Raw genomic sequence first — 144179 nt, 5'->3', positions numbered from 1 at the left:
GATAGTCCCAGTGGTAATTTTTCTAGGTGGTGCTTTTAAACAGACTCTGATATAAAAGGTACTGAAGTAATTAGTTCTGGAAAAGTCTTTTTTCTTCCTTCTCAGGGAAAAAGAACTTAAAAGCTAAAGAGACTTAGGTTTTTTCTTTTAAACAAGGATTTATTTCTCTGGCATTGCTAATATTTTGAAATCAAAAGAAACCATTGCGGTCTGCTTCCTGTTGCTCTCATTATCGTTGCTACTTTTGGTGTCACCCCTTGTGAGCTCATGACATCACAGTGCATCATTTGAGTCATAGTCATTAGCCAAGTGCTGCTAAGAGGACAGATGGCCGAGAGGATGACAGACATACTACTGGAATCTCTCCGCCGCATGAGTCAGACAGGAAATTGCAGCTGTCTTCACAGTCCACTGACAGAACCCGTACCATGTGCTGGAAGCACCAGGGGAGACCTCCAGCCGTCCGTGTCAGCACAGCCCTGAAATGAAGATCAGAAGACCAGAATGGCTGCTCCAAGAGACGGGGCCAGGCCACAAAGCAGAAATTCCAAGTGACAGATACAAGGGAAACGGGATGGGGTGAGGGGCTGAGTGGGACTTTGAGATGAAGTTCTCTAAGGAATAATAAAATCTTTAAAACACTTCTGGGAGGTGGGAAGGAGGTAAAATTTTACAGTAGGTCTTCCTTAGTTCCTTCTGGAAACATGGATTTTCCTCTGGGCCAGAATCCTAATGAGGTAGATCGGTGAATCCTTGAAGAACAACCATTAAAAGCCTGATTTCATGATTTGTAGACTGATTAATTAGCTCCCTCATCTGCGAAATAAGTAATGGTACTGAACTCATAGAAATGCTAGAAGGGTTCAATGAGGAAACATAAAGAACTGTGTATGTAAAGAACACAGTGCCTGGCACACAATAGGCCTACAGAAAAATGATGGCTATTACTAATTATGTGCGTGTCTTTGTGTATAAATTAGTGTGTATGCATATGAATAAATGTGTGTGTATATTCGTGTGTGTGTATATATATATATATATATATATACATATATATATATAAAATCTTTGAGATATCTTACTTATTCCTTCTGTGTCTCATGGTAAAGAAAGATGAGAAACGTTCAGGTTTCAGTTTGGGATTTACCAAGGGTCATTAAGAGAATGTGAAATGTTTTATGTGTCAGACCTCCCAAAATGAGTCCAAATAACAAGGTAGTGTGATAAAGCTCCAAGCCCCAATGTCTTCCTGGTTAATGGCTTTCCAGATTCACTGAGAGCCAGTTTAGTTAAAATACTGTGTGGGTTTCTACATGTCAGAGAAAAACTTTACAGAATAGAGTTTAGTGGGCAAGAAAGATGACTTTATTCAAGACTATTGCAAAAAGGGTTGAGTCTTTTGCAATAGAAGAGAGAGCTGGAACTCAACTTCCTTAAAAACAAAAAGTATGAGAGTTTTTCAGTGCTGGGGGAGCTGGTGGAGAAGTACTGCAGCATATTGGGGGGAGGTGGTTAATGTGATTAGGCCATCTGTGTTTGCTAATTGACATCAACTTATAAAGTTCATCTTCTACCCTCCCAGGGAGACTGGGAGATCTGGGTGCTTTCTTTCTTTTTCTTTTTTGAATTTTTTTAAATTGCCATTTATATTCAATATTATTTTGTACTAGTTACAGGTATATGGCATAGTGGTTGGGCAATCATATATTTCACAAAGTGGTTCTCCCAATAGTTCAAGTACATAGTTACTATAATATTATTGACTATATTCTTTCCCCCTACAGTGCTTTATATCCCCCTGACAGATGCTACTGTGCTTGATGATCACATTTCAAAGGATGGCTCCCAGATCCCTGAAAAAGATGGTCCTGGATTATAAAACAGTCAAGAGACTAGGAAAATATTTACATCTCAAAGGAGCAAAGAAAGAATTTGCCACTGCAAGTTTTCTAAAGGATATGCTCTCAAGAGAGAAAGAGAGGTCAGTGACCTATAATCAGGAAGAAGACTGTCAAAAGTTTAGTCAAGCTGTGGGGCACACATTAAGGTCATTTGGGTTGTATTTCTAGTTTAGCATAATCAGTCTCAATGCACCAGTGAAAGAGAAAGCCTCCTATGGTATATTTTCTCTGGTGCCACCAGGTACCACCTGTTTAAAAGCTCCCCACTCTCCTCTGTAATAACCTGTCTCCTTTTCCACCCACTGAGTCATGCCCCCATGTCAGACAAAGGCAGCTGCAGTTTGTAGACCTCTGTTACCATGATTTGGGGGCAGGAAGGAAGGACCTGCATCTCTCTTAGCCCTGCTGTCAGGGCCAGGTCCTTGGCAAATGTTCTCCCTCCCTTCCCCAGCCAGCCCCTACTAATGTTTCAGACGCCCTGTGCCCCCAGACTCTCCCCTCCCATTTTTCCTCCCAAAAAAGCTGGTTCCTGAATCTTATGCTAAAAAATAAAAAACTGGCTAAAGGTTTAGAGGGGACCAGCATGTGTGTACACTAAGTAAATCTTAAATTAAGTGGTTCTGACCAACAGTAGGTTGGAATCTTAACAGACCTTTTCCTTGATGCTGAAAGGGCCCACTTGCAAAAATGGCTGCCACGCTGAATCACAAGGCAGGAAAGTACCAACAGGAACCCAGCCTAACAATAGCCCTGCTGTGGCCTGGTGCCAGCCCGAGGAAAGCCGGAGGCAGGGGAGGAAGGATATGCTTGAGGTGCTTGAAGATATCAAAAATATGTTTAACCAAAGTGAGGTGATGAAAACCAGCATTTCCCCCTCTTGCTTTTCTTCAGATGAGCTCTAGAGCTTAAAAAATAGGGAACCCAAAGAGGACCCTCCTGTTCCATTCTATCTCTCAAGCATCAACTCCTGGCTTCAAAGCTATTTTATGAGAGCAGTTTATCATACTCCAAATATCATCTCAGTCACTTCTATACCTACTCCCTCCAAAATGTCAGTTTTACTGTATGTCCCCAGAGCATGGAAAAATGAGTTAATATATATATAAAGCAGAAGAGCTGTATGTGATAAAGCTACATGCCTTATCACATCATTATAATGATGATGGTAATGATGACAATAATAGCACCAGAGCCCTGATTGTGAGAAGACTTTGATTTGGCAGAGAATTAAAGTGCCTCACTTATAGCTGCTGGGTCGGTACCATAAAACAGAGACACTCAGTAAATTCCCAGAAAAGAACACCCAGTTCATAGTGAAGACTTAAGGTAGGAGAATGGGTGGTATTTTTCTAAGAAGAGACTCACCCAAGGATGCTGCTCTTACTGTCTTGTGTCAGTCAACCCCAGAAGGTAACTGAACCTATCCTTACTTGAGGTTACCTCTACCCAGCACCACAGACACATGCAAGATCTGGATGTGGAACATTCCCAACTCTGGTGATACATCTCCTAAGATACTGGATTGGCCAAAAGTCTGTTTGGTTTTTTCCATAAGATAGCTCTAGTAGTACTTAGCCATCTTTCATTTTCTTTGAAACAATTTTGTTAGATTGGATGTGAAAGCTGTCATATCAGCATACATTTAAAAAGCATTGATCAAAATTGATGAATTTTTGTGTAGCCATTTTAATATTGAAAATGGAAGAAAATATACATTTTTGGCATGTTATGCTTTATTATTTCAAGAAAGGTAAAAATGCAATTGACATGCAAAAAAAAGGGTGTGTGCAGTGGATGGAGAAGGTGCAGTGACTGATCAAACATGTCAAAAGTGGTTTGGGAAGTTTCATGCTGGAGATTTCTTGCTGGACAATGCTCTGTGGTCAGGTAGGCCAGTTGAAGTTTATAGCAATCAAATTGAGATATTAATAGAGAACAGTCAATATTCTACCATGCAGAAGATAGCCAACATACTCAAATTATCCAAATTGGTAAAGTTATTGGTGAAAATGAAAAACATGTCCTTTATTTTATGGAAAAAACCATATGGAGTCTTTGGTCAACCCAACACTTCTTAGGAGAAATTCATCAGTAAAGCAGATATAAAGAACAGTTCTGAGATATGTGACGGATGGTCTCTCTTGACTCCTGTCAGCATCCTTGAAAGTAACCAGCTAGATTTATTACATAACAAGAACCAGCAAAAGCAGTTCTGCTTCCTGGGGAAAGCCAACTTCCAAAAAAAGCAATAGAACTGTTGATATAGGGTAATTCAATGCTAAACTGACCCACCAGGGTGTTTTGTTGATTTTTTTTCTTAAAAGGGAACAGTGCAGTAGAGACAGTTTGTGTTTATGCATGACCTAAATCTTTCACTTCCCCTTGCAGGAAAGAAGCAGATGTTCAGTGTAGGATTGGGGAGAGAATGGGGGATACAAGGGAAACAAATAAAACTGTTATTCAAGTTGTTCTTTAAAACATCAGCCAGATGCTCCTTCTCATGTAAATGCTTAAAACTTTCATCTTCATTCATACATTAACTCTTTATCTTCTGCCTACTTCACCTTTCTTTAAAGGCACAAATGTAATAAAAGCAGAGTGAACAGTTACACAAACCATCTTTTTAACAAATAGTGCTGGGACAATTAGATATCCACAAGGAAAAAATAAATTTAGACCCTTCATAATACACTCAAAAAGTAACTCAAAATGAATCATAGACCTGACATTTCTTATTAGATGTAAGAACTACATCTATATAACATTTAGAAGAAAACAGGAGAAAATCCCTGTAACCTTGGATTAGGCAAAGGTGTCTTAAATATGTCAAAAGTACGATCCATAAAAGAAAAAGTAATAAATTTAACTATCAAAATTCAAAGGTTTTGTACCTCAGAAGACACCATTAAAGAAATAAAAGATAAGCCACAAACAGAAAATATTTGAAAATCATATTTCTGATAAAGGACTTATATCCAGGCTATATAAAGATCTCAACAATTCAACGATTTAAAAAAAAAAACACAACCCAATTAAAAATAGGCAAAGTTTTAAATAAACATTTTACTAAAGAAGATATGTCAATATCAATAGTAAATGAAAGGAAATTTAACACCATCTGTCACTAAGGAAATCCAAACTGAAGCTGCACTGAAACATCACATCCACTATAATGACTAAAATCCGAAAGGCAGACAACAGCAAGCATTGATGAGGACATGGAAAAACTAGGGCCCCTGTACATTAAAATAGTGACAAATCTGGAAAATAGTTGGGCAGTTTGTTAAAAACCTAAATTATCTATAACACCTAGCAAGTCTATTCAAAAGAAATAAAAATATATATCCACCCAAAGACCAACACATGAATGTTCATAGCAACATCATTTATAATAGCCAAAGCCTGAAAGCAATTCTAAGGCTTATCAATGATGAATGGATGGACAAAATGTGGTAGATCTATACAATAGAATATTATTTGGCAATAAAAAGGAATAAAGTATTGATATATGCTCAATAAAAGAAACCAGTGACAAAAAGCCATATGTTACATGATTCTGTTTATATGAAATGTCCAGAATAGATCTATAAAGACAGAAAATAGATTAGTGGTTGCCTGGGACTGGAGAAGAGACCTTTGGGGGATAATAAAAATATTCTAAAATTGGGTTTTGATATTTTCACAATTCTGTATATTTACTAAAAGTCAGTGAATTGTATAGTATAAATGGCTGACTTTTATACCTCAATAAAGAATAGACAAGGGAAGGGAGATGGGGACTGGGTGGGGTGGGCAAAGGTGGGGAAAGGGGCGTGTCTGTAATAGTGTCAACAATAAAAATAACGTTAAAAAAAGAATACCCCAAACAAAAAACAGAGTCAGTAGTAAATATTGGTATAAAAATATTAGATTAAAAAGAATGATTGAGTTTAAAGCCAATTTTCCTGACACCCTGTGCAAAAGCACAGAAATTCACAGGGCTATAATAACTTGATTTTTGTCATGTGTTTTTTAAAGGAAGCAAGCAAAACTACTTTAGGAAAAGATTTTTTCCTGGCTAGGGAAATAATTTACTATGTATATCTTTATATCCATAGCAATGGCACAGTGTTTATTGCAGTTGTATCCAAAGAATAAAAAAGAATGCAAGATGTTCCATACATGCTATTTCTTATAGAGCACCTCAATAAAAGTTGAAGGAATATTGGTAGGTCTGAGATAGGCCCAGAATTTCCTGTGTGAAGCCAGAACAATATGCTGCAGAATGAAGTTTGGGGCACTGTGATTTGATACCAGAAAATTACTAAAAGAAGCTAAAGGAATGAATGGTTTACATCTCCATTTAGCTATACTGCTCACATATCATTTTTCTCTTTGGTGTTTTCACAAGGTTTCTATAGCAAACAATTCAAAATTGGTTGGAAGCCCTGTCTGGTGTGGCTCATTTGGTTGGAACGTTTCCTGTAAACTGAAAAGTTGCCAGTTTATCCCCAGTCAGGTCACATACCGAGGTTGTGGGTTTGATCTCCAGTCACGGTGTGCATTGGAGGCAACAAACATGTTTCTCTTCTTTCTCTCTCTCCTCCTTCCTCTGTCTCAACAAGCAATAAGAAACAAAAATGTTTTCAGCTGAAGATAAAAAAAGATTTTTAATTGATTTTACTGATGAATTCATTATTTTCATACCTAATTTCTGCAGCTGATTGAAAAGAGGTTCTCGCACTCGGATTTCAGACAGGTAAACAGTGAGGAAACTAGGTCTGATTTATGCTCTTGTCCAGTAGTATATCCTTAACTGAGTGGGATAAGAATACTTATAGGTAAACAAAACCCTTTTCCTCAAAAAAGAAGCTTTGGATCCATTCCCCACAGCACTAACAAGTACAGCAAAGCCTTGAACTTCTGTACCTACAGCTCTGATGAGCTATACTTCCCCTGAAAAAATTTTAAGAGAGAAGCTGGCACCCATATGTACCTGCCTTAATGTGGTTCCTGTGGAGACATTAATTAGTTTGGAGCAGAATTGAATCTCCATGGTTCTAATGGGCAACACAGGTCCCAAAATACACCACACCACCCTACCACACCTGAGCCATAACTATTCTTACCTGTTCAATAAGCCATGTAGCTCTACTTCACAAGAACACATTCTAAAAAAATAGCATATTTGACACTGAGTTTTTTACTCCTGATAGAAGCCAATAATTCAATGTAGGACCATGTCATCAGTACAGAGAATAAAGGATACCTGCCTATTTATGTCAAGAGACATAGCATCTGATTTATCTTAAAAAGTTGACCCAAATTATAATGTTAAAATTGAAGAACTGGGCACAGCCATAGTTAATGCTACCTAAAACTGGAATTTATCTCCAATATTAGAGCCCATTGTGTTTCACAACAGTAACTGGGATAGAGAAACTGGACAAAAACACAAAGCCTTTCTCTTAAATAGGCTCTACCACATCACTCTAGTTACAGGCCACAAAAATCTTTAAATGTCCTTAATTTCAACAATAACACAACTACCAAACAACCCAATTAAATAATGGACACAGCACTTAAATAGGCATTTTTCCAGAGAAAATGCAAATGTCTAACAATCACGTAAAAAATATTCAACATCACTAATTATTAAGGCAATGTAAGTCAAAACCACAATGAGATACCACCTCACACCCATTAGGTAGGCTACTATCAAAAAAAGTACAAATATTTGTATGGATGTAGAGAAACTAAAACTCTTATGTACTATTGGTAGAAATGTGAAATAGTATGGTCTCTGTGTAACTGTGGTAGGTCTTCAAAAACTTAAAAATACAATGATCCAACAATTCTTCATTTAGGTATACACCCAAAAGAACTGAAAATTAGCAACTCAGATACTTGTATACACATGTTCATAGCAGCATTATTCACAATAGTCGAAAGGCGAAAGTAACCCAATTGTCCATCAATGGATGATTAAACGAAATGTGTTGTGTATGTACATACAACAAAATATTATTCAGCCTTAGAAAGGAAGGGAATTTCAACCCATGTTATTACATAGATGGACCTTGAGGGCATTGTGCTAAGTGAAATAAGTCAGTCAGTCCATTACAAAAAGTCACCTATTGTATGAGACCACTCATATGATAAGGTGGTATGGCCATTGCCAGGGGCTGGGGACTGGAGAATGGGGAGTTATGTCATGAGTACAGAGTATATGTACTCTGAGTACATGTTCACTGAGAACATGAGTACATGTTCACTCTTGTGAGATGAATAGTTCTAGAGAGTGGCTATACAACACTACTTAATTTTAAAAATGGTGAAATGGTAAATTCTATGTCATGTGTATTTTGCCACACCTTAAAAATTGTTGTAATGCTCTTCAGTCTTCTGCTAACAGTCAAGAGCAGAACTGAGCCAAAGACTGACAGATTCAAGCACAACGTCAAGGCTACTGAACCAGACCTGCATTTTCATTAAGAAGAAAGATGATAGATATTCATTCACCCCTTGGAAGCTGTTGGGCACTCTATTTTGAGCCAATCTTTCAGGGCCTTTACCATGTCTTTACCAGGCTTAAGCTTTGAAAAGTGAAGACAGAAACAGTAAGATGAAAATGAAAGATCACTGGCCCAGAAACCTGACTCCTCATAACAGCTTTCTCCTTACTGTATAATTTGGACTTCTGTGTTTGAAGAGACTAGGTACATTTCTGACATTGTATCAACCATCAGCCAGCTAGCCTTGTGGAAGGAAAAGAACCCTCTGGTTAACTAGCTGTATTGATGAATTGCCCCCTGACTCTCCACACTATTCCACGTGTCAGGAGGGAGTGAGGGGAGTAAGAAATGAGTTTTTGCTCATCTCTGGCTGTCACTCTATCTCACAGAAGTCACAGAGGGGAATGACTCGTGGAAACCCTGCCACAAACCTCACCTCCATGGAACAGTGAGGTAGGGACCATCAAGGAAACAGCTCACATTCCAACACAGGCCCAGGCCTGAACATTAATCTGCACTCACACCAGCAACTCCACCCACCCCTCCATTACAGGGCAGCAGAATCTCTTTTCTCTTGCTTTCCGAGTTTAGTCCCTGTGACCTGCATGCTGGATCCCATCTCTTCTGCATTCTCAGGAACCATGTTTCGACCGCTATTCACTCTCAACCCTGTATCTTCATCCATTCCCCTCCTTTTAGCATGTACTCACACCTCACCTATTCTTAAATGTTTCAAAAACTCAAAATGTTCTATTAGACATATGTATATATGTGGGATATATCTATATGAATATAATTCAGCCCTAGGAAAAAAGGAATCCTGCCATTTGTACAATGGATGAACTTTGAGGGCATATGCTAAGTGAAATAAGTCAGACAGAGAAAGACAAATGCTTTATGATCTTACATATATGCAGACTCTAAAAAAAAAAACAAACAAACTCACAGAAACAGAATACATTGTGGTTTCCAAAGGGGAAGAGTGGAGGCTGGGAAATGAATGAAGGTCATCAAAAAGGTAACAAACTTCCAGTCACGGGATAAATCAGCTCTGGGATGCACTGTGCAGCATGATGAGAGTAGTTAACAATGTTTATTGTATACTTACAAGTTTTTAAGAGAGCAGATCTTATTCTCTTCAAAGAAAAAATAATTGTAATTATATGAGGTGATAGTTGTGGAGCTTTTGTGGTAATGCTTTTGCAATATGTACATACATCAAATCATTAACGCTGTACACCTTAAACTAAGACAATGTTATGCCGCTTATATGTCAATGAAACTGGAAGAAAAAAACTTCTAGACCCTCATTCCCTTTCAAAGACTCTGTTACTTCACAGACAGAAGTCTTAAAATTTCAATCCACATTGGTCTTCCCTTTCTTTTCTCTTCAGCCAACTGAAATCTCACTGCAACTAATCTCACCAGTCACCAATAATCTTCCTGTTCTCCAATGTAAGAGACATTTTAAATTATCATATTATGGGACTGGTCTGCAGCCTAACCCCTGCTGACCAGGCCCACTTCTGGAAGCATCGCCTTTCTTCATCCCCCTGAACACGCCTCTCTCCTGGCTGTCCCCCCCCACAGAGTGAGCCCTCCTCTGACTCCAGTGGCTACAGCCAGTTCCTCTCTCTGGGGGCCCACACCTCCTCTTTATCTCTAGCCTCAGAATGTGGCACCATGTTAATCTTGATTAAACCTCTAGAAATACTCATTGATAGGTTTGTCCAAATAATGCAGTGGCTCTCAACCATGGCTGCTCATTAAATTCACTGGGCAGTTCTACAGGCGTACCAATATCTCACCCAGTAGTATCGATGACTTCATTGGTCTTGCATGAGCCTTAAGCAACAATGTTTTCTAAAAGCTTCCTGGGTTAGTTTCAGTAAACTTGGCACACCCTGCTAGGACTAAAATTACAGAAAATTTGTAAAATGCACAACTATTCATTTTAGAAATCTTTTAGTTAGACTTTAGGTGGAGCTTTAAGATTCTGAGATGGAGTGAATTTTAAAGGTCTCCTTAAAAGTTTACAGTAGAAAGTTATACAAAATTGGCTTATCCATGGTCTGGCAGATCTGCAATCCTAGAAGATTTCTTTCACCTTCGCTCAGCCAGGAGCGCAAGGAACCAACCAAGTTACAGATTTTGTCAAATGAACAAGTGTCACTAATGTCTGCAAACATGGGATATTTTTTTCCCTTTTCCTTCTGAGTCTGCCAGGTTCCTTAGGAGTGCCTTTGCCCAACCCTCTCCTTAGTTTCCAAGAATCCAGAGGCCCAAACCCTTCCAGAAGCTCTGGCCTTTCTTCTGCCTCTGCCTTGAGGGTGCAGGCTGCTGCTTGCGTGGCTCTAGGGAGATAATCTTGCATGTCACTGTTTATGAGGGAGGAGTCTCTCATAGGGATGGCGTGACCAGAGAGGCATGTTCACACAGAGGCAGTTTTATTTGTTTCGTGTGTTTAATTATTTGACTGTGGTTGCGGTTTTTTGAGGCTCAGGGTGAAGAGGTGGGGAAAGAGTTGGTCAGAAGAGGACTAGAAGGACAGAAGCAAAACAACTACAAAAACTGTGAGACCCAACCACACTAAGAAAAATTCGTTCACCCAGCCCGCCCCTCCCTCCCACACTTTGCTACACACATATCCACACATCACCTACCCACTTGTACTAGATGGGGAAGGAGAGAGGTCACAAAGAGATAATATTTCAAAACTGCATCTTGCCTTGTGACCCACCTACTGTTTTAAGATAATTTAGACAGGCATCTTAGTATCAAAGGGAGTAAGTCCTAAAAGTCTGAACAGAAATTGTGGAAGATTCTGGAATCTCATATTGCCAGAATATTCATGAGGTCTAGATATTCCCTCTCTATGAGATTCTTCTCAGCAAAGCTACAGAGTCTTGCCAGATAAAGATTTTCTACATTTTCTCTGCTATGAGAAAAGGGTAAAAGTTTTTCTGTGTGGGAGAGTGGAACTATGAGAACTAGATTTCATGTCTGTCAGGAGGTCTGCCTGAGAAGGCAATGAGAGTCCCACGCTCTGTGTTTGCAGGTAGGATAACTCCCCTTTTGGTTGTAGCAGGGGGTCAAGTCGGAGCTACTAGGTCTTTAAAATACCTTTTGGACTAGAGGGTCAAGAAAGGCAGCAACACAGATGATTGAAATTGTCTTTCTAGCCCCAGTAATCAACAAATCTACTGCATCTAAATGTTAATTCTTCATTCTGGTTTAACCTTTTAAATGAAAATAGCTTCTTTGACAGATTTGAAGGATCTACTAAGTACTCAGCACACTGACAGGTTTGCTAATGAAAAGAGAACTAGAGAACTAAGAGAGAAAGCTAAAAGTGGAGTTGTCTAAATGAGAAAAAGAAAAAAATAAATAGAAAAACATTTTAAAATCAGAAAATTCCAGAACCCAGGGAAATCTTTCTTTCTACCTAATTATGACCATGGGGCCTTCTTTGTAGAAAGCCAGACTTCTTCATCACTTTGCCTGGGTACTCCCTTGCATGACTCATTTTCACGCAAGAGCAGGGGAGACAAAATCAGAGTGAAGTTTTTATTGAGTTTCGGCCACACTCTTAAACTCCCCGAGCTTACACTCTGTGTGGGTTTCACAGCCAGCAGATGCTGCTTGGTGGTTAATGGATTTCCACTGACACCTCCTGTTCTCTGTTCCTCCCAAGAACCAATGATTTTCAGGCTGGAGCTGAGAGGCCCATATGAAGAAGGCTTATGTGTGATGAAAGATGACAGATTAATAAAGACCTGACCCCTTGATTACAGTGGGATCCCTGAGTTCAGTTCTCCTGGACCTGGAAAGGAGTATAAGACAAACACATTTGTTAGATCCTGTATGTTCTTGCTGGGCAAACAAGAACTTCAGATCTTACCCTTCCCAGGTCTGCTGTAGACCACAACCAATCCTCCACACAGGTCTTTCTAAATTACCTGATCCTGGTTCTTCCTTGACTGGGTTATATGTGGGGGGAGGGTGCAGGCAGGGCGCCTGTCTCCTACATACCAACTCTTCTACACAGAATTTAAGGCCCTTTGAGATGCAGGCTTTGCCTCTGTTTCTCATTTCCCACCATTCCAGGTCTCAAACACTTACAAATAAGTCAACATAACATTCTGTTTTATATCTCTGCCTTTGTATGTATCTTTCCATCTTTCCAATGTTTGACCACCTGGGAACCCATAAAGGTAACGTCAATCCTGGGTTTTCCCTGACTTTGAGAAATGAGGGGCCAATTCCCCTGGAGCAGTATGTGAGCGAAGCCATGAGGAACTGGCAGGTTCTTGCTCATTTTACTGTTGTCATATGCAAACAAGTCCCTTAGGCTCCTCCAGATCTCCCTTTAGCAAAGCAACACCCCTTTCTAAACCATGTGGCTTACCCTCTTTTACCTAGAAGGAAAATGATGGGAGAAACTTAAATGATGCTGTCCTTAATGGCCCTGGGAGAAGACCACCATTTCCTGAGGGGATTCTGTGTAGCAAAGACCCACAGTTTATGGAAATAAAGTGTTCTCCTGTGGAGCACAGGGCATGGACCTGGGCAGTGCTTCACTAATATCAGCCCTTTCCTCTCAGTCCTCCTCCCCACTTCTCTCTCTCACCATCACAGTCACTGGATCTGAATTAAAGATTTCACATAAAATAATCAAATTAGTTTTAATTTTTATTCCCTCAAACCTTTCTATTGAAGTCCCATATGTTTGTTTGTTTGTTTTTAATTTTCGATGCATTAGAGAAAATATACATCCTTATCTGGTAGAATTTTTATAGAGTTTTTTAGGTCATATGAAAGGTGTTTTATATTACAAATTTCATCACTAGTTATTTGATCATTCTCCATCTTTGTAGAGTACATCATATTTTATTCCTGAGCACGTTATTACATTTGATTCCTGCATCAGTCCGAAGCATAGCCAAAATTCCTGTCTGTTCTGTCCCCTAGGTATCTGCAGACCACACCCATCCTCACCTTTGCCTGAGTGCAGGCCTCCTTCAGTCCTCACCGAGACTTTTACATTAGCATTCTAACCAGAGAGACAGACTACCTGAATCCTGTTTTGCTTCTCCTTCCTCTCCACCATCCCCCTCCAAAGTCCATACCACTCTAAATATCAACCCAATCTTGTTACTTCTATGATTTAATTACCTCGGGGCTTCCCCTTCAACTGCACAAAGTCCAACTCCTTGCACAGTACACAAGGCTCTCCAAAACCTTCCCCTAGCCTCTCTCTAATCTCACTTCTTACCCTCCATATCTCAAATTTAGCAATTCACTAAAGTTATAATACTTCCTTAAACATTGGTGCCTTTGTATAAAGATCAAAAGGCCATTCCAGAGAAGAAGAGAGTTTTATCTTTATCTATTTGGTGACACGTAGTCCTCCTTTGAGAAACAGTTGTAGTGTCTTCTGTTCTGTGGAGCTGTTGTTTCCCACAACCTGAAAGCAGAATTGTGTCTTCTCTGCTCTGGGTCACAACTTAACCCTGTACTTAGTTCTACAATAGCACTTACTGAACTCTTTGCAATGTTTTATTTATGTCACTGGCTCCCATAATATGTCACTTGTTCTGAGCTAATAAGAAGAAAAATTCATTATATCGATCTTTATATGCTTATTGTTTGCACAGTGCATTGTCATTCATAAATAAGTGAATGAAGAAATGAATGAATTAGAGGGGGTGGGAGAGAATAAATAATAATAGAGTTCTGTTATTATTATTCACATGTAACAGGAGGAGAAACTGGGCTAGGTGCTAGTCCTACAAAACTGAAGGCAATTAGGCTTAGAATCTAGGAACTACACTACAAAACAGAAGGCAACACAAAATACTTCTGAAGCTCAAAGTCATTAATTTGCAGTAGGGAAGATCTGGAAACTGTCATTATATAGATTCTTAAAGATGAGTAGGAATTCATCAGAAACAAGGAGGCCACATTAAAACTTTTCTGGAATGAAGGAATAATAAATACAAATCACTGAGAATAAGGGAGAAAGACTATTCCCGAAGAAACAGCATGAGCAAGAGCACAGAGTTGGTAGGTACTGAAGGGAGGCCCAGCCGTTCCCATGATCAGAATTGATCGCCCTGACTGGTGTAGCTCAGTGGATTGAGCGCGGGCCTGTGGACCAGAGTATTGCGGTTTGATTCCCAGTCAGGACACATGCCTGGGTTGCAGGCCAGTTCCCAGCAGGGTACGCACGAGAGGCAACCATACATTGATATTTCTCTCCCTCTCTCCTTCCCTTCCCGTCTAAAGATAAATAAATAAAATATTTTAAAAAAAGAATTGATGGCGGTGTTCCTAGAAGCCAGTCTGTAAAGTTAGCGCAAGCTCTATTAGGCAGGGTCTTGACATTTTGACTCTGCAAAGGGCAAGCACTGAGATAAGAAAATCACTTATTTTAATGTAAAAAAAACCCTCTTTATAAAAGAGATTAGAACAGTAAGAAATGGGAACTTCACAGGCAAGTTCGCTCACATTCTCAGCTCATGTTTTGCCACAATTAGTATTACTCAGCCTGATCATCTACTTCATTTGGTTGCCAGTGACTTTTGGCTGTTTCCAAAAATCAATGGTTTCCAGCCCACGTCTATTAATACAAAGAATGAATTTTGATTGTAACAATACTAAGGGGAAAAAGTAAAAATTTTACAGAGTACCATTGTATTATTGTTCTTGTTGTCATTATCTTTCTTCTCTAACTAAAAGAGAACATTATTTACCATTTTTCAGTAACCATGAAATTTAAATAATTTGTGTAGCTAAACCTGCAACTTCATAAGTTTCGGCCAAATTGCTTCACGTTCTTTCTTTAGAATTAAGTAAAATCAGCTGCGTAAAACTGAAGTTTATGCTGTAAATAGCACTGCATTACATAAAGTTGGCCCCGCAACCACAACAGGGAACTGGCAGAGTAGCCTTTGGTTTTTTCACCAATTTTTTTTTCCACTAGTTGCTCAGCAAAGTTTTAAAATAGCCTTCAGGGAATCTCACTGGCAAGGTTATAGACTTATGTGAGTTGTAGGCTCATAATTATTCAAATCATGATTTGTTTTAGTAACTCAAATGTTCTCTTTTTTGTATTAAATACTGTATTTCCTTCTCCTTTTTTTGATACTCAGCAGTTTCTTAACCACCAAGACAATCGTCCTTGTTTGAACCTCCTAATATACACATGCATACAATTCAAGAGTCTATGAAGTACTATCTTAATTACACCAATGCCTGAAACCAAGACCTTTAAAATGCAAATTACAGGACCCACTGGTCAATACGAGATTTTTCTCTGCAAAGGAGAGAGTGTGGTAGGACAGATAAAGCAGAGGACTAATAAAAGATAAGATGAACCATGTCATGACCTGATATTACTTGCCTTGCCGCTTCTCCTGACCTCAATTTTTCATTCTCAGAATTGAGATAAGTACCACTCAGGCCTGTTAGGAGGAGTAAAGCAAGCCATGGCTGTGAAATCGGTTTGTAATTAAAGAGGTTTATATGTGTCATTGTTATCATTATGGTGAACAGTTACAAATTCTTGATACTTTTCTCATGAAATATACAGACACAGGGTGGGAGAGAGCAAAGGGGAGGTGCTGGCCAAGCTTTTGAAAGGATTGGGGCCAGGAGGGAAAGGGTGAAAGTTAAAATTAGGGAGAAAGTGCTAGGGAGACAATATTTGCCTACCACAGAGTGGTGTGAAGTGAAGAAAGCAAGTAAAACGTACTTACGAAAACACAGAGATTTGTGTCTGCACGTTTTACGAGAACTTATCCTTTAGGGAATGTTTCTCAGAGATGCAGGCATTGTCATTGGCATTTGGTCTTTTTAGACAGTGTCATATAAGGTTGCTGCTGGGTTTGTTTGTTTATTTGTTTGTTTTCACTATACATTCTCTTGCCAAAGAACAGGCAGGATGCTGTCTATGAAGAGAGGTGGTGAAGGTTGTTTTCTTTTAATAGGCCTACCTTTACCTATGGCTCCAAATTACACTTGTGTTTTCTTCTCAGTGTCCCCTGTTAAATCTGATCAGATACCTGTCCTACCTAGAAGTGCAATATTAAAGAGAGTAATATTAATGCCATTATGAACATATTACTTATCAGGCAAAAGTATATAATTTATTACCTCTATTGTATACCTCTATTGTATTTTGCACATGTATTATCATTCAATCCATGCAAGTTATAGGTGGTAACATTTAACAGGGGAGAACGAAAAGGTTTGACAGATTCAATGACATACTCAAAGTCAAACACCCAGGAAACTCTCACTCAACTGCAGGTGGCTGCAAGGCCAGTGACATTTGGCAAACAAGAGAGGCTGTGCAGGAATTCATGTTCTCCCCTGCATGATTCCTTGACCAAAAACTTGAGTACTACTTTCTGGGCTTGGTGATAGCAGGTGTTGGTGTGCTGCACTTCAGGGAGACAAATGGCAGTTCAGAGGTCCTCACCTGGCCACTTTACACTTGAACTTTAGTAACTTATGAGGGAAAAGGCAAGGACCTGTATCCGAGATTACTCTATCCAGCAAAGCTATCATTTAGAATGGAAGGGCAGATAAAGTACTTCCCGGATAAGGTCAAATTAAATGAGTTCATCATTACAAAGCCCTTATTATATGAAATATTAGAGGAACTTATCTGAGAAATAGAAGATCAAAAACTATGAAGAGTAAAATAACAAGAAATTCATAACTATCAACAACCGGACCTAAAAAACAAAACGAACTAAGCAAACAACTAGAACAGGAATTGAACCAGAGAAATGGAGATCACATGGAGGGTTATCAGTGGGGAGGGGGAGGGAAAGAATGGGGGGACGGTACAAGGAATAAGAAGCATAATTGGTAGGCATAAAACAGTTGGCGAGAGGTTGAGAATAGTATAGGAAACAGAGAAGCCAAAGAACTTATATATACAACCCATGGACGTGAACTCAGGGGAGGGGGGATGCTGGAGGACTGGGGCAAGGGGCTGCAGGGTGGAGGGGGGATAAAGGGGAGAAAAAAATTGAGAAAGCTGAAATACCATAATCAACATAGTATACTTTGAAAAAAAAAAGAATCCAGGGCAATTCCTTGCCCTGTAATAGGTAACAGATGGGTAACCGAGACTCTCTGAAATGTGTCTACAGTCTGCCACAAGTTTCAGGTGTGCTACTTCCACCCCATGCACCTCCCAAGATCGAAATAGCACCTGGGAAGTGACTGCTCAAAATCTCTGAGATTTCATGCTTCTCAGCAATATTACATAAGTGATTTACTTTTCTATGAAACATCAGTGAAAATTCACAGCTACTACTACTCCTTCACCCCTCCACTAGGCACCATTGAGCAGAAGATGCTACAAAACATTGAGGCCAAACCTACCTTTTAGAGACCTGCACCAAATCTGAAGATCTAAACCAACCTTTTCAAATTCAGCACAGGGCAGAAAGCAGGATAAGAGACAGTATGTCCACACAGGTCTTCACCTCTTAAGCACCTATGTGTCTTTTATTTCTGTTCTGTCCCCATGCCGTTTATATAACCACCATGTAAAACACGTCCAAACTTTAGGTTGGTGCTACCCGTATTACCAGAGGTAAGTCACAGCAGGAGAGTGCGGCGATGCAAACTCAGTTCACTCCACAATGATCAGTAGTGCAGTGCTGACGGACGATACAGCAGTGGTGCTCCACACACTCGGCTCCGTGGAATACTTACCCCAGCAGAATTCAAGAGCAGGTGTTCCAGCTCACTCCTGATACTTCTCAGCCTGATTCCTTCTCAGATGCCGCCTTTGTTGTTTGCTTGTGGGGGTTTTCCATGAGTTCAAATGGACTTCCAGTCATTGAACATAGATGAGGTTTTGGACAGAAAGTTCCAGTTTTCAGAACCTGTTTTTATAAAGGTGCACTGGTTTGTCAACAAACTCGGAATGACCAGGGCTCCTTTCAGAATAATCACATTGTCCAGTTCAGTTCTAACAATCCAAGAAGAGAGAGAGTTGTCCTTCTTTGTGTCCCAGAATCATCCAGAAAGATCGTTAAAACTGTAGCTTCCTACGGTCCTCCCCAAGCCTACTGCGCCAGAATCTTCATGGGTAGATCTGTTTTAACCAGGGATATCTGTTTTAACAAGCTGCCTACTTGATCCTGGTGAACGTGCAAATTTAAGAAACATTGCTGTGGCCTAAATTGGTAACATGAAAATCTGAAATCATGGTGCTCAACTTTCTTTACAACTTGGATCTTTCCTGGAATATGTAATTATCCTAAGAGATGGCAGTTTCCTTTCCAGAAAGCTCCAAGTTCATCCTTGAGGACATTCAATTGGGAGGAGGCATATTCTCATCCAGATCCTAACCCTGGGCGTAATGAGATGAAGACATTGAATATTTCCTCCCTTCTCCCACCCACTCTCACTCCTGGCCAGGAGCCGGCTGGCCATAAGTGTGGTTGCTTTATTAATAAGAATCATATTCTATGTCAGTTTTTTCACAATGAAATGACGTGATTAGTTGGGCAGAAGTTTTTAGAGCATTTAATGTCTTTACTTGCACAAGGAAAGACTAAATATCTGCTTCCATGGAAAATATGTTGAACCCAAACACCTTGGGTCTAAGATTTCTGGGGTGAAAGTTCATAAAGTTAATAGGAAACTGAGTACAACAGAGACCTGACTCACAGTGTGACCTACAACCAGTTTAGAACTGAGCACACAGTGGTAGCTCTGAATTTACTCTGAGCCTCAATGGAGAGGAAGTTCGAAGCCAGTTAGCCATTAATGGGAAATTTAAGGTCGCTTTCGACATCCCCTGTTTTCCCCTTTTTACTTCCATAATTGCAAGTTGAGTTTCTATACGCAAGCAGGCAGCCATGGTTAAGCCCAGTTGAAATAGTGCCAACTGGCCAGGTCACACTGAAATAGATGCACAGTGACTGAGAGAAGGCTGGAGAGAGCTTCAAGTGGTCACACCAAATGGGATTATCATCTTCTCATGAACTAAGAGAATATTTTTAAAAATATTTTCCAAGACATCAAAAAATAGTAAAACAGATTTATGAAAATTATTAAATTGCAAAGGTAACAGTACAATAAAGAACTTAATTCATTGACACAGTCGGCAAATGTTTCTTGAGTACTTATTAAATGGCTGGCACTGTGCTAAGCAGAGAGGATTCAAAAATGAATGAGAGACAGACTTGACCTCAGTGGGCTTTGTTTCTAGTAAGTGGGAGACAAAAAAATTTCATAGGTAGGCAAGAGGGAATGTTATGACAATAGGTGGACAGGTAGCTGTGGGGACAAAAGAGGTCATGGTCTCCAGTGGTCTTTGGAAAGATGGTAGGAGATAGCCTGTGTTGAGTTTTCAATAATGAGTAGGTGTTCACTAAGCAGTTAAAGTTAGGAAAGACTTTCTGGGAAGCATGAACAAAAGCATAGACATAAAATATACGGCACAATTAGAAAAGGTCAAATAATCTGGGACACCTGGAACACCACAGAGTATAAGGATGATTCTGAAGTAAGCAGGGGTCTTGTGAAGAGCTATGAATAATAGGGTGTTGAGGTTGAGTGCAGTACCAATCAAGAGTTTTAAGTCTTAAGAGTCTTAGAAAGCTCACTCTGGGTGAAATGTATAGATTAAGTATAAGTAAAGATGTGTTTGAGGTTCAAAACCAGTATGGAGGCCACTGCAATGATCTGGACAAGGTCACAGAGCCTCGGTTAAGGCAGGGGTAATGAAATGGACATGTGTACAGGTGTTAGAACCACTAAGAGAGTAGAAATGATAAACTGACAAGAACCTGATTGATCTTTTATTCTTCCAAGTAGTCAAGCTATTTGCTTAAACAATTTCATGTGGAGTATAAATGGGTAAGGCAACTGTCTAAATTCAATTTCATTTCTCTGTTAAAGTATGTAAGAGTGCTACTGAGCAGCAATGTAGTTGAAATGTAGACAAAACTGGACAGAAAATAAAAGAAGAACCCAAGGTAATGTAAAATAAGCAATTATCGGTGTTCACCCGTTGATGGTTGGGATACAATTTGAGTACAGAGGGAATTTGGTGGGGGAAGGGGAGTAAATTGTTCTATATCTTTTTTGTCGTGGTAGTTACATGACTCTTTACTTTTTAGAAAACTCATAGATGTGTATACCCAAACATGAATTGTACTGTATGTAATCTTTAATAGAGAGGAAAGGCAAGAAATAGGCTATTCTCAATAATAAATCAGTTCATAGCAATCTGAGAAGGCCAACCTACTTACCCTTGGATATTCAATCACTCAACAAATAATACACATTGGCACATACTGTATGCCAGAACCATGTGACCTGTTAAATACATGGTGGGGACCAGGCTTTATGCAGTTTATGGCCTAGTGGAAAAGACAGCTATTAAATAAACATTTCTGTCACTTCAATTACAACTGTGATAAAAAGAAATAAAGAACAACATATTACAAAAGCATGAAACAAGCTTCCCTGAAGTACTGACGTGGAAGCGAAACACTGAAGAATAAGTTTAAGTTGGTTGAAGGTAAAGGAGGGTGACCGAGGGTTTAGAACAGCATTTGGTGAGAACCTCACACAGCGCCCTCAGGTCCACGCAAACTCTCACACACTTGCATGAGCTCCTGATTACCCTCGCAAACTTCCCTACTCATTTACACATTGTTGTACATCGTGTTTCTCTCAAAACTCCTCTGTGCTGTGTAACAGTTCTACAGTGGGAACTGGCAAAGACTTTCTGTAGACTTTTTGCATCTGTCACTTACCACTTATGTCACCTCAAGAAAGTTTATTTAACCTACTTGTTTTTCTCACCTGTAGACAGAATGATTAATAAACAATTAGTGTTTTAACATTGGGCTATTATAAAGAATAAGTTGGTTAATAAAGCCTTATAAATAGCACCTAGAGTATAAGTACTTAATAATATTATTACTACTATTAGTATTATTAAAGACTCTCTTGCATTTCTTAGAGAGAAGAGATAGCTATGAGTCTCAATTTTTAGAAATGGCACAGGAAAATTATACTCTACATGAATAAACTACTTCCTATGAATGGGGCCAGTGTCCTGAGCCATGGCATGGGATTCATGATGATTAAAAATATTCTCTTAGGCCAAGAAAGAGGTTTGAGGGCTCCTCCTTGATAAAGTCATTGCTTTTTACCTAATTTAATCCTTAAAAGCAAATCTTAAACTTTCACTTCCAGGTGTGATAGAGCAACTGGTATTGGACTAGCCCTTCTGCTAAAAACAATAAAATTGGAGATAATATATGAGGAAGTGGTTTTAAGTATTGGACAACAGGAAACACAACTCTGTGATCCCCAAGAGAGTAGAAATCCATAAGGTGAGCCCCATGATTTCCCTCGATCTCTACCCAGGTACAATTATTCAACCATGGCATAGCAAGCTACAATCCAAGCCGAGCACAGTAGTCCGGCCGAACTGTAGAAGGAGATATCAGAATCCAGAGATGCTGAAGAACCCGGAATCTGTGGGGCAAGGCACCATAAAGGAAGGAAGGTATATTGGCGATAGAGACAAGGGAGAGTCCTAGAAGTTGTGCAGAAGTTTCTCTATGAATCCTTGACTCAAGACTAAGATGAATGTGCCTGTGGCAAGAATACCTGAGGCTTGTAATCACTATGGAGAGCAGTAACCATAGAGACAAGAGCAGAATAGAGATACTTGATATCAAACAGTGTTAGTAAACGTTGAAGTTCTAGTCACGGTGGCAAGAAATTGTTATAAGCTTATTAACACACATTGTCTGAGATACCAGAAAAGATTAGAACCATGCTCTAGGGTCAGGTTTACTTCAGGCCCACCCTAGCGAAGTCTAAAGCCAAGCCTTTAGAAGATCTGCAGTGAACACCAAATTTGGAACTTGAGACCTGCCAAGATAGAGGGGCTTGAGAAACACATTAAGATCTCCAAGGAAGTACCCTAGCACAGCATAAAGACAAGTCTAAACAAGTACAAGGTAGTTATTTAACCAGTAAATGAGCTGCCTAATAGAAGAAAAGGCAACACTTCTCAAAGGAAGATAACAAATGTCCAGAGCCAACAACGTTCAGTATACAATAAAAAAAAAACTACTAGACATGAAAAAAACAAGCAAACATGACCCATAATCAAGAGAAAACACTGGCCCCATTACTAAGATGATGGATTTAGAAAACAAGAACTTTAAAGCAACAGCTATAAATATGGTTCAAAGAATTAAGGAAGTATGGACTTAGTGAGTAACAAGATAGGAAATCTCAGCAGAGAAATATAAACAATAAGAAACAGCTAAATGATAAGTTTAGAACTGAAAAGTACAATAACAAAAAATTCAAGTAGATCAGAGGTGAGAGAAGAAAGGGGTGAACTTGAACATAGAAAGAGATCTGTAAAAATTATCCAAATTAATTAAAAGAAAGAAAAATATATTCAAAAAGTAAATAGATCCTTAGGGACCTGGAGGGCAACAGAAAATGGTCTAAATGTGTGTCATTAAAGACCCAGACAGAGAAGAATGTGAGAATTGGGGCAAAGTAGACTTTTTTCAAGAGAAGTGACAAGAAGGCAAGCCACAGGCCAGGAGAAGATTTTGTAACACAGACACCTGACAATCAACTTACTTCCAGAATATATTTTTAAATTTTTACAACTTAATAATAATACAAACAATGTAATTATTTTTAAATATGCAGAAGACCTGAACAGATGCTTCACCAGAGAAGACATATGAATGGCTAATAAGCACAAAAAGAAATGTTCGATATCATTAGTTACCAGGGAACTGCAAGTTAAAGCTACAATAAGACACTATTAGAAAGGCTAATATTTTAAAAGACTGACAATACCAAGCAAGTATTGAGAAAGATGAAGAATAGTTGGGTCTTTTTTACATGGCAATTGAAAGTGACCTTTTTCACATGGCAATTGAAAGACTAGGTACAATTGTAGGAGACGGTTCTGCGTGGCGTGGGCCCAGCTCCCACTGGGAGATGCACAGGACCCAGGCCCACAGACAGGTCCTCCCGTGGGGGGTCAGGCCTGCTCTGTACCTAGGCCGCTTTGAGTCTTGCTTTTTGCTAAAAACTCCCTCCCCCCGGATTTTTGGCAAACATTTACTGCAAAGTAACTTCCTAAAAACTACCCTGAAGCTTCCTAGGACCAGTGTAACCAGTTCAACCACTTTTGCCCTTTTCATTTGCAAATATCCCTCTTCTGTGATGTGATTAGCGTCATTGGCTGCTAATTTGTTTTCTGTAAAAGGTAACCACCTAAAGGAACCTGTGCATAGTAAATGAGGACCATCCTGTAATGTGCCAAGAAACCCAAGAAAGGCTGGTCACGGCAAGGGCCAAGGCTTTTGCTCCCCTTGAGAGAAAAGCCATGCTCACCCTTTTCCTCCACAGGACTTGGTCATCTGTGTGAATGTCTCATTTCATCCATAGTGACATGGACACTGCGGGCCGGGGTCCGCATCAGCTGGCTCCCACCAACAGGGACCCAGAGGCCACGAGCCATCGTCAGTATGGACGCCACACCAACTTGGTGGGAGTTCGCGCCCAGGGAAGGGCCGACGACCCCGAGTGCTGTTCGTGAATGTCGTACAGTGTGTTGGATTTCAGAGGAAAAGGGTCTTTCTTCCTAGGTCGTCCTCTCTTGCGACCGCTTTACAACTTACCTTCTTCAGGAAGCAGGGGCCTTGCTCCCTCTCCCCAGCGTTTGCCAGGAAGCAACCCCAAACTAGGTATAGCTTGGGAGAAAGAGCTAAGATTTTCTTTTTAATCAGCTTTAAAAACATCAACTAGTTACAGGACAGTTTACAGGCATCTCAGAAAATTCTTTCTTTTAAGCCGCCTATTGCGGCCCCTTCAGTTTTGCCTTTCCTTCTGATACAGGGTGTAGCCAGGGGGGCCCCCCAAAAAAAGATCTGGAATGGTGTCCAGAATTCAAGGTGTATGGGAATATTGGAGAGACGATGTCCTCACACCTCCCCGCAGGGGGAAGAAATGAATGGAGCCAGGCCCTTGAGAGCTGTTTTGCATAGCAACAGTTTTGCAGCTAACCTCTGGAATGATTATTTAACATATCTATAACCTTTAACTGGTTTCATAGATATGTTAAATAGCAGTGGCCAAGTTTGGAGCCAGGGAGAAGGGAGTGGACTTGGACCCAGGATGTAACTAGGGGCTGTGCCCTTGAGTGAGAAGCCCTGTGAGAGAGCTTGGAAAAGATGGGCTCCGGGACATGAGGGGATAACTGCCCAGGTGAAAGGGAAAACCACGCAGCTTTGCCAGAATGGAGATCCCTGCAGCCAGGTGAAGAAGAAAGCCACATGCTTTTGGTGGAGTGCGAACCCCTGCAGCTTTGGTAGAAGAGGCCCACGCAGCTTTGGGGTGCCCCCTTTGGCTGCATGGCCTGGAAAACAGAGAGACTTTGACTGGAACTGGGTACAAAGAACTCTTGCCAGTGGACCATGAGAGGGGACCACAGTACTTTGGATTAACTCGAGAGAGATCCTGCCTGCACAGTGACACAGCTGATGGTGCCAGCGGCCTGCAACACAGACGTGTGCTCTTTTCCTAATTTACGGTACCCGGAGTTGGGTTGGGGGAGAAGGGAGAGCTGTGTGGGTGTAGGTGTATACCCTACAGGATTTTGATATTTTAGTGGAGGGGTTAGGCCTGAATAGCATTAAATAAACATTTTGTTTCCTTTTCACAAATCTCTGGCATTGAGAGATGTCTTTCCAATTGGCAGTGGACAGAAGAGCCCAGTAGATTTTAGTATTTTGTTCTTGGGAGGGGCCCCTGTTGTATAGTAGTTTTCGGCCATCTCTAGGTGGGCCGAATATTGTATTGCCCCTTCCCCGGACCTCTTGTTTGGTAACACTTCCATCTGCCTGCATAAGGATTTAAAGGTGCACATGGAGAAAAGGCAAAATCCAGACTGGTTTTGTAATCGCTGTGCTTGCAGCGGGAGGAATTCAGAAAAAGATTGTTTTATTTGTTAAAAAACTTCTTTTAAGGTTTCTGGGAATCCTCAACCATGGGGAACAGGCTCTCTAAAAAACAAGAGCAATATTTTAGGTTCAGCATTTTGGGGCTGCTGAATGTCTCCTAGATTAGGGATCTTTGGTTTTGAAAGAGAGGGGACCGATGCACAGTAACTAGGCCCTTCTCCCGGTTCCCGCCAGGGGTCTGGACTCTCTCCGAGAGCTCGGCGGCCTCGCGGGTGTGTGCACAAGCTTGCAGTGTGGCTGCAGACTCCCTTGCGTGCATGCTCTTGGTGAGTTGAGTGGGAGCTGGGCCCATGCCATATGGAACGTTCTCCTACATACAACGACTTTGGAAAACAGTTCTGAGAGTTTTTTTTTTTTTAAGTTAAGCATACTTATCATATGAACCTGCTATTTCTTTCCTAAGTATTTACCAAAATGAAATAAGAATATGTATCCACATAGCCCTCATTCTTGTGGTTGGAGCATCTTCCCATAGAGAGAAAGGTCATGAGTTCAATTCCCAGTCAGGGAACACACCCACTTTGCAGGTTTGATTTCCAGCCAGTTGCGTATGAGAAAGCATCCAGTTGATCGCTCTCTCACATCAATGTCTCTCTCTCTCTCTCTCTCTTCCCCTCTACTGCCTTTCTCTTTCTCTCAAAGCAATGAAAAAAATGTCCTTGGATGAGGATAAAAAAAATAATATACAGCCACATGAAGACTGTTCATAGCAACTTTGTTCATAATAGCCGAAAACTGGAACAAACCAAATGTCCACCAAGAGGTGAATGACTAACAGTCATCAACACAATATCACTATTCCACAATAAAAATATAAATTGATAAGTACAACGATGAATCTCAAAAGTGTTATGCTGAGTGAAAGAAGTTCAATGCCAACAAGCACATACTGTGCAATTCCATTCATAGGAAGTGCTAGAGGCAAAACTAAGCTATGGGGACAGGAATGGAACCAGTGGTGGCCTGGAGGAGCGGGTGGACGGAGGGACTGACTGCAGAGAGGTTTGCATGAGGGAACTTTCCAGTGTGAAGAAAACGTGCTATGTCTTGATTGTGGTGATGGTTACATGGGTGTATACATTTATTGAACTATATACTTAAAAGGTATGAATTTTATTATATGTAAATAATACCTCACAAAGTTGATTTTTAAAAGGATACTTGCCTCACTCTTTAAATTAAAAGTCTCATCATCATCATTGTGTAATGAGTCATTCGGCAATAAATTTTATGAGAACAATTTATTATGAATCATATGCAAGCACCCCAAATGAGTGTCTAACCATTCATTTGTGTTATATGAACATGGCTGGAGAAATAAATGCCCATTAAAATAATAAAACTCCTGCCTATCATCTTTAATTCCAGGCTACAGAAGAAATTGTGACTTTACAAGAAGGAATTGTCACTTTTTTAGGAAGATGAGAACTAAACAAATGAGAATTTAAACAGTGTTATAAGTCAGTTACAATGCAATAGAACTGGGAAAAAAATAGCAAGAGATCCCTAAAATTTTAGTGCGAGCACACGCCCTGTGCTATTATATATTAGTTTTCAATTGCTGCACAACAGATGATCACCAACTGGGCAGCTTGAAACACCCCCAGTTTGGTTTTTCACAGCCTGGCAAGCCAGAACTCAGTGGGCTGAGCTGTATTCTCTGCATGGAGTGTCGCAAGGCTCAATGGAGGTGTTGCTGGGCTGGGCTCTTGTCTGAAGGCTTTGGGGAAGAATCTCCTGCTAAGCTTATTCAGCCATTGGCAGAATTCACTTCCTAGCATGTGCAGGACTGAGATCCCATTTTCTTTCTAGCTACGTAGAAACTACTTGGGTTTCTTCACTCGTGGCTGCCCTCCTCCCCCTTCAAAGCCAATAAAAATGGTCCGAGTCCTTCTCAGTTTAGGCTCCGACTTCCCGTCGCCAGAGGAAACTCTGATTTTAAAGGGCTCATGTGACCGGCTCAGGGGGGCCTGGACGGTAAGTTCAACTGATTGGTAACCCTAATTACACCTGGAAAAAATCGCTTTTGCCATGTCATATAACATCATCAGAGGAGTAACACGAGGGGCAGAGATCATGGGGAATCATAGAATGCCAGAGTCTACCCAACACAACTGACTTTCTTTGCATTCCTAGAAATAGCATCCTGAAGTTGTTTTTAATGTGGTCTTTAAAAACAAGTGCTGCCGGTCAGTGATACAGAACCTGCTTTCCAGATTTCAATGATTAAGAATGGAATACCACAGAAAATACCAGATTTAAAGTTAGAGAAACTGTGTTTAAATCCCAAGAATTCAGGAAAGAGAGAAATCAATATGAGTTGAGGAAAAGAAAAAAAAAAAACGGTTTGCAAGAGGAAGTCATGCCTAAGCAAAGTTCTAAGAGGCACAGAATTTGGGTAGGAACGCGCATGTCTAGAGACACGAATAGACAAGGTATTGGCTGAGCAGCAAGGAGGCCTGCTGGAGAGCCTGTGGCCGGGGTGGATAGTAGAAGACAAGATACAGATAGAGGATGCTAACGTAAAGGTGGCTTTGGAAACCAGGGCAAGAGTTTGCGTTTGATTCCATAAGCAATGCTGAGTCTTTGAAAGCCTTTCTGTAAGAGTATTCCAAATGGTTGGAAATTCTGGGGTTGGTGAGCAAAATGAGATTAGAGGAAAGAGCATTAGAAAGCAATGGGGGCCAGAACTACTTATCTAACAGAGATGTGTACAGACATTCTATGATGGGTGGGATGGGTTTTCACCTGTTCCAGAAAAAATTCAAGGGGAGAAACAAGAATGGCAAAGTTTTTGTAATTGACAAAGCTGTATAATCAGTACATGGGGGTTTAGTACACTATTCTCCCTACTTTTGCATTGCTTGAATGTCTCCATAACAACAACAAAGTTTATGTTCTTTGCAGTAATCCAGGAGTGAAGTCATGAAAACCTGGACACGGGTGATGGCAGGGAAAAGAGAAAAAATGACTAATTCAACAGACATTTTGACCTTGGTAACAGATTCGATGTAACTTCAGCTAAAAAAGAAGCAAATCTGATATTCATACAACCTTGAAAGTAGAATAATGTTTCAAAAGGAACCACTCACTGTCAATAAATTCCTGAACTTAAATGAAGTACCTGATCAGTCTATATAATTGGAATGTATATGGAAATTTATAACCTATTTAAGTTAAATTTTTGTCTATAGATCTCTTTCTCTGTCTACTACACAACACTAGAAAACTGGACAGATTTTTATCAAGTTTAGGGGGTCTGTTTGACAAGTTTTACCAATTAAAATACAGCTTTATTTGGTTTATACAAAAAAATCATTTTGTGGGGCCTTAGAGGTATCTTATTTTTTAAGACACATTAATGCAGTATATTGCTTTTAAAGTTTTCTGTAGTTTGAGAAAGAAAGACGGAGCTCCTACCCTTTGCAACAGCGTGGATGGAACTGGAAAGCATTATGCTGAGCGAAATAAACCAGGTGGTGAAAGACAAATACCATATGATCTCACCTTTAACAGGAAGCTAAACAAGCAAGCAAAATATAACCAAAGACACTCAAATACAGAACAGGCTGACCAAGAGGGGAGAGGGGAGGAAATTTCAAGGGAAAGGGGGAAGGATTTAGAGGAACTAGTATAAAGGACACAGGGACAACAACTAAGGGGGGTGGAAATGGGAGGGAGGTGGGGAGCACTGGGGGGTGGGCTGGGATGGGAGTAAAAGACAGAAAACTGTACTTGAACAACAATTAAATAAATAAATTAATTAATTTAATTAAATAAAGTTTCCTACAGTTTGAGGTCAGAAATTGACCTTTTTAAAAAATGTTCTAGGACTCTTTTGGGTAGAAGCACCCCAAATGCCCAGATGTTTACTTGTTGTCCCAGTGATATATTTTAAATTTTCTTGATATAGACATAAGAAGTTATACCAGATAAAATTGCTGCCCTGAAGATAAACAATCCTTATTTCCATATCTGCAAGAATGTCAAAAGGAGAATTTCTTTAAAAAAGTTTATGTAATTCTGGAAGGAATACTTCTTGGGAGCAAAATGGAAGAGAGAGGTTTTTAAAGATAATGGAAGTGATACCCGATGTAGAACACTCACAGAGCCAATTTGGAAAGGCAGGCTCTCTATGGGCAGGTCGCTACTGAGTCAAATGCCCAAGCTAAGACCGTGAGTGCCAGAGAAGAAGAGCAGTTCACTTCCAGTGCAGTGGACACCTGAGGCTTCCATGACAGCCAGTCAAGAGGTACCCACACTCTTGTATAAGCACTCAAAATTAATGTCTTGCCTGAAAGTCATTTGGCTGCAAACACAGAGAAAAGGCCACATAGATTAAGGTACCGCAAATTGAGAAAATAAACTGTGATTTCAAACTTAAGCTCTAAATCAATTAAGCTCAGGGACCTACTGTTATTTTACAACCTGAAATGTGTCTCCATTATCAAACCCAAAGGTACTAAGCTATTTCAACAAGAAACATGTGCTGGATCCAATTACCAACTAAGTCCCAAGAGCTATAGAAATATTGATTTTCAGATTAATAGCCAGACCCTGTCACTTAAAAAACAACAAAACAAAACACCTATCTGACTGGTGTGGCTCACTGGGTTGGGCATCGCCCCACAAACCGAAAGGCTGCCGTCTGGATTCCTGGTCAGGGCACACGGCTGCGTGGTGGGCCAGGTGCCCAGCTGAGGGCATGTGAGAAGCAACTGATCAATGTTTCTCTCACACATCACTGTCCCCCTCACTTCCCCTCTCTCTAAAAATAAATAAATATTTAAAAAGTAATCATATCTATACCTAAAACAACATATTACAATGAAGTAGGGAAAGTGGATATTTATTGTCTAAAACCATGTATTTCTGTAAGCTGGCCCTTCACTTTCAAACATCTGCCCTTTTCAGTAAGTGGCTACTCGGGTGTTATTATTACCAGGTCAGATGGTTTAAAACACAGGCAAGCAGTTTAATTTGTGATCATGTCTCTTCCTACTTGAGCAACTCCAGGTAGCGTGATCGAAGGTAAAGGGAAGCAGGTTTATTCACATGTGTACCAGAGAATAGAATGACTAATGACAATGAAAGAAGCTTTGCTGTAAGGTCCAAATAATTAAATCTTTTAATCATTAAAATAATTTGTAAATTACAGCTCGATAATTATTTTATTGTTTCTACTGAAGCTTATGAATGCTAAATGAGTCTTCTGGTCAATGCCAAATATAGCTAATAAATAATACAGCTAAATGAAATGGAGATGATATACCATACATTAAATCAATAATTATGTTAAAAGGTGTTAATAGATTCCGAAGACAGATTATAGGGTTTCTCAGAAGTATTTGTCTTAAGCACTTTGTAACAGGAAAAAGGATAGCGAAAGAGATTATAAAGCCTCCTTCCCCAGTATAAAGGGCAAAACGGTATCTCCCCAAAAAGGTATGTCCACGTCCTAATCCTAAAAATCTGTGAACATTACTTCATTTGTAAAAAGGTCCTTGCACATGCAATTAAGAATTATCCACGTGGGCCTTAAATCCAAAGACAAGTGTCCTTATAAAAGACGCACAGAGGACAGGCAAAGGGAGGAAAGGAAAGGCCATGTGAACATGGGGGCAGAGTCTGGAGCTGTGCTGCCATAAGACAAGGAATGCACGGAGCTGCAGACACTGAAATAGGCAAGTTAGGACTCGCCCCTAGAGCCTCCGGAGGGACTGCAGTCCTGCCAACACCTTGATTTCAGATTTCCAGCCTCCAGAACTCTGAGGGAATAAATTTCTCTGGTTTTAAGCCACCAGGTTTATGGTAATTTGTTGCAGTCTTAGGAAACTAATACACTTGAATATTAAAAACCAGAATGTCCCCAGGAAATTGTTTCCTGAAAGAAAAACAAAACTGCTTAGGTGATTCCTGATCTCTCCTTCAAAGCTAGGTTCTGTAACATGGAATCCAACAGGCCCTGGACATTGTAGACATCCATCAGTTGGCTACCTCATCCTGATGGGTATTCTAGCAACCCATTCTGTTATACTGTATGGCTACTACCAAGCCACAGATACCCTCCAAAGTCTACATTTTCTAACTGAGACTAAAACTGTGCACTAAAACCATGTTCACATGTTCCTGCCAGGAGCCTGAAAACCCTGGAAATTCTGATTGAGAAAGTCTAGTGTGGAAACAAGCCATTTGCATATTTAATAAGTTTCATAAAAGATGGTGTTGTCCACCAAAGTCTAAAACCTTGAACCTAGGGCATTCAACAGTTGGACTTATTCTATGCTACTCTCCAAACCCCACTTGGGTTGATAGGTGAGGGGAACAGTGTGATGGCAAGAACAGGAGGCACAGGGCTGGAGGACAGAGAATACACATAAGAGAGCTATACAGGCCCTGGCTGGTGTGGCTCAGTTGGTTGAGCATCATCTCACAAAACGAGTGGTCACTGGTTTAATACCCAGTAAGGGCACGTGCCTGGATTGTGGGCCAGGTCCCTAGTTGCAGGTGTGGAAGAGACAACTGATTGATGTCTTTGTTGCACATCAATGTTCCTATTTCTTTCTCCTTCCCTTCCCCTCTCTCTAAAAATAAACAAATAAAATCTTGGAAAGAAGGAAGGGAGGAAGGAAAAAGAGAGAAAAAGGTAGCTAGACAGAAGTTCCAGTCCAGATGGAAAAGTAGGTAAATGCTGTGCATGCCTCCTCCCATGACCACATCAACATTAGAGCTAAATGATAGGGCAATCAACCTGGAGAACCATTTGAAGACTGAACAAAAGTCTTATATAACTAAAGATATAAAGAAGAAGCCACAGTGAGACTGGTAGAAGGAGAAGAGACCCTACATGGGCTGGCACCACACCCACATATGATGGTTGAGAATTGGGAGAGATAGCTCACCCTGAGAAGCAAGGTGTCCCAGCCCCACATTGGGCTCCCCAGTCTGGAGCACCAATGCCAGGAAGAAGAACCCATACAACATCTAGCTGTGCAACTCACCAGAGATTCTGTCCATCTTGCGAGGACAGAAGGCTGCTGGAAACTCAGGTGTCCTCTTAAAGGGCTTGCTCTTTGAGGCCCTTTAAGTGTGAGAGCGAGACTCACACTCACTCTTTGGAATTCACCCTGGGATCTAGCAGAGGGACAGCAGCTCAGGAGGCACCAGAGGTATACAGTGAAAAATTGAGTTGTGTGGCTTCAGGGTGAGTGCTAGAGGGACAGCCACCATTGCCCCTGTGTTGAGCCCTCCTCCCACACAGCCCGCAGCTGGGCACCATCTTTCCTCTGTTCAGCCTTCCCACATGTGGCTAAATCTGAATATGTATTAACTTGGTGAACACAACTTGCTCCACCCAGATGACTCTCTGAGAGCCCGCCCTACCCAACTCAGACATGGAAAGAGTCTCTTTTGGTATCAGACAGCTGGATTTGGCCTGTGTGCAGTTGTTTTTAAAGCTTTCAAAGGCCTGCTGGCTCCAGACAGGAAATGGCTGGTTTCAGTGTGGGCTGTGCCTCTTTTGAGTGGCCCAAGGCTAAACGCTGGTGCTAAATATAAATATGCATTTACATGGTGACCACTCAGCACACTGTGGTGTCTCCCTGAGATCCTGCCTCACCCAACTCCAGTACCAGCCAAAGCTCTTTCAGCAGCTGAGCCTAACAAGCAGCCAGCAGGCAGTAACAGATCTCAAGTGCCCTGAGCCTTTTGCTGAATGGCCCCAGACCTGGTACTGGTTTGCAGTATGGCCTCTCCCACGTGCCTCCGAGTATAGCACAAGCAGCTAACAACTGTAGGTCACTCTGTAGCTCCTACAGAGTAGCCAGGGCTGGTCATAAGCATCTGACATTGACCTGCACTGGAATCCCTCCCAAGAGGCCTCAGAACCAACATACCCAGTGGCCAGCGTCAGACCACAAAAAAGCACTACCCAATTAGCTCCACAAATGGCACACCCAAAAAATGGTCTTGTCGTGCACCAGAGCCCACCTGGATGAATCCCACTTCACGGGGTCAGCCCCTGAACAGCAGTTAGTATGTTGTAGTCCTGGCCAATCTGAGGGTCAGTCCTACCCACTGACATGCCAACAGTAATCAACGCTCAATTACAATAGGAGGGCACACACAACCCACACAAGAGACACTCCTGAAGCAATCGGCTCAGGTCATCGGGGAGACTGCACCACTGGGTCCTACAGGATACTTCCTATATAAGGACACCATGCCAAGACTGAGAGACAGCACATCTACCTAATGCGCAGAAACAACACATAGTCAGCCCAAAGGAGGAGACAAAGAAACATGCTCCAAATGAAAAAACAGGACAAAACTAAAAAAAAAGAGCTAAACAAAATGGAGGCAAGCAATCTACCAGGTGCAGTGTTCAAAATACTGGTTATGAGGATGCGTAATGAACTTAATGAGAACTTCAACAAAGAGAGAGTAAGCATTTAAAAAAAAAAAAGGACATAGAAACTGTAAAAAACAACCAGTAAGAAATGAATACAATAAGTAAAATAGAGAATATACTGGAAGGAATCAACAGCAGATTAGATGAAGCAGAAGACTGACTCGGTTATTTGAAAGACAAAGCAACAAAAATACCCAATCAGAACAGAAGAAAAGAAAAGATAGGTAGGTTGGGAGAACATCAAGCGTAACAACATTCACATCACAGCAGTACCAGAAGGAAAAAGAGAGCAAGGGATTGAGAACCTATTTTAAAAATGACAGAAGTTTTTCTAACCTGGTGAAGAAAAAAGACAAAGTCCAGAAAGCAGAGAGAATCACATCCACAAGGGAGCTCCCATAAGACTGTCAGCTGATTTCCCAACAGAAATTTTTAGGCCAGAAGGGATTGACACAAAATATTCAAAGTGATGAGAAACAAGGACCTACAACCAAGACCTCCTGGTTGCAGGGGGGATAAAGAACTTCCTGACAAGAAAAAGCTAAAGAAGTTCATCACCACCAAAACAGTATTACAAGAAATGTTAAAGGGACTTCTTTAAGAAGGAAAAAAGGGGGTACATAAATATGAATAATAAATTAAAAATAACTACACACTTATAAAACTCATTTTAAATGTAAGTGCATTAATGCTCCAATCAAAGGACATAGAGAAGCAAAATGAATTAGAAAACAAGATCTATACATATGTTATCTACAAGAGACCTAGTTCGTTAAAAGACACACAAAGTGATGGAAAAAGATACTTCATGCAAATGGAAACAAAAAAATAAAGCTGAGGTAGTAATACTGATACTAGACAAAATAGACTTTAAAACAAAGGTTACAAAAAGAAACAAAGAAAAGGCCAAGATGGAGGCGTAGGTGGAAACGCGTTGCGTCCTGGCACAACCAAATCTAAAAACAACAAAGTTTTAACAATAATAAATGCAACCACACCACACAGAAAATCGACAATACGGAGTCTGAAAACAACGAAATGCTCAGTTAAACTGGTAAGAGGGGCGAAGCCAGCAGCGAAGCGGGTTGGCCAAAAAGATCCCCGACCAGGGTGGTGAGCAAGCAGCCAAAGGCGCGGATCCCAGGCATGGGCTAGCTACGGGAGGACACAGGGAAGAGGCGCGGCTGGCTGTCTGCAGTTGGTCGAGCATTTGCGTGCAGATAAACCAGTGAAGAGGTGAGCATTGAGACTGCACGGTGCAAGGCGGTGGGCTCGCACATTTGCACTCAGATAAACAAGCGGGGGCGAGTGGTGGGACAGACTGGGTGAGGGGAGAGGACTGCCACTTCTCCCTCTCTGATCCCACCCCCCCATACAGCATCACAAACCAGTGACCTGGGTGGCCCCGCCCTGGTAAACAACTAAGGCTCCACTCCTCATACATAACAGGCACAAACAGATAAAAACATGGCTCAAGAACAATTCAGAGCCCCAGAGCTGATAAATCTAAGCAATGAAGAAATAGCAAACCTTTCAGATGCACAGTTCAAAACACTGGTGATCAGGATCCTCACAGAACTGGTTGATTTTAGTCACAAATTAGAGGAACATATGAAGGCTAAACTAATTGAAATGAATGGTAATGCACAGGAAACCAATAGTAATGGAAAAGAAACTGAGACTCATATCAAGGGAGTAGACCAGAAGGAAGGAAAAAATGACCAAACAGAAAAGAATGAAGAAACAAGAATTCAAAAAGAGGAGAGGCTTAGGAACCTCCAGGACATCTTTAAACATTCCAACATTCGAATTATAGGAGTACCAGAAGGGGAAGAGGAACAGTCACGAATGGAAACCTTATGTGAACAAATAATAAAGGAGAACTCCCCCAGTCTGGCAAAGGAAATAGACTTCCAGGAAATCCAGGAAGCTCAGAGAGTCCCAAAGAAGTTGGACCCAAGAAGGAACACACCAAGGCACATCATCATTATATTAGCCAAGATTAAAATGAAGGAGAGAATCCTAGAAGCAGCAAGAGATAAGGGGACAGTCACCTACAAAGGACTTCCCATCACACTGTCAGCGGATTTCTCAAAAGAGACCTTACAGGCAAGAAGGGGCTGGAAAGAAGTATTCCAACTCATGAAATCCAAAGACCTACATCCAAGATTGATCTATCCAGCAAAGCTTTCATTTAGAATGGAAGGACAGATAAAGTGCTTCTCAGATAAGATCAAATTCAAGAAGTTCATCATCACCAAGCCCTTATTATATGAAATGTTAAAGGGACTTACCTAAGAAAAAGAAGATAAAAAAGATGAACAGTGAAAGGACAGCTAACTCACAGTTATCAACAACCACACCTAAAACAGAAGCAAACTAAGAGGACAGCTAGATCAGGAGCAGAACCACAGAAATGAAGATCACATGGAAGGTTAGCAACAGGGGAGTGGGAGATGGAGAAGGGGAGAGAAGGTACAGAAAATAAGTAGCATAGACAGTAGATAGAAAATAGACAGGGGGGAGGGTAAGAATAGTAGGGGAAATACAGAATCTGAAGAACTTGAGACAGGTGTTCATGAACTAAAGAGGGGGAATGTTGGGAGAGGGGTGTGCAGGGTGGAGGGGAACGGAGGGGGGGAAATAGAACAAATGTAATGGCATAATCAATTTAAAAAATTTTTTAAAAAGCAAACAAACAAACAAACAAAAAAGAAACAAAGAAAAACATTTCATAATGATAAAGGGATTGTCATCAATGGATAGAGGTTCCAGACAGAAAATCAAAAAGGAAACATTAGACTAGATACATGTAAATTTTCAGAGTATTTCACCCCAAAGCAGCAGAATATGCATACTTTTCGAGTACACATGAAATATTTCCTAGGGTAAACCACATGCAGGACACAAAACTAGTCTCAATAAATTTAAGAAGACTGATCTGATATCAAGCATATTCTCTAATTACAATGGTATAAAAGTAGAAATCAATTACAAGAAAAAACTGAAAAAACACATGAAAACATGGAGGCTAAATAACATGCTACTAAACAATGAATGGGTTAACAACATGATCAAGGAAGATGTCAAAAGCTACCTTGAAACAAATGGAAATGAGGACACAACAATCAAAATTCTGTGGGATACAGTGTAAGCAATCCTAGGGGGAAAATTCATAGCATTACAGCCCTATCTCAGAAAACAAGAAAAAGTTCAAATAAACAATCTAACTTCAGAATTAAAGGAACTTGGAAAAGAATAAACAAGGCCCAAAGTGAATAGAAGGAAGGAAATAATTAAGATCAAAGCAGAAATAAATGAAATAGAGTATTAAAAAAAATACAAAAGACTAATAAAACCAAGAGCTGGCTCCTTAAAAAGATCAACAAAATTGATAAACCAAACAGACTCAAAAAGAAAAAAAGAGAGGACCCAAATAAAAGAATAAGTGAAAGAGAAGTGGACATGTGTTGGGAACCACTCTGCCTGGTTTCAGGAGTTGTAACTGCCCCCATGGATAAGGCTGAGTGAGGGACCTCTGGAATGTGAGCCACTAAGGAGACAAAGCTTATCTCCCTGGCAGCAGTGCTGCTTCTGCTTCTGCTTCATCCATCTCTGATCCCAACACTTGGTTGGTTAGTCAGTGATGGGTAAGACCCCTCAGAGGAGGGGCAACCTAAGCCAGACACAATCACTTGGGAGGCCCTCAAGGAAGGACTCAGGGGGCTGCAGCAAAGAGGGGGGGTGATGGACCCTCACCCCCTCCCGCCCCCCTCCCCCACCCCCCCACCCCCTGGTTTTCTGACATAGGCTGAGTTCCCATTTCCATCTGGGAGAAGCGCTTCCTGGCTCTAATCCACTTAAGCCTAAAAACCCATGACTGGAAAGGTGGTACAGCCCTTTGATGGCTAGAGTGGGTTCCGGGGTGATTGGGCATAAGAAAGACTTCCTAAAGTCCTGTGAAGCCTGCTTTGCAAAGAGTGCTTTCATTCATATGATAAGGGTTTGAGCAGGAAATGATTATGTTTCCCAAAATTTTTGCAACCCCCTTACCTGACACTGACTCAGATTAAGCCCTCAGATTTCTTTGAAATGTTATCTATTGTTTGATCCTTGCCACCTGACATTGATTGATGAGCTTTACCTGTATTCCTGTGTATTACAACCTAATAAAAGCCATTGAAGAAGAGGTTCTTGGTCTTTCTCCCCTGAGAGATTGACCACCTCTCCTCCCCAAGCAGATCATGTCTTGGTAGTTTCATTTTCATCTGTGGTGGATGGGGGGGGCTTGCAGGCAAAGTTACTCCTATAAGCCATGGATATCACAGAAATACAAAGGATTATAAGGAAACACTGTGAACAATTCAATGCTAACATATTGGATAATCTGGAAGAAATGGATAAGTTCCTAGAAACATACAATATTCCAACACCAAATCCAGAAGAAACAAAAGCAGACCATTTACTACTAACAAAACCAAATCAGTAATATAAGAAAAAAACCTCAAATAAAAGTCCTGAACCAAATGACTTTACAAGTGAGTTTTACGAAACATTTAAATAACTAACACCAATTCTTCTCAATCTATTCTGAAAAAAAATTAAGAGAAGAAAAGGCTCCCAAGTTCATTTTATAAAGCCAGCATTCCCGATTCTAAAACCAGACATTTTACAATACACAGACACACACACATATGCATGCACGCCAATATTCCTCATGAACATATATGTAAAAATCCTCAACAAAGTATAAGCAAACCAAAATTGGCAATACATTAAAAAGATCATATACCATGATCAAATGAAATTTATTCCTGGGATGCAAGGTCAGTTCAATGTGCACAAATTAATTTACATGTTACTTCACATAAACAAAATGAAGAATAAAAATCATAGGATCATATCAATAGATGCAGAAGCAGTTTACAAAATCCAGCATCCATTTATGATTTAAAAAAAAACAACCTTCAGCAAAATGGGAATAGAGTGAACATATTTTAAAATTACAAAGGCAATATATAAGAAACCAATGATGTTGAGAAATCCAACATTCTCAACGGGAAAAAGCTAAAAGCATTTTCCTTAGGATCAGGAATAAGATAAGGATGTCCACTTTTCCCACTTTTATTCAACATAGCATTGGAAGTACCTGCCATAGCAATCAGATAAGAAAAACAATTAAACAGCATCTAAACTGGAAATAAAAAAACCCTAAAACTGTCATTATTTATAGATGATATGATACTAAAGATTCCACAAAAAACCACAACTATCAGAAGTGATAAATGGATTCAGTACAGCATCAGTTTACAAAATCAATATTCAGAAAGTTGTTGCATTTTTATACACCAATACTGAACTGTCAGAAAGAGAACCTAAGAAAATAATTGCATTTACAATTGCATCAAAAAAATAAATCAATAAAATACATAGGAATAGATTTAACTGAGGAGATAAAGACCTGTACTTGGAAAATTATAAGACACTGAAGAAAATAATCAAAGAAGACACAAATAAATGGAAGCATATACAATGCTCATAGGAAGAATTGGCATTATTAACATATCCATATAACTTTCAGATTCTATGCGATCTCTATAAACATACCAATGGCATTTTTCACAGAACTAGAGAAAATTATTCTAAAATGTATTGGGAACCACAGAAGAACCCAAATAGCCACAACAATCTTGAGAAAGAAGAACAAAGTTGGAGGTATCATGCTACAATACCTAATTTCAAACTATACAAGGTTATAGTAATCAAAACAGCATGGTACTGGCATAAAAACAGAGGCATACGCCAATGCAACAAAATTAAGAGCCCAGAAATAAACCCCTGTCTCTATGGTCAATTAATATTTGACAAAGGGAGCAAGAGCATAAAATGGAGTAAAAATCGCCTCTTCAAAAAATGGTGTTGGGAGAACTAGATTGATACATGCATAAAATGTAATTAGACCACCAACTGACAACATACAACAGATTAAACTCAAAATGGATAAAGGACTTAAACATAAGCCATGACACCATAAAAATCCCAGAGGAAAACATAGGCAAGAAAATTTCAGATATCTCATGCAGCAATATTTTCATCAACATATCCTCTAGGACAAGGGATATAAAGGAAAAAATAAACAAGTGGGACTACACCAAATTAAAAAGCTCCTGCACAGCTAAAGAACACATCATCAAAATGAAAAGGGATGAAAACATATGGAAAAACATTTGCCAATGATACTTCAAAGGTTTGATCTCCAAAATATGTAAAGAACCCATATGACTCAACACCAGAAAGATAAACAATCCAATCAAAAAATGGGCAAAAGACCTGAACAGACACTTCTCCAAAGAAGACATAGAGAGAGCCCTGAAATATATGAAAGGATGCTCAGCATTAGTAGCCATCAGGAGAGATGTAAATTAAAACCGCAATGAACTACCACTGCACAGCAGTCAGAATGGTCATCATTAACAAATCAATAAGCAACAACTGCTGGCAAGGACGTGGAGAAAAGGGAACCCTAGTGCACTGCTGCTGGGAATGCAGACGGGTGCAGCCACTGTGGAGAATAGTATGGAATTTTTCTCAATTTCCTCCAACAGCTAAAAATGGAACTGCTTTTTGACCTGGCAATTCCACTGCCAGGGTTATACCCTAAAAATCCTGAAACACCAATTGAAAGGAAACTATGCACCCCTATTTTCATAGCAACTTTATAATAGCCAAGTGCTGGAAACAGCCTAAGTACCCCTCAGTAAATGAGTGGATGGAAAAGGATGGTACACATTTACACAGTGGAATACTATGCGGCAGGAAAAAAGGGGAACTCCTACCTTTTGTGAATGAATGGATGGAACTGGAGAGTATTATGTTAAGTGAAATAAGCCGGGTGGTGAAAGAAATACCATGTAATCTCACCTATAGGAGGAACCTAATGAACAAAACAAATGGACAAGCAAAATAGACCCAGAGGCATGGAAGCAAGGAACAGACTAATAGCCACCAGAGCGGAGTGAGGAGATAAGAGGGGAAAGAAGTGGAAGGGTCTAGTCGAGGAGCAGGTATAAATGACCCAGAGACATGGACAACAGGGTGGTGACTGACTGTGGAAGGCAGGAACATGGTGAGGGGAATGGGTGGGGCAGGGGACAGCAAAAGGGGAAAACTGAAACAACTCTATTAGAACAACAATAAGTAAGTAAATAAATAAATAGTTCTGATTCAAAAAGTTAAAAAAATAACTTGAAAACAATTTAAGAAGAATTACTAAATACCTACTCTATGTCAGATACTATGCTAGGAGCAGGGCCTCTGATGATGAATTAGATGGTCCCTCCCTTCCTCTCAAGGACAAATCCAGGGCCCCAGCAGAAAAAACAAAACACCAGCAGTCTGTGAGGCCTGAACTCAGTGGGACCGCTGAAAACTTAGCCAGTGGCTGAGTTGATTTTTCCCTGAGGTCATGGTTAATACGGAACTAATGTTATCAGAAAATGGAAGTCAGTGGTACTGAATTTAAGAAGTTGGCATTTATAAAATGCTATAGGAGTTTCAGAAAATTCTCCACTCCTAATTAAGTGAAAATATAGAAAAGATATTAAATGTTACTGACTTAATTAACAAATAAAGCTGATGATTTGGTCTCTGACACTTCAGGGAATTCCTTAGTGAAATACCATAGTATCTAGAGTCAGTCCTTTGCAGAGGAACTGCCTGAATTTTTAAAGAGTACAACTCTGCCCAACTTCATTAACATCACTGATGTCATTATGAAATTATATGGCTAAATTCAGAACTATGATACTCATTAGTTCATAAAAATATAACTCTGGCTAGAAACACACTTACCCCAGAAAGGTGATTCCCATCAGGACTGGCTTCCATCCATCCATGCATCCATTTTACCAGTATTTATGAGCTCCTATACTGTGCTAGGCATCGAGGTTGCAGCAATGACCACATAGCCTTGGTTTCTGTGGGGGCCTCGTTCTTTAATGTGTTCCATCAAGTGCCACCCCCATAACTGTGAGGCAGATATTGCTCATCAGTCACAGCACTCTCCTGCTAACCCTATCAGGGGTGCCCAACCTTTTGGCGTATCTAGGCCACAATGGAAGCAGAGTTGTTTTGGGCCACATATTAAACACACTGCAACACACAATCACGACAAAATCTGTTTTTAAGTAAATTCACGATTTTGTGTTGGGCCTCATTCATAGCCATCCTCAGCCACATGCGGCCCACAGGCCACAGGTTGGACATACCTATGAGACTCATGAGACTACTATCTGTTGGGAACCTTACACCTGGCTTCTAGCTAAAAACTTTGCATTGATTACAGGAACCTGTGCGCTCCACAAAGCCAATCGGCTACAGGTACATGAGGTGTGCATGCGCTCCACAAGCCAATCAGCTACAGGCACATGAGGTGTCCACGAGTACCAGTGGCACCCAAGTAATCAATAAGCGGGCCCTTCTTCGTCTCAAGCTAGCCAATAGCAAGCAACCTAATCTCCTTCCTCTCCCTCCCCCCCCTATATATATACCCAGTTCGGAAAAATAAAGTTTGCAGCTTGATCAGAATCTTTTGTCTTGCTGCCAATCTTCGCGCCTCTTGTCCCCCCAACTCATTTGTTCTAGGTAGGTGGTCGAGCCCCAGTTGATTGCTCCGCGGGCCGGAGCAACTATCAGTCAAAGGTGGAATGTAAGATGAAACTTAATAGCCACCCAGATCCTAAGCAAACACTAACCTGTGGTTTCCTACAAAATGCTACTGCCTTAGTTCATGCCATTTTGTTTGTCTTTCACTTTTCCGTCCACCATGATGAGCATTGGAATCAGCTCTTCTTAACACACAGCTCAAATGCTCTGCCTTGACATTTCCCAGTTCTCTGCATTTGGATATAAATTCCTTCCCTGAACCTGTTTCTTCCCATATTTTATTGTATCTAATAAAGTGCATGTCATATCTCCCACGGAGCATCTTAAGGATAAAAAATGAGTACTTTGTCTGAGTGCCTCGTATTATCTGTTGCAAATAGCTTTGCACACACACACATGAAATCACATGCTTGCTAAACAATAGTTCAATTATGGGACCACATAGGTTGATGGAGAGAACACGTAAGCTCACTTGGGAAAAAGCTTATTATAAATCTGTGTTCAGTTAGGGGTATCATTTATAGTGTTCTGGTTATTAAGTTGCATTTACAACAGGATTGTATTTATAGAAAAGAAGAAAAATTTTATTTGATATGAAGAAATGAAACCACAGTAGATTCTTAACCTGTGAGTTGTGGACGTCTGGTAGCTGTGACGTCTCTGATACTGCACACAGCACCTGTACATATGTGCATAGGTGTTTTCCCAGGGAAGGGACTCACCACATTCTGAAGAGGCTATAAAAACTGAAATATGCAGAAACTGACTGATGAGGACAGAGGTGCTGGTGTTTGTTCTCACATGTCAAAATGGGAAAGAGCAGGACCCCGTTTACTGCTTTTCCAGGTTTACATCTTTCAGGGTGATCCTGGTAATCTCCAAATTGTTTTTCCTATGCTCACTGCCCACAAAATAAAACATAAAACAATAAACTCATAAAGACTTCAGCTTTTTTAGCATATAAACATCTAAATGATCAATATTAAACTTCCATATTTTCAGAACCTAATATACCTTTATAAACTTGGCAGTTTTTTTTTTTTGATGTTATGTACCTATAGGAAAAAGGTTCTCTAAAAAATCCAAATTGAAATGTATTAGCTAAGTTAAAGGTATTTAGATTAGTAATTAGTTACACTTTTTCAAACTAGGGAAGTATAAACAAGGGCCTAGGAAAAGAAAATGGACATCCGTAACACGAACAGTATTACTGAATTAATGTTTATTTTAAATCATGCATGAGTTTTTCCATGAGTGTAAACACTGTTTCATTTCATAACCATATTTACAGATACCAAATAACTATAACTTCTGTCCACAAGACATACTGGATCAAACAAAGTGATCAATTCAAAAGTTATCTTTTTAAATAGGATTTAAACTACAAAAATGATCAGTCAGTTGCTTGTGAAACTTCTCATCTAAAAACAAAAAGTTTTTACTAAATCGAATGTATACAAAGAATTAGTGTGCAATCAAATCCGAGTATGTTCCTCAGGGTACACCAGAGGTAAGCAAAATAGTATTAACAGAATTAAGTTTCACTAAAAAATAAAGGACTTTTTTCTGGTTATATAGAAACATCATGGCGCATTGTCATTATCTGACATGGAAACCCAGTGAGACACATTTCGATGTTGACTTTTTGTTGTTTTTATAACAGTAAAACAAAATTCCTAACGGAACAAGTGAATTATTAATTCTAGAAAGTGAGCCAGAGAGAGGTGTTCTCTGTAAGAACATGCGATCTCTACAAATGTCTCATTTCAGTGCATGAGAGAAAGCATATTTAAAATTTAAACAGAAATCTGTCAGCCCCTAGGGAAACAGTTCTCCATCTGCTTCATCTACTAGACTGTAGCTGGTGCCAGAGCTCCTTTTAATGTGTGCTATTTTTTAAAATAGTGACATTTTACTTGTTCTTTTCTATTTTATTGATTTACACATTTCGAATGCAGCCATGTTAATGACAAAACATGCACAAATATTCTAAAAGACAAAAATAACCATTATATACAGCTTGAAAAATCAAATCAAATTTTAACCACGGTATCTTTCATCTAGTCCAATGGCTAGAGACTTTTCAAGCCAGTAACTACCAGGTACTGCAACATACCAAAACAAAGCCTCAACGGTACATCCAGATTTCTTTTTTCCTTCCAAATGCCTTCATTTTTCTTTAAAGAATGTTTACAATTTACCGGCTTTTAAATCGGCAATAGCTGTCTGAGTAATGCTTTATGCCACAAATCAAAGCCTCTTCCTAACCAAAAGCTACTATTAATTGAAATTAATTTTACCATTCATATTAAGTTCAGATGTCTAGAGATCCCAGATACCTGGGTATGAAATATGAAAATCTGCCAAGAGGAATTAATAGTTTTCTTTTCTTTTAATATAACCCACTATATAATAGTGAACTAAATATATTTGTTTCATAGAAACAACTTACATTTGCCAATACAGGGCAAATGGTCTATGTACAGATATATCAGGACTGCCTAACTGACAGTGAGTGTTGCCCACCAGGCTCCAGGTCAGTGGAGCTAATACGGTGGAGCTCTCTGCTGAATGGACTTCCCCTTCAGGATACGTCGGATCTGGAATGGAAACAAATAGGATCTGTAAGTTTATTTTTTATGGACAAAGCCCCATATTTCCTTTATCGTTTCATTACTCTCTTACATACTCTATACCATCCTGTCAAGCTGTAAGTAGAGTAAGATATATGCAACATGTCAAGATTTTAAGGTAACCTAAAAAATACTCTAACGCCTTTCAAAGGAGTTAGAGTACTGGTGGTTAAGCACCAATCTTTGAATGCAAGAGCGCCTCCATTAAAATGATCTGAAGCTGAAAATCTCCATCAGCTTCAGTAAGATCCTTATTCACAGGCGTGAATATACTCCTTTCTGTGGGTTCCTATAAAATTATGCTCATATGAGGAATGTGAATCAAAGAAAAAGTTAAACTGCATTTCATGTATTTTATTTTGCGTTTATCACAATATGCCACGACCTTCTCATAGGCACAATCACCTTCATTTCCTCCAGGGAAAAATTCCATCAAAAATATCCAACATTCTTAAACCCTGGCTGGTGTAGCTCAGTGGATTGAGCTCGGGCCTGTGAGCTAAGGGATTGCGATTCAATTCCCAGTCAGGGCACATGCCTGGGTTGCAGGCCAGTTCCCAGCAGGGGATGCACGAGAGGCATCCATGCATTGATATTTCTTTCCCTCTCTCCTTCCCTTCTCCTCTAAAGATAAACAAATAAAATCTTAAAAAACTAACATTCTTAAAACATTGAGTTCTTATTGTCAAGAAAAGTTCAATCATGTGAAACTATTCAATCCCCAAAGAAAATATATAACCATATGATGAGTAAAGTATAATTCTGTTCAAAGTATAAAATAGTTCAAGGTTCTAAATTACATAAATATCTTCTATTTCTCAATTAGTACCAGTTAGGAGATAGAAGTAATTGTAAGAGCTGCTGTGTACGGAGCCCTTACAATGTGCCTTGGACTTTCCTGAACACTCCGCACATCCTGACTCATTTAATACCGACAGACACAAACACTGACAGAACCTGCCTGAAGAGCACCAGCTGGCCTCCACCTGAACAACCTTATCGCCCCTGACATTTCAGACCCAGTGCCTGAAAACATTTCCTGTTGCTTCTGTAACCCTCACCTGTTCTCCCACAGGGCCATCAGGAACCAAATGCACTGGCTGTTCGTTCTCCAAGTTCCGAGTGCTTGGGTCTGCTCCCTTCCTCATCAACAGGCGGACCGCGTCCAGCTGGGTCAGGCGGTACTGCAGACTGGCAGCAACGTGCAGGGCAGTGTTTCCATTGTAAGCCTGAGGGCAAAGAGACAAAATGACATCTGTCAAGAAAGGGACTCCCATGAAAACAGCTCAAAAGCTTGAAAGTGGTGTAAAAAAAAGTTCTAACTTTGATGCCGTTACTGAAGTTTTCAAAAAGTACCTTTGCATTCACAAAAGACAGGCAACTGGGCAGCTCCAAAAAGAGGCGAATGAGTTCCAGATTTGCTTCCTCAGCTGCCAAATGCAGGGCTGTGCGGCCACTTTTACGATCCTTGTCAAAGGCAAGAGGGAAAAAAGCATGAACGTCCACACACCATGTCTTAATATGCTTTTCAACCAGTCTCTCAAATACTTGACTCACCCCTGGAGAACACTTTGTATCTTCCTCCACAAAGCCTTCCTTAACCCCAAACTACACGAAATCTCTCATTCCTGTTATTTCCCTATTAATTTGCCTTTATGCCTCTTATCAGTCTACCCTTGCATACAGGGTGGCCATAAAATGCAGAAACACGGACTATACTGTTTCATCATGCAGTGTAATATAATGCAATAAAGCATGTATCATGTACTTGCCCATGTTTCCAGACTTGGTAGACACCTTGTAGACTTATAATTAGTTACATTTACACTTCTCACCTTTTCTATTAGACAATCAGGTCCCAAAGGACCCAGGACCCTAAATCACAGCGTATGATTTAGGCATTTTCTTCCCCAGAGCCTCTAACTCAGTGCATTGTACATAGGAGGTACTCGGTAAATAAATCTCAAATATGAAGAGAAGAAACTGCTTTCCATTAAAAAAAAAAACAAAAAAATGGAAGCTCAAGCAACCCTTACAAAAAGCACCACCATGATTATCAGTCTATGAAAATGGGTGCCAAAATAGCAAGATTAATTTCAAGCATTTTTTTCATTTCAAAGACTTATTTATTTCATAGATAAACGACCTATGCTTAATAATCCAAAGATTAAAAGTAAGCCAAGAAAGCAGATGAGATAGTCTTATAAAATCTAAGCTTCTTAACTATCCCTATACTTTGCCACTCAACTCCGTTACAAAAAAATGGGAAAATTGTTTTAATCTCTACTTAGGAATTGGTCTTTGCTGAAACCACTTTTCTCCCCTATCCTATTTCCAAACTCTGCTGTAAATTTACCTTAGCTTCCACTGATGCTCCCATTTGAATCAGACACTTAATAGTGTCAACCAGACTCTTATTCTTTAGTAAAAGCTCCTGAGCTTCCGGTGAATGGGGCTGTTGATTTCTCTGGAGTTCGTGCACCACAGCGTTGTGGGCGATGACCGCACAGTGCAGAGGAGTCAGGCCTAGAAAAATTAAAATAAGGCAGTGGTTGGTCAAGCACACTACCCGGCCTTTCAATTGTTCTACAATACAAACCTTGCAGATGGTCTCTAACGTGCCCATACGAAAAGGCTCCATAAGAACTAGGAAGGCAACCTGAATGATCCCTCCTTCAGATCTTACTGCTGTATTTTATCTACAGAATATTTTATCTTTAATTACCTCCCTTCCTTCTTGGTATGAAACTTAATATACCTTTAGAACTAATGGACCCTTTCTATAAATGGCTTTTCACCCAATAAATTGTCATTTGCTTACCATCATAGTTAGTTGCCTCGAGATCCACAAACTGACTGCTCATCACTGCACCCTTCTGAATTGCCTGCAAAATTTAAAAACAGATTATCTGTTAACAAGAGACAAGCTACACAAACACTTGCCTATTAGTATTCCAAGAAATGATAAGTCAACTCAAAATAGATTATTACAACAGGCAACCCACATCCAACTTCTAACCCTTCTAACCCAACTTCAAGCCCTGTGACAAAGGGTGATGGAAGCCTGGCCCACTGCCTCTTACCTGTAGCACCTGGGAGTGGCCCTTCTCAGCACAGACGTGCAGAGGGGTTCTTCCCCAGCAGTCGGTGGTGTTCACCTGGGCCCCAAGGTTCACCAGGTCCTGCACAATGAGATGCTGATTGGCAGCCACTGCCACCTGAAAGGCACTCTGTGGACATTCAGAAGACAAATATATTTTTAAAACATGTACCACTACCATAACAAGGCATATGAACATAAACTGAGGGGAAAACTTGCACAGAAAAAAAAATCCTATTAATAAGTAGTAAGATACTGTAACAGTAGAAAACTAAAATGAACTTTGGGTGTGGCTTTATTATACCCAGTTGGTCTTTGGTCAAGTAACTACAAAGTTAATGTTAATAACTTCAAGGTTGATGGTGGCGAAGAGTCAACATCTCAAAGTTAATATTAACTAAACTCTCTTGGTCTTGAGCTCTGAAACTACTTGTAAATAAATGTGAGACTGGCTGCCATTCTCATCACGATGACAGAATCTGTGCCATTTCACTCCGTCAAGGTGCTCACCTGTCCATTGTGCTCTTTAATATCCAGCATGTGAAGGGCATTCATCTTTCTTGCAAGGACATAGGCAAGTGCTCTTCTCCCTTGGGCAACTGCAATATGGAGGAATCTAGGAAACAAGGAAAGGAAAAGAGGTGAATTTCTTCTGACTTCACTAAGTTTGTCTTTAAAAAAATACTTTTTTAGCCTCTTTCTCAATATGTTGGTTCATGCAAATAAAACATTACGAAGCATAAACTGTCTTTTCTGCAAGGGTGATAAATCTGATTTGTGACAGGATGAATTAGCTTTATGAGAAAGGAAAAAAAAAAAGGATGCCAAGCACCATGATGATCACTTTAAACCTATTACTTTTAATATTTGTACAAATGCCCTTGCTCATGTGGATTAAATGCTGGCCTGTGAACCAAAAGGTACCTGGTTCAATTCCCAGTCAGGGCACATGCCCAAGGTTGTGGGCTAGGTCCCTGGTTGGGGACTCCGAAAGGCGACCTATTGATGTCTCTCTCACACATCTCACACATTGATGTTTCTCTCTCTTTCTCCCTCCCTTCTTCTCCTCTCCCTAAAAATTTTTTTAAAAAACCTCTATGAGGGAGGTATTATCATTTTACAAGTCAGGAAACTAAGGCAAAGAACTTATATAACTCACCCAAGGCCACAAAAATATCAAGACAGTTAAGTATTCAATCTACAAATCAACTCACAGTTGCCGTGACCAGCTAATCATTATCTGTTTTTTTCCCTATAGGTACAGTATATGCTGGTCTTTTGAAACTAATCATTCGAAGATGATGCATATTTTTAGTAATTTAAAACAGGTAATTTGTTCAGCCAGGGGGGAAAAAAAGGAGGAAAAACTCTTTCTCAAAATATTAACTATCATTGAACAGCAATTTCTACCTACAATGATCATCTTGATTAGCCAACCATTTACTAATGTCTGACTTGGGACACATAGAGAAATTCTCTGCCCACCACACGTAACAAGTACAGTTCACCAAATGAGGTACGTGAGCTAAAGGGATACTCACGTGTCACCATCTGCATCCTTTGAAAGAAACTGGTCTTGGGAGATATTTGCCAATTTGCTTTCTTCCTGCTCCACTTGCCACTGAAAAAATGACTTCCCTAACTGTGTGGTGTTCATTGGATTTCCGATAATGTTCTGGAATGGCAGCGAACTGCTTAACGGCAGAGACCCTGCGTCATGCCCCACCATGGCCTCACAGGCACTGTGTGGCATCATGCTGAAGTTTTGCACGTGGGCATCATGCTGTTGCTGAATACTGGGGGAAGTCTGAACAGGAATAGTAACGTTCTCACATTCCCCATGACTGTTTAGAAGGGATGCAAAACTTTGGTTTGGGCAGAACTGTAGTTCTTGGTTATCAAAGACGTTGGGTTCATAGCTGGGGGACTGGGACGTTCTGGAATAGGGACTGTATTCCAGAGGTGGATTGTGGGTATAAGGCTGCGGCTGCTGCTGCACGTTCTGGTTCTGTGGAGAATACTGGTACATGGAAGCCTGATCCATCATGTGCGGGGAGCTGCTGACTTGGAACGGTTGGTACTTCTGAGGTGGACTGAAGACCTGCCCTCTATGGAAGTCCTGACACTGCTCTCGGGGAGAGCTCTGAGGGACCCCCACAGGGCTCACCCAGCTAACTTGGACTGTATTCAGGGAAACTGGGTTGCATTCGTTCTTAATGTTGATAATGTTTTGAAGCAGATCGGCACTGCTGTCCGGTTTGGGCTCACTGTGATGAGCATCTTCCATGCTCTCCGCAGGTGTTGGCGTTTGAGGTGGTGTCTGGAAAGAAAAGGGAAATAGCACCTTCCTTCCAAAATTATCCCAGGGATAATTTCCAAAAGGTATTCAGAGGAAAATAGTGAGATATTTACCAAAAACTGGGTATGCAGCAAAGCTGGCCTTTTGCAACCTGGTCCATCAGACAGCGAGTCAGGTCCTTTCCTTTTCCTACTATGTAACACCGTGTTTGTCAATTCTATACACAAGGAAGAAATACGGAATCTGTGATCATTTTACCTAGGAAATTTCACCCATAATCACGCTATATTATTTCACTCTAAAGCCCCTATAACATCATGAATAGAAGTAACTCTTACCTGTGAATTGCTCTCTGTTCACACCTTGGGTCTATAAGGAAAAAAGGTTTCCAATTTAGCGCAATATTAAATGGCTTCCTGCTTAACATACAGCAATCAGCATACTTATCTCTACCACTCTTTACAGCTTACCATAAAGCTTTGATATAGGTAGTCTCTTGGTATTTATGTTCTATCTTAATTCTCATTCTATCTTGCAAGTTCCCTTGTTTGCACTTTCACCTTAGTTCAACTACATTAAGATAAAAAAATATGGCCATTTGAGTTTTCCCTTTCTAGTCCAAATGTTCCATTTCAGTTGAACTCCATTTGTTTCCTTGCCTCCTAATTTGCCTTCATTTGGTCACTCATTCAATTTCTCTTGTGACTTACCAAGTGCCTGGCACTAGGCTAAGTGATAGGAACACGACAGACAGCAAGGCACATATGTTCTCTGTCCTATGGACTTTGTGGTCCACAAAACTCTTACTGGACTTAGGTGAACAAAGAAGAATAACCCCAACAGACTAGCCTTCCTGACCCCGTCCCAAAACAAAAAATAGTTGCCACCTTAAAATCATCCGTGGCTTGGCTGGCAGCCTTCTGTTTGTGACTTCGGATGTGCAGCAGGAGTTCCTTCACTGAGTTCTTCACTCGAACACCTTGAAAGGGTCCTCTCTGCTGCCTTCCAACCCCCATATGGGGCTCAACTGTTCAAAAGAAAACAGAACATAGCCCAATTAAATCTCTTCACAGGCACAAACCTTAGTAACTTCAAAGCATAACTACCTAATGTATGAAGCCCCCAATCGCCAGAATGCCATGCCTTTCCAATTCATTCTGGTCAGTGGTCTACACATCAGCCCTACTTAAGGTCTGACGCTGCCTGACACCTTTCCTGATCAGGCACCTTAAAGAATGAAAGCTCCTACAAATGTACTTTCAGGTGTTCAGAGTCAATAGAAAAACTCAAATCAAGGCTGTCTTAGCTCTATTAACCTATAAGACAGTATCACAGATTTGCCACCCTAACACTCACAGACCTACAATTATTCTTGACTTATGAAAAACTTTGGGGAAGCAAGGGATAAATGCTGAATTTTTAAGTTTTCAAACCAGACTTTGTATCCACATAAAAATTTAAGTCTGTTAATCTACTCAAGTAAGAAAGCACAAAACAAACTTCCTCCAAAGATCTTAACGTAGCAAAGCCTAACAATGAACAATGTCTTAGATTTGGTTCTTATTTTGCTCAGTTCAATCAGCTATGCCAAGAAAACTGCTCAAATTCACTGAGCTAAAACACACTTGTGCACACACATGCAGGATTTTCCCTCAGACTGTTTTTGAAACTGCTCACAGAGGCCTTCTAAGTAAAAAGGAAATCCGTAATCTGATTTCACATTTAAACTTTAAAACACACTTTAAAATGTAGTCTGATAGAGCATTCCACTTCTGACCATTACTGTGCCACAACCTCTTGGGATGAGATAAACACAAAGTAAACCTGCAAGCAGTCAGGAAATGAATAATTCTGCCACTTCACAGAAAGTGGAGGAAAAAGGGAAAAGATGGGACAAGAAAACAATGCATAAGTTGAACATACATATCATAAATATATGAAAGAAACAATTTAATGATGGAGCAGATGAAATGACTAGCCCATTTCATGTTGAAGTTTAGGAATATCTTGCCAGAATCTAACACAACATTTCTCTGGAATGACAGGAGTTAGTAATTCAACATCACAGGAAGAAAAAATCAGTTTCAGAAATCCCCTGTGGTTGTGCCGTAAGTCAAGGAATTAGCCAACAGTTTCAACCAGATGAAACCCAAACACAGGGAAAAGGTTCTACACACACACACACACACACACACACACACACACACACACACACACATTTTTGCTTTTACTGACAACACACAGAGAGCACCTTATACAAACAAGTGGTTTAAATCACTTCTTTAAATGAAAATGGAAACCACTTTTTAAAATAAAATACAACCGAAACAGCACTGACTAACAGTGGAGAACACCTAAAAGAGAACTTTCTTTAAACCATGCTGATTATACCCCCCAACAGCTGAGGTTATCTAGAGTTCCGCAGTGTACCCACAGTGGTATCCTGTTTTCCTCCAGATTACGCAACTCAGTTCATTAAGAAAAGAAACTAATTGGCCCTGAGTGGGCAGCTCAGTCGGTTTCCAGTCCAGCTTCACCTGTCTTGATAATATCGAGTTTTTTCCTTTAACATTAAGTCCTTTTACTTAAAATTTCCACAAATACTTAGGAAGAAATAAGTCATGACCTTAAACAGAGTGCTCAAACCTTTTCACGCACACAAAAAGCCACAAGAAAAAAAAACCTACATTTACGTCAGATCCCAAACCTCACCATAGTATGTGAATTACAGCTTAATAAAGCTACTTAATAAAAAGGAAGAGGGGAGGAAAATCCAACGTGGCTCGTCCTCCCACCCCCACCCCACTCGAGGACAGAGCTCTTGGTTCCGAGAGGCGTTCCAAGCTCCGAAGCCAGCTGGACGGCACCCGGACTTCACAGACGGTCAAAAGGCATCGAGTTATATCAAAACCCCAGCACGGGCTAAAACATGCAGTAGTCGCCTAACAATTGGCTCGTGTGATCATGTACTGCTGCTACGAAAAACGCAGAAGCCACCTAGCACCCGGTCGAGGCACTTCGTATCTAGACTCTCCCCTCCTGGAGGTGTGTGGGCTGGGGGTGGACTGGGTGCTGGGGCCGCCCGGACCCGGGCCGGTGGGTACCTTGCAGCCGCTCGGCTCGGGCGCCGCCTCTCGGCCGGGTTTCCACCGCCCCGCAGGAGGACGCTGACGAGACGGAGAAGTCGGACGAGTCAGAACCCGGCGATCCGGGCGCCGAGGGCCCCGACGCGGAACAGCTGGCGTCGCAGGCGCCCGGGGCCGCGGCAGGCGGCGACGCGCCGTAGAAGTAGGCCAAGTTGAGCGGGCTGGTCATGAGGCCGCCGTCCCCAGCAGCGTCCAGCAGCCCCTCTCCGCCACGGCTGTCGTCCAGCAGCTTGTCCACGATCATGCTCCCAGACGCGGCGCTCGGGGACCCCCAGAAACCTGCGCGCGCTGCCCCCGGCTGAGGCTGTGGCTGTGATGGGACCGAGACCTACCGGAGGGAGGACGGCGCGGGCACGGGCGCGGCCCTCGTCGGCCCAGCTTTATAACCCGCCTTCGGGGGCCAGGGGCGGGGAGAAAGCGCCAACCTCCCCCAAACCCGGCCTGGTGATTGGCGGTGGTGTCTGGGCGTCCAGACCCTCCTCCGGATGCGCTCGGTTTCCAGTAAAATGTACAGGATGAAGCAATGTGCCCTCCGCCCTCGCCCCGCCCGCACGGCTCCGCCTGGATGGACCGGTTGTTTTCTTGCACTTCAACTAGAAACCCCAACCAAGAGCAGCTTCCCGCCTCCGGGACCCTGAACCCCCGCCCCCACCGTCGGAACTGCTAGGCCAGCCCCGCCCCCCACGCCCTCTGGCCAGGCCCCGACCTGGAGGAGACTGTGTGCGACTGAGGCCTTGGGCTGCAGCGGGAGGCTGGGAGGCGAACGGGACCGGGTTTGGCGGAGTCGGAAGTCCGGGACTGAGCGCGCCCCACACCCCGCTGCCAAAGCTCCTCGCCCGCCAGATTTAAGACATCTCTAGAGGGGTTCTTAAGGGCGAGTCTTCTCCAGCACCTCAAAGCAACTTGTCTCCTTTTAGGAAACGTTTCACAGCGTTTCTTTTCAGAGTCCCAAGCTAAACATAATTTAAAGCCCGTTTTCTGTCTTAAAATTGTAATCAGGGAAAAAGCTAATATTTTTGTTGGTGGCGGCTGGGGGTGGGGGCAGTCCGGGAATAAAAAGTAGTGCCCTACACCCATGTATCCTTCAATACTGGAACAAAGGCATTTTAGCAAAATGATAAATACACATATACTTAAGTGTCTATATTTATATATGTAATTTCTTGATTCTGTATGACTTTACATTGTGTCTAATAAACACAAATTTCGCTGTTTCCTGTTTTAAATACTTTTAAAAAGAGATTTATACAAATTTTTATTTAAGTCCTGTTGTCAAAACCCATGCCTAGGAGTTGACAGGAGAATGAATGATTGTATCTGCCTTTCAAGTATATTATAATCTTGCAGGAATAATAAGGTAAGTACTTGCATGGTATATTAAAAGAAACTGATTATGATTGAATATCATGAGGGATACAAAGTTCAGTTAGTGTCCTAAAAAGAAAGACAAGAAGTCTTGTGGAGGAGAAGAGGCCATGGGAAAATCTTTGCAAAAGAGATGGCAGTTGAGACAGGCACTAAAGGATGGGTGGGATTTCAACCCACAGCATTTACAGCATAAGTGAAGAACTAAGAAAGAAGAGAAGTCAGATAAAAGCTGAGTCCCTTTTAGGATAGGCAAAGGGAAGGTGATAATATTAAATGGAAAAGGTAGCTTGGTGCCTTTGGGTGGGGCACTCCAGTGGCAGGCTGAGACACTGGATCTTCATTTAATAAACTGAGTGAACGTGAAAGACTTGGAGGCAGACAAAATCTGGAAGCAGCTTAGAGGGTGCAACATGGGGGGGCCCAGAGACCATCAGGAGCCACAGCAGTAGCCCAGGAGGGAAAGGACCTGACGCTGGGGAAAAGGCAGTAGGAAAGAGGAAAGAAATGAAAAGAAAGCAGGGCTGGGCAGCACTGCGAGGGCAAAATCCAGAGGTCTGGCCCGGGTGGAGGCAGGGAGTCCTGAAGGGGTCCCTAGTCAGGCTCTGGTGTGGGCGGGATGACAGATAAACGAGGATGCCAGCTTCAGATCACAAGGACATTAGAAAAAGCAGAATGCTAGGGTTCCAAGAGGAAAGAGGAGAAGGGAGGGAGACAGTTGAGCATGAGTTTACTCAGTATTAACACTGGTATAAGACCCTGGTTGGGGTTCCAAAGTATTTCCTTGTTTCTCACAAAGTGTTGTATTGCTCCAAAAACTTATTGCTGCCTCTCCCTCCCAATTTTTGGATTTTGGTAACTTATTAAGAAAATAAATAATGAAACAACTTGCTTGATATATCTGCAGAAAATAAAAAGTTCCAGTTATTACAATTCCTAAGAAACCAACATCGCTTAAAAGATGCTCCAAAGAACATGTTGGGCTTTTTCAATACAATCTATTTGGATTTTATTTCCTCCTCCATTTACAGGAAGAGCAGAGTGAACTTTCTGGACATCTTTAACAATCTAATATGGAGTCGCTGTCAGCCATGACAGTTATGTCAAGTGTTATGTGAGGACTGCGTTAATGGGGTGTAACAGCAATGCCCAAAACCACAAGTCTGGACACCTGGATAAGGACTCCATCTGGTTACCAGTACAAGTGGGACCTCCACTACTGGCTGGCAATAACTCAGAGCCCCAGCACCGAATACTGGAGCTTGGCTGTACCATGGGTCACCCTTGGAGTCCTGCCAGACTTCCATTCCACTGGACCCTGCCACCACTTTGGCCATATGGCTTGAGACAATGCCCATCTCTCTACCTGTGATCTGGGCCAGTGACGAGGACTTCATGGCCCCACACACACTCTGCTTGCTTCTATTGTGTAAGCTCCCCCTCTCTGTGTGTAACCTGCATGTGACTCTCCTGGCTTATTGGCTCATCTCCCGTAATAAATCTCGCGTTGTGTGAGTGACTTCTTTCAGGGATGCTGCCTCGCTCACAACATCCCCACTAATATATTTTAAGTATATAAAATAATGGCCTTAAATGGCCATTCCAAAAAATTCATGGATATAATCCATGGCAACTATTTATTCTTTTTACAAAATGCTCCCCTTAAAATTATTTTCTGTTTCACTTGGTATATAAAAATTCAAACCTCAAAATTAAAGCCTCTGGAGAACTTTATGTAGATAAATATGATCAGTGAAAGACTGATGTCTCAAAGTAAACATTCAAAGCTTTCTGTGAAATGCTAAAGCAGTCATACTATTTGAGAAGACCACAACCCCCAAAGCCCAGAAACCCTCCCAGACACAGTCAAGAATTATTGTTAACTTCACTTCAAAAGGAAAATTTAAAAATATTCTGCTTCATTTAAATGTTGAAATACATAATCAATTTGTCTTATTTGCTTGAATGATACGCCACCACCATTGTTCTAATCAAATATGGTTGAACATTCACTCAAGTAGAAGACAGCCATCATGTTATGAGGACACTGGAAAAGTCCACTAAAGCAAATGGCCAGCAGCAACTGGCCAAACATGTAAGTGAACCATTTGGAAAGTGGACCTTCCAGGGACACATTAGCCCTTTAGATGACTGCACCACTGACCAACATCTTGACTGTAGTCTCATGAGCAACCCTGAGCTAGAAGCTAGAACTCCCCCTCCCCAAAACCACTCCCAGATTCCTAACCACAAAAATTGTATTCAAAAAATGAGGCCTTAAGAAATTGCCCACAGTCACACCGTTCATCACAGGTGGGGAAGAGGTTAAAATCCTCATCTGTCTGATTCTGGAGACCGATCTTTTGCTTTAAAAAGGGAGGTTATACGGATTGGAAGTCGCCAAATAGTCATGGAGATGTCAAGTGCAGCACAGGGATACAGTCGGTAATATTGTAATGACAATGTATGGTGCCAGGTGAGTTCTTGAAATAACAGGGGAACCACTGTGTGACGTTGACGATTAACAACTTTGTTGTACGCTTGAAACCAATACAAGATAATACTGAATGTAACTGTAATGGAAAAATAAATAAGGAGAAAATTCCAGAAAAAAACAATTCATTAGGTTGTGTGTTTTTTTTTAAAGGGAGATTAGAAGATTCATTTTCCTCATGGTTCAGATGCACCTGCTACATCTAATGATACAGAAAAAGATGAAATGATATGTCAGAATTTCCTGACTCAGGAAACGGAGAAATCTGTTTCCAAGTAATTGGGAGAAACTGTTAAGTAAGGACTAAAAACATGATGATGCTAGCATTGCCGTGGCTTTATAGACATTAATCATTTACCTTGTGTCTTACACAGTGGATATTGCTGAATTCATTATAATATTGTGCCAGTTAAGTAAAAGGTACTAAACTTTTTAAAGATTTTATTTATTTTTAGAGACAGGGGAAGGGAAGGAGAAAGAGAGGGAGAGAACCAACTGGGGACGGGGCCTGCAGCCCAGGCGTGTGCCCCGACTGGGAATCGAACCAGTGACCTTTTGGTTCACAGCTGGGCACTCAATCCACTGAGGAACACCAGCCAGGGTTATAAAAGGTACTAAAATTTAAAAGTGTAGATGTAATGAGCTTTTTGTGTGGTCAGAAGCTTCTTGATATAATTTCAGTCTTCTGACCATCATGGTATGAAACTAGAAATCATCATAAGGAAAAATGGAAAAACACACCAACGCATGGAGGCTAAATTACATGTTACTACACAATGAATGGGTCAACAATGAGATCAAGGAAGAAATTAAAAGATTCCATGAAACAAATGAAAATGAGAACACAACAACCCAAAATCTATGGGACAAAGGAAAAGCAGTTCTTAAAAGGGAAGTTCACAGAATTACAAGCCTTTCTCAAGAAACAAGAAAAATCTCAAGTAAGCAAGCCAACTTGAAACTTAAGGAATCTTGAAAAAGAACAACAAAGAAAACCCAAAGTAGAAGAAAGAAAATAATAAAGATCAAAGCAGAAATAAACGAAATAGAGTCTTATAAAATACCAAACAAATCAATGAAATCAAGAGGAAAAAAGAAAAGACCCAAAATAAATAAAATCAGAAATAAAGAGAAGTAACAACTGACATCAAAGAAATACAAATGCTTCTAAGAAAATATCATGAACATTTACATAAGAACAAATTGAACAATCTGAAGGAAATGGATAAATTCCTAAAAACATACAGTCTTATAAAACTAAGTCAGGAATAATCAGGTAAACTGAATAAACAGATCACAATTAGTGAAATTGAAGAAGCAATAAAAAATTTCTAAAAAACAAAAGTCCTGAACCCAATGGTTTCATAAGTGAATTTTAACAAACATTCCAAGAACTAACACTTCTCAAACAATTCAAGAATTCAAGAGGAGGGAAGACTCCCAGCTCATTTTACAAAGCCAGCGTTATCCTAATTCCAAAACTAGTTAAGGACATTACAAAGAAAGAAAATTATAGGCCAATATCCCTGATGAACATAGCTACTGAAATCCTCAACAAAATATCAGCAAACCAGATCAAGCAGTATATTAAAAAGATAATGTCTGGGAGGGGATGAGGCTTGGTTTTTTCCTCTTTTCCCTTCCCTTAGATAAAAAAAGATAATGCAACATGATTGAGTGGGATTCATTCCTGGGATGAAAGATCAGTTCAATATTCACAGATCAATAAATGTGTTACTCCACATAAATAAAGTGAAGGATAAAAATCATAGTATCATGGATGCAGAAAAAGCATTTTATAAAATCCAACATCCATTTATGATTTAAAAAAAAACTCTTAGCAAAATGGGAATAGAGGAAACATACCTCAACATAACAAAGGCCACATGTGACAAACCCACAGCTAACATCATTCTCAACTGGAAAAAGCTAAAAGCATTTTCCTTAAGATCAGGAATAAAACAAGGATGTTTACTTTCCCCACTTTTATTCAACACAGTATTGGAAGTCCCTGCCACAGCAATCAGACAAGAAGAAGAATTAAAAGGTATCCAGGTTGGAAATTTAAAAAAATAAAACTGTCAGTATGTATAGATGAAATGATATTAAAAATTCCACCAAAAAACTATTAGAATTGATAAATGAATTCAGTAAAGCAGCAGGATACAAAATTATATTCAGAAATTGGTTGAACTGTTATAAACCAATAATGAATTGAATTATCAGAAAGAGAAACTAAGAAAACAATCCCATTTACAATTGCACCCCAAAATAAATAAAATACCTAGTAATAAAGTTTAACCAATGATATAAAAAAATTGTATTTAGAAAATCATAAGACACTGAAGAAAGAAACTGAAGAAGATACAAATAAGTGGAAGCACATACTATATTCATGGATTGGAAGAACTAATAGCATTAAAATGTCCATACTACCCAAAGAAATCTATAGATTCAATGTGATTCCTATCAAGATACCAATGGTGCATATTTCACAGAACTAGGAGAAATATTCCAAAATGTATATGGAACCACAAAAGATCCTGAATTGTCACAATAATCTTGAGAAAGAAGAACAAAGTTGGAGGAAACACACTACCTGATATCTAACAATATCATGAGGCTTTAATAATCAAAACAACATGGTACTGGCATAAAAAACAGACATATAAATCAGGGGAACAGAATAAAGAGCCTGGAAATAAACCCATGCCTTTATAGTCTATTAATATTTGACAAAGAAAGTAAGAACATACAATAGGGTAAAGGCAGTATATTCAATAAATGGTGTTAGGAAAATTGGACAGATACACATACGCACAAAAAGTGAAACTAGATCAACTTTTTACACCATACACAAGAACAAACTCAAAATGGATTAAAGACTTGAATGTATGACTTGAAGCCATAAAAAAAATCTATAAAAATACATAGGTAGTAAAATCTCAGACATTTCTCACAGTGACATTTTTTTCTAATATATCTCCTCAGGGGAAAGAAAAGAAAATATAAACAAATGAAACTATATCAAATTAAAAATGTTTTTTCACAGCAAAGGATACCATCAACAAAATAAAAAGACAACCTACTGAATGGGAGAACATATTTCCCAATAATACATCTGATAAGAAGTTAATATCCATAATTTATAAACAACTTATAGAACTTAACATCTCTCCCCCCAAAAAACAACAATCCAATTTAGATGTGGGCAAAGGACCTTAATAGACACTTCTCCAAAGAGGACATACAGATGGTTCATAGATGTAGGAAAAAATTCTCAATGTCACTAATCATCAAAGAAAGAAAAATTAAAACCACAGTGATGCACCACCTCACACCTGTCAGAATGGCCATCATCAATAAATCAACAAACAAGTGATGGCAAGGATGTGGAGGAAAGGAAACTCTCATGCACTGTTGGTGGGAATGCAGACTGGTGCATCCACTATACAAAACAGTATGAAATTTCCTCAAAAAATTAAAAATGGGGCCCTGGCTGGTATAGCTCAGTGGATTGAGTGCAGGCCTGTGAACCAAAGCATCACCGGTTTGATTCCCAGTCAGGGCACATGCCTGAGTTGCAGGCCAGATCCCCAGTATGGGGTGTGCTAGAGGCAACCACACATTGATGTTTCACTCCCTCTCTTTCTCCCTCCCTTCCCCATCTCTCTAAAATAAAAAAATAACATCTTTAAAAAATTAAAAAATGGAACTGCCTTAATACACAGAAATTCCCCTTCTGGGGATTTATTAGAAGAAACCTGAAAGACTAATTTGAAAGTATATAAGAACTGCAACATTATTTACAATAGCCAAGACTTAGAAGTAGCTCAATTACCCATCAGTAGGTGAGTATATATAAAAGCTGTGGTACATTTACAGAATGGGATACTACTTAGCCGTAAAAAGAAGATGACGATGACGGAAATCTTACATTCTGGGAGCACATAGATGGACCTGGAGAGCATTATGCTAAGTGAAATAAGCCAGTCAGAAAGAGACAAATACCATATGATCTCTCTCATAGTGGAATCTAATGAACAAAATAAACAAACATACAAAACATAAACAGATTCATAGATAGGTAAGACAGATTGGCAGCTGTCAGAGAGGAATGGGGTTGCAGGACTGGATGAAGAAGGTGAAGAGATAGATGTCAAGCAAAAAAGGAAAAAAAAAAAACCTCTCACAGACACAGACAATAGTATGGTGATTACCAGAGGGAAAGAGGGATGGGGCAGGTAGAAGAGGAGGGTCAAGGGGGTACAAATGGTGATGGAAGGAGGCTTCCTTTGGGTGGTGAGCACACAATACAATATATAGATGATGCATTATAGAATTATACACTTGAGTTCTATGTAATCGTATTAACCAGTGTCACTCCAGTAAATTCAATAAATTGAATTTAAAAAAGAAATAAATTTCTTTTAAAAAAGAAAATGTGTATAACTCAATTAAATGATATTTTCTATATGAATAATGCAAAATGTTACAAAATCACACATTGCATTCAAGGTGCAATGGATATTACTATGTCAGAGTAAAAAAAAATCATTGATATGACTTCAGATTCCACATTGCTTTTATCCTTAAGGAACTACCACTTATTTTGGCATATAAAAGAATAATATTCACAACTATCTGAAAACAATATTAAAATATTTCTTCCTTTTTCAACTACACATCTGTATAATGCCAAATTGTCTTCATATGTTTCAACCAAAACAACATACTGCAATAAACTAAATGCAGAAACAGATGAATATGTGTCTTCCATAAAGCTAGGCATTCAGAGATTTGCAAAAAATGTAAAACAATACTGTTCTCAATAATTTTTTCCAGTTTGGAAAATATAGTTTTACAAATACACTAGTAAAAATTTTTTAAATGTTACTGCTAGAATGTATATGATACATCATTCAAAGTAATAATTCCAGATGGGACTGATAACTGTTTAACACAGGTTCTGGAACCTTCCTCTCCTCTCCATCTTGAACTGTCCAAGTCAGGCTTTTATCTCTCACCTGGCCAAATGATCGCCCATCCAGCCTTGCCCACCTAAAACCACCCTCCAGACTGCCATCGCCAGTCTGTGTCCTAGCGCCTGTTTTTCTAGGCACTAGGACATAGCAGTATACCAGACAAAAAGCCCTGCTTTGTAAAGCTTATATCTAGAGGTCTGATCATTCTGGTCATACTCGGATCCTATTACTATTACTGAAATACATTTGAGGCCTGTCCGGAAAAAGTCCAGCCATGGTTAACATAATGAGAACAGTCCATGTAATATCAAGACATCAAGGTAACCTGTCAGCCAAGGAGAGTGGACTGGAATGCACGTGCATGATGATGACTTCACTGTACTAGTCAGTGGGGGCAGTAGACACCATTGAGTGAGCGTGTGCACTGTGTGGCTGTCTCAATTAAAAATGACTAAACGAGTAGAGCAATGAATCTGCATCACATTTTGCATTAAACTTCAGCATTCCTCTGCAGAAACTATTTGGATGATTCAGAAGGATGCAGCTATAGGCAGCAGGTGATTGGCACTTTTATCACAACAACGTGCAGAATTTTTTAGTGAAACTTCACATCACCCAGGTGACTCAGCCCCCTACAGCCCATGCTTGGTGCCCTGTGACTTCTGGCTTTTCCCAAAACTAAAATCATCTTTGAAAGGGAAGAGATTTCAGACTGTCGATGAGATTCAGAAAATGCAACAGGGCAGCTCATGGTGATTGGGAGACTGTGTGAGGTCCCAAGGTGCCTACTTTGAAGGGGACTGAGGTGTCCTTGGTCCTATGTACAAGGTTTCTTGTATCTTGTATCTTCTTCAATAAATATGTTTTCTTCATATTCCATGGCTGGATACCTTCTGGAGAGACCTTGTATACTCAGTACTCTGAGGGCTAACACACCTCCCAAGAATACGTATACACATCTGGTTTCCCAGGCTTTGACACAAACAGATGTAGCTAGTAAGATCTATAACCTGCTTTGTTACAAGTGCATGACACATTATTTTATGCGTTTTAACTTGGGAAGTCCGAAACATTGTCTTTGGAAATAGGTCCTTTTTACAGCAAATCATTAACATCTGATATCAAAGCACAGTCTACCCTTGTATTTCTGTTGAGGAAATTTCTCAAAGCAGCAAGCAAATATACCTGTCTAGTAACCTAATCATCATATAGATGAATTAGCAAAGGGTTTCCACATCTTGGAACACTTTCCTCAGTGATGACAGGATGAACTTGAAACACTGCTAAGTACAGTATGTACAGTATGTACAACCTTGCATATTATGGACTGGTTGTGTCAAGGCAACGTGAATGCTGGTGTGTCCCTAGAAACATCTCTCTGGAGCTTTCTCTTGCTGAAAATATCTACATAGAGGTAAATGCACCACTTTACCGCACAAATGTTTTTTTAGCAGCTATGATGTGCCGGTGAGTTGTCCATTAGGTGAGTAGCCTCACTGCTTTCTAGTAGGTACACATGGCCGTCTTCTGATGGATGGGTGGAAGAGGCTCCTCGAATTGTACAAGGCTAGGTCACACAGCTAAACAACCTGATCAATTAAATGCCCTTTGAAAAAAGGCTGAATCACGGCGGCACCACAGTAGCCCAGCACACCTTACAGCCCGGCAGCAGACTGAAATCAAAGTCTGTGAATCAGAAAATAATACAAATTTGTCTTCCTCTTTAACACTTCATTTATAGAGAAAGGAGTTTTTTCCACTGGATATGAGAAAATATTCACATATTAAAAATGTGTATATGATTCGTACCCAATCAAATGATGGGATAGAGTAAAGTTCAATGTCGGTCTGCAGGGCTGTCCACCGTGTCCTCTCTAAGTAATGATCAAAATTCGCACAAAACATCCACATGAAGCTCATGCACTTCCCTAAAATTTACCCTTAAATTGTTCTTAGCTCATGAGGGTGTGTCCCGATTTCTACGTAATGTTGAACTTTATCCACAAAATACACAGAGAGAAATATAAATGAGGTAGGTGATACTTGTCCAAAGGGCAGAGCATTACGCATTCTGTGGTTGCTTCTGCTTTCTCTATCCTGTTGACAATCGAAAGATTTCATTTCCATATATATATATATATATATATATATATATATATATATATATGAGTGAAACCATCATCATAAATACTGAATAGGGGAATATTGTCAACTCTCACCTCCTTTAAAGGATACTAAACCTGAACTGCATTAAACAGAATGGTGAAAAAAGAAAAATATCTTCTCTCAACTCCTCGTTTCCTCCCTTTTTCCTACTCCATTATCTTTTTTCTTCCCTCTTTCCCACACAAATATGCAGATTCTAGACATTAAAACATAGTCCAAAATTTTTCTTCCCTGCGGATCCCTCAATAAAAAACTCCCGCCCTCTGGAAAGTTAGCTCAGCTTTCAGAAAGAATACTCTGATAAGCTGATTCACACTGGAGTGTAAATAAATAACTTTGTTACCTTTCATGGGAATATTTATCTTTTAAGGAGAAAAAAAATTAAAGGCAATAAATTAAGTCCAAAGGACTGAATATTTCATAGTTAAATTTGGGGATGTGAGGTAATTAAGCAAAAAAGATTTATTTTAAAGATTTATTTATTTTTAGAGGGAAGGGAAGGGAGGGAGAAAGAGAGGGAGAGAAACATCAATGTGAGGTTGCCTCTCACATGGCCCCCACTGGGGACCTGGCCCAAAACCCAGACATGTGGCCCAACTGGGAATCAAACCTGCAAACCTTTGGTTCGCAGGTTGGCATTCAGTCCACTGAGCCATACCAGCCAGGGTGCAAAAGAATATTTTTGAAAGAAAAATCTTTCACTCTTCCTTTGTGCTAGACATTGGCTTACATGCATGGCAAAAGTGTAAAGCTAAAAAAACTTCCAAGTATTATTCTACCTTCCTTCAGGTAATGATTTCAACCAGGGGTGTCCAAAATTTTAGCATCTCTGTGCCACACTGGAAGAAGAAGAGTTGTCTGGGTCACACATTAAAAATATTGTAACACATAATCACAAAAATATCTCATAATGCTTTAAATAAATTTACCATTTTGTGTTAGACCATACTGACAGCCATTCTGGGCTACATACGGCCTGCTGGCCACAAGCTGGACACTCCTAATTTAATTGAAAGGTGGGTTAATTTGAGCATAACACCTTTTTAATGTAGAAATAAGATACTATACTTGTTAATGCTCAGTACATAGTTGCTTTTATTAATAAACATGTTGGCTGGACTGATTTATATGTTGACTTATTTTTTCTTAAAAGTTTTATATTCATAATCTCCTTTACCCTTCCCTTTTTTAGAGATAGAGAACATAATTCGTCAAATTAGATTGGGGATTAGAATATTTTATACCCTATATAAAAGCATGAATACCTTACATGCTGCATTTTATCAAGAAGAATTTTGCTTCTAGAACTTTTAATTCAGACTTTTAAACTTGAGGATTGGGACCTCTAGGAGGGTTTTGGGGGGAAGGGTATTTTTTTCACAGTCTACAAAGATTTATTTTAAATTTCTACAAACAAGGCCAGTGGTATGTGCCAGATAGAAAGAGCTAAGGAGAAATTAGCTTAGATTATGTTCAGAACAGACACCATTACCCCCCAAATAATAAACTATTATAGACCCACAGTATACTAATATTTTGATATACTGATAAGGCTAATAATAACCACAGCCACTGAATGTTCCCCACATACTGAGTTACGCTGTGTTATGCTCTCCGGCGTGACTGATGCCTGGAAGATGGGCAAAGATGGAACAGCGGTTATGAAATCTTGCTAACCACAACCCACACCAGCAGACAAAATACAACAAACATGTATATGTATAAAAAGAATTTTGTGATTGAAAGGATAATATTGGAACCAATGGGGAAATCTCAACTCTCATTTACTAAAAGACTGTAAATTTCATATACTAATGACAATGATTGGTTAAAACAATCACCTTCCCTCCCTCCAAATTGCTTTTGCCTACATTTGCTGAATACTTTCGGCCAGGAGTTAGCCTATAAGCCAAATTCAGCCTATTGCACAGGCTTTTATCTAAGAAAGATTTTTTTACATTTTTAAGTAGTTATATTTTAAATGGTTATTTAAGTGCCTACATAATATCCTCCATCTTGTCTTGTGGGGGCGAATTTGCCCACAAGTTCCCTCGTCCACCAAGGATGAAAGTAACACTACCAAGACATGATCTGCTTGGGGAGGAGAGGTGGCCAATCTCCCAGAGGAAATAGGCCCTGGAGCCCCTTTCTCAGCGCCTTTTATTGGGTTGTAATACACAGGAATACAAGTGGTAAGGATCAAATAGTAGATAACATTTCAAAGAAATCTGAGGGCTTCAGAGTCTGAGTCAGTATCTGTCAGGAAAGGGGGTTGCAGAAATTTTGGGAGACGTTATGGCCTTACTCATTTCCTGTTCGGACCCTTATCATATGAATGAAAGCACTCTTAGCAAAGCAGGCTTCACAGGACTTTAGGAACTCTTTCTTATGCTTGATCACCCTGGATCCCACTCTAGCTGACAAGGGGCTGTACCGCCTTCCCCATCATAGGTTGTCAGGCTTAAGTGGATTAGAGCCAGGAAGCGCTTCTCCCAGAGGACATGGGGGCTCGGGCTTTGTCAGAAAAACCAGGGAGCGAAGGTCCATCACTCCCTCTTTGTTGCAGCCCCCTACCCCGAGCCCTTCCATGAAGGCCTCCCAAGTGATCATGTCTGGCTTAGGTTGCCCCCCCTCTGAGGGGTCTTACCCATCTCTGACTAACTGACCACTCACTGGGGGCAGGGGGATGAATCACAGGCAGCATTTGCTACCAGAGACAAGCTTTGTCTCCTTAGTGGCTCACATTCTGGAGGTTGCTCACTCAGCTTAGCTATGGGGGGTAGTTACAATTCCTGAAACCAGGCAGAGCAGTTCCCAACATTGTCTTAGTCCATAAAACCTAAAATGTTTATAATTTGGTGCATTTCAGAGAAAGTTCACCAGCCCCTACTCTCAACAGCAGTGCTCATAGATAGACGCTCTGGTGTCGTGGCTTTGCAGCCTGCAAACTTGGCTCTGGAACTTACCAGCTGTGGGACTTGGGCAAGTCCCTTCACCTCTGAGCCTCAGTTTACACACATAAATACTATGATACTGGCATCTAAATCAAGTCACTAAAGTCACAAGATAATATACAAGGCATGTAAAGTATGTGACATATCTCAGGTGCTTAATGTTAGTTCCCATGCCCATACATTATGATGATCACTGAGTAAATCTCCACTGTGTGTGTGTGTGTGTGTGTGTGTGTGTGTGTGTGTGTGTGTGTGTAGCCAGGAGAAGCAGGTCTGCCTCGGGCTGCCTGTGGTGCGTGGGTTCTTGATTTCATGCAGGAAATATTTCACAACATGAGCCTAGGTGGTTTTGAGAATACATTTACTAAAGCTGGGGACAGTGAAACAAGTGAGGGCTTAAGACACAAGAAGCAGCAGGAGAGATCCTAGGCGGAGCTGCTCTGGCTCCCTAGAAAAGTTATAGGAAAGGTGTGAGCCACGTGGGGCTGCACGGACTCTCTGGAAAGGGAAAGTCACAGTGACAGAAGTGAGCCCAGGCAGGGCTGTTTTTAGCTCACTGAAAAAGCAGGAAAGCGGGACTATGGAGACAGGTTGTAGGCATTAGCCTGGTCCTGGCTGCAAGTCTTGTGGGGACCCTTAGAGTTTAGGAGAAAGAGAGCAAAAGCACAGGCCTGAGAGAAGGAGGGGCAAAGGTGTGCTCCAAGGTGAGCTTGCTCACTGGCTTCCTTTATCTTGAGGGTTTTTATCTATTTCCTAAAACAGGGGAGGTCTCTGGGGAGGATCCCAATAGAATATTCATCAGCTTTCTGGGTGTGTCCTTCGATATGCTGATTAATCAAAATGAGGGGTCAGGGTTGTTCTCTGGCTAGTTTTATCTTCAAAGAATGTCACTGAGGAGAGACCAGGACCAAGGCAGGTCTGCCCTGGGGCGGTCTGGAATGCATAAACCAGTTGCTCCTAAGTGCCCTTGATATCAGAAGATAAGCCCTTGTGATTTACTACCTGGCTATAAATTGCTTGGCCTGTTTGCTCAGTCATCTGTCTCAGTTTCCCCATTCCACTTGCCAAGGAAGTCTCCTAGCTTCTTCCTCTCTGCCTCATGCCTAGACAGGTTTTTGTTCAATATATCCAAGAGATTTATCCCTGGTTCTGAGTTTATCCTTGGCCCGGTTCCTGTCCCGAGAGAGTCACACCTCTTTGTCTGCACAGCGTTTCCCCCCAGAGCACTATCATGTTTGTGCAAACTGGTTGAGAAGGAGCCCAAAGTACTTTTTAAAAAAATTTATCTTTAGAGGGGAAGGGAAGGAGAGAGGGAGAGAAATATCAATGTATGGTTGCCTCTCATGCGTCCCCTGCTGGGAACCGGCCTGCAACCCAGGCATGTGCCCTGACTGGGAATCGGACCTCGATACTCTGGTTCGCAGGCCCAAGCTCAATCTACTGAGCTACATCAAAGTACTTTTAAAGTCATAATTTTATGGGGACATGTGTAACAGTGTCAATAATAAAAGTACAGCAAAAATAATCACAATTGTAGATTTATGTCAGAAAACTATCACAATGTCCTATTCCTAAAGATGCACTAACTTGGCCATGAGATTCCGTGAACAGGTTTCTCCTGTTGATATCCTTCCATTTTTCTCTGTTTCCAGCAAGCACGCTCAAATTTCACATCTTAACCTCATTCTGGATTTCAGAGACTTGTCCTGTGTCCCTGCAGAGTCTCTCTTCCCATCAGCCTGCATCTTACACAGTTTTAACGTTCCAAAAAAACATTCTAGAAAAGTGTCTGGGGGGACAAAACGCAATACTGCCAAAAAGTGGAGGACAGACAGAAACAGAGGCATCTCTTCATTTTTATGTGCTGCGTTCACTTACCTTCAGAACGTGTGACCCATGATTTTCAACCCTTTTCTCCCCCCGCACAGCTGAGAGGAATGACACACTGCCATCAGTAAGTGCTCTCTGGCGAGTATGATCTTCACTGGTGCTGTGTGGCCCTGGAAACACTTCCCCAGTGATTCCAATAATCCTTTAGGGAGTTATTACCCATCTGTTGGAGAACCATTGCTTTAAATTACTTTATCCAATAATTCTGCTACCATTTATGCCACCAGTCTGTATAGACTCCGGATCCTTATCTCTAGCTCTGACCTTGACTCTAAGTTCTAATTCCATATGGCCAAGAGTATATTCTACAGGCTGAAGACCAAACTTGCCATATTCTCCCTTTGCTCCTCCACCCTCACTGACAGACTATCTTCACTTTTCTAGAACTTTCTAGAGAACTTAAAGATTTGACTCTTTTATTCTTTGCTCCTTTATTCCACTGTAGAAAAGGTCTAATTGTTCCTTCTCCAAAATGCTTCCTACTACTTCCCTTAGTCCTCATTCCCTCTACACCAGCACATTTAGGAGCATCTGGAAGTTTGTGTGGGAGAGCCATGATGTCCACCTTTTCCCCTGCTCGACCACAGCTGAACCCTACATCAAAATTAAATTCCCATGCCTGATTTTCACATCCTCTCAACTCTATCTGCCTCAAATCTATCAGTTATCCACTGAATTGTGTCTCTCCCCCCAAATTCACATGTTAAAGTCCTACCCTTTAGTACCTCAGAATGTAATTGTATTGGTAGACAGGGCCTTTAAAGAGGTAATTAAGTTGAGAGGAGACCATTAGGATGTGCTGCAATACAAGCAGACTGGTGTCCTTATTAGAAGAGAGACACCAGGGATGCATGTGCAGAGAAAAGGCCTGTGTGGACATGCAAGAAGGCAGCTATCTGCAAGGCTAGGAGAGAAGCTTCGGGAGAAACCAACCCTGCTGGCACTTTGATCTTGGACTTCCACCTTCCAGAGCTGTCAAAAAATAAATGTCTGTTATTTAGGCCACCCGGCCTGCGGCAATGTGATACGGCAGTCCTCGCAAACTAATGCCATACCACATCATACCTTCACCTCCTACTCAATATGAAGTCCTCATGAATTCTGGAAAATAGCACAATAATTCTTACCCCAAACTTTTACCCAAGATATTGTAAATTTCTTGCCTGTAACATATATAGTCTTTATCCCTTGCTTAAAAGTAGAGGGCTTTGAAGTCTAATGAATCCAGGTTCAAATTCCAGCTCCACTCATTTAAAAGCAATATAACTTCATTAACTTCTCTAAGACTGAGAAAACTTCTCTTAAGACTGTTTCTCAGTATTAGAGAATGGGTGCATGAACTCATTCAGAAAGAATGTGGGCTAAAGGAGGTGGAATACATAATATGCCTAGAACAAGTCCTGGCACACAATATGCACTCAATGATGACAGTTTTAATTACTATCCATTTTTCAAAGTGCTGTTTAGTACTTGATTGTTAAGCATTTTAGCCTCTTTGGACCATCAACCCAACTTGGAGGGAATATAAAAGAGGAGAATCATGGAGTCCAGTTTGCAAGCCCAACCCTACCTGACCTTGATGCCACCTTAGAATGCTGAGTTAATGTAAGAAGCCATGGGAAACCATTCGGGCTTTTTGAACTGAATAAAAGCATGAGCAAACCATGCTGTAGGAAGGATAAAGTGGCAGCTGTATGTAGGTGATCTGCAAAAGTCAAGGGGACAGGTCATGAAGGAATGAACTAGAGTGGTGCCTTACGGGAACAGAGGGGGGGAATTGTTGAGGGAAATATTGGATTTACTATACAGGACTGGCAACACCTGAGCAGAGAAAGAGAAGAGAGTCAGAGGTAACTCCAGGGCCTTGAGATTGACAGCCCGGTAACACCATGGACAGAAATACAAACGCTGGGTGAAGGAGAGTGGGGAGGCACGGAGGTGGGTTTCAAGCGTCACATCCCACTCCCAGGGCTGCTCCTGCGGCTGCGTGTCACCCCACCACCTGCGGTCTGACCAGGGCAGTCCCCGTGCCCTTCTCATCCAGTCAAACTTCAAGAAGGCATTTCAAAATGTATTCATAGGTTAATTGAACTCATTAAGTTAATCAAGACATACACGGTAACCTTTCCCAAAGGCTTGCATTGTAAGAGAGGCCCCCCCAGAATGAACAACCATGAAATCTGGGTAACCCAAGCCTAAGTGATGCACGGGGCGGAGACAGCCTGTCCTTTAACCTCGTCACCACACACCGTGCCCCGCCCCCACCCCCCTACCCCCTCTGGTCTGCTGCGAAGAACACCCGGACTGGCTGCAACACGACACCATCCTTACATTTAGACCTTAGTACTGTTTTAAAGAACCTTTTCCCATGTTTACTCTGAATACTGTTCAACACCACAGATGAACAAGCGAAACTGTTTTCATTGGCTGTTTAAAATATATAAAACATCAGCAGAGAACAGCAGGGCTGAGGAGGTCCATGATGTATCAGCATGTACCATCCTTCAGACAGTCTTAGTCCTCCATGATGATGCTGGGGACGCCCAGGATGGATCGGGCAGCCTTGTCTTCCACCCCCCTGATTAAACCCACCTCCTTTACCCCTAATAGAGGCATAAAATTGAAAGCTCTTGCAGTCTTCAAAATACCTTTTCAGAGATTAGAAAATAAACAATTCTTTCACTTGTTTTCCCCTTCTCGGCTATTCGTTCAACCAACACTTGCACAGTGACCACCTGCTTACCCTACAGAGATGAGGAAAGAGGTAGAGGAGAGGAAAAGAAGGGCGATTGTCCGAACTTAAACAGCTCCTATCCTCCAGGTGTTAGTTCCTCCTCGTTCACATCTGTGGGCCACCTTTGCAGCTCTGCCCTTTTGAAACCTCCCACAAGCCTCTCTAGGTTTCTTCTAAATGTGGCATTGCATGGCAGATGGTCCACATTTCCAAAAAGATCTGACCCATATATTGTAAGTTCATGACCTCAGTGATTCTCCAAGGACTTATCTCCAGTGATGCACTTATCTGTAAGTGTGCACATGGTACCTTGCAGACACAGAAGGGTGAGCCTATAGGGGAGGTTAATTTGTTTTAATAGTTGTGGTGCTGAACATGCAGCAGACTATCTACTCCGAACTTCAGACCCCTTCCTGTCATGCTTCATGGTGTACACATCTTCTCACTGCACTCTGCCAAACACTACACAAAATGAAATAAAACAAACAGCCCTGGCTGGTGTAGCTCAGTGGATTGAGCGCAGGCCTGCGAACCAGACAATTGCGGTTCGATTCCCAGTCAGGGCACATACTGGGGTTGCAGGCCGGTTCCCTGCAGGCCAGTTCCCAGCAGGGGACGCATGAAAGGCAACCACACATTGATATTTCTCTCCCTTGCTCCTTCCCTTCCCCTCTAAAGATAAATAAATAAAATCTTAAAACTATAGAAAATGACATGGCAATTCGTGGAACTACTATCTGATGTAGCAATTCCACTTCTAGGCACAGACCTGAAAGAACTGAAAGCGGGGGCTCAAACAGACCCCTGGGCACCCATGCTCACCGGCAGCACCGCTCACAACAGCCGGAGGTGAACGCAGCCCAGGTGTCCTTCGAGGGATGAAAGGTCACACGAAATGGGCACGTACACATACAATGGGGAATTATTCACCCTTACAGAGGAGGAAAGTTCTGTCTGATATGTGCTACTAAGGTGAACCTTGAGGACATTATGCCCATGAAATAAGCCAGTCACAAATACTGTAGGATTCCACTTTTATGACGTAACTAGAGTCATCAGATTCGTAGATAGAAGGTAGAGTGGTGGTTGCCAAGAGCTTGGGGAGAGAGCGGTGGGGACGCAGTTTTTAATGGATATGGAGTTTCAGATTGAGATGAAAAATGTCTGAAGATGACTAGCAATGACAGGCGCTCAACAATGTGACTCTATTTAATGACATTGAACTATGTCATTAAAACGCTTAAAAACAGTTAAAATGATCAATTTTGTTATCTATATTTTACCACAATTTCTTAAAATATTAAACACTGTTAAGCATGTAACAGAAGAAAATATTTCTCAAAAAAATATATGAAAAGAATCATCCTCTTCTGGGAGTGAGTATTTCAAACGCCCATGACAATGCAGACACAGGCAAGACACCCAGACACGCCAGCCAGCGCAAACCTGTCCGACCTCAGTGGAACAGCTGTGTGCAGAGCACCGGCAGCTGTGTGTCCCAACCTTGCTTTGTTATCTTGCCCCCTAGGAAGACGTTTCAGAATTTTTTTCAACACTGTCCCCTGATAAAAGTTTAAAACCACAGATACTATATACAACCATTAACGTTCCGTGGCCTTTAGATAGTCACAGACTATCGTAACCTCCCTCTAAGGGACTTCACCCCAAGAACCAGTTTTTCCCTTGGGGACAATACAACCCTCTTTGACAAGGCATGACATACGAGATTAGGTACTCTGAAAAAACAGGTGCACGACAAACAGCAAATTTGACTGAAATAATCAGAGGACTTGGGGTGCACACATAGTAACCAACGCTAAAATGTGTTTAAAAGTCTTATGCCAACATTAAATGTCTGCACTCTGATAAACACCTAAAAAAATGAGAAATTAATTTTTAATGTCTTCAAATATCTGGAAATTGTCATTGTATGCATATAATATCTAGGGGATTAAGAAAATTTGGAAAAGTTTGATTCAGGTATTTGGGGTCACATACAGAGAATGTAGCATTACCAGTGTTGTTGAATGGAACCATGGCACAATTTATTTCCCTACATCAGCCACGTTCAACCTTTTTTATCTCATGGCACACATAAACCAATGACTAAAATCCCGTGGCACATCAGAAATATATTTTTTGCCAATCTGACAGTAAAAATAGGCATAGTTTAGATTCATTCACACTAAATGGCTATTGTTATGTTGTCTGTTGTTGTGTTTTTTCCATCTGACAATCTAAGGGAAAGGAAGTCAGTACCAGACTTCCAGTCAAATGGGGGGGGGGGGAGGTATATACAACTCACCATCTTGCACAACTACATCAAAATTACAACTAAACTACAGAACGATCATCATTCAGAACCTCTGAGCTGAGTGGAAGTCCTACAACTACAGAATTAAAGAAGAAACCACATGGAGATTGGTAGGAGGGGCAGTGATGTGGAATGGGCTGGTCCCACACCTATGTGTGGTGAGGGAAGGATATCTCAGAGGCAAGGGGTCCAGCCCCACAACAGGCCCCCCGGTGCAGGGTTCCAGTGCCAGGAATATTAAGTCCCCATAACTTCTGGCTATAAAAACCAGTGGGGACTGAGGCTGTGGAAGACAGAGTGTTAGAGTCTCAGGCATTTGCTCTTAAGGAGTCTACGGACAGACTCACTTGGACTCACTCCCTCTGAGCTCCAGCACGGGGCCAGCAGATTGAAAGTCATCAGAGACATATGGGGAGGAAATGAATTGTCTGGCATCAGGACAAAAGCTGGGGGGCAGCTTTCTCCCAGGCAGAAGTGCTGGCAGAGGCCACTGTTCCCTTTCTTGAGCCCTCCCCCAACAGAGCCACAGAGCTGGCAGTAGGCGCCACATCTAAGTCTCTATCAATCTGCTTCACACTGGTTGCCCCACTGTGATAATTCCTTGAGACCCTACCCCACCTAACTTTCAAACCCACCCAAGCTATTTCCAGTGGCTTTTCCATATGAATGGCTCGTCTTGGCTCATGCTTTAGATTTTCCTAAATTCTCTCAAACAAGCAGTATCTGGCTTCAGCGGGCCCCATACCTCTTGCTAAGTTGCCCCAGGCCCAGCAGTAGTCAGCCTTGGTTCACAGCTTGGCCCTGCCTGGGCACCTCCAAGCTCAGCAAAAGTAGCAGCCATCTGCAGACCACTCTATAGCTAATGCTTCCCTAATTTGGTGAAGGAAATAGGCAAGTCTAGGAATTACAGAGTCCAAACAAGATAGATGCAAAGAGGCCCACTCCAAGGCACAACATAATTAAAATGCAAAAGGTTAAAGACGAAGAGGGAATCTTAAAAGTAGCAAGAGAAAAGCTATTAGTTACCTGCATGGGATTCCCCATATTATCAACTGATTTCTCAAAAGAGACTTTGCAGGCTAGAAACAATTGGCAAGAAATATTCAAAGTGACAAAAAGCAAGAACCTATAATTAAAATTACTCTACCCAGCAAAACTACTGTTTACAATTAAAGGACAGATAAAGAGTTTACCAGACAAGAAAAAGCTAAAGAAGTTCATCATCACCAAACCAGTATTATATAAAATGCTAAAGGGTCTTTTTTAAGATCAAAAATATAAACAATAAAATGTCAATAAATCCATATCTATCAACCATTGATTCTAAAAGACAAAATAAACAAATAAGCAGAACAGAAACAGAATCATAGATATAGAGAAGGTTTTGATGGTTGTCAGATGGATCAGGGAGATGGCTGAGAAAGGTGAAGGGATTACGGGATATTGGTAGTTACAGAATGCAACCAGTCATGGGGATATAAAGTACAGTATAGGGAACAGAGTAGCCAAAGAACATATATGCAGGACCCATGAACAAAGACAATGGTGTGGGGATTACCTGAGGGAGTTGCAGGGGGGGTTGGAGGGGGGAAGGGAGAAAAATTAGGACAACTATAATAGCATAAACAATAAAATGTAGCTTTTAAAAAAGTCAGTGTCCCTGAAAATTTTGTGGCACATTGGTTGAAAATCACTGTCCTATAGGGTAAAATGACATATGTAGGTTTTACAGAAGAAGAACTCCACAATTTTTCTCATGACCTGGAACTTAAGAAGCCTTATAATTGTGCATCTCAAAGGGTGGACTTGGGCCAGCAACATCAGCATCATGCGGGAACTTGCTAACAATGCAGAATTACAGGTTCCACTTGAGACCTATTGAAACATCTCTAGTTCAAAAGATCTACAATTAATTCTCATGCACATTTAAATTTGAGAAGCATTGCCTTGGAAGACAAATATTGAAATTGTTCCTTTATTCCCCAGAGAATTTTACTTTTTAAGCATGCAAGTAAAATTATTACTCCACTCACCTTGTACTAAAGAGCCCATGAAAAATGCAAACTAAAAAAGAATCATGTGAAATTAAAAACAGCGAAAAAAAAAACCCACAAAGGATACAAAGCATAAAAATTTCTACCCAGGTCTACCTCTGAAAGAAGTTAACCCTGCAACAGCGGGGATGGTAGAGGACAGGTGAGTGAGTGAGTGCCCACAGCTTCTCTCTCCAGATGCAGCAGCTGTGGGCCCTTTGCCAGGGGTGTGACAAGGAATGCTCTGCCAAGCCTTAGCTTTCAAGCACAAGAGATGTCCTGAGAGGAGCAAGGTGACCCAGCAGCAGGAATCCTCTTTTTATAACCCCAGTTGTTGTGTCCAAAAATGGCTTCATAAGCCAAGAGGCTGCCTGTCCCCAAACATGAGCCTAAACACTCCCATCAATTCCACCATATAGCTTCACTCTGAGGAATGAAAGATTTTCCTGCAGTCTCCTTAAAATGTCAAGGGTTAGGTGGTTATTACCTAAAACTTTATCGGTTAAATCTGAACAGGGGGTTGGTTGTAGCCAGTTGTGAGCTAGGCAAAGGGAAGGACCCTAAGGAAATCAGAGCCCTGGACAAATGCTGACCTCTCTCCATTGTACCCCTACAAATAGCCCAGTGGCCTGGTGGCAAAGGCATTCGCTACAGAGACAAACCCTCTCAGAGTCAAATCCAAGCTCTGCCACTTACTATCTGGGCGACCTTGAACCTACTGCCCAAACTCTCTAAGTCTCAATTTCCTCACCCATAAAAGATACTAATTACAACTACTTCACATGCTATTACGAGGGTTAAATGGGCTCTTGCTGGTCGACTCCCCAAATAAGTGTTTAATAAAAGTTCATTCCTTATCCTTTAACTTCTCCAAGGAGCATAAAATATTGTCACCCACTAAGTCTGGAAGGAAAGCATTTTATGTCACAGATGGTCCCAAACGAAAGGAACAGGAAGTGCTTTACTCAGAAACCAGCCATGCTAGCTCCAATGAGCACCTTCAAGGAAACTGTAGGGGCATAATGCTCTCTGAGTCTGCTCAAGATTACATAACCCCGAAACCGTCAGCAGAGAGCCGAATTCCCCTCTGAGATGTGTTATTCATGTGTCCTCCTCTCACGGAAAAGAGTGGAAATTCAAATTGATTAAAAAGATGCTAAATCACTACAAAAAATCTTAGTTCACAAGAAATCACAGTATAATACCTGTGAGTAAACTTCATAGTAACTTTGAGGCAACTTCAAAAATTGAATCATTGAAGAGATCTAAGAATCTTAGAAATAGCAGAAACCATCCCACGGCCCATTTCCATACGACTACATCAGCCCAGGCCCAAGTAACACCTGGAAATATCCACCTTGCTCACCCCTGAGAGTTCAGCATCAGGCCAAGAAAGCCCAAAGGTGTTTCTGTCTCCTGATCTTCTGTTAACCTGGGGGAGTGGGGGGTGGGGCTGGGGATCAAGAAACGGCCAAATCAGTGTCAGCCATGAGCCAAAAGGAAATGGTTTTCTCCAGAGCAATTCAGCGTGGCTCTCAACGGTTATAAAATCTTTTCGCTTGGTAGTTCTGTCCTTCGCTCTTCAACTTCTGAGAGCAGGACAGCTTTCAGGACAAAGTAGAATGAGAAATGTTTGCCTCCATTTCCTCAGTGAGCAAAAGTCTCTATGTAGACAACTACATTAGGCTGACCCCGGTCATCTCTTCCACAGTGGGAAGGATGCTATCAGATCCTTAATATTATGTGTGGCATACTGATTTCTTGTGCTAACTCATACCAGACTGGCTCTTCGATTGGCTCAGGGCTCCTCACCTGGACCCTGCCCAACTGTGTCTTTAGCCTATGCAAGATGTTATAATGGAGAGAGACAGTGGGCCATACACTGTGCTCGGAAGCCACATAAAAAGATGTCAGGGTCATCAGCACGTTCACATGATCTGTGTGGCTGATTCTCCCCCTCTATCAGGCATTCTTTTTTTCAATGTATGGTTGCCTCTTGTGTGTCCCCTGATGGGAACTTGCCTGCAACCCAAGAATGTGCCCTGACTGGGAATCGAACTGTGATCCTTTGGTTCGCAGGCCCGCGTTCAATCCACTGAGCTATACCAAAGAGGGCTATCAAGCATTACTGAGGGCAGTGAGTAAGTTTAAGAAATTTTTCTCCTTTTCTTGTCTAAAAACGAACTGTAAGAAACCCCCCCAAAATACTCCACCTGAACAGATGATATAGTTTTTCAGATGCCAGATTTACAGTAGGGGAATATATATTACCCAGAACTTAAAATTTACATATTAAATGTCATCTTCTTTGGGACACCCCCAACCCACAAAAGCCAGTTCACTTATCCTTGTGGAGAGAATCCTTGACCCATACTGCCTAGAAATGTCCTTTTACTTGCACAAAATCCCTTAAAATACTTCATACAATTGTTATTTATCTGCAGGGGAGGGGGGTCCCACAAAGCCATTAAATTTTAGCTCTCTCTTGTTCATAAAATGGTCTTACAATATTTGTCTTTACTATTACAGAGGTAATACAAGAATTAATGAGGACATGATGTAAAACATTTCCATCTACTCAGGTACAGACTTTTTTATAAAGAAGTAATTTTATGCCCCTCTTTGTGAGAAAGTATACCTCTCAACCCACATTCGGACCTCCTGAGAGATTTCTACCTTGAGTTATCACCGACTCAAGATAAATTGTTACATTATATTTATGCTACTTTTCATCATTTAACCCATCGTCCTCTCCATCAGCATCTTAGTCTGTCCGGGGGCCTTCAAGGCAAACAGAAACGATTCATAGACATTACCAAACTATAAAAACATCCTGGGTTTTCTTTCCCCAAAAAGCTGCCCCCCAATATTTTGCCCCCAAACAAAGATGATGATCAAGATATCAGAAATACTCCAAAGGAAAACCTCTGTATATGGGGAAAAGACGCGGGGGGGGGGGGGGGGGGTAGAAACTTAGCATTTAAGATCCTTATTCATACTAAATATCAAATAATAAAAATATACCTCTGTGTTTGAAGAGTCAGGTCATTCAAATATGTACATACAAATCAATTGCTTCCAGCTGTAATCAGCGATAATGCCCCAAGTACGTGAGAGCATGAGAAAAGACGACCGGTCAGTTTCCTTTTGAGGTTACATGATAAGCAGCAGCAGTTAAGCAGCCTTTTTCCCTAAGATCTCGGCGTCTGACCTCGTGGCAAGAGGAGAGCAGCCCCTCTCCTGCCCCTCTTTATAGTGTTCGCTTTCGGTTCACTCCCTCAACAGAGGCGGGGGTGGGGGTGGGGGGTGGAGGGGTGCTGAAGTAGGAGTTAGGGTGGGGGAAGCTAAGGAGCTGTTCTCTAAAACACAGAGTACGGTCAAACTCTCCCTTAAAAGAACTGCGTGGGTACAAAGGAGGGGCAGAGGAGGCAGGGAGGGGGCAGCCAGGACTGGGTTCGTGGATTTTTTTCTGCACACTGGAAATTCCCAGGCCGAAAAGGTACTAGCTCGAGTCTTGGACATTCCCCTCGAGGGCAGGCTTCAAGATCTGGACTGGAACCACGCAGAGGAATCAGAAACAAAACTTTTTTCTTAGGGATGCCTTTTTAAAATGTCTCAATAAATCCATGGCCGGGCATTAGCGTTGCCTCATTAGATTCACCTTCTCTTATTTCAATGTTTCTCTATGGCCTCTGTGTGAGTGTGTGTGTAGTGGGGACTAACTGCAACACAGCTTCTGCAATCAGTAAGTATCGCTATCATGTGCCTTTATTGACAAACTATGGGTCATGAAATCTGAGACAAATAAAGCAGTGGTCCTATAACCTGAAGATCGAGCTGCTTTCAGGATGGGGGGGGGGCAGGCAGAGTGGGTGAATTTAAAGAGAATGAATCACTGCACAATACTGAAAGGATTTTTCCTATGGCATTTGATTTCCCTGTGGCTTTTTTCCCTCTGGGACATTCTCCTGCAATCTCCTCACTGCTTCCCGCCCCCCCCCCCCACTCTGCCCCACCCGCACCAGCAGTCCTCCAGTCCAGCTTTGTATTAAGACAGCAAATGCCTGGTCTTCAGTAGGAATGGGAATTTAGAGCTAAATACCAGAAGGTCCTTCTTCTAAGAAGCCTAACATCCTCTCATTTAACGCAGAGTATTAAAAAGCAAAATATAATACACTTAAGTTCACACTTTCAGAAAGTTAAAATGTAAGTACACTTTAAAGGCAAGGTTAGGCTGACGTTGGTGCATTCTATGCCCTTCTACTTTCTGTACCCTACCAAGCCCTGCCCTTGGACCCTTGGACTGTGGTCTCGTTTTCAGAGGAAAAGAGAATCTTGGCAATCTTATTTGTTGCACACTGAGGAGTCAGGCATCCTAAGTGCACTGAGAATATACTGTGGTCATAAACACTTGGGAGGATGTGCTTAACACAACAGAATAACATGGAATTTCTGGCATAGTGACTAGGTAATGCTGAGAAGCTGAATTTCCTAGACCCACAAAGATAATGTTGAGCAGTTGTTTTTTTTGGGGGGGTGTCTTGTGGTTTCCCTTGGATGTTTATTTTCCTGTACCTCTCAGTAATTGCTATTTCCTTCAATAAGGCCAGAAACAGGATCGCCTCCAGCATGTGACACATGGAGGTGTAAAGGCTCACCATATGTAGTCTGGTCAAGAACTCAAATATGGCAATCTGAAACTTCGTATGCGAAGCCAGGAACTGTCAGCCAGTGGTTTTTAATAAAATGATGGCTGTTCAGAATGGTAAATGGATCGTACGAGAACACCCAAGGTCTTTTTTTGTATTTGCCAAAGAAAGGTTACTGGTAACAGGATGACATCTTTTAAAATCTAATTTGCATAGAAGGGCCTTAGGAATTTTCCCTCTCACAAATTGTGTCAAATCAGTCATTTGAGTTCTAGAATCTGAGCAGAGCCCCTAGATAAAATGCATGCTACCAGGTACAAAATAAAATCCCTATGTTAACCCAACTAAACTGTCTATGAAACACTGTTTTAATATTTTATGATAGACCTAAATGTACAACTATAATGGTTATAATGGCCAACTTATATAAATAATAACATCATTAGTTGAACTCTTGGGCTAACTTTTATAATTAAGTTATGGAGACTATTTAACACAGAAAAATTCTGTATGTTAAGAAAACACAGATACATATTACATATTCTGTGATTACAAGTATGTGGTTAAAAAAAAACCGGTAAGAAAATATACCAAAATGGTAATGGTCACTGAGTTCAGACCATAGAAGTATGGATTCTAGATTTTAGTTTTTAAAAATCATGATGAAAAACATCACGGGGATGTAAAGTACAGCATAGGGAATATAGTCAGTGATATTGGAATAACCGCATAAGGAGTCAGGGGGGCACTTGACTTCCAGGGGTAATCACTCATAAGTTATAGAAATATCTAATCACTAGGTTGTTACCCTGAAACTAATATAATATTGTATGTCAACTGTAATTGAAAGATAAAAAAATTTAATTGGTTCCATTTATAATGAAAAATATATATTTAAAACTATATTACTTGACTGGCATGCTAATATTCACAACCGTATGGTACTGGCCTAAAATATGCTTTTCAGAAGAAATTAAAATATACTGTAATTATTCTAAGAAAGACTTAGATAATATTTCAAATTCTATACTTACGCATTTTTTTTAATGTCCACACCAGAGAGTAAAAAAGACAAATTAGAAGGAAGACAGATGACTGAGAATACTTCAAGAAACTGTGTCATCCAATCTCTGGGACCTTATGTCACTAAATTAAAAAAAATCACAGGAACTGGACAAGGTCACAAGTAATCATTTACACAAACAAGCAGTGTCTACTCTCTCCTTGAAATTCTCCAGGGAAGAGGATGACTCAGCCTCCTCCAGCAATCCTTGAGGAAATGCTCAAAACTTCTTCCAAAACAAGAAAATTTCTCTTTACAAAAGTCCAACAAGTTGTGGGGAGAAGTGCTACGGGCTCTCTCATACCGTACTTAGTTCAAATCCCAACTCAAGTTCCTCATCTATAAAATGAAGTTAAATATGACCTACACTATTGGATCATGATCAGAGTTAATTGTTACGGGAAAAGCCCCTAAAATAATAGGCAAGGCATGCTTTAAGCATCTGTCTTTATCTCTAAAGCCTCCCCAGTTTTTTTCACATGTCCATTTAGGGTAACTAAAACTAGACTACAATCTATTGTGTCTCAAAAAAAAAAAAGTACTAAATGGCCCCAAATTAACTTAAACTCATTTAAATTTATTCAAGTACACTTTATTTGAAGATAGCCAATAGGAATAGCAGCTTTTGATTCCCAAGCAGGAGAGAACTATATGTACCTTATGCCCAAATCAAGAAATACTCATCATAGAGTTCAATATCTAACTTTAATTTCCAATGAGATTTTAATTTCTAATTTTGGTATGCTATTGAAAACAACACAGTAGGCAGTTAGACAGGTGTGAGCAGAGTAGGAATGACAGGCCAGGTATGGAAGGTCACCAGGACAAAACTGGAAGGACAAGTAATGTAGGGTGAAACTCGCCACAGAGTGAACTTCTTCTCCTCTAGCATGTGTCTGGTCATGTGACCTTTCATATGGCGGGCAGGACCCTCCCCTGGCCTTTCGTCCCCTGGCATGCCTGTAGTCATGTGGTAGACCCCCTCAGAGGAAGGACAAGGAGGAACAAGGAGGCCGGAGAATAGTCTCATTCAGCTCCTACACAAGCCCTTGCATGAATGCTCCCTTGAGCATTAAGCCCTCAAGACTCAGGTTCTGACTCACATCAAGTGATCTTAGGAACAAAGCCTCAGGTCTCCTGACCACAGAGACAGAGTTCTGGTCAAACTAGAGGTAATGTCTAGGCCTCCGTTATGTTTCTACTCCAGGCACAGAAAAGCAGCAAGGCCAAGTGATGCCCTTGCTGACCTCAGGACTAACTGCAATGACTAAAGACCCCCTGCCCTGGCCGACCAATCGGTAAAGACCTTGATCCTGAAAAGGCATACATGGAAAGCTGATGAGTATTCTACTGAGATCCTCCTTTGAGACCTCCAGATAAAAACCCTCAAGACAAGAACCCAATAAGGCTCTCTCTCTCTCTCTCAGAAGCACACTCTCCTTTTCCTTCTCCCTTTCCCCCAGGTGCACTTTCTTTGCCTTTCTTCCTCCTAAGCTCCAAGGGCCCTTCTTCTGCCTCTGTAACTTGTTTCCTGAGTCAAAGCAGCCCAGCTGGCTTGCTTCTTCCTTGACTCATTTCTTCTTTCTAAATAAACAGAAAATGACTTTCAAAAGTGACTTTCTAAATAAACTTTCACCTATATTTGAGTTCCTTGGCTCTGAATTATTTTCTTAGCCAAATTCAAGGACCAAGGTCTAACATCTGCTGCTATTTCACCATTAACTAAAATAACAACCAAAAAAGAAACAATTGAAATAGATGAAAACGATGTTTACAAATTTATAGTCACGGTAACACTCTTTACATAAAAGTCAGTTTTTAAAACCCTCAAACTTCAAAGCACAAAAATAAATTTCCGTGTATAGATTTTACTCTTCCAGTTCCAAAGTGGTTTTTTTAGCATAAGTAGTCACAATGTAAAATTTAGAGGAACTAACTAAATAAAATAACCCAAATGTCAATTGAATACTGAGATTTCGCACACACTGTTTTCCTATCTCCCTTTTGCTTCTTTTCTAGATAAAAGCAGGACATTGTAAATTTCTCGGCAAAAATTCTGAGCAAGGACACTGGTCTTTTCAAGTAATTCAGAAAAAGTGGATTATCAAGGGAAACAGACGTGGCAGTCTTCAGCGTGTTACAGGAATCACTGAATAGAAGCCTCGTTAGTCCACCCGGCTGAAGAGGGACCGACTGTGCTGTTCATGCAGATGTGCTCAATTTCCTCTGTCAGATAAGCTACAAACACTCCACTGCCAGGCAAATTTGTCCCTTCCATTTAGGTCAGAGCATTTTTCACACTTTTTAGCACAGTAATCTCCCCTCCCAGGAGAAATTAGTTCAAACACACTTATTTGCATCTTTGGTTGACAGGACAATACAGTGTGTGAATGTTGTTAATGGCTAAGTCCAGACTGGAAAACATCCTATAGGTAGACATAATGTAACCTGCATTTTCTAAGCTGCTTACAAGTCATTATATAAAGTCCAGCCCTTTCTGAAACTTTATATATCCGTGGTGGCCATCTCCCCACAGGGCCATCCATAAACCTTCTGTAATGCAGGTGATGGCAAAGGTCACTGAAAGTGATTCCTCCAGCTCCCTTCAGGGCAGGCTAGGTCTCCAAGGGGCACACAAAGGACAAGAACATGTCTAGTTGGTTCTTCACAATAACTTCATCTGGATGGAGCTTGTGGGGTAGATAATGGGCCAGGGTCATCTCCCAGGCATCAACAAGATATACTCCAACCCCTGAGAACATCTTCCGAAGGATGGTGTCCAGCTGAAAGTTGTACCAGTCACTGTTGAAAAGGCTCACCTCAGGCCCCAGCTCTTGGGCATTGGCTGTCCGAATAACTACTACAGTCTTAGGGCTCCGATCCAAGAGCTGGACCACCGCTCGACGGATGTTCCTGAGCCGCCGGATATACACTTCCAAGGGGAAGGTGCTGAAATGCGACCACACGGCAATGGCAACCACGGTGTTCTTCCCTCCCACGATACCATTCAGCTCGTTCGCCACATAATGGAGCTCGCTACTAAAGACGGTTGTGAAGCGGATGGGTGGACCATGGCAGCGGTATTTGAGCAGGATGTTGTGCTTCTGGTCCACTGCAAGGAAGGGACCCACATTCTTGGGACTACCCAAGTTAAACTCCATTAAATCTGAAATAAGGAAGACTCAAATTCATAAAAATGTTCAAATCAAGCACATATACTTTGATTATTCTCTACTTGGTGGCTTCAAAAAGTTTTTAAAATAAAAGTACAACAAAAAGATACTATACAAATGTAAAGGGAATACCTAGGTTCACTGCATTTTGGCCTGCTTTGCCTCAATGGGCCTTGATTCTAACATAGCTATTATTTAAATCACTCCATAAACATAACATTACAACTAATAATACCAGTGATAGATTCTACACCTATGTCTATGCCTTAGAAGCAAAATAATCTATCTCTGTTAGTGCAAGAAATCTTCCTGTTTGCACTGACTGTTAAGTATCTAAAAAACAATTGAACATTTATACATTATTGCTGTAACAGATAAATATTTATTCCAGGTCAAGGGCTATAATTTCTGCTTTTTAAAGAACACATATAGTCATCAAATACCTCTTTTTGCTATTGTATAACTAAATACCTCGTTTTGCTATAAAGCCAAAGAAAGGAGCAACTCTGTTCTTTTGACTTTCAATTTCACCCTATGGATGGAAAATCATGTTAGTATCTTAGAGAACTTCTAGCTCTGTCGCAAGAATAACAAAGATAGCAGCACAAGTTAGAATTCTCTTCTCCCTCCCCTTTATGTAAGTTGTGTTTCAAAGTCCAGCTCCTTTGAAATCTTCTGAAGATCCGAGAAATCACTGGTTCCAGTTACTCCTAAAAAATTATGTAACTCAGCACTTAATATGCCCCACAAGGAAAGAGGCCAGTCTCATATTCCAAAACATTTCTATGAATGCCTTACAGAAAACAGACTAAGTAATTTTTGGCAACTCAATTCAATGAACATTTCCCAAGCACCCATTCAGTGCCAGCTACTATAGTGCTATAAGCCAGCAATGCTCAGAGGAAGAATCCACTGGAAGTCCTTGCCCTCAAGGTGTTTCCAGTCAATTCTGAAGAAGGAACACCAAACTGTAATTGCACTATATTACTCTGAGGGTTAAAGTGAAGGTTTCACTCCCCTTCAGTCCCAGACTCCTCTTCTAGGCTGTCCTACTTAAACTACTACTACTTAGCATCTAACCCCATTTAAACTGAAAAGCTCAATGTACCATTCTTTCTTTTGATCAAGATCAAACACTGACACAAAGCTTTATCAGTAAAGGGTATGGTGGAAAATGATCAAGACAGTGTGATCACTGCTAGCAAAGGAAATACCAAACTACGTCATTAGAATTAAGAACCAAGTAACTCCTGGAAGGCCTGGCTGGCTGGTCGACATCAAGCCGCGCCTCACATCATGCCATACAAGTGACTTCCTTTCTCTTGATTTTTAATTTATGCTTTATTGACTAGAACTCACCTATGTCTATTTAAAAAAAAAAAAGCACAACAGAAACAGAAATTAATTTTTCACCTTTTAGAGTCCTATCTACTTCCTCATTTCCTTCTGAAAATTAAATCTGAAGCCCCTCTGAGAAGCAAATGTCCTGTCCTGGGTCATCAGTGGTAGAAACTTCAACGAGGACTTAGTACTTCCATCAATATGGCACAACCCCACTACTGATCAAAACTATCACACATCTTTCCAGGGTTAGGATACCTCTTTAGGATACAGAGAAATACCTGCTTTTTCACCTGATGCCTTTCTTCAGGCACCCGAGTGAGTCTGCTTATTTCAGAGCTGATTTCGGATGTGTTTCAAAAGAGTTACGAAACAAAACGCAAAGTACCAACCTGGGACAAATGCAGTTAGGTATTCAAACCATTGCCTGATTGTGGAGTCACCAAATAAATACACCACTTTTTTTTGTAAGCATTCTGTAATGTTGTCGGGGTCATTAAACTGGCGTATCTTCAAGTTTCTAGGCCTCCACTGATCTCTGTAGTAATACCCAGAAGGAAAGGTTCCTGAGCCTTGAGATAGTTCTAGGTTGTTAGTTTCTGAAAAGAAGAAAAACATGAGATACTTTGAAATTCTCCTCCAACAAATCACACACAAAAAATGTCCCAAGAAACATAATTACGACCCAATATTTGTTAGCTTGACAGCATCTGGCTTACATTTCCTGCTGTCACATCTCAAAGAAATCCCAGACTTTCCTCTTATTTCAAAAAGTTCTCCTTTGCACAAAAATGGGAAGAGCCAAAACGGGTGTGAGGGTGCTGGTAAACAGAAGCGGACCAGGGGACTTTTTCTTTTTCTGGAGCGTTCCCTCTGATTAAGCATGTTTTTCTCAAAGCCAAAAATGAAGGCAGACAAAAACCAAGAAACGTGTAGATATAAGCACTGCCCAGCACTATCTCAGAATACAAGAGTTTCTCATCAAAATGCCTGTGGAGCAAGTTAACAACTTAAATTCATATTTTACATATGCATAGTAATGATCCACTGTTTCTCAGCCCATTAAAAGTAAAGGTTTAACCCATGGGTCCTACAATCGAATATTAATTCAGGAAATTACCAGAGAACCAATCCAATGACATGCAGTCTAAATAATTATTCCCCACATACAGAAGGTTCTGAAGACTGTTACGCTTAATGAGCAATATTAACAGCACATCAGCAGTATGTGTTCACGGCTGCAGCCTGAGTCCACAGGACAGCACAGTGCCAAGACACCTTTCAGAGGAAAAGTCCGCATCCTTCTGCCCTAACACCTCCCTTGGAAAATGCCACTGTGGAAACAATGTGCTTTACAGGCACCAAAACAGACAGGAACGGTTAGTATTTCTTGCAAGTTTACTTTGCACCAGAAACTGTTGTAAGCAATTAAATGTATTATTTCCTAAGATGCTCATGGTAACCTTTTAACGTAGGTCCCATTACTATCCCCCTACCTTTCAGAACAGTTACACAACATGACCTAGGCCCCAGGGCTGGTAATCAGCCAAGCCAGGAGTTGAAAATGCAAGCAGGTGACCCCCAAAACCCCTGCTCCTAACCACTGCACTACCTCGCCTCTCAAACACAGACGCTTGTAGATGCCGGCCCTGAGATGTTGGCTTTATCCTGAAGGTGTGCACTTACTCATTTCTAACACTGATTCAAATCTGCCATCTTCAGAAAACCACCAATCATTTTACATCACTTCTTTACACAACCCAAAGTTCAAACCTCGATCATGATCCAGTAATTCTATAGTCTGACCTGTTAAGCCACAATTCAAAATCCAAATGTTTATGAGTCCTAAGTTTTAGTCCTCCACTTGTGACTGTTTTCACCTAATTTGATTTCTTGAGATTATCCCTGTTACTCAAAATTGCTTTGGTTTTATTCCCTTCAAGAAAGATGCCCTATTTGACAGATAATACATATTTAATCTTTTTCCTAAGGCAGTTGCTGATTTTTTGCAGGCTCAAGGACCAAACTGAAAAATAAATATCACTTCTGAAAGTTTTATTTGGCAAATGTAATTATTAAAAAAAGGGGGATAGGTTATATTCTTTTGCTGATGTTACAAGAATTAGGGGATCAAACTTGCCAATGTGCTGTAGAGGTTTGTGAATCACATGCTGTGGAAGTTTATGCATCAGAGTTGAGTTCTCATTCAAAATGATCTGTATCAACACAGGCATCGTAGGAGGGGCTGCCAAGGGACAGTGACCAGACACCTCTTGGACCGGCTCCACCCAGATATCTATCATTCCCTAACCCATGTGTTGCCCCAAGATTCTTTCAAACTTTGAATGAAAGATAAAGTACAGCAATTGCCAGACCTTGTTAGGTACTTAAACATTTACTGAATGAATGAGAAGAATAAAAGCATAAAGATGAATCAGGCTGCTGGCTAAAGAAGAAATACCCCCTCATTCTCTTCCTTCAAATATTTATTTGGTTTATTCAAAAACAATTTCTCAACATGTACTAAGTGTGGCTTTACCATGTTACCGGACTTTGCCCAAAGCTCACTCAGTTATATTGGAAGACCAAGCTGCACAGGCCAGAGAGCTCCAAAACATTTACTAGGATGGAAATTAAAAGTGATTTTGAAGTTACAATTTTTATCATAGTTAATTCAGGAGATTTGGTTATTCTCTGTCAAATACACATTATAAAGAAAAGTGTATATCACACAGGAAGCAATTACCATTTCTATTCAAATGCTAATTATATTTACTACCAGACTCAAGACAAGCAAAGCAAATCAATTACTGAACCTGACATTAATTCTATAAACCTGCAGCTCGAGGTAACAGAACGTATTGAAATGCATGTACCTACATTGCCCTCTTCTGGTCAGCTGGGACAAAAACATTTCCTGACTCAGGATTTTAAACAGCCAAAAGTCAGCATTTCTTGGAACTCGGAATGCATTTTCACATAACCTAACTGAGATATGAAAGCCTCTTAAATCAGTAATATGACCCCAAGTTACTATACATGTGGAATAAAAGCAATTTTAAAAATGAATTATGAGTTACTACGCAATTTTATGGTTATCTTGAATATAGACGGTGAAGTTTCCACAGAGGTGGCTGTAAAGGCAGATATAAACACCTTTATGCACAACTAAGGGGACAGTTTTAATTATTCACAGGTAAGGTCCCTGCTTTTCTAAGATATCTTGGCTTCTCTTTACAGCCCATGGCTTAAATTTCCCTCCAAATGCTGACATCTAATTCATTAGCCATATGAGGGCTGTTTGAGCCGCAAATGGGACAAAATTAGAGAAAGGAAAGATAAATTTTCCTAAGTTATCTAGAAAGAGCTGGAGAGAGATACAGGACAATTAAGGATGGGGTATATGTGTGCACAGTCCCTTAATTTGATGAGCCAGAATTACTCACAAAAGAACAGTCAAGGCCAGGCCGAAGGGGTTATGACGGGAAAGACAAGCCCGAGAAGAAGCAGAGCCAAACAACTCTGTGACCAGGGAACACTGTGGGCACAGGGTACCTGGAGGCCACCTTGGGGAGACGAGGACTGAGGACAGTGAGGCAAGCTGTTGAGGCACACTCAGCTATCTGCGGGGGATATGAGAGGGTCCTGGCTACGCAGTTATTACAACAGCTCGAATTTGACTTTACCCTTGAAATCCCCTACAAAACATTGGGAATTTGTTTTTCTCTTTATATTCTTGTACCCTAAAAGCTAAGCATTTTAGAGAGGAAAGCTAAAAATGCTGTATAGGTAGAAATACCCGCAGATTCAGAGAATGCTGAAAGGGACCTCGGAGAATCGCTGGTCCAAGACGGCGCATCACAGTGACTTGCCCCAGCTCCTCAGACAGCTGCGGGGGCGGGCAGTAGGAGAGGGCGGCACTGTTTTCAAGGACGGACACTGTATTACTGACGCAGTTGAGGAAGCGGGCTTCCTCCCCCCAAACGGAATGTTAGTTACAATTTTTATGTAGGACCCGAGCCTTTCGGTTTTCTAAGTTAAGTGGACCTACATCTTGGTGTCACTGCCTGTAAAGTAAGCTCCGAGTTATTGTAAAGGGCTGTGAAAACTCAGCGCTGTACGAGTGTGAAAGCGCATTTTTGAACAGTAAAGGGCTACACTGGAGTGTGGGAAATATTCTCTATGTTCTAAACATTCTACATCTTAATCTAGGGGGTAACTTATTAGTTAGTTTTCTATTGCTGTGTAACACAGCACCACAAATTTAGTGCTTTAAAAACGAGGTGCATTTCTTCCCCACAGCTCTGTAGGTCAGAAGCTCGGGGTGCAGCACAGCTGGGTTCTCTGCTCAGGTCTCACGAGTTGAAGTCAGGGTGTGTCAGCAGGCCAACGTTCCTTTCTGAAGCCGCTGGAGAAGAATCCACTTCCCAACTCATTCAAGTTGGCCTAATTCAGTTCTCTGTGGTTATAAGGACTTTACTTGCCTTTACACTCCTTGTGACAGAGTCTCTCATTTCCTTGTCAACCAGGGAATACCCTTCAGCTCATAGAAGTTACCTACATTCCTTGCCACGTGGCTTCCTTCATTGTTAAAGCCAGCAACTCAGAATCGCCCTCACCTGGAATCCTTCTCACATTTTTCAATCTTTCTTTAGAAAGAAACTGGTCCCTGTTTAGGGCTTGTCTGATTAGATCAGACCTACCCAGGATAATCGCTTTTTATTTTTAAGTTCAATTTTGCCATATAGTTGAAGGGAAGGGGTTAGTAAGGGCATGGATCACTGAGAGTCACCTCAGAATCTAGCCTACCACATTTACAAAGGCATGTACAAGTGTAAATCTATGCGCTATATGCTTATGATTTGTGTGCTCCATTATGTATAAAATATATTTCAACAGATAAAGAAAAACAGTAAAGAACGACCAAGATGTTCGTATTTATTTTGTTACTATTAGATCGAATCCTATCCTAAACTCTCAGTAAGCTCCCCCCAAAATATGAGCTCCACTTTAGTTTTCGATGAACTTAGAAACCACCAAGGTCGCTAAGCCATGAGCTTATGATAGTCTGGGGACCTCAGTACAGTGCTCACAGAAATTCAACAGCAACTGTGACGCTGAGAAAGCCTGTCAGAGACCGGCCCTTGTCCTGGGTAAGGAAGCCTCGTCCAATTAAAAGTTGCGCTGCTTTACTTTTGACTGGAATTACACCCACGTATGGGGGAGGCACTGGCAATCTCGGGCAATCCAGCAGCCTCTCAATATGTATCTCAGGATAATTCTGCCTTACAGAAAAAGTATTTACTACATAAATAACAGAATTTCATAAGGAAAAAACCCCTCCGAAATATAGGATTCCTAAGTGAAATAATAAAAGGAGAAAGACTTTGAACCCTTCCAAGGTCAGGACAAAAAAAAATTCAGCGTGGGCCTGAAATACCTTGTGGTGCCAGAGGGAAGCACTCAACAAACAAACGAACATGAAGCAAAAAACGATGAGAGCATGTCAAAAGGGCACCAGAGCCAGACTGAAAAAGTTCCCGACTGCCAAAAATATTTTGAACAACAAAAAGTGACTGAATTGAATTGTAGCCCCAAAATTGAAATAATCATGAGTTTATACTGATAATAAATGGGAAAGAAGGGATAACTTTTCCTTATAGAAAAATTCCAATTAACAAATGTCTTACAAATGATACATACAGCAAGTCATCATTAGAAAACCACAGAAATAACTGCTACAAGATTTACTGACAAATACTAAAATTAGTGGGTGAAAGTTTAAGCAGAAACAGAATATGTAGCCTCTGTATTAGTTTCCTGTGGCTGCTGTAACAAATTACCACAAATTCAGTGACATACAACAATGTAAATTTATTCTCTTACGGTTCCTGAGGCCAGAAACTTTAAATCAGTATCACTGGGCCAAATCCAAGGCATCTGCAGAGCCACACTCTCTCTGGAGGGCACAGGGAAGAATTTGTGCCCTCGCCTCTTCTAGAGCTGTATTTTTCAGCTCCCAGCTCCCTCCCAATTTTTAAAGCCAGTAGCATGGCAGCTTCTAATCTCTCTCTGCTGCTACCTTCGCAATGCCTTTTGCCTTCTGCCTTCTCTATGAAATCTCCCTCTGCCTCCCTCTCAAAAGGACACTAGTCATTGCATTTAGGGCCCACTCAGATAATCCAGATAATCCCTTCTCATCTCAAGACCCTTCTCTTAATCACGTATGCAACATTTATTTTGCCATATAAGGTAACATTTACAAATATGATGGATTGGGATCTGGGGGAGACATTACTCAGCCTATTATACACTCTCAGAGTAGCTCTCAAGAATACTGAGTAAATACAAAGATACAAATAATACATTTTAAAAATAAAGAAATAAATAAAAATAAGTTTACAGTGAAGAACCCTGGCAGACACCACCTTAATCAAGTGATCAAGGCTAATATCACTAGCCATACACAGCAGTATGTATATGTCCTTTAAAAGGGCACCAAGGTTCACAGCATTAGCAACACACATTGACATCAGATAGCCCCTGAAAAGGATATGACATCATTTCCATCTCTGTGCTTTTCCTTCCAAAAGTGCACAAGCACACTCTAATCAGAGGAAAACATTAGACAAACCCAAAGTTAGAGATATGCTAAAAAAATATCTAACCAATGCTCTCTAAAAGGGTCAAGGTCATGAAAGATACTGAAAGACTGAGCAACTCTCACAAAAGGAAGACCAAGGAAACATGGCAAAGAAATGCTCTGTGGGGTTCTGCGTGGGGTTCTGGAATAGAAACAAGATATTAGTAGAAAATCTAATGAAATCCAAATAAATTCTACAGCTTAGTTAGTAATAATTGTACTGATGTTAAGTTCTTAGTTTTGGTAAGTGTTCTGTGGTTACTTAAGATGTTAGCATAAGTGAAGCTGGGTAAAAACTATATAGGAACTCTAGTCTTTCTGTAACTCCTAAATCTAAAATTATCTGAAAACAACAAAAAAATTCTTAAAAGAGAATGAAGGAATGAAGGGAGGGAGGGAAGGACAGTGCGAGTCCTTCATTTAGGATCTGTGAGTAACCCCTGCTGGGGGCGCGCATAGCAATAGGGTGAACTTCAGTGAAGTTCTGCCAAGCTGGACTTCCATATCATACACGGAGTGAGCAAAAGTAGGTGTACAGTTGTGAGTACATGAAACAGTGTATTCTTATATTATCATTTATTATTATATTTATTTGTGTTATATATCTTATTATTGTTACTGTTATTACTGTATATCCTTACTTCTGATTTTTCTTTTACATAATGATGGCTGCTAATTTAACCTACTTTTGCCCATCTTTGTACAACTCATAGCTCTTTTCTTTCCAATTATGTATGGTACCTTCTCCAAGATAGTTTTCTTAAAGCCAGGCTATTCAGCTCCTGCTTATTCGTGGCTGCTTTCTTCCTCTAAAAATCCATCAGAAGTCTCACTAATGACTGAATCTGCCTTCTTTCTAAACACAATTGTAGTCACAAACCCACCATCACTTCCTGGACGAAATTCAAGACCTGTCAGATGCAAATAAACCATCTGAAACTCTTCCCACTGACCATCCCACCGGACACCCAGAGACACCGCAAGGAGGGCGATCCAAACGACAGGGTCTGTGGGACAGAAGGACAAGGCGCAGTGGTGGGACAGGGCTCCCGAGGTATCAAAGAGGAGGAGGTGTGAGGAATGCAGCACTACTGGGCATAGCAGGTCTACTAACATCTCGCCAGAGTTGTGGGCCAGGCAGGGAAAGATAAGTAATGTCATTAATTACGTTTTACATGTGTATCTTCTAACGTTAGTAATTCACTGGGTTCAAGTAAATCAAATACATCTCTTCATTAGGAAAGATCGGGATTTCTTGTGGTACACGATCGTGGGCACCAGAGACACAGGCTGGCAGCGTTCTGCCTGCACTGGGGGCACTGACAGATTTTACCTAGCCTGTACAGTATTCTGTAAGTTCTAAACTGGATGTCAGTGTTTGGAAATCTGGGGATATCGTATTTAAAAATGTCTGGGTTTTCATGGACAAACTCTGTAGATCTTGCCAAACTGGGTCTACATTTCTTCATGGAAATGATACGGCAGGAACTGAGCAGAGGCTGCTCCCCCCCGTAGATGGTCCTTGCTCTTTAGTTCCTTCACCACTCACAGGAGACATGCATATGACCAATACCCTCCCTGCTGGACTCAAGTGCGTTATATACCTACTCCCTGTGGCATTCGTGTTTGCAATACCTGCTGTGTGTGATAATATACATGCTTTAAGATTAAAAAGACATTGCTTCCATCTGCACTTGATCTTAACCAAAAGGCCAAGAAGCAACGGCCTGCCACCTACATAAGCCTCCGTAATCATGTGCATCCTTTCTTTCTACAGAAAGTCACTATAGCGAATTATATCTATTTTGCAAAGACATAACACATACATCAACTCTTCTGAATTTCATTCTTTTAAGTAATATCCTATACCAATGGATCGGAGCCACCTGGAAGGTTGGTTAAGACGCTGTGCCCACCACCCGGAGTTCCGACCCAGCGGTCTGAGGTGGGACCCGAGAGTCTGCACGGCCCCTGGGAGTGCCGATGCTGCCAGTCCAGGGACTCCACCTGGAGGACAACTTCCCTTCACTAACCCAGTGCTTTCGATTTAAAAAATTTCCGCTTATTTCTACAATTTTACACTCACTTCCTGAACACAGCTAGAGCAGTGACATCCAAAAGAACTTTCGGTGATGAGATACACATTCTTTATAAAATGTTATCCAATATGGTAGCCACTAGCTACATGTGACTATTTGAGCATGTGTAGCTAAATAATTGAATTTTAAATTTTATTTAATTTTAATTACTTTTAATTTCAATAGCCACATGTGACTGATAGCTACTCTAAAGGGCAGAATAGCTGTGAAGGCTCTTGAAGAGCCAGAGAGAAGGGAGTGGGGAAGAAGACTTTTACATGAGCATAAACGGCCAAACCCCCATGCACGTAGGTCTAAGTGATGTACTTTAATCTAACAGCTCTTCAGGACTTTCAGTCATGCTCCAAAGTAACCATGTCCTGTTACAGGGGAAACAGGGTTTTGTAACATCAGTGAAACTAGAGCCTCCGCCCACTTGCCAAGAAAAACAACAAACCACAGAGCTCATCCCTTTTTACCTTTTATTCTCCTGGGAATTACAGTCACCCAGTCAGGTCCACTGGAGTTGATTGGCATTTTGATATTGACACCACTTTAAGAGGAATAAAAAGAGTACAGGCTTAGATTCAGGGATGCTTATTTAATATGTATCTTTACAAATAAAAAATGGATATGATCTCATAGACCCTCATTAAGAGAAATAGTCTCACAAATATTAATCAACCCAATAATTTAAAAAATAATTGTCTTAGAATAAGCAGGTCATATAATCTGAATAGGAATTAAACAGGTTAATTTCTCACTGCTTAGCCCTCAACCCAAACTCCAAAATGACAAATTCTGGTTTGAACTGCTCACTCCCCCTGGTCTGGGAAAATGGTTCATGCTGATGACAGTATCTATTTTGTCACTACCTAGTGGTCACACTGCAAGTCTGTGCAACATTAAGTCACATGTCAGATTCCTTAGGCCTTTCCCAGAACTAACATGAGTCCTATTGTAGACACTTGTCCTCAGATATGAGCTCATGCAGCACTTTGTTCATTATTACCGTGGCTCTCTGGTGTCTGTTCCCTTTACTAAAACATACGCTCCTTGACGACACAGATTGTGTCCCATTCAACTTTTCTTTTCTTTACTTACCAGCACAAGCCCTGGACTGCAGTTCATGCTTGGAAAGTAGTAGATGGAGGGCCATGTGAAAAAGTGGGGGGGACTGGAGCCCCAGAGAAGAACACTGAAACCTCCATGAACTACTCCAGAAACTAGGTCACAATAATTAGGTCTCTTACACTTAGAGCACAAACAAATAAAAATAAAGAAATAAAATGCTAACTTTCCAAACTGTTGATATGAGAACTTGCAGTCATGATTTTTTGTCTCATCAAGAAGTCAATTCAAAAAATATTTGTCCTTAAATAATTCTTGAACTTCACTGTATGCTAGGCATTCTTAGATGCCAGGATATAATAGTAAGCAAAATGCCACAGCATCTCCTTTATAGAACTGACATTATAATGGGGGAGAGAGACAAAAAAAATTAAGGAAAAAAGTATATGGGGTTACATTAGAGACTAACAAAATGTCATAGTTAAATAAGTGACATTTAAGAGTGCACGTGACTTTTAAAAGAGCACATATAAACTGCTTTCATGGGTTTGGGGCATTAAGGTAGGGAAAGAAACTTTCACCCCCAGATCTGCCTGTGAAAATGTTTACCCTTGCTCCCTCACACTAGTCATGCAGAGACAACAAAGCAGCAATTCCAAATTATGGGACATTCTACAAAATTATGACACCAAAATTCTTAACACTGGTAAGAACGAAATAAGATAGAGACCTCTTCTGGATTAAAGAGATAACTAAATACACTGTGTTCAAATACAGAGTCAATTAGTTAAAATAAAAAAGGCAATTAAAAAGGACATTATTGGGACTGCTGGAAAAACTTGAATATGGACTTCTATTAATAATATTGCATCAATGATAAATGCCCAAAGTATGGGAACTGTGTTATGGTTATATGTTAGAGAAAGCCCATGTTCCTAGGAGATGCATACTCTTGGGGCTCGCTGCCACGACGTCTACGACTTACTTTCAAATGGTCTGGGGGTGGGGGCGGGGCTGGAAACTACACACAGATGCACATGTATGCACGCATACAGAGAGAAAGCAAGTGTGGCAAACCATTAACAATGATGACTCTAAGTTAAAGACATGTGGGTGCTCATTGTTATTATCTGTGCAGAATTTCTAAAGATTTGAAGTGTTCTATACAAACTTAGAAAAAAAAAGTATAGAAGATGGAAGAGTAAGTAAACACGGATCGCCTCCTTGCACAGTGACAGCCAAAATTACAACTAGACTACAAAACAAATAGCACCCAGAATTGTCAGAAAAATCGAGCTGTATGGAAGTGCGACAACCGAGAAACTAAAGAAGCCACATTCATCCAAATGGGTAGGAAGGGCAGAGTTGCTGAGACCCGTGGAGATGCAGAGACAAGGAAGGGGCAGTGCCACACTCACGTGTGGTGAATGAAAATACCTCTGGAGTGAGAGATTCCAGCCCCACACCAGACCACCCAGGAGCACAGGGTTCTAGCTCCAGGAAGATAAATCTCTATAACTTCTGGCTGTAAAAACCATTGTGGGTTGGGGCAGAGGAAGAAACTGCAGCATTCTCAGGAGTCTCCTCTTAAAAGGCATGCAGTGGACTTAGGACTACTCCCTCTGGGCTTCAGCGCCAGGGAAACAGCTGGAAGGGCTTGGCATATGGGAAGAAACTGAAGTGCCTGGTACCAGGTTTGAGTGTCAAGAGACAGCTTTCTCCCAGATAGAACTCCAGAGGCCAGGCAGCAACACTGTCCCCTCTCTTAACTCTCTCCCATTAAAAGCCACACAGTACAGAACAGGTTGCCCCACCCTGGCGATTACCTAAGGCACTACCCCATCCAGCTTACTAGTGTACTTTTCTACAATAGATCATGCTATTAAGACAAGAAGTCAAAACAGCTCTACCTAATAACACAAAAGCAAACACAGGGCAGCTGCCAAAATGAGAAGACAAAGAAATACGGTCCAAATGAAAGAAGAGAACAAAACTCCATTAAAAGAATCAAATGAAATGCAGATCAGATGCAGAGTTCGAAACACTGGTTATTAGGATGCTCAAGGAACTCTTTGGGAGCTTCAACAGTATAAAAAAAAAAGACCCAGACAGAAATGAAAGTTACACTAAATGAAATAAAGAAAACTTTACAGGGAACCAACAGTGGAGTGGATGAAGCTGAGAATCAGATCAACGATTTGGAACACAAGGAAGCAAAAAAACATTCAATCAGAACAGCAAGAAGAAAAAAAGAATACAAAAAATGAGGATAGGCTAAGGGCCCCTATGCAACATCTTCAAACATACCAAGTTTCACATTATAGGGGTGTCTGAAGGAGAAGAGAAGGAGCAAGAAACTGCACATCTATTTGACAAAATAATGAAAGAAAACTTCCCTAACTTGGTGAAGGAAATAGACATATAAGTATAGGAAGCACAGAGGGTCCCAAACAAGATGGACACAAAGAAGACCATACCAAGACACATAATTAAAATGCAAAAGGTGAAATAAAGAGAGAATCTTTAAAGTAGCACGAGAAAGGCAGATAGTTACCTGCAAAGGAGTTCCCATAAGACTGTCAGCTGATTTCTCAAAAGAACCTTTGCAGTCTGGAAGGGAATGGCAAGAAGTATTCGAAGTGATGAAAAGCAAGGACCTACAACCTAGATGACTCTATCTAGCAAAGCTATCATTTAGAATCAAAGGGCAGATAAATTGCCTCCCAGACAAGATTAAGCTAAACAAGTTCATCATTACCAAGCTGTTATTATATGAAATTTTTAAAGGGACTTATTTAAGAAAAAGAAGATCAAACTATGAACTTTAAAAGGGCAATAAATTCACAATTATGAACAACCGAATCTAAAAAACAAACTAAGCAAAAACAAGCAGAACAGGAACAGAATCATAGATATGGAGATCATTTAGAAAGTTATTAGCTGGGAGAGGGAAGGAAGAGAATGGGGGAAAAGATGCAGGGATTAAGAAGTATAATTGGTGGGTACAAAATAGACAGGGGAACAGCATAGAAATGCTGTTCGATGTAAGAACAGCATAGAAAATGCAGTAGCCAAAGAACTTAAACGCATGATGCATGGACACGAACTAAGAGGAGGACTGCTGGAGGGAAGGGGGGTTACTGGTGGAGGGGGCAGCAGGGGAAACTGGGACAACTGTAATAGCATAATCAATAAAATATATATTATAAGAAAAAAATTAAAAAGTGTAAATCATGCTAAAATAAAGGGAAGCTTTTTATGTGATAAGCTCATTCTTTCAAAAGGTCTTCCCTTGTATTATCAAGATCTTTAATGCAAAGTACTGTTATTCTTTCCAAACCAAAACTTTTTTCCTTAACAGTAAAAAACAAAGACTAAGTCACCTTATTTACCCATCATTTAGGGACCCAAAGACCAAGACTGAGCTTCTTAATCCTTTCTGAATTAAGCAATACTGTGAACCACCAAGAAAAGAGGTAAAAATGGGTATCAGCTTAACATATTCAGGCCATAAGGTCAAAATGGTACACCTAAAGATCCTTCGAGTGACCAAATTCAATCTCTCTCTTTTTCTTTTCAGTTAGCCTGATGCAGAATTTCAGAATTTTAAGAATAAACAAATACAAAAGATAAAATCAAGCACCAGAACTCTGTCAAATGCTTGTTCCAAAAACTTATTCCTCCTCAGGCACTGTCTTGCCAGCAAAGTTCCTGGTAAGTAATTTCTGAAGTTTCTACTACAAAGTATCATCAGCCAGCGTCACTCAGGATACGCAAGTAAGGGTGGGGACAGGCATTCATTTATCCTTCTAGAGTCACGGGTGTTTCTGGTTTTAGTAGTAGGACTGGTGTTAGACATATTTTTAAATTTTACACTAACTTCATTCCCTAACCTTTCTCCCACACGGACTCTGAGTAAATTACAAGCTATGTTTCTTGCTCTTTGCTAGGCCACTAAGCAAACTGAAAACACAACCCGTAAGCAGTCTTTATACATAAACAAAAAGTGCACAGAAATAAAATAATGTGCTCATTAGTCATCAATAAATAGCATGTCTGAGATTGAACACAGCATTAAAACTAAATCTAAAGCCCTTTTGTAATAATCCATACAAAAAACTAGGCAGTCTTCTCAAAGACAGTACAGTAAATACATTGAGCAGTGCTCCCCCTGCTGGCCTTCTAAAAGCATGGCATGAGTCCATCAACAGGTTAGGCGTAGGTAAACTGTTAGGAGCAAAGCTGACTCCAAAACTAGAAAATCAGAGGCTTTATTTTAGAAGTTCCTTTGGATCACATACTTTGTGATAGGAAGTTTTCCCCTACCAAGTAATGATTGGGCATAAAATATAAAAATGTTCAGGGTGCAAATTAGTACTCAACAAAAATATCTCCCTACATAGGAATGTTTAAAACGTATATATTCATTTAAAAAATTTTAAAGTTTTTTACATTCTTTGAAATAATTGTACTTTTGACCATGTAGCTTTTATAACTTTTTATATGTTAGGAATATTATTTTAATGCAGAACTATATGGAATGTTGAAGAAAACAAAAATTTTAATTCAAACTGATTTCCATGCATTCCACTGTGCACATTAGGAAATATATTGATCATTATGCTGACAAAGTTTTATATTTACATCCAAGAATAGAAAACTGTTAACTTAAAATATATAGTTTGCTGTGGTATTCCTGGCTTCCCATGCTTATCATGAAATTAAGCCTGCGATGCTGCCATATTCTTCATCATCTTCCCTCAGTAAATGTATACGTGACTTTTTAACAACTACATCACCTAAAATTATTTCAGTTATGAAGCTAAAACACTGACTACAAGACCTCACACCAGCCCTGTTCTTAGATGATTTATCTGTTCTGTGAATAAATGATCTTGCTTATACAGCTATAGATGTGCTACATAGTTCTGAAATAAAACATAGGTAATGAGGAAAAATCAGGGGAACAGTCTTTAATTTTAACTGAAAAATCAGGGGAACAGTCTTTAATTTTAACTGAAATAAGCATGAAGCTTCACATTTAAACAACTAATCACAAAACACAAATCTGTATTTTCTTATTCACCACCTCTCCTGAATTGGTTCAAGTTCACAGAGATATAAGTAGCACAAAATCAAAACAAGAAAGTCTCCTAACTATGAAAATGTCTCCTAAATAGGACAAAGGCAGTGAAAGGGAATGCTTAAATTACGTGCAAGAGCAAGGAGCACGCACCTCTGGAAGAAAGCACTCTCTGCGGTGGTGAGAAGGCCCTTCAGGTATCCACCTTTGAAATGGTTAATTCTGCTGCTGCAAGGGAGCTTCTTTGGTTTGAAGCAGAACCAGGGTTCTCCAGTGTAGAGATCTGTAAAGTTACATAAGGGAAGACTCGTAGGAAGACACAAGTTGCACTCAGTAGTTTCAGAAATTCTTCCTGAACGAAAGAGACTCTTGAAAAAGACCCTGTCTGGTTTCTCTTCCTGTAAGCGCTGAAGAACTCTGATCCCTTCACTGGGGTGGACCAGAGATATGGACACTTTAACTTTGCCTGGCCAGAGCAAAGTAAAAAAGACCTTGTAAAACCCATTCTGGTAGTCTACCACTCTCCCCGAAGCCCCTGCCTGCAGCTCAGGGGAGTGAATTCTGGCCTGCAGGTAGTCTCCACCATACTTCTTGGGCTTTCTTTGAAAATCCTGTATGTGAACCAGCACTTCTAGCTGGCTTCCCACATTGAAAAAGGCTGCAGAGTTCAAGATGACAAAGTAGCTGGAAGACGGGTCACTGCTCTTCAAAAAGGGAACAGGGCCCACATCAGGCACTTGCCACTGGAAGGCAGCCAGCAAGGAGTCCTCCTCCAGGCGCTCCTGGCTGGACAGAGTCTGGTGCTCATAGCCACAGTAGGGACTCCGGCTACTTCCTATCACCTGGGATGAAGCGAACTGTCCACTACTGTCGACGAATGTGGCTGAGACAGTTTCATGGTCCAAGTACTGAAGAGAAAAACACAAAAACGGAAACCACAGCTATAATAAATCTTATATTCAACCACGTAAGTCTCGGCTTCAGTTTAAATTTTAACTACTGGGGATGACACTGTTTTCAAAAACCAGAGCTCATTAGTTTTACAAGGCCATAATGTAAAAGAAGAGTCATAGAGGGATCCCCAGTATGCTTTTATGAAACTTACCTCCAGGAATTTGATCAGGTTCCCACAGTAAATACCAGAGAAAAATCTCCCTGTGCTTCCGTTAGAAGTGAAAAGGTATCACTCCAAAATGTGCCTGAACATCCTGTTCTTAACAAGGCCTGACCTCAAGAGAAAATGTTTTACCAGAGGCTAACCCATTGGGGTTTTATCAGAGCCTAAACAAACTGGGATAAGGGACATACCCAAGTCCAGCCTACTCTAACCATTCTGTCCAACTTCAGGAGTAGGGGGAGGTCTAAGATGCATGTTTTAAAGTCACGGCCCAGGAACACAGGCTCACTAAGGGACTGAGGCTTTAATCAAAGGACTATAAAAAATTTCACCTCCCCCACACCTTACCACCACACCACTAGAAGCCTATTTATAGTAGTTCCTTTTACCAAGCACATCATATGTAGTTTTCAACAAAAAGTTACAAAACATACCAAAGGGCAAAAAGAAAAAAAACAACAAAAGAAAACCATAGTATGAAAACACAGAATAAATATCAGAAATAGACTCAGTTATAGAAAGGATGTTGGAATAATCAGATCAGGAATTTAAAGCAACGATGATTAATATGCTAAGGGCTTCCATGAAAAAAATCAGACAACATGCAAAAACAGATGGGCAACATAAGAAGAAAGAGGGAAATTCCAAGAAAGAATCAAAAAGAAATGCTACACAGAGTAGAGAGAATTTTTAAAGCAGGGGAAATACTCCGTATGATCTTCTAATGATGGACAGATGCCACTATCATGTGTCCAAACCCACAAAATATACAACCGAGAGTGAACTCTACAGTAAACAACAGACTTTGGGTGATTATGATGCATCAATGTAGGTTCATCCTTGGAAAAAAATGATGACAATAGTAATGGGAGAGGGTATGCATTTATTGTGGCAGGGCCCATATGGGAAATGTCTGTAATCCTTCTGTAGTAGAAACCCTGCCAATTAGTTTTTCTTTTTTGTCATGAAAGTGCCTGACTTCAATTGCCTAGGCATCCATTTCAAAGAGACATCTAGTTCCAAGATGGCTATTTATTAAAATAAAAAGAAAGGAAGAGAAAAGAGAAGAGAAGAGAAGAGAAGAGAAGAAAAGAGAAGAGAAGAGAAGAGAAGAGAAGAGAAGAGAAGAGAAGAGAAGAGAAGAGAAGAGAAGAGAAGAGAAGAGAAGAGAAGAGAAGAGCAGAGCACTGGCTATGTGGCTCAATGGATTGAGTGCCAGCCTGCAAACCAAAGAGTTGCCAGTTCAATTCCTAGTCAGGGCACAAGCCTGGGCTGTGGGCCAGGTCCCCAGTAAGGGGAGGAAGAGAGGTAATCACACACTGATGTTTCTCTTCCTCTCTTTCTCCTTCACTTTCCCTCTCTCTAAAAGTAAACAAATAAAATCTTTAAAATAAATAAATGAAAATAAAAATAATTTTAAAAGAACACACACACATATTGCCAAGCCACACAACTAAATAAAGAGCCAGGCAGCTCCCTTCCTCACCAGGCACCTTTGTTTCAAGGGCCTTTGATTTATATAACTATTTGGGCCACTTCTTTTTCTCTTCCCATGTTTTAAATTCTCACACATGTTTAAATTCACCGATAAAAAGTGAACCTGTGAAACCCCAGGCCCCCACACTTGACCCCCCCAAAAATAGAACCCCAGGTCCACAGTTCCTCTCTCTCTCTACCCACAGCCTCACTGTGTGGCCCCAAGTGTGCCGTATACCCGCTGGGACCTTTGAGTGACAAATCTTGTTCTTTTCTTTTTCAAAGTTTCCAGATGGTTATTGCTCAGTGTGCCCTGGAATCACAAGAACCACAAGGTTCCAGTCCAGATGAAACTCTGGTTATCAGAGACTGAGACTCACAAAAAACGCTTCTCTCAATTTCATCGGAAACATAAAACTTCTCATAATAAAATCTTTAAATTAGAAAATAAAAAACTAAGAGAAATGCCAGAGATCAAAAACACTGTAAAAGAAATGAAGAATGCCTTTGAAGGGCTCAGCTGAAGAAAGAATCTCTGAGCTTGAAGCTATGTCCACAAGAAGCTTCCCAAACTAAAAAGCAAAGAGAAAAAAGGGGAACCCCATGTGCACAAGCTGTGGGACAAACCCCACACACCCGCACACACTGGAAATTGTTGCATAAGCCTCGCAGTACCTAACCCAGGACACTGCATCATATATTATGCAATGAGTTAAACTGCAAGGGGGAAAAAGACAAACAGTAACGACAAAGCAAAACCAAAAATTGCTCTCCTCCATAGCTAATATAACCTATTACAAACCACTCACATAAGGCCCAGGTTCCCCATCTATGCCAAAACACTTCAAAATATTACACAAGATTAAAATGATCCCATACAAGGTAAAAATACTCCTCAAATACAGGATTTTTCAAAGATCTTCTGAGAATCTGTATTGTTTCAACTCTCAAGTTCTTCCACAAAACTTTACTTATAAAATTCAAAACATAATAATAACTGAATACAACTTTTAAATACAGATCTAATAACAAGTAGAACGGGGGAATACATTAAAGTTAATGTTCCCTTTCTATTGCAAATGTTCATCTTTTATACACCATTCTTACCTCACGGGCTATACCAAAACAGGTGATAGGCCACATTTTATATGTACAGGCAGATAGCTTCAACTGCAAGTTTTATTATTTCATGCACACTGAGATGAAAAAAAAAGCTGAAGTACCAATATATATATCAGACAAAACAGACAATAAAGGCTATAATATGAGAAAAAAAACATTTCACAATGATAAAGAGATCAGTCCAAAAAGAGGCTATAACCCTTATAAATACCTTTGTACCCAACATAAAAGCACCTAAATATATAAAGCAAATCATGACAGCCAGTAATACAGTCATAGTAAGATACTTTAACACCCCATTGTTATCAATGGGTAGGTCTTCCAGAGAGAAAATAAACAAGAAAACAGTGCTCTTAAATTACACATTAGACCAGCTTAATCTAATTGAGAGTTTTTAGAGCATTTCACCTCAAAGCAGCAGAATATACATACTATTCAAGTGCACACAGAACATTTTCCAGAACAGTCTATATGTTAGGCCACAAAACAAGTCTCAATATATTTCAGAAGACTGAAATCATATCAAGCATTCCCTCTAAGCACAAGAGTCTAAAACTAGAAATCAATTACAAGAAAACTGAAAAACACACAAACATGAAAACTAAATAACATGCTACTAAACAATGAATGGGTTAACAATGAGATCAAGAAAAAATCAAAAGATACCATGAAACAAATGAAAATGAGAACACAAAACCCAAAATCTATAAAACACAGCTAAAGCAGCCCTAAGAAAAAAATTCATAACAATATAGGTCTAACTCAAGAAACAAGAAAAGTCTCAAATAAATAATCTAACCTTACATATACAAAGAAACTAGAAAAAGAACAACAAACGAAGCCCAAAGTGAGTAGAAGGAAGGAAACAATAAAGATGAAAACAGAAATAAACAAAATAGTCTTAAAAGAGAAAAATACAAAAGATGAATGAAACCAGGAGCTGGTCAAAGAGACTAAAGCTGTTGGGAATCTCACATGCAGCCTGCCGTCTGAGATGGATGCTTCAGTAACCCGAAGGCATGGGCTGGCACAAACAGCAAAAGGAGCAAATGGCCCTTGGCTTTTGGTCCCAAGTATACCAGGGGGCAGAGATCATCAGATAAAGCTTCACAGAGCAGTCAGTTACAGTAAGAATATCCATCCCAATAAAGGGTAGATAGAAGGATTATTTATAAGACCCACTTCAGCTGTTGCCCAAGCCTCCACCTGCAGAAATGGCACTCATATTTACAATAGCACAGTGCTCTCTCCACAAGTCCCTTGGGCAATGAGTTACGTGCCATTCTAGGGCCAATACATTACAAGACTACTACAGCTCCTACTGCAATGCACCCCAAAGAGATGCCCTTACCAGTGAAAGAAGGTATAACCCCATTCCCCCAAAAACATGGTATTTTTTAATTATATTTTATTGATTATGATATTACAGTTGTCCCAATTTTCCCCCTTTGCTTCCCTACACCCAGCACCACCCACTCTCTCAGCAATACCCACACCACTGTCCAAGGGTCATGTGTGTAAGTTCTTTGGATGCTCCATTTCCTATATGGTACTTTACATCCCCACTATTCTGTGACTATTCTGTAGCTACCTATTTGTACTTCTTAATCCCCCTCACCTCTTCACCCATTCCCCCAAACTCCAATCCCATCTGGCAACCACCAAATCACTCTCTGTATCCATTCTGTCTCTGTTCTTCTTCTTTGCTTAGTTTGTTTTTAAGATTCAATTGTTGATAGATATGTACTTGTTGCTATTTTGTTGTTCACAGTTTTAATCTTCTTTATGTTAAACAAGTCCCTTTAACATTTCACGTAAGAACAGTTTAGTGATGATGGACTCCTTCAGGTTTTTCTTATGTGGGAAGCTCTTTATCTGTCCTTTAATTCTAAATGATAGCTCTGCCGGGTAGAGCAATCTTGGCTATAGGTCTCTGCTTTTTATGACTTTGAATATGTCTTACCAGTCCCTTTGAGCCTGCGAAGTCTCTTTTGAGAATCGGCCGACAGTCTTATGGAAACTCCCCTGTAGGTAACTAACTGCTTTTCTCTTGCTACTTGTAAGATTCTCTTTTTATCTTTAACCTTTAGCATTTTAATTATGATGTGTCTTAGAGTGAGCTTCTTTGAGTCTGTCTTGTTTGGGACTCCCTGTGCTTCCTGCACTTGCATGTCTATTTCCTTCACCAAGTTAAGGAAGTTTTCTTTCATTATCTATTCAAATAGATTTCGAATTTCTTGCTCTTTCTCTTCTCCTTCAGACACCCCTATGATGTGAATGTTGGCATGTTTAAAGTTGTCCTTATTTTTTTAGATTCTTTTTATTTCTTCCTATTCTGATTGGTTCTTTTTTGCTTCCTTATTTTCCAAATCATTGATCTGATTCTCAGCTTCATCCTTTCTACTGTTGATTCCCTGTAACTTTTCTCTATTTCAATTAGTGTATCCTTCATTTCTGACTGGATCTTGTTTGTGCTGTTGAGGTCCTCACTAAGTTTCTTGAGTGCCCTTATAACCAGTGTTTTGAACTCTGCATCTGACATATTGTTTATCTCCATTTTTCTTTTTCTGGAGTTTTGTTCCGTTCCTTCCTATGGGTCATGTTTCTTTGTCCCTTCATTTGGGCAGCTTCCTTGAGTCTGTTTCTTTGTGTTAGGTAGAGCTGCTATGACTCCCTATCTTGGTAGCATGGCCTAGTATATAAGGTATCCTACAGGGTCCAGTGGCACAGCCTCCCCTACCACTCAAGCTGGGTACTTGAGGTATGCCCTCTGTGTGGGCTGAGTACACCCTCCTCTTATAATTGAGCTTTGATTTATCTTGGCAAGTGAATGGAAGGCATTTACCCAGGCCAGTCAGCTGCAAGGTCATGGCTATGACCACTAATCACCAACCTCTGCCCTCTGTGGAGGGTCAGCAGTACAGGGGTAGGGTGGTGGTGCTCTGACATGGCCTGCAGCTCTCTACGGGGTGCTCAGGCTCTGAGGTTTCCCAGGTGGTGCAGGCCAAAGTCAGGCCCCACCTGAGTTCTGCCCATTCCTCTCGTATGAGCTACAAAGCAATCTGAGATGGCTACCAATTGTCCTGGCTTGGAGATTCCATGGGGAAGCCAAGTGCTAAATCTACATTAGCTGCTGCTACTGCCATGCCTTGGGACACTTAGCAAGCAGTATGGGGACTGGGGGTTCACTGTTGTTCCTTTTAGAGAATTTAGGAAGTTGTAAAGCACGAGCCAAGACCAGCCATTCATATGGAAAAACCACAGTTAATATCTTGGGTCGACCCGTAAGTTGGATGGGGGTGGTCTCAGGTGATCTCCAGGGCAGGGCAGTGTTAGCCAGGTTGATGAAGTGTCAGCTATGGTACCCACCTGCTGTCTCTATGGCTCTGTGGGCATAGGGTTCAGAAAAGGGGCAGTGTCCTCTTCCCATCATTCTGTCTAGAAGAAAGCTGTCCCCCAGCTCTTGCCTTGATGCCAGACATTTCAGTTCCTCCCTGTGTGCCACTGGTGCCTTTCAAGCTACTACCCTAATGATGGAGATCAGAGGGAGTGAGTTGAGTAAGTCTGTGTGTGGGATCTTTGAAAGGAACTGCTTGGGACTCCAGAAGTTTTGTTTGCTGACTCAATCGCCACTGTTTTTTTCAGCCAGAAGTCATGGGACTCATTTTCCTGGCACTGAAGGGATCTGGGCTGAAGGGGTCTGATGTAGGGTTGGGACTCCTTGCTTCTAAGATATTCTTTCTGAATTTTTACCCATCACATGTGGATGTGGACCAGCCTGTTCCACGTCTCTGCCCCTCCTAGCAGTCTGGATGGATGTGGTTTCTTTAATTCCATAGTTGTCAGACTTCCATTCAACTTAATTTCTGATGGTTCTGAGTGATGGCTGTTCTATCTTTTAGTTTTAATTTTCATGTGGTTGTGCAAGAGGCAAGCCATGTTTACCTATGCTGCCATCTTGACCAGAAGTCCTAAGCATGGTATTTTAAAAACCACAGCTGCATGCCCTTTTGAAATCTACCATCATGCACAGGTGGGGAAAGATCATTGCCAATGCAGTTAAGAAAATAAATTTGACCAATGCCAGCATGAGGCTGTCTCACTACAAATGCTTGGGAACTACTACACAGGACATTCCACTGACCACATCTGTTGGAAAGCTACAGCCTGATGCCTGGATGTCATAGCTGAAAAAGGGCCAATATCCACTACTGTTCAGAGCTCCTCCAGGCATCAAACCAGGGGAGGCTGGGGAGACATTGAATGGGGGTTGGCCGGCAAGTTCCCTCAGGTAGGATATGATACTTCTTGTCAGAGAGGGAGGACTGTCTGGTGAGCTAAAGTGGTCCCCATTGATCCTGTTGGAATCTGGGCCTAGACCCTGTGTGTGTGACTACAGTGGACAAAAGCCAACACTAAAGGGCATTGTAACTGGCTGCTTAGCATGATCTTTTGCCACTGCGCTCAAATTGCAGATGATCCCAGCACCCTTGCCCTTTATACTACGTGCCTGGTACGCACCACCTGTCCAGAATCCACAGGCTACATTCCTTTTGACTAAAAAGGATGAAACTACTACTGTTGTCTCCCAGTAGTAGTTTTTCTCTACCTTACTCCCAGGCTGTTGAATGTGTATAAGAAAAACATACACTCACAGAACTAATGAAGATGAGTGCCACACACACTATGGTCTTGAAACATATTACCCCTCTATCATCCTGGAGGATCAGCTCCATCTCCCAATCTCATTCTTTCAAGTCCTTATACAGGAACCTCCTGGGCTCCACCATCCTCCCAGCTTCTACTTCCTGCACAGGCAAGAACTCCCTCAATGTCATAGCTCCCAGCAGCACATGCATCCACATTGCCAACGATCACAACATCTTTCCTCGTTAGGTCAGAGGAAGGAGCATGACTCCTCCTACACAATAAACAGTAAAACGATAACAACGCCCACAATGCACTGTGCCCCTCATTCTACATAAAGCTGTACGACCTATTTGTGCTCTAGATCCCATCCTCTCCTCCTCCCCTCGGTCCATTAATCCTTCTCTCCAGCTTCTCTATTATCCCCTTCCCCTCAAAATCAAGTCTCTCAGACTTCCACCTTCACCCAAGATAGAGAAATAGTGAGATTTACTTCTCCACATGAAATAACTTTAAAAAAAAGAATCAAACTATACATAAAACATGTTTTTTCAGACACTGGACATCAGACAACAAAAGATAATGATCCCTGAAAGACCAGAAACTAAAGAGGTGGTAGCTGTAACTCCACTCTGCTTACAGCCTTGGAGTTTGCAAGCTGCGGCACAGGGAGAGGAACCCAGGTGGGGCCTGATGAACTACTCCAGTTGAGGTGATGGAGCTGAGAGTCTCCAAAGACCAAAGTGATCGGAGTCCACAGGATAGAGTAACAGGAGCAAAGAGCTGCACAGAGAGAGAACTTGGGAGATCTCCAGCCGGTCCCACTCCAGTACTCAGCATCGTACTTAAGAGCATGTGTGCAATGCAACCACTAGAAGCTGGGGAAAGAACCACCCAAAAGCCTAAAAGAGAACAGTAACCTGAGCTCCACAGGGCTGGGATGTTTGGGGGAACCAAAAGTACAGTCCACAACGAAACCCAATAAACAAAGAAATACCATAATTAGGTTGAACCTGTAACCTGAGAAGGATCACAAGCCAACAAAATTAAAGAAGACAGCACCATTTTATATAGAAACTACTCTAAAACTTTTCGTGCTAGTTCACACAGGGGCTGGCAGGTATGGGGGGAGGTAAATAGTAAGTACCTTTTTGGTGCCAGGCACTACTAAGGATCCAGTAAGACATGATGCCCTTGAGTGCCATACAGCGGTCTTCAAAAGAGGCTCATCATGAACTCCCTTGCTGAAATACTCCTTTAGTTTCTTGCCAAGAGTCAGCCAAAAGGACCCCTCTTGAAAAGACTTTCCTTCATCACCCAAAAGCTAGTCTCATCTTGAGTAGTACCTTACTTCCCTTTCTTTATAGTACCTTTCACAATTTCTAATTATCCTTTATTGTTATTATGATTATAATAACTTATGCTAATATTTTCTCTCATGCACATTTAGAATACGAGCTCCACGGATGAAGAAATCTTGTCTGTTGTCTTCACCACTGTACCCTTGACAACTAGCAGTTTATAACCATTGCAGGCACTCAAAGACTTACTGAATTGATGTAAATGAGAACTGTGACCAGGGTAAGTTTCCTGATGATCAACATTTCCCAGGGTATTTATAGGAAACAGCACACTGAATACTCACCTCCACCTGAGTAACATTGATGACCAGCACCACCACCATGAGCATTGCAAGCACACAGCACAGAGGCCGTAGTTTTAAGAAGCTGATCCCCATCATGTGGCCGTGTCTTGGTCACCCCATGGCTGACACCAGGCTCCCTTCACTCCTCAGAACTCCATGCCTTTGTTTTCCTGAGCTGCAGGTGAGCTTTCGGCTTAATTTGCCTTTCTTCTGCTAGCATTTTTTAGAGTTCTTCGCGTAAAGGAGAAGCTGGGATTGATTTAAGAAGCACATTTTTCTTCAAAGGACTCCTGCAAAGAGGGGAAATCAGAAAACACATCACAAACTGTAACAGCCTGGGATGGGGTAAGAGGAAAAATACCACATTTCCTCTTCTTTAACCTCGAAAGCCCAAAGTCAAGGTAAGAAATCAAAGAGCCAGAGCAGAGTAACATCTAGTCCATACCCAGACAGTTTACTGAAACCCAACCCAAGGCTTCTGTGTAAATACAATTATATTGATCCTACTACCTATTGAGGTTTTACTTTTTTGAGAAAGCAAAAAAAAAAAACAATGTCTTTAAATTCTCAGAAACTGCAAAGTTAAAGTAACTGTTAAATTTCCACAGAAGTCTAAGTAAATAAAATTACTTCAATTCCATTATAATTCAAGTTATATAACATTATGGGAGTAATTTTATTTAAAGAGCATTAAGAGGAAACATCGTGATTTTATAAGGAGTTCTGACGTAGTCTGGAAAACAAAGAGCACTGTCCCTCTGTATGGAGAAGACAGGAAACACCCTTCAGGTCTCCTGCCCCACCAACACATGTGTATGTGTTCCCGATGCTCCCTCTGCTAAGTAACAAGGCACAGGAGGAAAGACAACTGTCCTGAAGATGTAGGAGATGAAAGCTAAGCTTAAGGAGTGACTAAACAGGCCACCCAAACCCTTCATCACATCTACTAGAGGTAGAGGACTTCAGAGTCTGCTGCCCCTGTTCTCCCATGAATTCAGAATGCTCTCTCCAGTGGCTATTTTGGTACAGGTAAGCAGAGAAAGTGCTAGTATTGTATTCCCAGTGAGGCTTTCCATGGAGGACACGGGGGACAGGTAAAGGTGAAGAGGGCGGACAGTCATGGTGCAGACCTCGGAACACCTCAGCTGCAGCGCCGCTCCCTTCAGCTTTGTGAAGCTGCAGCCCTTCTGCTAAGCCCTCTCTTCCCTCGCTCACCTACTCCCCCGTCTAATTCATTCCTGTACCACGAGGACGGTGGCATCCTTCCTTTTCCCAGCTTCATAATGGAGACAAGGCTAAGCTACTGCAACACACTCTCCATCCTCAAAATTCCCATAGCACTTAAGATTTTCACCTCTTAGATGATCTCTGTGTTTGTATGTATTTATCTCCCAACTAGACTATACCATTTATGGCTATATTAAAGAGAAACAGAAACCGTATGTCATTAAAAATACAACTTAATGATGACAATGTACCATATTTTTTGACCTTCTCACAGTACTTAGCTCTTTACATGGTATCGGTTGATTCAACATCCCACATAACAAATAATTACGGAGGCCTAGTCTGTACTGCACACTGTACTCCGTGCCAGAAATCCTCCCGGAAAAGCTCATGCTCGTATTAGGCAAAAGGCAGTTCCCCTCCTAAAGTAAAGAAGAATAAATCCACTACCCTTGGCCACCTCCACAGGGGTGCCAGGTACTGAGAAAGGCTGCATGGACTTAACCATTTTATAACCCCCACCACTGCCCCCCTCCAACACTCACGTACCCACGCATGCCCCCACCCATGCTGAAGTGCCTGGAAATTCTCGGAAGAAAATGGCTCTGAGGTAGAGGAAGTGACGCTGTCATCAGAGCCACAACTGCTCCTCTGAAGAAATTCTTCTCGAGGAGTTGGCCATAAGAACCAGGTTCCCTGATGGCCAGAGAGGGAGAAGCCCAGAGGTGAGACTCCGCAGAAATTCAGCTGAACCATGGTAGGCATGGCCTGTGTACTTGGTGAACCCGTCAGTTTAGACATGAGTGTGGTTCAGAGCGAGTCAGCAGCAGCACAGCAGCGGTTAGTGGTGCGGAAGGACGGCAAGGGCAGCAGATCCCAGAGCTAAAGAAACAGTAGGGCCATATACAGCAATGCAAACATGCAAAAAAAAACCCCTCACGGCCAAGGTCTAATGAAAATCATTATGGAGGATCATGACAAGACTAGACTAGACTAGACTTCCTGCCACGAGCAGCAGAGCACTGAGATTTGAGAGAACATTTGAATGTCTAACTAGGTGGAGCCTGAAGGGCACCAAGCAGAGCTCTCTTTGAAGACACATATACTAAAATACTGACAGCTGTCACCCTTGGCCAGTTTTCTGCAAAGTACTCCTGCAAAGAGGGGAGACCGCCTTCATCTTTATCTTTAGGTCCTAATTGTACACCAGGAAATAAAAATCACAACTAGTACAAATAAGGCTGGTTTCTAAAAGTAATAACTAAGGATACGACAAAAGGAGAAACAAGGCTTTAATATGGGAAAACAATTTAATTTAAAATGAAAAATGTAAGACTTTAAAACAAAGCCTATAATAAGAGACAAAGGACACGACATAATGACAAAGAGAACAATGTACAAGAAGCTACAATCCTCGTAAACACGTATGCACCTGACATGGGAACACCTAAATATGTAAAGCAAATACTGATGGACATAGAGGAAAAGACTGACAGGCATACAGTCAGAGTAGGGTAATTTAATACCCGACTTACATCAATGGATAGATCATCCAGACAGCAAATAAGGAAACAGTAGCCTCAAGTTACGTACTAGACCAGATTAATTTAATTGACATGTTCAGAGCATTTCACCCCAAAGCAGCAGAATATACATTCTTTTCGAGTGCACGTGGAACATTTTCCAGAGTAAATCACATGTTAGGACACAAAATAAGTCTCAATAAATTTCAGAAGACTGAAATCATGTCAAGCATCTTTTCTGACCACAATGAAAAAACACACAAACATATGGAAGCTAAATAACATGTTACTAAACAATGAAAGGATTAACAATGAGGCCAAGGAAAAAAATCAAAAGATACCTTAAGGCAAATGAAAATGAAATCACGACAACCCCAAATCTATGGCACACAGCAAAAGCAGTCCTAAGAAGGAAAATTCGGAGCAATACAGGACCACCTCAAGAAACAAGAAAACTCTATAAACAATCTAACCCCACACCTAAAGGATTTAGAAAACAACAACAAACAAAGCCCAGAGTAAGTAGAAGAAAGAAAATAATAAAGATCACAGTGGAAATTATAAAAATAGACTCTAAAAAGCAATACAAAAGATCAATGAAACCAAGAGCTGGTCCTTTAATAAGACAAACAAGATTGATAAACCTTTAACCAGACACATCAAGAATAAAAGATGACCCAAATGTAAAATCAGAAATGCGAGAGGAGCAGTAACAACTGACACCACAGAAATACAAAGGAATGTAAGAAAATACTGTGAACAATTATATGAAAACAAATTAGACAATCTGGAAAAAATGCATACATTCTTAGCAATATACCATCTTCCAAGAATGAAACCAGAAAACAGAAAAGCTGAACAGAAGGATTACGATCAACAAAATTGAAGCAGTAATCAAAAAGCTCACAACATATCTACACAAAGAAACCCAAACGCTAAGGCAAAAAATACATATACACCCCTATGTGCACTGTGGCATTATTTACAACGACCAAGACATGGAAGTGGCCCAAGTGCCCATCACCAGATGAGAGGATAAAATAGCTGTGGCACATTTACACAGTGGAATATTACTTGATCATAAAAAATAATAAAATCTCATTCTTTGCAACAGCATGGATGAACCTAGAGGATATTATGCTCAGTGAAATAAACCTGTCAGAGATAGACAAATACCATGTGATTTCACTCAGGTGGGATCTAAAGAACAAAGTAAACGAATAAACAAAATTAAAACAGACTCACAGACATAGAGACCAGAGGGATTACCAGAGGGAAGGGTGACTGGGGGACTGTGTAAAAGAGGTGAAGAGATTAAGAAGTTCAAATTAGTAGTTTCAGAACAGTCACAGGGATGTAAAGTACAGCATAAAAATATAGTCAATAAGATGATGATAACTATGTATGGTGCCAGGTGGGTACTGGAAATAGCAGGACACTTTGTATGTGATTGTCTAATCACTATGCTGTACACCTAAAACCAATACAAATAATACTGAAAGTAACTACAATTGAAAAATGAATTTTAAAAAACCCTCCCAGTTAGCACAGGTGAATTCTGCCAAATATTCAAAGAAGAAAAAAATACCTAGCCTCCTCAAACTATTCCAAAAAGTTCAAGAGGAGGTAAGACTCCCAAGCTCATTTTATGAGACCAACATTATCTGCTTCCAAAAATCAAATAAAAATAATACAAAGAAAGAAAATTACAGGCCAATACCCCTGATGGACACAGATGCAACAACCCTCAACAAAATATTAGCAAACCAAGTTCAACTATACAATAAAAAGATCATACACCATGATCAAGTAAATAAAAAATGCTGTGGTACACATATGAAATGGAATATTACTCGGCCATAAAAAATGAAACCCTACCATTTGAAATAGCATGGACAGACCTAAAGAGTCTTAGGCTTAGTGAAATAGTCAGAGAAAGACAAATATCATGATTTCACTTATATGTGGAATTTAAAGAACAAAGTTAACAACCAAACAAACAAACAAAATAGACATGGACAAATAAATGCAGAGAACAGACTGATGATGGCCAGAGGGACTCAGTGAAAAAGGTGAAGATATTAAGAAGTAGAAATTGGTAGTTACAAAAGAGTTGCGGGAATGTAGAGTATAGAGTAGGAAATATACTCAGTAACACTGCAATAGCACCGCAGGTTGCAATTACAGTGCTTCCTTTTGCGAAAGTACGGCTGAAATACAATCATGCATTGATGATTTTTTATTTTGTCTTTATGAGAGGCAATCATGACAGACTGACCTGGACAAATGGGTATTAGAAATATCGAGGAAACACCTTGTAAAGTATATGGCTGTTTAACCACGACACTGTACACCTGAAACTAGTACAAAATCATACTGAATGTAAACTGTAACAGAAAAATAAAATTTAAGTTAATAAATAAGTAAAATGAAAGGTTTCAAAGTGAAAGAAGAAATATGTAACAGGTTTCTGTGATTCTCCTACAAATGTTAAACAAAAGGATTATAACAAAAACCATTTACAAAGAGAGCAAGAAAATATCCTTTAATATCTCAGATTGTACTTAAAATTAAGTAATAAAAGTGCTAGATGGAAATAACTCCAGAAAAAAAGTTCCCTAGATCAACCAAAAAAAATAAAAGAATAAATGTAATGTACCATTTTTTTTTCTGGGAAATTTCCAGTTCCCAAGAAGAGAAACTTCTTAGAACTAAGAAATGTAAGTTTACATCTAACTTTCTTCCAGCGTAAAGTCCTGGCCTCAAACAATACTGAGAGCAGCCCTGATCTTTTCTTGCCACATTCACAACACGTGTTGAGTTTTTTTCATTTTTATAGCATTCCTCTTGCTGCAACAAAGATAAGCACAATGTACAAATTAAAGATACTAAAAATTAAGTAAAGAAAAAAAATACCTGAAATAAAGAGCACAAATTTACATCAAAGGTATACACAGACTTCAGTACAAAATAGTGGGAGGGGTGGAGATAGGAACATTTCCTTTCCTACCAATAAAAAACAGTAACTGTCCGTCTATACATAAATATGGTCGACCACTCAGATCTGAGCTGAAAGTCAAAACTTTATAAACAGCAATATAACTAAAAAATATATAAACCAAAACTAAAAAGCTCCCTGTGTTACTTTTCTGAAACACTAGAATAATCATGTGGTTCAACAATTCATCCTCCCACTACAGAAAACAAGAGGCATCCAGACAGATCTAAAAGTTGTAACTGCTCCAGGGGGCATCTAAACTTGACCAGTCCTGTTTTCAAATCTTTCTGAAGGGTCAGTCCACCACTTACTCATGCTTCATATTTATGCTTAAGAGATAAGCAAAAAGTAAAATGCATGGTCTGTTTTGCCAAATTTTGATTAAGACTACTTACCAGCCAATCTAATTTTTTTATGGTCTGTGGCAACAACCCTAGACTGCCATTAGGCAACTGACTTCCTATCCATTATCTCACAAGAGAATTACAAAGTGATTGCTTACATCACTTGGAATTACAATAGTCAATAATGCAAATGAAATACCTGAGTTCAGTAGTAAACAGAAAATTAGCAACCCCATCCTCTGGGGAGCTAATGTTCTTAGACAAACATTCCACAAATATCTTAGAGGACAATCATATACCCAGTTTTGGGGGGATGGTCCCCATCCTAAATACTATAACCTGTAATCGTACTTGTCAGAGCAATTATCTGCAATTTTAATTCAGAATACATGAACTGTACCATATAAAAATCCAAAGCACAGATTTACATGGAATAAATCCAAACTTAAATGTTTATATCTAAACTTTTCAAAGAGCGGCTGTGTTTTCATAGGGTGCTGAATAAGACCTTAAACTTAACAGGGTAGGGTCTAAAAAAAAGAGACTCATCTAAGACAATGACAATGATGGGTCAATCAAAGAAGGTCAATGCTTGGGCAAAGATGAAGCAGGGTGACAGGTCCCATTTCTCCTTCACACACCCCCACCTCACACATCAGTGCCTGCCTATGCTTTTTCACTGACGGTGGAGGAGGGAGGTAGAGAAGTAAACAAATTAGTTAAATAAGTCACAGAGTAGTATTGTTATAAGAAAAAACAGGGCACATTGATAGACGATGGTCTTCAATCTTGCATGCACATTAACATCATCTTGGAACCTTTAAAAAGACCAGTGCCTAAAGGACACCCCACCAAATCAATCAGACAGAATCTGTTGGGGTAGGGTGCAAGAAACAGCTTTTTTTAAAGTTCTCCAGATGATTTTAATGAGAGCCAGGTGGCAGAACCACTACTACAAGGTAGTCAGGAAGTGTTATTTCAAGAATGACCTTTCTGAAATGTTTCAATTGTAACTTACATTACACCCTCAGAACACTCCAATTGCGAGCAAAGGCGACAGCCAATGGCACTTGAGCAATCTATCCCTTTGTTTCCTTTCTCAGAAAAAATCAACAGCACTTTACCAGGCCCAGATAGATTGTGAGGACAACAGACATGGAGAAGAAATGACTTAACAGTCAAAGGAAAGCAGAACCAAGCACTGTGGAAGAATAACTGTACTAGCGCCTCCAGGGTGAAATGAGACCAGGGAGTCCCGCCAGCTTCAAGCACACACACCCTGATGTTCCAAATGATAATTAACTACTGCACAGAGGAGGGGAGGCCTATCAGAGCAGTGTGACTCTTTACCTTCTGAAAATACGACAATTCTCCTTTAGAGTAAATAGTGAAAAATAAGAAAAAGTTTACAAACAGGCAATTACACACAATTTTTAAAAAACTAAACCCTGCTGCCCTGACTGGTGTGGCTCAGTAGGCTGAGTATCCTCCCGCCAGTTAGATTCCAGCCAGGGCAAGGGCCTGGGTTGTGGGCCAGGCACCCCATTGGGGCGTGTGAGAGGCAACCAATCGTTTCTCTCATTCTTTCTCCCTCCCTTCCCCTCACTCTAAAAATAAATTATATAAAATAACCCTGGCTGAGAATCCCTCTATTACCCTAGTGACCTCCGATCAAACGGAGATGGGCAACAGGCCAGCGTCTTGCGTCACACTTTGTAAAGTCACACTCTTTTTCCCCCATACGACCTGAATGTGATGGCAGTGAGACCAGAACAGTCCAGCACGTTGGTGCCCAGAGTAGCGATGAAACGAGAGATGGGGCTGAAGGGATGGAAGGTGTCTTAGCTGCGGACCCGCTGTCCCGAGGTCTGGCTCCGCAGTGCCGCGCCTGCGGCTGCACCTGTCGGCGTTGCAGCAAGTTGAAAACACTGCGGGTAGAAATGCACACGCCCGGCCCCGCCCCAGTCCCGCAGCGGGGACTCGCAGCGGCTGGGACAACAGGGTCCAAGGCTGCAGCAGCCTGGGACTCCAATTCTGCTCCCGACTTCGGTTGGAGCGTCTCCTTCCAGGTTCAAACGCTCCAGCCGTGCTGCTCTTCGTGGGCACCAGGCCACACCAGGACAGGGACCCGGGAGCCGGCATGCAATGAGGACGGAGCTTGGAAGCCGAGAGGCGCTCGATGGAGCCGAGCAAAGGGGCGGCAGAGGCCCCAGCTGGTGCCAGCACACACCCCGCAGCACACACACCCCGCAGGTCCCCACTCACCTCCAGGTCCCTCCTGCCCCCGCGTTCTCCCGCAGCTGGGCTCTCTGATGCCCAGACTAGTGGAGGCAGAGTAAAGCTCCCGGCCCCTGCTTCCGGACCCCACCGCGTCGTCTCACCCCCGACCCCGGGCTACGATTGGTTGAGCTCCGGGAGGGGCGGGCTGAAGCTGTTGACGGACGGTCGGCGGCGTGGACGAGCAGGAGCTGAGCCCTCAGTTCCGATTTCGTGCTCGGGGCCTCCAGCACTGTCAGCCACCCCTCCTACCCCGGCTCTTTCGCGCAAGGGTGTCCTGCAGCTGTCCTCCTGTGGCCTGACTCGGGCCCTCTCGGGACTTAGCTGCTCGTCGTCTTCGGACATCAGGGAGCATCCCTTTCAAGTCTTTTCTTGTCAGCGAGGTGACCAAACCCGTGATGCCCCGACTTGGGCTGTCTTTCTTCTGAGTAGCAGAATGTATTGTTCCCTGTATCAGAGAAACATAATTTGCCGAGCACGAGCACTTTGACGACTACAACTGGTCCTTGCTTGAATCTTTACTTGCTTATTAATAGTCGACTTATTCTTCTCATTGCATTGAAACAGCTGTTTCCTTTACTAGCCGTATGTAAGACAGGAGTCTTCTGACAAAACGACTGAACATACCCCCTCGCCCCGGAATTCTGAGCTATCCTATGTTGGACAGTTTTCTAACAGGTAAAACGTCCGTAGCAGCCTTGTGAAATTCAGGAACTGACAGGAGTCCTTAGAAGACGGACAAGCCCTTGCTCAGGAAGCGGGAAGGGGTCACAACGCTGGGAGCGTAGTGGATTTAAGCCGAATTTATTATCCAAGCAAAGCGCAGGCTCTAGAAGTAGACCTGGCCCTATTACCTCAAGGTTGAAGAAGGATTCACATAAATTACCACTAACATCAATCATTCTTACATGTATTGAACACAGTGGACTCAACTTGCCTATTTCGATGTTTTCATGGCAGTACTACATGCATGAATGAGTGACCAGATTCATGAGTGGAGCAAAAGGAGGTTCTGTATTTGGCAGTCTCTTCTGGAGAAGTATTTCATTCTCCTCATTCCTCAAGGAAATTCAGCCTTTAAGGGCCTTTTGTATTCATAAAAAGTGTTCCATTGCTTCTGTGCTTAATGATGAGGAGCCCTATATGATAGACGTGTGCTCTGTCAACTCCTGTCTTCCAGTAGGTGGACTCCCAAGCACCTGTCTTTCACAGTTTGGCTGTTAGGCAAGTGGAAAACACTAAACAGGAAATGCTGGCTTCTAAATCATGGTTTTGGGCTGCATTAGTGATACTTATTAACCCCATTTACACAGGCAGTCATCACACAGGAATTTGAGTGCTCTGACATATATTTTACACTCACTAAAGCCACCAAGAAGAGTTGGCTGGACCAGAGAGGCCTGTCCATCACTACTAGATTCCTCAAAGATCCCTGACTGGAAAGCCAACACATCCCTATTGCAGAATGCTACCATACAAAGAATATGCACTTTTGGATCCCAGCCTGCCTGGGTCTCATCCATAGCTTAGCCTCTTACTACCAATGCTGTCTTAGGCAAATTACTTCTCTGAGCTCTTTTCCTCCACTGTAAATTAGAGGCAACACTACCTGCACTTGGGAATAAATCAGATGACAAATCAAAAGTGCCTAGCACAGTGTCCCATTGTTCAAAATAAGTGACTGTCACATTAGGTACCAACCACCCTTGTCCAAAAACACCAACCAAAAGTAGGAGACTAGAAGGAAGAAGTGTTTTGTGCCTCCATTGGTCTTCTGAGGCTGCCATAATAAAGTACTGCAGACTGGGTGACTTAAACGACAGAACTTTATTTTCACGGTTCTGGCACTAAAAGTCGCTGATCAAGATGCCAGCTGATACACATCCTGGTAAGAGCTCTCTTCCTGGCTTGTAAACACTTTCTGTGTCCTTACATGGCAAGGGGAAAAGGAGAACTCTTGGGTGTCTGTTTGTCCTCTTAAAAGGACATCAATCTCATCAGATTAGGAATCTACCATTATGACCTCATTTAACCTTAATTGCCTCTTGTGGGGAAAGGCAGTCTCTTGCATACAGTTTTTCATGCACTCAGCCTTGGCCAGGAGCATTTCTTTACCAAGAGATAAGCCCTCAAAGCTAGTGCTGGGTTTGTTGCCTTGTGTGGGAATATCTTTTCCTGTGGAAAGATAACATCTTTCAGAGTTAATGCATATTATTTGTTTTGCTTAAGGGACCCCAGAGAGCTCCCTCACCCCTTCTACCATGTAAAGACCTAGTCAGAAGATGATAGTGAATCAGAAAGATAGCCCTCACCAAATACTGAGTCTGCTGGTGTCTTGAGCTTGGATTTCCCAATATCCAGAACTATGAGAAATAAATTTCTGTTGTTTATAAGACACCAAGTCTATGGCATTCTCTTATAGTAGCTCAAATGGACTATGGCACCTACACTATCCAGCCATAAACAGTGTGCCAGTTACTTAGGTCATCTCCCTTTTTCCCACCCTCTTCAGTATGTTCATGTCATACATTTCTAATACAGTTAAATTCATCATCATCCACAATCCATCTGTTCCATCTTCAGATCCCCTGACATCTTACTTGAAATCTGGGGGGATTAAATGTGCATCAGGTAAAACTTTGGTCTTTGTTTACTGTCGTATGGGTTTTGACAAATACATAGGATCATGTATCCACAACCATAATACCATGTACAATGGTTTCATCACCCTAAAATTCCAATATATGTATATTGGAATGATTCTTTCTTAATTCTTTAATTTTTCCACTTTCTTAATTCTTGGCAACTACTAATCTGTTTTATAAGGTCGTATCCTCTCAGCTCTATATGTTAGATTATCTAAATTTGAAAGAATCTTGTTTGAGGTTCAAAAACATTACTTTAAACACAAATGAAATATAACAAGAAAAGCTTTGTTATTCTGAGGATTTTTATTCTTTCCAGAGTACTCCCATTTCTACCAAGTTGAGTCCTGTTTATTATCAAACCAGTTTATGTTAGTTATTTTATCATACAATTACATAATTTATCATATGAACCTTTTAAGTCAAATGTAAAAAAGAGAATATCTTGGAAAACCATGTTGAGTGCTTTGGAAAGACTCAAAAGTGAATTGCTCAAAATAGTAAAACAAAAATCTGCTATTGAGTTAAGTATGCACAAGGAAATTACCAAAAATCAGGGGGAGAAATTATAAAAATCTAGATGTATTCTGTATTCAGATGGGTTTATGAGTGTGTTTAAGTTCTTACTCTATTTTCAGAAACTAAAATTTGAAATGGTGAATGGTAGGTAGGTAGAATTTACAAAAGCCCTGGAACTCAGAGCATCAATACTAAAAAAAAAACCCCACAAAACCCAGCATTGAAAAACAACGTAGTTCAAAGACTTACATTACCTAGTTTCAAGACTGAATGGAAAGCTACAGTCATCAAGATAGTGGAGAACTGAGATATAAACAAATTAATGGAACACAATAGAATCCAGAAACGGACACATGCATATTTGGTCAATTAATTACCAAGGTAGTTAAAAGGGGAAAGGCCAATCTTTTCTACAGCTAGTACTACACGACTGGATAATCACATGCAAAAATAAACCTCAAACCATATAAAAATAACTCAAGTGGATCATAGCATTCAATGTAAAAGCTGAAACTATAAAACTTCTAGAAGGAAAGACAGAAGAAAATCTTAAGAGGCTTCAGGTATTACAAAGATTTCTTAAATACAGCACAAACAAAGGCATAAACTATTAAAAATATCAATACATTGGGCTTCTTCAAAATCTAAAATATTCTCTTTCAAAAAATATAATTATGAACATGAAAAGACAATTTACAGACTTGAAAAAATATTTGATATTTGTTGAAGGATTTTTATCTACATAATATAAAGAACTCTTATAAGTCAAGATGAGACAAGCAACCCCATTTTAAAAATGGGCAAGTTTTCCCCTGGCCAGGTAGCTCAGGTGGTTGGAATGTTGTCCTGAAATGACAGGGTTGTGGGTTCAATCTCCTCCAGGTAGGACACCTACAGGAATCAACTGATGAATGCATGAATGGGTAGAAGACGGACAGCTCTCTCTCACACACACATACACACCTAAAATTAATAGTAAAAAAAGTCTTTTTTAATGGGCAAGTTTTTGGAAAACTTCACCAAACTTTGTGACACATCCAAAGAAAACACAGATGACAAATAAATTTTAAATGTTCAACATCATTACTTATTAGGATAATATAGATTAAAAGCCACAAAAAGACACTACTATACACACATTTGGATGGCTAAAATTAAAAAGATTGACCACACCAAGTATTTGGTGAGGATCTATAAAAAAATAGAACCATCCTACCCTTCTGGTGGGAATGCAAAACATTATGATCAATTTGGAAAATAAAATTGGTTTGGCAGATACTTAAAAGTTAGACATATACCTACTCTATGACCCAGACATTCCACTGCTGGGTATTCACCTAAGAGAAATTAAGTATACGTCTATACAAAGACCTATACACAAAATGTTCACAGCAGTTAATATCTAATAGGCAATAACCAGAAACAACACAAATATTCAACAACAGATGAATGGATAAACAAATTGTAGGGTAATATCATCAACATGGCAACATGTTACTCAAAAATCTATCTGCTTCAAAAGACTAACAACTATTCATAGACAAGGTACAATTGAAAATCCAAGGAGCTGGGGGTGGTGAGCCTGAAAGCACACTCCTGGACCACATTGGAAAAGTGGAGGAGCCACTACACTCTGACCGCATCACCCCTCCCCCAGGCCAACACAGCAGGGTTGATTCCTAGTGAGAACTCTCTCCCTGGCCTGCAGAGGGTTGCTTTCTCAGTGTCCTCAAATGGCCTTTCCTCTCGGTGTGCATGGAGAAAAGAAATCTCTTGTATCTTACAGGAACACCAGACATATTGGGAGAGGGCCCCATCCATATGACCTTATTTAATGTTAATTACCTCCTTCAAGTCCTCATCTTCAAGTAGTCATGTTGCCGGTTAGAGCTTGAAGACATGAATTTAGAGGGGAGTACCATTCAGTCCATAAGGCCAACTACACGTCCTAATTGTGTTGAATCAGAGGGCACCTACTCTACTTCCCTGTGACACTTTGAGCACCCACTGTTTCAACAGCATCCAGCAGTGTCACCTGTGCTCTTGGAGGGATAATAGCTGCTTCTTTTTACCCAGAGAATTACAGTGACTATCTTGAAAGTAATTACCAAATAAAACTAATGAAACTAATCCATACCAAATGAAACTAAATGATGCCGCAGCCCGCTGCGGCAAGGGTGGTCGTGAGGCTGAGCGAGGGACTGAAATAAAGGAGAGGACTAAATGCTCTGCTGGCATAAGGCAAGTTTATTGCGCAGTCTTCTGGCTTATATACAATTTTGGATACAAAGGAGAACAAAGGAGAAGCCTTCTGGCACGTAGCTCACTTCCTTGACCTACAAAGTTTATCTCTTCCCTTAGAGTCCGGACGTTCCCAAGCTAACATACTTTTTTGGTACATGATGCACAGGCCAAAGATATGAGTTGCTGGGAAAGGCGGCTAGTTTCTCAAGGGGTCAGAGAACTATTACAACCCAAGATAGCCCCGAGGCCAGAAACCAGGCCCAGTCACCACACCCGCAGTACTAGACCCTATCCTCGACCCCTCACAGGCCTCTTGGGCTCCAACAAAATGAGCATTCCTACCATTTCATATCCATTTTATTAAGGCTAGGACTGTTTTATTGCAAATTCACTCATATAATAATAATACTCAGAACTTTAGTTGGTAGACTTCTGTCTGCAGTTTGTTCTGAATTATAATTACCCATTAATTGACAAGCACAATGAATAACAACCGTTGGTACTTATAATAAACCAATAATCACTAAAACAAATGTACAAATTTTTTATTTAGAGTTAGACTCAAATACAAAGTACAATATAAAATATGAAACCTTCATAAAATAGACCATAACCACTTGAAATGATCTATTTCTACAACAAAATTAAAGAAAAACCTAAAAGAATCCCAAATCAAATTATTTAAAAATGTTTGTTGTCAACATTAAAATTACCACAAAACACTGAAGGAAATTTTATTAGAAAATGAACGCAACTACTGCAGAGGGACTTCTGCTAGCTATTCACTAAAATCAATTACAGAACTAAAACAGTATGAGTCCCATTCATTCACAAATAAAAAGCACCTCACTTTAAAAAGACAATTACTTGTTTGTCTCCAGGTTGTGAGGACTACTTTGCTTACATGACTTCGATTTTAGTTTGGCACAATAGATTTGACCAGTAAAAGCAGTACCACTGAAAATGTTCACAGTGTTTCTTACAAGCATTTTCCGCTTTACTTCATGAAAGAGGTCACACATTTAAAACATTACAATATAACAGAAAATAAAGTCTCTGTTTTTTACTTATGAATGGAAAATTGATCAGACTCTTTATTTATTTACCCTGCCCTTCCACATTTTACTGAGAGATTTCAAAGTTAACAAATCCTTGGATTATAATTTGCTCAATCAAATCAGTAATTTTTAATGTCTGATCAGACTTATTTTATATTTTCCCTTTTTACTAGGTCTTAATTGCCCAGGGGGGAAAAAAAACAAACAAAATGTTATATTATTGTTATAAATCCAATTCTTAAGAGTTTGCACCAAAAAGGTACCAAGGGAGATAGCATAATTTCTTCAGGCCATGTTGTTTTTAAAGATGTTTATACAAAGTGGAACTAGACTTGTCTTAGGTAGGTAACAAAAAAAAATACAGCATTATAATGTGTCTGTATATTTAAAATAATGCAAAACAAAAAGAAAAATCCACTCAAGAATGGAACCCACATCATTCAAGAATATAACTATTTGTGTATACACAAATACTTGTGAGGTTTTCTTAAAACATGCACATTCTGAGCCTTGTATAATTAAACATATAAAACCAAACTATTATTTATGTACCGACTGTCATAATTAGAGTTTTCTGCACAGCAGGAGAGTTAAAACTTTAACATCTATTGTTCTGTGAAACTGAAGATGAAATATAGTCAAACTCAGCATTTCACTACGAAACTTTATACATCTTAGTAACCTATTATACTTGTTGTCCAATTAATGGACTCCAAAATGCAGTTATTTAATGTTTTCTTTCTACTATTGCTCTTTAGAAACCATTTCAACCAAATCGCATTTCTTAGAGAAAATTCACTCAGGGTTCTGAACAAATTAATTGTTTATGCAAGCATCTTTGCCTGGAGGGGTAGAGTTCCAGCTCTCAGAAATTGTTGTTCTCTTTCAAAGAGAATGGAAAATATGTGAGATGTTCTTACTGACTCACTAAATGTAAAGGTTAATAGAAAGTGTACAATAAACTTTTGGAACATAATAAATTGGAAGTTTAAGTTTACTTACTACTAATTAGCTATAACACTAGACAAGCTATTTAACCTCTCTGTGACTTACTTTCATCTTTAAGACATATATATTAGAATGAATAATCTCTAAGTTTTCTTCCAATTCTCACATTGTATGATTCTCTGCTTCTGCAGAAATGTCCACTTAATACACTGAATTTTCAATAAAGCAAAAGAACTACTATGAACTAAAATAGCATAGCTGAACTAAATCTATCCTCTAAGAAAAAACACAAAGACAGTGTTAAAGCTGAAGTTCCCAAACCTCACTAGACCTACTTCTTCTTCAGCTAGACTAGTGACTAGCCCATAGTTAGAAACCAAGTATCTTAGTGACATAAATTATTTTAAATTACATAGTAAAACTATTAAAATATATTAAATCTATGCCATAGTTTTCCTGCATTCTAATTTACATTATTTTCATTTTATCTACATACAAGATAACTTGTAAAGTGAAGGCAGGGAGCTACTTAACATTCTTGTACTTGAAAACACTAGTAAAGTTAAATAGAATGAAGAGCAGAATAGTAATCATTATCATATTCTGTCAGTTTTAAAATAAAAGTACATTAAATACTATTTATACACTAGAAAAAACAAGGCAAAGGTAAAAAAAAGGAAATTTTACTGACAAATGCTCATATTCAAATGAATTTTGTTTTTTTTAAATCCGCACCCAAGAATATATACTTATTGATTTGAGGGGGGCAGGGCGGGAGAGACAAAGAAACACAGCTCAGCTGCCTCCAGTAGAGCCCCGCCCATGGGTGGAACCGACATCCTTTTGGTGTAGGGGACCACACTCCAACCAACTGAGCCAACCGGCCGGGGCTGAATTTAGTTGTTTTGCTATTTCTTGAAAAAAGAGAAGGGAGAAAAGAAGTCAGCAGAAACCTACTTAGATGATACTGAACCAGGACATTTTGGAGGCTTTAATGAGAAATGAATGCACCGGGGAGCAGCACTTCCGGTACTAGCACAGCGCAAGCTGATTTTTCTGTGTCTAACAATGGGCAGCAAGTGAGGCACTTAAACTGTAAAATAGAAAAATAGGGTATATATTTAAGAAGAAATTAAGAAACATTCAGAAAAGATAGTTAGCATTATTCAAAAAGCAAGAAATTCTATTTCTATTTCACATGCTTTCAACATTACAGAAGCTTCACTAAGAAAAATATTTTTGAACATAAGACTGCTGTTCAATTTGAGACAGAAAATACTTCCTTTCCAAGAGATTTTGAATTTCTGAGGATGAAATTCAAGTTTCTTAACCTGAGTGCTACATAGTTTTAAACTGAGAAAAATACATCTTACCCATACTGGAGAAATGTTTCTGACTATCAACACAGTATTACATTTGATCCCTGATCTTATTCTTGAAGATCAGAAGTTTTTATTTTATGTAACTTCAAAGAAGGAGACCTAGTGACTACAGCAAAATAACAAATGGTATTTAGCACCTAAATTTAGAGAATACATAATTATTGCCATAGTTTTAAATAGTTGTAAGTTCACACATTGGGAAAAATTAGATATGTATTGTTAAGCGATATGAGAAATTCCCAAAGATTAAAATATCAAGCTTCCAAAGTTATTTGCAAATATATCTACCTTTAATATTCACACACAGTATTATCATTTCTTTCTGGAGTTACAGGTACATACTCTTTTTAACAGGTAAAGATTAGTGAGGTTTATTTTTTCTTAATCACCATTAAACTGTGTTCCAAATGTGGCACTTTTTTCAGAGATTTAGATAGAAAATTGTCCTTTTTTAAAAAAAGTCAACGTATCCTACCACTGGTATTGTTTTAAATGTTCCTCTTCACTGTGAGGCTGAGGCCAAAAGTGAAGTAAATGACCACGGGCCTTTGCAAATATAAAGCAGGAGTGCAAGGTGAACACACATTAGTTTCTGGCAATATATTGGCACACAAATGCTTATCTGAGAAGCAAGAAAGAAAATAAAAAGATAATAAATGTTTGCCATGACATTATTCCAAATGAATGGAGCCTGGTGTTTGCTTTCTTATCTGGGAGAAATATTCTTACATTGCCTCTTTAAATAAGCTTGACTTTAATTCTGGAGGGAATCACTTGGCTTCCTTCATATGTTAAAATTGATATATGATAAAGCTTTCCATAAGACAACTTAATTACCTCCACAGAAAAATCCTATAATCTTACCTTCTCTGCCTATTTGCTTATAAGAAGGCTTTCCTTGAGTCAAGGGAGGAAAAAAGGCTTAAAACACAAGTTCTTCCTTCAAGAAGGCTGGCAAATTTCAATAGTTCACAATCCTCATATGTTACATATATATTCACTTTCACAAACTGCATTCTTCACTACACAATTTCTTTATACAGAGGAGTCAAATTATCTTATTTGTATCTTCAGGGTAATTTTTTCTATCTTTAACATATTCTAGTTTACTTTTTAAAGGAAATGAATGCATAAAAAACAGGAACACTGATGATGAAATTCAGTTAAGAAATAAAGTGCTTACGGCTTCTAATATAAATAGTTTGATACATTACAGCTAAGTAAAAAAGCTAACCAAACAAAATGAAGATTGACCTTAGAATCTAGACTATGAAAAATATGAGACAAGAATGAATACCGTTCTACATAAATAGTACCAAAGTCGGGGGTAATATTCCCATTACCCTTTGAAAAAAAAAAGGCAACTGAAAATGTTCTTAAGTGGATTTCCACTTCTGAAGCTGAATCAGACATGCTACACAGTAATACCAACATGCAATACCTGAAATGTAGAATCACATTCTGACTGCTGCCCTTGAACTTCTGTATTCAATTTACAATCCTCTGGTGCCTGGCTGGTTTCATCTTGCAAAGTAGGAGATAAGCCATGACTATCACAGACAGAAGCACTGTCAGACAAGGCATCTAACTTTTCAGGGGAATGAGCTACGTGAAGCACACTGTCTCCTGCCCCTTCAGCAAAATTCGTCCTCTCGTCTGATTCTTCTAGCTCTTGAACTGAAGTTAAATACTGTTCAAGTAGATTATTATCCAGCTCATTGTTTGAGCTTTCCTTACTCTGCCCACTATGTTCTTCGCTAATATCCACTACACCTAACTCTTTGCAATATCTGACTGTGTCAATGGAATTCCCCATTATAGAACTAACACTGCTTTCTGTGGAACTTTTTTCCAAATCCAAAGAATCATGCAAACAGTGAACTTGTTCTATAAGGGAGGAATGAAAACCAGAGTCTGGAAATTCTGGTGAGGGTTTCTCTTGAGGAGTTTCATCAGGAACAATGAACCCATCAGAACTTTGATCCGAAGACAGGGCCTGGCTTTGGGTGAATAACGGAGGTTCAGACGGCACTGCAGTACTTGATACCGGAGGAACATCGGTGTGCCAGGAACTTAGACGCTGGTCTACAGCCTGCTGCCAAACTTGTAGAGACCTTACCTATAAACCAAAGGATGTAGTTTTTATTAGAAAATAAAAATCATGTGTGCTTCATAATCGTTTTTTGAGCTTTTTTTCCAACACGCATGAAGTTAGTAAGTGGCAGATAGCAGACCTGGAGTTAGCAACAGCCTGACTTCCCTCACCATTTCCACAGCACTTCCAGCCCAAACCTGGGCCATAAAAGGCCCTCACCAGGGAAGCAGGGATGGACCAAAGCAATTCTCTTCCTTCTACTGGGGAAACTATCAGAAGTGCATACAGCAGCACATGTCTAGCTGACTAAGGGGTCAGTAATGTACTCAGTACACACTGAGGTCCCTGTGACAAGACAGGTTAGAGCCCATTAATAAAAGCAGATTCTCTGATATAAGTAGAGTCTCGTTTTAGATATCCATTTGAGATAAAGGTCTAAATAGTATCTAATATAGTATACACAACTCTAAAATATCTAACAACACCCTGAGTTCTTGGTAATAGGACCTTTACAATTTTAAAGTACAATGAAGATCTCAAAATGTTATTGTAACCTCTGCAACAAAATAGCAGTATATAGAATTTTTTCCTTTCCTTTTGACTACCCTTCAAAGTAACCACTAATAGCAGTTTGGTGTGTGTCCTTTTGGACCTTGTACGACGCGTTTTCAGATACAAAGGGAGCTTTCACAGTCAAGGGGCACACGAAGTTCTGCAACCTGCTGCTTGTCGCCAACAGTATTATTTCGGAGCTCTTTCCAGACGAGACCATTCTCCTCTCTTCTTTCTCACTGTCCCTGCGGCATCCCACCACACTCTTATTTCTACAATTTACCTAGGCACTCCCCTTCTAGTAGTTATAAAGCCTTACAAAGGTTTTTTAATTTTATAGTTAAAATCCTGTTGCAAGAAATTCTATTTAAAAAATATGTCCAAGGAATTATCAAAAAACATTTGATGAGATGCAATTACAGTGAAACCCAATTATGTAAACTGTCTCTATAGTGTGCAAACTCTATCTCCCAAGAAGTCATGCACACTTTTTAGGACATGCATATTGTAACCATCATACACCATGTTTGGCACCTTTCATTCAAATATTCCCAAAAGATAAACAAGATAGGCAGTTCCAATAAAACTTCAAATGGAGTGTTTTATATTGTATGTATTAGAAATGTTATAAGAACATTCTTCAATTTAGTCACTCTCCTTATCTTTATACTTTTTTATCTTTCTGGTCAAAATTGTAAAATTACTTCTTTTCAGATTAAATCGAATACAACAAAGTTCACTGTACTAGTTCTGAGTTACCGGCAAAGGGTACAAATTACATCCTTGGCCTTGGGAGAGCATGCTCAGTATGCCTAACTATCTATGATTATCTCAATAAATCTAAAATTTTTCTTTGTTCACACATTAGGTAAATAAATGGGAAGGGGGTTTACCTGGTTCCAAAGGAATCTGACAGCCTCTTCTTGTACAAAATTTTTAATACGTTCTTCATCTCTTTCTTTTCTTAACCTGTAATAATTCAAAATCCATCACTGACACAAGGAAGGATGCTTTGACTTGCACTTGTTGGGACAACGAATAAACTCATGCATTGTAAAAACTTTAAAAAACAAGTAACAGCCCTGGCTGGTGCAATTCAGTGGATTGAGCGCTGGCCTGAGAACCAATGGGTTGCTGGTTTGATTCCCAGTCAGGGCACATGCCCGGGTTGCAGGCTAGCCTGCCAGTGGGGGGGCGTGTGACAGGCAACCACACATTGATGTTTCTCTCCCTCTCTTTCTCCCTCCTTTCTGACTAAAATTAAATTGAAAAAAATAATAATAATAGCCCTTTCCACTTATAAAATATCTCAGCTGAAACCAGTTTTAAATCATGACTCAACAAAGCCAAATGAGATATGAGTGAAATTAAGATTATACTGGTTGCACAAAATATTGCCAGTGACGAAAGATAAAACAAAATATTAAATGGCTCCTTAGCTGACCTCAATTTCCCAGCCAAACAAATCAAAGGGGCAGCAGCTGCGAAGGAGTTAAGGGTTAGGGTCACAGCAAGAGCACCCTACTAAGAGCCTAGCAGGACAATCCTATCGGACTTCACTACCTGTTTGCCCCAGTTCCTGACAAACTTTTTGTTACGTTATCAACAGACACCACCCCCCCCCTCGCCCTCACCTCATCCCATCACTTCCCCTCATTTATTCCAGTCTTACTCTGGGCTCCCTCTCCATACTTACACCAACCATAGATCTGGGCTCCCCTAGTTGTCTGTCGTCTCCCAGACTGTTCCCACCACCTTGCTCTGAACCTCCGACTCAGCTCTCCAGTCTCCAGGACCCCAGGCCCTTCTCTGGTGCCACCTGAGACTCCTGATTTGTAAGCGGCAAACTCCCTTATAGAGGGGAGGGCAAAAGGAAGTTTAAGGAGGTTTGCAGTTGTTCATATGTAAATATAATAATAAATAATACAAGAATAAACTGTGTTTTGCATGCTCGCAACTGTAAATCTCCTTTTGCCCCACCCTGAATAGTCCAGCTCTTATGTGACCCTCTCCCTGACCATGTCAGACACGCATCTGAGGGCACTATAGTCCTGTCCAGTGGAAGCTATCTTTTACAATCATCCATTGGGGTCAGAAGATTTCTTCTCACTGCTGTGTAGAAACTATTCTTTACCTTCCTCTTTGAACAACTAAATCTCCCCAAACTCTCTTCAAAAAATGTACTGACTTCCCATGATCTGCCCCATTCACTGAAGAGTCAGCACCAGCCTTTCTCGCAGCCCCTTTCCTGTCATCATTTCTGGAGATTCAACATTCCCATGGATGCTCTAAGAATAATCCACCCCTGTCACTCATTCTCATTGTCTCGCTCTAGACCCAGTCATTTATTTTGACTAGACCATTTTCAAAAATTATTTCAAGCACCCACACAAACCTCTACCTCCATTTTCCCAGTTCGCCTGCTCTCACACCCCACTGCAACAGTCTAGACCTCTGAACTAATGATCCTTTCCTCATCTTTTGTTTTACCTCTTTTAACTTCCAAATCCAACATTACAATCACCGCCTCCACATATCTTCGACTCCCTTGCCCTTCCCTCTCTCTCCTACCGTATGCATCTAGAAAAAAATGATTCCTAGCTGAACCAAATTATCTACCTCTAAATCAGAATAGAATAGCTAAGAACTGCTGATGAAAATCAAAACACCTCACCTATTCTTTTGCACTTTAAGTTTTCCTCACACTGTCCAGCAACCCTCCTCCACTCCCCTTATAAGTGCACCTTTAAAATGAGTACCTCACATCTCTCTCCTAAACCTCCCACACCCTCATCCCTTCATTTTCAAATGTTGGCCACACCTTACACATTATTGAAAAGGGAGCAGCATCCATCAGTGAACTTCCCCACCCCCCACCATCGAACCTATCAGGGTACCAGCTCCCACTCCTGCCTCAGGCCACTCCCTCTCCTTGTGCACTGGATCCCTTCCCCTCCTACCTCCTCAGGAACTTCAACCCTGCACCTCTTCCTTTCCTCTGCACCACCAGTTTTTCCCCTCTTTATTGCATTGTCTCTATCACGTTTTATGTGTTGACATAAACACGTTCTTTATCTCCCATCCTTAAAAAAGAATTTTCCCTAACTCCAGATTCTCCTCCAGCTCTTCTCTTCCTCACAGCAGCATGTCCCAAAAGGGACACTCACTATCCACCTCCCATTCACTATTCAACCCATTCCAAACTGTCTTCATCCCATGACGAGTCTGAAGCTGTCTTATGACCCTCACTGGGCAGGAAAGGGTTAACTCATTAGGCCTCCTGTGTTCAAACCCATTCTAAAGATAGAAATGGCCTTGACCAGCTCCTGGGAGACAACCTGTGAACCCCTGGAATATCCTACCTGGTAAGAATATCTGTATATATGGGGTCTTGGGCTAAACCAGATAGGTTATGCTTTCTGGTGAACACGTATTTTATGACTGATGCCCAGTAAACACCCTGGATGTCAAGGATTGGGTCAACTTCCCTGGTTGGCAACACCTCACAGGTGTTGTCACACACTGTTGCTGGGACGATCAAACCCTGTCTGTACAACTCCACCAGGAAAGAACAACTAGAAGCTGTGCCTGGTCTCGCCTAGACTCTGCCCCACCCGCCTTTCTTCCACCCTGAATTTAATGTGTATCCTTGCATTACAATAAATCATAGTCATGAACAGAAAAGCTTCCCTGAGACCTTTTAGCAAATCTTCAAACCTGCGGATAGTCTTGGGGGCCTCCAACAGAGCCACCGATAATCCCCAGCTTTTCAGTCTAATGTATGTCTCTGTCCGCCCTACAGCTCGTCCCTTCTCTGCCAAAGCATTTCCCTGCTGGGGCTGGCACACACTCTCCTTGTTCTCTTACACTCCGGCTGTTCCTTCTCAGTCTCTGCTTCTGCCTTCTCCTCTGGTTCAAGGCATAAATCCAACTGTTACCCTAGAATTTTAGCCCTTTTAAATCCCTACTTTTTCTTTAATTCTGAGGTCACGTAATTGGTTCTAAGTAGACTTTCTCATTTTCTCATTTTATACTTACTCAGTTATTCTACATTTTCTGTACCTCCCTATATTTAGGTTTACAGATGTGTAAAGGCATGTATTCATTCAACGTTTACTGCTATACTACATCTCTGTACCACTTGCTGTGCTAGACATGGAGATGCATATGATCATGTCTGCCCTCAGGACGCTTTCAGGCTATTGTAGGAGACAAGTAAACCAAGAGCGGCAACATGGTGTCAGACACACCCTGACCACACCAGTGATTCAGCGTTCCGAATCAACTCGAAGAATCTGATACCCCCAAACCAACAAAGCTACACCTGCACAGGACCCACCTCCTTATTTCATCAGTGAGGCAGACTATGTGCTCCTGCATTCTACGCAGCCGGATTTCATAGCGCACGTCTTTAACTTGCGGGTTGTAGTTCCTGGCATAAAAGCCCCGCCAACAGGCCTGCAGTGTAGTCGCTGCTTCATTCAATTTCTGAAGGGCAACTTTATCTTGTCCCAAAGCAACAGATTTCTGGGTTAAAGTCCTGCAGGGAAGTTCCTCAGAAGCTATTTTGGGCATGATTTCTTCTCTGTCTGGCTGTGTATGAAAGACACTGTGGCCAACTGAGTCAGAAAAAGATGCAAGACTGTGGGTGTCACCTTTCAAGACAGCACTGGTTACTGTTGGCTCAGGACAAGGTAACAGCCCATCTTGCTCATTTACCCCTGCACTGACTGCACTTTCCGTCATCTGAACGGAATTCCCATTTGCAGCCCCAAAAGCCTTTTCGTCTTCCTTATCCACGTCCTGCTCTTCCTGCTCTTTCACGGATTCATCTGCACCACCATCATCTGCTAGGCCTTGCAGCTTCAGCTCGACTGTAGGTGACACTGGAGAGAGTCCAGATGCAACCGGCATAAAAGTGGACTCTGAAGAGAGAAGACTGCAGTTCAACTTGTCCTCGTCAGTCTGTATGTCTTCCAGGTGCAGGTCATTTCGAGAATATCTTGTAGTGTGTACAGAGGCTGGAAAGTTACTCCTAACGACATATAACTGATCATCATTACTGCTTATCCCAACCCAAGAATTGACTTGGATGACAGGGTCTAGAAGAATCAACAGAGTATCATTTAAACCACTAAATATCTAAAGAGAATTTTTTAAAAAATTTCAGCTTTATCTGGTGCAATTGGCATTCAAAACTGTAACACATTGGAAGCCTACATTGTGCTGGTTTGGTATATACACACACTGTGAAAGGGTTCCAGTCATCTGGTTAATTAACATATCCATCACTTTGCATACCTAGTTTTATTTTTGGGTGAATCAAGACATATGTTCAGTTAGATCTTTTTAATAACATCTAGTCCCTGAAATAAAGTAAAATGAAATAAAATGCCTTTGTTGATTCCTCCAATAAGTCTATAACATCAAACCAAATATTTTTAAGAAAATAAACTTTGAATAATCATAATAATCAAAGTATTGGATCAGTACAAAACAAAGCATTGCTCTGATCTTTTAAAAAATAGAAAATAGTTATAATATATACATATACATATATAATAATAAGCACTTAACTAAAAAACTAATAAAAATTATGAAAATATGCCCTTTTTCTGTTTTATGAAGACCAAGAAATCAAACAACTTGGAGAAAACAGATCAATTAATTTCTTACCACTTTCCTGGACTATCTGGCAATCTTGAACGGGGCTCGAACGCTCTGGTACCCTTGTTTCCACAGCAGGAAGACAAGACAGCTCCTCATTTTGGCTCTGGTTCATCAGCTGCCTCTGGTGAAACCTAAAAATCAGTAATATCTGATGTGATTTCTCACACACACATACAGTTTTTCTGATTCCTAGGTAACACTGTCGGAAAGGTAGAAGTTTACAATTCTTCCAAGCAAATAGCTCTGATCACTAAATTACAAAGTCTCACTTGAAAGCATTGGATAGAAAAGGTTAAGGAACTTATTTTTAAATCACATAGATACCCTCATACTTGTACAAACATTTAAGGCAGGGTCTCTTGATTTTTAAAAAAATAGTAATTACATGTTCTAGCCATACTTCTTAATGTTACTATTTTAAAACCCATATGGGAACACCTGCGTTGTGAGGAGAGATCCAGTTTTTTAAAAATTCCGTTCTCTCACACTGCTTGGCCCGCCCCAGACAGGACCGTCAGTGCAGCTGCTGTGTGTGGAGCCGCGGGGCCGCACCGCCAGGTTCCCTGCAGGCTGCCGCAGTGACAAGGGGCCCAAGGCCCAGAAATGTGGGCTGCAGCACCTGCCGCAGTCCTACTGACCCTGCAGAAGAGACTGAGAGGTGCTTTCCCTTATGAACTCATTAGCTGCTAGAAATAAACGGGCTTACCTCTGCTTGCTCAGAATCTTCTCAAGCTTGGCATCCTCCGCAGTTTGAAGACCGAGTGTAGAAGTGAGAGGACAGACTGTGGCCAGGTACTGGACAAGCTGGGTGTGCTGGCCGGGCCGATAGGCTCTCCCCTTGCCTTGACTATAGAGCCACTCAGCTTTCAGACTGCAATTCGGGGACATAGAGAGAAGATGACGGCAGGTAGACCAAATGCATTTTTAAGCAACAATGATCTCCCTTCTTCATTTATCTTTATAGCATCACTGACATTTTTCATAAATAAAACTCAATCAAGTTCAAAAAACTCCATCCTCTTCATTTACTCCCCTTACTCTTAACATGATTTAAACCTTTTTTTCCTTGCTTACAGGCACTTCCATAAAGTTACACTAATAGCTCCAAGTATTTTAAAATTATTTGCAAAGAAGCAATAAGTATTCCCTAATAAGTATTTACTGTCAAATTCAAGTACCTCAATACATCACAGGTGAAATTAAATGAATGGTTCACATAATATAACAGAAGAGTTATTAAGGAAGAAAACGGAAACCAACTTGCTCTCTCCTAAAAAAAACACAGTAGTATTGAATAAAATATCTGATATTTGCTTTTAAAATACTCCAACAAAAAATGGGGAGCAGATTAAACAAGATGGGCAAAATGTTGGTAACTCAGGAAGCTGTGTGGTGAGTGTTTAGACGTTCATGTTACTCTCTGTCTATATATTTTGAGTATCCTTTCAAAAAAGAAACGTCATCTCCAAAATTCTGCTTCTTAACTAAGTTCTGATTTCTAACTAAGCAACAGAGGTGTAGTTTGGTTCTGTAGTTAGTAAACAAATTGAAACAAATTCGGAAAGTGTTCCACTCAGGTGCTATACAAAGGTGCTGGTCTTCCCACAGATGCACTCCTGAGAAAGCACCTCAGCAGTAGGTGACTGCTCAGGGGACTCTTTTCCATCCTAAACACACTTCAGACATGGCTACCAAAAGTCATCGAAGAACCTGGGATACTTTTCACAAGGGAGAACAATTTTAACCTGGATGTTTTCAGCAAACAACAGTAAGGCTGGGTAGATACAAAAACTTGTATTCCTTCCTATCCCCAGGACAATACCCAAGGTTGACCAGGAGAATGTTCTGACCATTGCTCACGGCTACCCATCAATTTTTAAGACAGTAACTCTCGAGGAGTTCCGGTCGTCCACTCTGCCCCGTGACTGAGCTGCTGTCTCTTCCTCGCCAGTTGCATGATTATAGCTGAGGTCATGTGCAAAGAAAAAAAAGAAAGCTTCCTCACTTCTGGTGTTGATCTTTCTCATTAAAAACACTACTTCCGGACTTCCGCCAAGATGGAGAAGTAGGTGGAGGGTCCACCTCGCCTCTGTGCACAACCAAATCTAAGAACAACTATTTTTAACAGCAGTCACAACCAAGCCACACGGAAAATCGACAATACGGAGTCCAAAGGACAACTAGATACTCGGCTGGACCGGTACAAGGAGCGAGACCAGAAGCGGAGCAGGTTAGCAAGAAAAAATTCCCGGGGCGGTGCGCGGTGCGCGCAGGCAACCGAGGGCTGATCGCCAGCGAGCTGGCTGCCGGAGCGCATAGGGAAGAGGCGCGGTGGGTCGGTCGGTCGTGCGCATTTACGTGCGGAGAAACAAGTGAGAAGGGAAACCCGCGCGGTGCAGCAGGCTCGCAAAATTAGGATCGGATAAGCAAGCCCGAGGCGTTTGAGTGACTGGATGCGCTGGGCTAACGGAGAGGAACGCCATCGCTCCCTCTCTGACCCCGCCCCCCACACACAGCGTCACAAACCAGCGACCTGGGTCGCCCCGTCCTGGTAAACAACTAAGGCTTCGCTCCGCTCACTTAACAGCACGAATAAACCAAAAATGGCTCTAGAACAACTCAGAGCCCCAGAACCGATAGACCTAAGTGATGAAGAAATAGCCAGTCTTTCAGATGCACAGTTCAAAACACTGGTTATAAAGATCCTTACAGAACTGGTGGATTTTAGTCACAAATTAGAGAAACATATGGAAGCTAAATTAATTGAAATGAATGCTGATACAAAAGATACCAATAGTAATGGAAAGAACATTGGGACTCAAATCAAGGGAGAGGGCCAGACAGAAGAAAAAATGATCAAACAGAAAGGAATGAAGAAATAAGAATTCAGAAAAATGAGGAGAAGATTAGGAACCTCCAGGACATCTTTAAACGTTCCAACATCCGAATTATAGGGGTACCAGAAGGGGGAAAGGCACAACCACCAGTTGAAAAATTATTTGAACAAATAATAAAGGAGAATTTCCCCAAGATGGCCAAGGAAATAGACTTCCGAGAAATCCAGGAAGCTCAGAGAGTCCCAAAGAAGTTGGACCCAAGAAGGAACACGCCAAGGCACATCATAATTACATTAGCCAAGATTAAAATGAAGGAGAGAATCCTAGAAGCAGCAAGAGCTAAGGGGACAATCACCTACAAAGGAGTTCCCATCAGACTGTCAGCTGATTTCTCAAAAGAGACCTTACAGGCAAGAAGGGGCTGGACAGAGGTATTCCAAGTCATGAAAACCAAAGATCTACAACCAAGATTGCTCTACCCAGCAAAACTTTCATTTAGAATGGAAGGACAGATAAAGTGCTTCTCAGATAAGACCAAATTCAAGGAGTTCATCATCACCAAGCCCTTATTATATGAAATGTTAAAGGGACTTACCTAAGAAAAAGAAGATAAAAAAGATGAACAGTGAAAGGACAGCAAACTCACAGTTATTAAGAACCACACCTAAAACAAAAGCAAACTAAGAGGATAGCTAGATCAGGAGCAGAACCATAGAAATGAAGATCACATGGAGGGTTAGCAACAGGGGAGTGGGAGGAGGGGAAGGGGGGGAGAAGGTACAGAAAATAAGTAGTATAGACAGTAGATAGAAAATAGATAGGGGGGAGGGTAAGAATAGTAGGGGAAATACAGAATCTAAAGAATTTGAGACACATGTTCATGAACTAAAGGGGGAAATGGTGGGGGAGGGGTATGCAGGGTGGAGGGGAAGGGAGGGGGGAATAGAGCAAATGTAATGGCATAATCAATAAAAAAATAAATAAATAAAAAATTAAAAAAAAAAAAAAAAGACAGTAACTCTCCCTTAGAATAATTCCTCCCCTTTGAACAGAATCCTTCCGGAGATACTCTAAAACCCACGAGCACGGTGTGGACTACAGCGCTGTCTCAGACATCAGCTGCAACAGCATGTCTCACTACTGTGGCATCAGTAACAATCTAAGTTCCTTAGTTTGAATATAACTTTGCCCATTCTTCCATGGACTGACATTTGGTAGTTTCCCAAATGTCACGAACAGTTCCCAATGTTTGGGGCTAGCATGAATAAGGCTGCTATGAACGTGCTCGCACCAGTCTTTTGGTAGCTATAAGCACCTATCCTTTAGGTAGAAGTGAGAGGACAGACTGTGGCTAGATCCTGGACGAGCTGGATGTGCTGGCCGGGCCCATAAGGCTCTCCCCTTGCTCACCACTGAGGTGCTTTGGTGCTTTGTCTGGTGCTTTCTCAGGAGTGCACCTGTGGGAAGACCAGCACCTTTGTATAGCACCTGAGTGGAACACTTTCCAAATGTGTTTCAATTTGTTTACTATTTACGGGACCAAACCTATCCTTTAGGGTACAAACTAGAAATCAAATTGCTGGGCCTCAGGGAATGTATCTGTATGTTTATAGCTTCTGTAAGCACTGCCAGTTTTTCAAAATGATTGCACCATTCACACTCCTAGAACAGTGTATGAAACTTTCAATTGCCCCACATACTCACCAGCACTTAGTATTTTCCATTCTTTTAATATCAGCTACTCTGATGAGCACGGGCCTACGAACCAGAGGACCGAGGTTCGATTCCCAGTCAGGGCACACACCTGGGCTGCAGGCCAGTTCCCGGCAGGGGACACATGAGAAGCAACCAACCATACATTGATGTTTCTCTCCCTATCTCCTTCCCTTCCTCTCTAAAGATAAGTAAAATCTTTTAAAAATATACCAGCTACTCTGATGAGAGCTGATTGGTTTAAAGGCTCCATGATAATCAAGAAAAATAATAATCTTTCTAGTTTATCAAAAAGTCAATACAGCCCTGGCTGGTGTGGCTCAGTGGTTGAGTGCTGGCCTGTGAACCAAAGGGTCAAGGGTTTGATTCTCAGTTGGGGCACATGTCTGGGTTGAGGGCCAGGTCCCCAGTAGGGGTGGGGCATGTGAGAGGCAACCACACAATGATGTTTCTCTCCCTCTCTTTCTCCCTCCCTTCCCTCTCTAATAAATAAACAAATAAATAAATAAATAAAATATTTTTTTAAAAGCCAATACAGTGGTTATCACTAGTAATGAAGGAGGTTTTATGATGGGAGTAGGGTAATGAAGATTGCTGGAGCACCGGTTACGTTCTGTTCTCATTTGCAGTGATTATATGGGTATCTGTAAGTATTACTTTTTAACTATATCTGAATTACGTGACACTTTGCAAACTTTTTAAACTGGAGGGACAAGAATCCACCTGAGAAAGGGCTGTTACTGCACCCCCTCCCCCTCCCCCCAGGCTCCTTCAGTGTCGGGCACCCGCAGACAGGGAGGCCACCCCAAGGGGCAGCCCCTGCTCCCCACCTCCTGAAATCCCTGATGGGTCAAAGAAATACAAATCCCCTGACAGCCACTAGCATTAAAGCCATTTCCACAATGTAGAAACATAGCCTTTGTATTGCTATTCGTCTACTCAAAAAATATTTGTTTTTTAACATTTGCTTTAGTTTCTTCAAACTGCTTTATTCTGTATTTCTTATCCTTAAGTATTAATGACAATTACTATTTATTAAACACCAATATTATGCTGTATACACCCTTCACACTCAGCATCCTTGAAAGTGAGGTAGTATTTCCCCCATTTTACAGATGAGAGACTAAGGTTCAGAGAAGCCAAGAAACCTGCCCAGGCCACACAGCTAACGGGTGGCAGGGAAAGGTGTGAAGCCTTCTCTTATCTCTCCTGCCCAGGTCCCATCCCTCTGCCCAGGTCTCTCTTTACACCAGACCTGCATTTCTGCCCATCTCTCCATGCTGCCCCCAACAGGTAAAAGTGTTGCAGTCCTACTCCCACAGGAAAACACAACCACGTACTCCTTTCGCTTAAAGAAAGATCTGGAGAAGGCAATCCAAGTGAATCAGGCTTTAGAACTATACACAGTAGGAAACAAAATAAGGTTCCTGAGAACACAGCAACACTTACTGCAGGAACAAGGAAAGCCACACTTTATGGTGGGCAGGCAGACTTGACAGATGCCCCTCCCCCTATACTAGCACCATTGGTACGTAGCTCCTGGTTGCCATTCCTCCACCACTCCATGCCCAATTCAGCAACTAGAAGAGAGAGCAGGGAGAAGGAAAAAGGAAAACCCTGTCTCTGATCTGCCCCTCATCCTCTCATCAGGAAACCCCTCAAGGGACTGCTGGCATCTCCAGAACAGAAGAACAAAAGCGGTGAGGAAGAATGTATGCGCTGAGTCCATGAATGCTTGTGCATAAGCACTGAGAGGAGGAAGTGAAATCAGGCACAGTGATGAGAATAAACTCACCTCAATTCTCACAATCCCTTCTAGCACTACCTTTTGTCCACGTCCTAGTTCCTTACCTCCTCTAAAGCTCCACTAATATTGCCAACCTCCAAAAGACCCCATCAGGCAGGGGTCCCAACTCCAAGCCACAGAAACCATCAATGATCTAGAAATGGGGAAGTCCTCGTTTCTGCGGCTTCACAGGTAGGAAACGGGATGGACCAATCAGCATGTCTCTACCAGTTCCAAATTGGAACTCTGCATGCATTTTCCCACAGAGCTACTGTTATAAAGGGTAATTGGGTGCGAAGGTATGATTAATACTGCCCTTACATATTTGGTGAATTACAAGCTTTTGTAGAACTGATCTGAGATCTTGCTTATATAACATCCACAACATGGTTTCTATATAGAAGTGCTCCAAGCCCCAAACCACCAATAACATAACAATTTTTAGAAATCAAATTGTTGTACATTGGGCACTAAGACAACTCATTAGCCTCACCCAACATCTGGAACTGATATTTATTTCTTACCCTTTTTTAGAAAGGACAGAAAATCCTAAATGAATCTGCTATATGATCTCGCCAATGGTCTTCTTTTTAAATGGACATTTTAATAAA

General features: G+C 40.7%; 3 protein-coding genes across 5 annotated transcripts in view; all 3 read right to left on the bottom strand.

Moving 5' to 3' along the window:
• Positions 1 to 43736: 43736 nt before the first annotated feature.
• NFKBIZ (NFKB inhibitor zeta) lies at positions 43737 to 79927 on the bottom strand. Of its 2 annotated transcripts, none has more exons than XM_037142729.2 (12): positions 79667 to 79927; positions 51449 to 51588; positions 50900 to 50930; positions 50675 to 50778; positions 49804 to 50582; positions 48773 to 48878; positions 48246 to 48392; positions 47984 to 48047; positions 47519 to 47688; positions 46519 to 46629; positions 46224 to 46391; positions 43737 to 45129 (listed from the first exon to the last, which is right to left on the bottom strand). In XM_037142729.2, exons 2-12 carry the CDS (start codon positions 51575 to 51577, stop codon positions 45076 to 45078), a joined length of 1863 nt encoding a protein of 620 aa, XP_036998624.2. In that variant the 5' UTR covers positions 51578 to 51588; positions 79667 to 79927; the 3' UTR covers positions 43737 to 45075. The 2 variants fall into 2 exon arrangements, with proteins under 2 accessions (XP_036998624.2, XP_036998623.2); XM_037142728.2 differs by lacking the exon at positions 79667 to 79927 and adding an exon at positions 53666 to 54075.
• A 2997-nt stretch (positions 79928 to 82924) lies between these two features.
• On the bottom strand, positions 82925 to 120193 carry NXPE3 (neurexophilin and PC-esterase domain family member 3). 2 transcript variants are annotated; one of them, XM_037142726.2, is made up of 7 exons: positions 120108 to 120192; positions 119589 to 119742; positions 111751 to 112040; positions 101897 to 102651; positions 96069 to 96142; positions 87261 to 87467; positions 82925 to 85520 (listed from the first exon to the last, which is right to left on the bottom strand). In XM_037142726.2, exons 3-7 carry the CDS (start codon positions 111844 to 111846, stop codon positions 84970 to 84972), a joined length of 1683 nt encoding a protein of 560 aa, XP_036998621.1. In that variant the 5' UTR covers positions 111847 to 112040; positions 119589 to 119742; positions 120108 to 120192; the 3' UTR covers positions 82925 to 84969. The 2 variants fall into 2 exon arrangements, with proteins under 2 accessions (XP_036998621.1, XP_036998622.1); XM_037142727.2 differs by lacking the exon at positions 119589 to 119742 and having other exon boundaries at positions 120108 to 120193.
• A 9223-nt stretch (positions 120194 to 129416) lies between these two features.
• CEP97 (centrosomal protein 97) overlaps positions 129417 to 144179 on the bottom strand; it is a 21564-nt gene continuing 6801 nt past the window's right edge. Inside the window, exons 7-11 of the mRNA XM_037142725.2 lie at positions 137939 to 138103; positions 137239 to 137363; positions 135902 to 136664; positions 132456 to 132531; positions 129417 to 131034 (exon numbers count right to left, since the gene is read on the bottom strand). Coding sequence (XP_036998620.2) covers positions 130330 to 131034; positions 132456 to 132531; positions 135902 to 136664; positions 137239 to 137363; positions 137939 to 138103 — 1834 coding nt within the window. The 3' untranslated portion in view covers positions 129417 to 130329. The remainder of the gene's footprint in view (positions 131035 to 132455; positions 132532 to 135901; positions 136665 to 137238; positions 137364 to 137938; positions 138104 to 144179) is intronic.

Source organism: Artibeus jamaicensis, unplaced genomic scaffold, assembly GCF_021234435.1.
Source record: "Artibeus jamaicensis isolate MK-2021 breed Jamaican fruit bat unplaced genomic scaffold, CSHL_Jam_final contig_3126, whole genome shotgun sequence".
NCBI classification, from domain to species: domain Eukaryota; kingdom Metazoa; phylum Chordata; class Mammalia; order Chiroptera; family Phyllostomidae; genus Artibeus; species Artibeus jamaicensis.
The sequence above is the reverse complement of the archived record's forward strand: the minus strand, read 5'-3'. Positions and strand labels throughout refer to the sequence as shown.

Excerpts from the sequence above, each read along its gene's own strand:
- NFKBIZ (XM_037142728.2), bottom strand. The coding sequence starts at position 53,951 with ATGATCGTGGACAAGCTGCTGGACGACAGCCGTGGCGGAGAGGGGCTG. Across the intron at positions 50,931-51,448 it reads AAGCCACGGATGATTTTAAG|ACCCAAGGTGTGAACAGAGA; the intron begins GTGGCAACTATT and ends TTTTCCTTATAG. Across the intron at positions 48,048-48,245 it reads GCCACTCCCAGGTGCTACAG|GCAATTCAGAAGGGTGCAGT; the intron begins GTAAGAGGCAGT and ends TAAATTTTGCAG.
- NXPE3 (XM_037142727.2), bottom strand. The coding sequence starts at position 111,846 with ATGATGGGGATCAGCTTCTTAAAACTACGGCCTCTGTGCTGTGTGCTT. Across the intron at positions 102,652-111,750 it reads TCAATGTTACTCAGGTGGAG|TACTTGGACCATGAAACTGT; the intron begins GTGAGTATTCAG and ends TTTTCTCTTCAG. Across the intron at positions 87,468-96,068 it reads AATTCCCAGGAGAATAAAAG|AAACTAACAACCTAGAACTA; the intron begins GTAAAAAGGGAT and ends TCTTCTTTTCAG.